General features: G+C 42.8%; 2 protein-coding genes across 5 annotated transcripts; both read left to right on the top strand.

Annotated features, from left to right (window-relative positions):
* Positions 1 to 28740: 28740 nt before the first annotated feature.
* Positions 28741 to 30978, top strand: LOC129697666 (zinc finger protein 239-like). The gene has a single exon (XM_055636376.1). The coding sequence runs from the start codon at positions 29956 to 29958 to the stop codon at positions 30976 to 30978; it is 1023 nt and encodes a 340-aa protein (XP_055492351.1). The 5' UTR covers positions 28741 to 29955.
* A 9143-nt stretch (positions 30979 to 40121) lies between these two features.
* On the top strand, positions 40122 to 131513 carry map3k7 (mitogen-activated protein kinase kinase kinase 7). Of its 4 annotated transcripts, none has more exons than XM_055635831.1 (17): positions 40122 to 40445; positions 72485 to 72595; positions 77384 to 77449; positions 79006 to 79051; positions 88822 to 88960; positions 90465 to 90589; positions 92704 to 92832; positions 98799 to 98929; positions 99390 to 99471; positions 100724 to 100875; positions 102259 to 102415; positions 103162 to 103242; positions 113431 to 113495; positions 115415 to 115529; positions 123037 to 123098; positions 123911 to 124026; positions 128386 to 131513. In XM_055635831.1, exons 1-17 carry the CDS (start codon positions 40368 to 40370, stop codon positions 128564 to 128566), a joined length of 1836 nt encoding a protein of 611 aa, XP_055491806.1. In that variant the 5' UTR covers positions 40122 to 40367; the 3' UTR covers positions 128567 to 131513. The 4 variants fall into 4 exon arrangements, with proteins under 4 accessions (XP_055491806.1, XP_055491805.1, XP_055491809.1 ...); XM_055635830.1 differs by having other exon boundaries at positions 113428 to 113495; XM_055635834.1 differs by lacking the exon at positions 103162 to 103242 and having other exon boundaries at positions 40123 to 40445.
* Positions 131514 to 144179: the final 12666 nt, after the last annotated feature.

Below are 144179 nucleotides of genomic sequence, written 5' to 3'. Positions count from 1 at the left end.
CATATCTTTTCTACTATTGTATCCTATGGCAAGTGATTCCCCGACTTAGTCCACACGTCTTTCTACCATCTATAAGCCATTAGACAGGAAAGTCGTGGAAACATTTCCAATTGCCTGGATGAGTACAACTCCACTGATTTGTAAAGGTTCAACACACTCCAGCATAAAGTAACCCAATAGACTGAGAGGCCAGTCACTATCCTAATTATTTATTCCCCCCCCCATCATAATTCACATTAAATGGCAGTTACTTACCAAGACTTCTTCAGGATTACTTCCAAAACCTGTAGCCACTATAACCAAGAAAACGATCAGCAGATATATCTGAAAGTTCTCTTCCATTTAGATATAGAAATATATTGTCGTACCTTCATATTCCTTCATGCTAAATCCTGGAACTTCTAACCCTCCTTCCCAACTTTCTTTAGAAAAACATCTTCACCAAAGGCCTGCAATGGTTTAAAAGGTTGGCATGTCATGATCTTTCAATTAACTAGGCTTGTCCAATTAATTTGTACCTTGTAAGTGATGCCCACATCTCATAAATAAATAAAATCTTGCCTTTTTAATATCCCACAGCCTTCTTTAATGCCTTCACTTCACCCCAAATTTAATATCTGAACATTTGGTCATTAACAATCCACTCCCAGAAAATCTTTACCAATTCCTCCGCGTTTAAGGTGCTCACAATAATGTGTCCATTTGATCAGGTTTTAGGGTTTTTTGCTTCATTTTCACTCTTTGGATCAGTGTCCATAATTCTCATGTTCCCTCACGTTTTGTTTTAACATTAAAGGAGCTGTATAGAGGGGGTAAAACATATTTTGCTGATTGACAAGCAGAATATTCTGAAATTGATGACAGTATGTTTTCTGACGCTTCTTGTAATTCTTGCTAGCTAATTGAGACGATGAATATTTCAGTCATGCATTCTATTTTTTTCTGTGTCTGCAGCTCTATTCTTTGAAATGTCTCTCACCCAACCTTAGTTGTCATTTAGTATCTATTATGTCTTCACTAGCTGAATGAATACTTGCTCACGACAAAAGGTTTGTCTTCTGGCGCCATCACTTGGTTTTGAGAGAAAAGGCATGTGCAGATTCACTGGAGGTTTTGCAATGACCAGCCAAATCAATAACATTTTCCCTGGTGCCATCATTCAACAGCTTCTCAAATGATAAATGTTTTTATTGCACCGTGTTCGATCAGATATCTATTAGCCACACAAACAAATTCATGGAAAAAAATTATTCTTTATTAGGCTGTTCACACATGTCAGGTTGATGATAAATCACTGCTGCTTATCATTGTAAACAGAAAAATGGTTAGTCAGAGAAGACAAAAAAAATCCATGGTTTTTAATCTTCTAAATATTGGTCAAGACAATTGTTAAGGAATAACGCACAATAGAAGACAGTTGCATATTGTAAATTAATCTGCAGTTCTCGTAAGGAGCACAATCTGAAAACTTAATGTTTTTCCTCCAGAATTAACATATTCAGAGAGGTTTACCAGTGCCAGAAGATTTTCTGCTGGGAGATGGAATGATCTGGGCAGCTCTTTTTTTTTACTGGTACAGAACTGATGGACTCTCTTTCCACATCAAATATGTTCCACAATGCACTGTTCTAAATTGACAGGGATCACACATTTTAACACTGCAATTCAATCTTGCTCGTTATTTGTACTATTTAATCCAGGAAGGGAGTTTAGAAAGATTAACAGGAACCCACTGTACAAAATAACTCAGAGCATTAGCTCCAGATGTCATATTCAACTAACTAGGAACCCAATTCATCAAAGTCCTTTTTAGTTTATGGGCCAAATAAACATTTTTCCTTTGAGCCAACATCTGTCTATTAATTTAATGTGTCGCTCCTTCTGAGTTGAATTTTCTGAGGAGGTAACATGGACGGTGAAGCAAGGAGGAAGGGAATATTGAAACAAGGAGAATATCCGTGACAGGATGTCAGCTTAGAGAGGGTAGTGATTTAAGCTGATCAGTCTGGATCAGTATATGTGAGAACTGAGAAGGAAATAATGCTGGAAATACGAGATAGAAAAATATTATAGTCACTGTAACTTTGAAATAAAAGCGAATCCCAGAATTGCCCAGCAGCTCAGGCAGTATCGTGGAGAGAAATAAACTGAGTTAATACTAGAAATTTATGACTCAAATTCAGAACTTGGAACACCAAACAATATGTGAGACAAACTCAGTGGATCTAGCAGCATTTGTGAATGAAAAGGAATGGTCAATTTATTTTGTAGAAACCCTGCATCACTCTGATGCAGGATGCTGCCCCAATGACCATTCCTTCCCAACCACAGATGTTGCTCAACCCACTGAGTTCCCAAACAGATTGTTTATTGCTCCTCCAGCATCCGTAGTCTCTTGTGTCTTCTTAATCAGAACATACTGGATCCAAAAGCCCCTGTCCCACTTTCACGACCTAATTGGCGACCTCTGCCGAGTTTGCCCTTGACTCATACTCGCAGCATTGTCACCACGAAGTCATAGGAGGTCTTCGTAATTCTTCCTCATGCTCATGAGTGGTGCCCGCGTACTCGTGGCCTCAAGTAGGTGGCAGCATTTTTTCCAGCCTGATAAAAAATGTCCACGAGTAAAAAAAAATGGTCGGCATGGTAAAAATTGATACTTTTTACTCGTAGGTAGGTCGTAGTAAGTCGTGATGGTAGTCGTAGGTAGTCATAGATAGTCATGGGTAGTCGTATGTCGTTAACTGGCCCGAGAAAAAAAATGCAAACATTACATCATTTTATCATGTGATAATTTTCCACTCGTAGCTAGTCGTAGTTGGTCTTAGGTATGGAAGGCTGAGGTCGAGGGGGTCGTAGGAGGTCATAGACATAGTCGTAGGAGGTCGTAGACATAGTCGTAGGAGGTCTTTTACTTCGGCGAGTCAACACGACATTGACATTTCGTCTAGGGTCTTCTAAACTGGTGGATTAGGTTGGCCAAGTGGGACAGGCCCTTGACACTGTTGAATTTGATGAACTTCGACTCCCAATGACAGCAATGTGACAAGTTTAAAGATGAAATACCATTCCTGGAGCTTCATTGGACTTTGTTCAAACTGTATAAGAGGTTAAAGGCAGACAACTAAAAGTGAGTGAAATCTTCTGATGAATATTTTCAGAAATTACATTCATTATTTTTTAAATATTTCCAGCACCTGCAATTATTTTTGAAATAACGGGTAATAGTTGACTAGTGTTTTTGTTACTGAAGAGCTGTCATCAATTGTACCCTCGGCATGAATGGACAACTCATCCTGAACCAAAGATTGACAAAAAAAAAATTGTCTTGATGATTCAAAGGCTGGCTGAGAGTCCCTGGCTCCATCAACCCCTCAGGCAGTCTGTTCCAAGTTCCAAACAACATGCACATCCCTTCTACTCCTCCGATCCCGTACTTTAAAATGATGCCCTCTGCTTTAGACACCTCTATTAGGGGCATATTTTATTTTTCAACAAGTGATTCACCAGCTGATACCTCAAAGCTTTATTATCATTGACATAATAAATGTGAAGAACAAGCTCAGATAAGTACCAAATCAACAACACTGAAGAAATGCAATATTATCCAAGACAAAACATATCATTTGATTGGTAGCCAATCTACCACAATCTATATTACTAAAAGTCTGATCTTGACCGCATTTGGCCCACTGTGCTGCGATTTCCGAGAGAACGCCGCCACCTACGGCCGTCATTTTTGGCCACCTCGCTCAGAGTCCCCCTCTGCCTTCCGGGACCAGTGGATTTTTCCCATCGATGAAGAATCAGAGAGATATTAATGTTTTTTTTTTAAATCCCCATTCTCTCTGCTGCTCCCGCTGGCGGCAGGGGGAAGGGACTATAAAACCCCAGAAGTGTAGTCCCTCGCTCAGTCCCTGCCAGACCCAGGAAGCGAGAGGGTCACGGCTCTCTTAGCTGCGAATAACACTGAACGCACGCCTACTCCACGGTGAGTCCCCTCGATGCGGCTCTAAAGTGGCTGCTGCCCAATTGTTTGCCTCGCGTTTTTAAAAAGTTTGTGTTCACAAAATGAATTTTGGTTGTCAGGTGGCTGCTGCCCAATTGTTTGCCTCGCCTTTTTAAAAAGTTTGTGTTCACAAAATGAATTTTGGTTGTCAGGTTTTCCTGCTGCCGGAGTATAAACAGAGGATAGTTCGGGAAGCGGTAGAGACGAGGGACGTAAAGCGGTGATCCGACCAGTCAGAGGCCATGCTGCAAGATGCACTGAGCAATGTCGACTGGAATATGTTCCAAGCACGTTCCAGTGACGTCAGTGAGTTCATGGAAGCAGTCACGGACTTCATCGCAACAATAACCGATAACATTGTCCCCACGGTAAGGGTAAGCACCTTTCCAAATCAAAAACCCTGGGTGGACAGGTCCGTTCGTGTTACCTTGAATGCTCGCACCGCTGCCTACAACTCGGGCCTGGCATCAGGAAAATGGACGTCTACAAGGTAGAGTCCTACCTACTGCGAAGGGCGGTGAAGGATGCAAAAAGGAGGTACAGGGACAAGATGGAGTCATAGATGGAGCAGCAGGACACCAGAAGCCTGTGGCAGGGGCTACGGACGGTATCCAACTACCGGAGCACCCCACCCTCATCCGCAAGTGCCGGCACCTCCCTAGCTGATGACCTGAACACCTTTTATGCTCGTTTCGAGATGGGCAACACCACCCCAGGTCTGCCGGCTATCAACAATACCGCCAGCGGGCTGGCTACCGAAGCTGAAGGGAGGAATGTGCACACATTCTCGCTGTCCGAGCACGACGTGAGGAGGGCTCTGACACGGGCGAACACGAGGAAAGCTGCAGGCCCCGATGGCATTTCGGGGCGAGTGCTCAAATCTTGTTCTAGCCAGCTAGCTTCGGTGCTCTCTACAATATTCAACCTCTCTCTGGACAAGTCCGTGGTCCCTGCCTGCTTCAAAAAATCCATCATTATACCGGTACCAAAAAATGCCTCCCCAGCCTGTCTGAATGACTACCGTCCGGTGGCCCTTACCTCGGTAGTCATGAAATGCTTTGTGAGGCCGGTGAAGAAACACATCTGCGCCTTCCTCCCTCGGAACATGGACCCGTTGCAGTTCGCATACCGTCTGAACAGATCCATGGACGATGCGGTCTCCCAGGTTTTGCACACCGCTCTCTCTCATCTTGACAGCCAGAAGGGGGGGCTACGTGAGGATGCTGTTCATAGACTACAGTTGAGCCTTCAACACGATAGTCCCCACCAGACTGGCCGCGAAGCTACTGGAATTAGGGCTCAACACCCCCCTGTGTGCCTGGGCCCTGGACTTTCTCACCGCCAGGCCCCAGGTAGTCAAGATGGGAGGGAATACATCAAAGTCCCTCACCCTGAGCACAGGATCGCCCCAGGGTTGCGTCCTCAGCCCCCTATTGTAGTTCCTGTACACACATGACTGTGTGGCTAGGTTCAGCTCCAACTCAATAATTAAGTTTGCTGATGACACTGTGGTGGTGGGCCTGATCTCAGACAACGATGAGAAGGCCTACCGGGAGGAGGCGGCTGATCTAGCACTCTGGTGCCAGGACAACAGCCTCCTCTTGAACATCAAAAAAACTAAGGAGCTGATCGTGGACTTTAGGAGGGCACATCATCCGAGGACGTACACTCCATTGAGGATAAATGGGGATACTGTGGATAGGGTGAGCTGTTTTAAATATCTGGGAGTCCACATCTCTGAGGATATGACATGGACATCACACACCGCAGCACTCGTGAGTAAGGCAAGGCAGCGCCTTTACCACCTCAGGCAATTGAGGAAATTCAGAGTGTCCGAGGATCCTCCAGTGCTTCTACTCTGCGGCTGTGGAAAGCATCTTGTCCGGAAATATTACCATCTGGTTTGGGAATTGCTCTGCCCAGGACAAGAAGGCTCTGCAGAGAGTAGTGCGTTCGGCCGAACGCACTATGGGAACTTCACTCACCCCCCTGCAGGAACTATACAACAGGAGGTGCAACTCCAGAGCAAATAAAATCATGGGAGACCCCTTCCACCCATGCAACAGACTGTTCCAGCTGCTACGGTCAGGCAAACGCCTCTGTTGCCATGCAGTGAGAACGGAGAGGTAGAGAAGGAGTTTCTTCCCAGAGGCCATTCGGACTGTAAACTCCCATCTCACCAGGGACTAACTTTACTACGTTTTTCCTTCCAATATTTAATATGTAAAAGAATATGTGTGTGTTTATGATTGTGTTTATAGTTTGTTTGGTTGTTTGTTTGTTTGTCTTTTTGCATAAAGTCTGCGAACATTGCCACTTTCATTTCACTGCACATCTCGTATGTGTATGTGACGAATAAACTTGACTTGACTTGACTTGAGGTGGCTGCTGCCCAATTGTTTGCCTCGCCTTTTTAACAAGCTTGTGTTCACAAAATGAATTTTGGTTGTCGGGTGGTTGCAGCCAAATTGTTTGCCTTGGCTTGGATCTCCCGTATGATGCTGGGACCCAACGGGTCCCACTTAGTCTAGTAATTATTATTCCCTTCTTCACAGACACCCCACGACTGCAGTGTTCCATCTATAAAACAGAGTGAGGTTACTTACCTAGATTACTCTAACAGCATTATGCAAACCAGCAACTTCTAAAACCAGAGATAAGGGAAGCAGGTGCAGAGGAACATCACCACCTCCACTTTCTCTTCAAAATCGTACAGCATCAACATGTGTGGGTCTAAATCCTTGAATTCCCTACTTAATAGTACCTTTGGAGCACTTTCAAATGAAGGACTGCAGCAGGTGAAGAATGCTGCTCACCATCATATTCTCAAATGTATTTAGTGACGGGCAATAGATGTTGGCTTTGCCAGTGATAACCACATTGTCAAAAACAGATAAAAACATAACTACAACCAGAAAACTAATGCATTTGGGGTGGACTTTGCTAAGAGTGAGCCGTGCCCTGTTTCTGTGCAGTACTGTTCTATGTTCCATATTCTATTTCACTATGTTTTTATAAGAGTTCACAGCAGTGAAATCTTTTTTTCGTTTGACTCAATGAGTTTTGAAGGGAGCAAGCAATATATAAGCACTATGAACTACAGCTCCAGCCACAAACCTGCCCATGTTCCTAACACTTGATGTTCCAAAATTCCTGGTTCCAGCCTTACACCTGGCCCACAGTTCAGAACACTCCCAGCTTGCAGGGTGTTGCAGCTGTAGAGTTGCCGCCTTACAGTCTGTTCCCCACTATGAGTACTGTCTGTACGGAGTTTGTACGTTCTTCCTGCGACCGTATGGGTTTTCTTCATGTGCTCCAGTTTCCTCACATATTCCAAGAAGTGCAGGTTATATACAAGGTGTTGGTGTTACAATGGATCAGGCAGTATCTCTGGAGAAAAAGGGTGGGTGACGTTTCAGTTCGCAACCCTTCTTTAGACACGAAACAGCCTGACCCAGAACGTCACCCATCCTTTTCCTCCAGAAATGCTGCCTGACCCGCTGAGTTACTCCAAGACTTTGTGTCCATCTTTGGTATAAAGTAGCATTTGTGGTTCCTTTTTACACAGGTTTGTACGTTAACTGACTTCTGTAAATCGCCAGAAGTGTGTGGGATACGAAACTGGGATAACATGGAACAAGTGTGTGGATTCTCACTGGTCAGCGCAAACTCAGTGGGCTATATCTATGCTATATCTCCAATCTAGACTAAACACTCTGGATTTACATGTCACATTCTAGAGTTTGCCAGATGCTTCTTTATTGGTATTTTTGAACAATCAAACCTTCTAGTGTTACTGTAGCTCTAATGCTCACAGTTCCAGATATCTTGACTCAGTATTTGAAATGTATTTTTCTTTCAAAAACTTACAATATTCTTAATGGGGTTGGACAGGCTAGATGCAGGAAGATTATTCCCGATGTTGGGGAAGTCCAGAACAAGGGATCACAGCTTTAGGATAAAAGGGAAGTCTTTTAGGACCGAGATGAGAAAATCATTTTTTAGACAGAGAGTGGTGAATCTGTGGAATTCTCTGCAACAGAAGGTAGTTGAGGCCAGTTCATTGGCTATATTTAAGAGGGAGTTAGATGTGGCCCTTGTGGCTAAAGGGATCAGGGGGTATGGAGAGAAGGCAGGTATGGGATACTGAGTTTGATGATCAGCCATGATCATATTGAATGGTGGTGCAGGCTCAAAGGGCCAAATGGCCCACTCCTGCACCTATTTTCTATGTTTCAATATGGATGTAAATATTTCCAAAAGTGTATAAAGTAACGGTCTAAATTTTGAACATTTCTGTTATAAATGAGAGCCTGTACTATCCAGAATAAATAAAATCACAAAAGGTTGTGTTAATGGTAAAAGTGAGCAGCAAAATGTAAACCTTATACTGGGAAAATCAATTGGATCTTCCTGATGGGAGAAAAATTGTTAATTACTGGCATGTGTGATGATATCAAGAGAAAGACCTGGATTATTGTCTTCCCTTTGAAGAAGCAATAGGTCAGAATTAGTATAATTTCTGCTCTAATGTCTTTTGATATTGCTGTCCAGAATGTTAGTGTTCTAGATCTGGATAAAGAGAGATATTGCAGCAGCAAGACGGCGCCACCTTGTGGGAAGGATTACCATGTTCTATCTTTTTGTGGAGGAAACAACTGCCAACAAGCTGCATTCGCTCAATATTGAAACACAACGTGAATCAGACTTCACTTTTCTAGAATTAGTGCTGTTTACAAAGTTGTCCTAATCTTAAATGGGTGTGAGGCAGTGACATGTGCATGTGTCAGAACAAGCTCGATCCTTGAAGTAGCTGAAAAACATTTTGACTAATCAAAATGACTAAACTCTCAGGCTGCCTTCTGTTAAGATTATGAATGTCCCTGGCATTCAGAAACATTCCAAAGCTATTAACAATCAATTAAAATAAAAGTTACAAAGGGAAAATAAAAATAAAGCACAGTCATAGAATCATACTGTGTGGGGAAAGGCTCTTCAGCCCAACTCCCATGCTGTCAAAGATACCCCATCCAAGCTGGACTCATTTGCTCACTTTTGGCCAATATACTGTACTGTAATTTTTGATAAGCTTCTTCACTATCACATATTTTAGTGTCATCCGCAAACTTACTTACCATGCCTTTTACATCTTCATCCAAAATCGTGGCTTTAGTTGACAAATAACAATGCACTCAGCGCTGACTCCTGAGCCACACCTCTCATCGCAATCTGCAGTCTGAGAAACAACTTTCCACCATTGCACTCTATCATCAGGCCAAATATGTATTGTTATTTACCTCTTCCAGGATCCCATGCGATTTAAACAATCAACGCTGAGCAGGTGAGGAAGGAGCTGAGCAGACTCTACCCAGGCAAAGCCACGGGTCCTGTTGGTGTCAGTCCTAGGATACTCAAGGCATGTGCCAGCCACTTGTGTGGAGTAATCCACCATATCTTCAACCTGAACCTGGAGAGGGTTCCAGTGATGTGGAAGGCATCCTGCCTGGTTCCTGTACCAGAGGATGCGCCCCAGCTCCTCCAATGATTACAGACTTTGGCGCTGATTCACACACCCTGAAGTCTCTGGAGAGGCTGGTGCTCACTCACCTGGTTAAACCCTACCTGGACCCCCTGCAGTTCGCTTACCAAACAAAGATGGAGGTCTTCATCCACCTGCTCCATCATTCTTATGCTCACCTGGACAAGCCGGGAAGCATTGTGAGAGTCACTTCCCCACTGCTTTTAACATGATCCGGCCCGCACTGCTTCGGAGCAAACTGACGAAAATGCAGGTGGATGCTCCGTTAGTTTCCTGGATCACGAACTATCTGACTAGACGACCACAATATGTCAGGTTATAGAATTGTGTCTCGTACATGGTGCTGAGCAACACAGGGGCCCCACAAGGGACGGTCCTCTCTCCTTCCTGATTACCATCTACATCTCGGACTTCAAATATAACTCCGTCTCCTGCCACCTGCAGAAGTTTTCAGATGACTCTGCAATTAGAATCATAGTCATAGAGTGATAGTGTGAAAACAGGCCCTTCAGCAAAACTTGCCCACACCGGTCAACATATCCCAGCTACACTAGTTCCACCTGCCTGCGCTTGGTCCATATCCCTCCAAACCTGTCCTTTCCATGTACCTGTCTGTTTCTTAAAGAATATGATAGTCCCATCCTCAACTACCTCCTGCGGCGCTTGTTCCATACACCCACCACCCTTTGTGTGAAAAAGTTACCCCTCGGATTCCTATTAAATCTTCTCCTCTTCACCTTGAACCTATATCCTCCATCCTCGATTCCCCTATGCTGGGCAAGAGACTCTGTGCATCTACCCAATCTATTCCTCTCATGATTTTGTACACCTCTGTAAGATCTCCCCTCATCCTCCTGTGCTCCATTGGTGCCATCTTCTTCGCTGCCGTGTGTTGGGGCAGCAGGGCGAAGGCTGCAGAGGCCAATAGGATTAACAAACTCACCAGCCATCCTTGTATCCCAGGGGCATCTCCTACGGCTAGAAGCATTACCCCGGTTCATCCTCCTTGCAGCCTGATCCTCGCATTCTACATCTCCAGTTCCCTCCCAGTCCTGACGACTGACGGGCTTTTGGACGGGTCCACTGTTGCGCCGACCGACAGGCCTTCGACAGAGGCCCCGACGACCGATGAGGTGGCGGAGAAGATATTAACCAAATTGTTGCCGAGAGGGTATTCATTATAAGGAGGTTGGATAAACCTGGATTGTTTTTCCTGGAGTGCCGAAGGTTGAGGAGCAACCTGATGGAGAACATAAAATAATGAGAGGCACACATACAGTAGACAATAAGGAGAGGATTGTCAAAGGATGGTATTATCAAAGCCTAGAGGGCATAGCTTTAAAGTCAATGTGGGAAAGGTTTAAGGGGGATGTGTAGGCACATTTTTTTACTCCGAGTCAGAGTTACTGCCAAGGGTGGTGTATCGTATCGTAGGCCCCCCTCGGTCATGATGACTGACCATGTGTGATGCATCCTAGTTGTTGGCCACTTGCTCCAAACCTCGGCTTGAGCAGCGTCGCTTGTGGCTGAAGAGACCAATGCGGGAGTGACAGTCTCTGTGGCAAAGGTCACATTTGTGTGTGGTCTCTGGTTTGTTGAAGTTGCTGCGCTCCTTTCTGTGTGCCCGCTTGTCTGCCGCTGCATTCATCAGATTCTCTTCCTCCGTTTTGAGATGTTGGTTCAGGGAACCTCTCCACCTCGTGCAGTCAGCTGCATGGCTCTCCCAGGACTCCACATTGATGTTGAGCGCCTTCATATCTCTCTTGCAGACTTCCTTGTAACGTAGCTGGGGGCGGCTGATGGTTCTCCTCCCAGATGTCAGCTCTCCAAAGAGGATGTCTTTTGGAATACGGACATCCTCCATGCGGTGGACAAGGCCCAGCCACCGCAGTAGAGTGTACATACTGGGAACGCCAGCGCGAGACAGGATCTCAGCCTTGGACACTGTCTTGCCAGGATATGCCCAGGATACGGCGGATGCTTCTCAGGTGGATGGTGTTGAGTCTTCTCTCCTGCCTGGCATATGTTGTCCATGTCTCACTGCCGTATAGCGGCGTGCTGATGACACAGGCGTTGTACACTGCTATCTTTGTCTTCACTGTCAGCTTTGGGTTGGGCCACACTCGAGTTATGAGGCGAGTGAGAGTTGTAGCTGCCTTCCCGATCCTCCTATCAATCTCTGTGTCCAAGGAGAGGTTGTCGGTGATGGTGGAGCCGAGGTACATGAACTGATGGATGGCATCAAGTTCGTAGTTGTCGATGGTGATGACAGGCAGCGCCTCTGTATCCTGCCCCAAGATGTTCGTCTTCTTCAGGCTGACGGTCAGCCCGAAGTCCTTACATGCCCAATAGAAGTGGTCCATCAGTGACTGTAGTTCCTGCTGGGTGTGGGCCACAACTCCGGCGTCGTCAGCAAACAACATGTCCCTGATGAGAGCTTTGCGTACTTTTGTCTTTGTTCTGAGGTGGGTGAGGTTGAAGAGCCGGCCATCTGATCTAGTACACATGTGACGGAGGCGGATATGATAGTGGCATTTAATAAGCTTTTTAGATAGGCATATAGATATGCAAGGAATGGAGGGTTATGGATCACATGTAGGCAGAGATTAGTTTAACTTGGCATCATTGCGGGCCATAGATATTATGGCCTTGGTCCTGTGCTGTAACTGAGTCATGGCTTTGTATGCAGGCGCCCCCGCATTAGAAGGGATTGTGTTTCTGGAAAACCGTCCGTATTGTGATTTCATGTGACCCTATTTCCCATTGAAATTGAAGTTTACAACATACACTTAAACTTGGTGGCCTTGTTTCAGACATATTGAGAGTCAACAATATGGAAAAGGCTTTCGGGGAGGGGGAAGGTTAAAAAAACTGCTAGACAGCAAAAGGAACATATGACTCTTAAAACAAACAGCCATATTAGCTGTCCATGCGCCAAGAAATACGAGTTGAATAAAATAAATGACAATTTGCATTTCTTTTGCTTTTTTTTTTTAATTGTTTTTCCCCAAAAGTTCTGTAAATACAAATTTTATTTCATATCTTGGATTTTTGAGTACTGATTTGCGAAATTTCCATAAAGGTGAATTGCCATAATCTGAATGGCTGTAATGTGAGGGTTGCACATGCTTCAACCATCACAATTCTATGCCTGGACACCAGACTTGCTTTTAAAAAGCATGCTGGCTAAATTGAACTTTAAATAGATTGTACCACATAAATATTTTTATGGCTGGCTTTGTTAAACTTTATCAGAAGAATTATAAATGCTGAAATAAGATTAGAAGCTAATAAAACACTAAATAAAAGACATGTACCATAATGGTATGCCAAGCATTTCAACTGCATTCTTTTATGCAGATTTTAGCAAGACCCAAACAGAACCAGCTTTAAAGTGTTTATTCCAGCAAAAGAGGTAATGTATGTCCTTCTTATTGATCAATGACTGCCACTTAATTTTGATGTGAATATCTAGAATTCATCTCCAAATTCTTCTTCAAGGGAAAAACTGAGTTGTTTCTAGTCTTTTTCAAGGAACGTTTGGGAAAACTGGCACCAACTTTCAGTCACATAGCTGCAGTGAGCTCTCATTGGATGTGACTGAGAAACCAGATTGTCTTCCAGTATCTTTACACTGTATATTATTGATGGACAAACAGAAAGGTATGCAGGTCACATTGCTAATTTCTACAGAGAGATATACTGTACGCAATCAATGTAAAGCTACAATTCTCTCCCCACAGATTAAATGCTAATTCTAATATTGCCCATTTTTTGTTAGAGGGAAGCAAGAATTGGTTTGATTGAAAACATTGGGCCAATAATATAAAAGTTTTAGATAAATAAGAACTGCCAGTCTGACATTCTCATAGCGGCACATGATTCACACTATCAATTACAAACCTGTTAAAGTCTGTTTCACTCATGAGGAAGAAACCATGTGCTTACTGAGCAGCTTCAACGTCAACAGAAAAAAAAATTCTGATCCATGGATCATATTTTACTGACTTGGGACTAATTCAACAATTCTCTGTTCAGCTCCTGGGCCCAATGAAAATTTCTGGTAGAGATAAAATTGGTTTTGTGACTCATTTGGTCTACGTCAGTGCACAGTGGTACCTCTTGGCAAACTACCTGGCTCTGGGCTTCTGACCTCCTGTTTTATGCCAACTATGCACAGCATTTCCATCACTGTTTTATAAGTGTAGAAATACCACCTGCCAGCTGCTTCTATAACATGCAAACTATTATTGCAGTTAGCCCACATACCATGAACATTAAATTTGCTCACAACTGATTTCACAACTATGTAAGATTCTCAACAGTCAAAAGGAAGCTATTCTCCTTTTGTAATGACCTTTCCAAAGCCATCAGAACAATGCAAATGCCTTATTTTCAGTTCCACCCTTGCATTGTTGCAAGTTCCAGTATATTTCTCTACAAAAAGCCTTCGATCTTCCCTATTTTATGCTCCCTCTCCCCCTCAGTTTGCCACAGAAACCCCATTTGTACGTGCAAGTGGGGATTTTGTTACAAGGATGTAATAATGTAATGGAACCACTCACATAATAAGCGAGTTTGGTACCTCGCACGCGCAATGAATCATGGGATTTGTCAAAGGTCATTTTGCGATAAACAAAGAGCGTAGCTAGTGGTTGCGGACGCAGCGCTGTATAAACTGTGTGTACGTAGGAACTGTGTAAAAATAACATTTTTGGTCCGATCTTTCTTCATCTTTGTATCTTATATTGGATATGGCTGACCCAAATGATGATGATATGACAATGGATGATTTTCTGCGATGGAAAGTCGAAGCTTTGAAGCATTTTTTAGCGGACAGGGGGTTGAAAAAGACAGTATAAAAGACGAACTCGCTGCTCTTGCTCACGCTGCATCGTACATGAAGAAGCACGTGCTACCGACTGCCAGTGAAGAAAAATGTCGTCATGCTGATCAATACTCTGGAAATGTGCAGAAAAAAGTATTCCCGATCCGATGAGCGAACTGAAAGATGGGTGGCTTGGAGAATCGAAAGGAATAAACTTCTGGCCTTCCACATCCATCGTTGAGCTGTCAATTCATCTTGCCAGCTATGATGACACTAACCAGCCAGCTCCTTCACTGAAGTCTCGCCTGCTTGGTGACTACAAAGAAGGTAAGGCCTATAGCTATTTTCAGATTTAAATTCAACTTTAATTGTCATTGTCAGTGTACAGTACAGAGACAACGAAATGCAGTTTGCATCTCCCTGGAAGAGCGACATAGAATATGATTTCAATAAATAAATCTATTTACATGTATACAGACATAGTATTTTTCCTGTGGGAGGAGTGTCCGGGGGGGGGGGGGGTGATTGGCAGTCACCGAGGTACATTGTTGAGTAGTGTGACAGCCGCAGGGAAGAAGCTGTTCCTGGACCTGCTGGTCCGGCAACGGAGAGACCTGTAGCACCTCCCGGATGGTAGGAGGGTAAACAGTCCATGGTTGGGGTGAGAGCAGTCCTTGGCGATGCTGAGCGCCCTCCGCAGGCAACACTTGCTTTGGACAGACTCAATGGAGGGGAGCGAGGAACCAGTGATGCGTTGGGCAATTTTCACCACCCTCTGCAGTGCTTTCCAGTCGGAGACAGAGCAGTTGCCATACCATACTGTGATACAGTTGGTAAGGATGCTCTCGATGGTGCAGCGGTAGAAGTTCACCAGGATCTGAGGAGACAGATGGACCTTCTTCAGTCTCCTCAGGAAGAAAAGACGTTGGTGAGCCTTCTTGACCAGAGTTGAGGTATTGTGGGTCCAAGAGAGGTCATCGGAGATGTTGACCCCCAGGAACCTGAAGCTGGAAATACGTTCCACCTCCGTCCCATTGATGTGGATGGGGGTGTTCGTGCCGCCCCTAGACTTCGTGAAGCCTACAATGAGCTCCTTGGTCTTCTTGGAGTTATGGGCCAGGTTGTTGTCAGCGCACCATGCTGCTAGGAGCTGGACCTCCTCCCTATAGGCCGACTCATCGTTGTTGCTGATGAGGCCAATCACCGTTGTATCATCTGCATACTTGATGATGGTGTTAGTACCATGTACAGGTGTGCAGTCGTAGGTGAAGAGGGAGTAGAGGAGGGGGCTCAGCACACAGTCCTGTGGAACGCCGGTGTTCAGGGTGAGGGTTGAAGAGGTGTGCTTGTCTAACCTAAGAGACTGGGGTCTGTTGGTTAGAAAGTCCAGTATCCAGTTGCAGAGGGAGGGGTCGATGCCCAGGTTACCAAGTTTGGTGATCAGTTTAGAGGGTATAATGGTGTTGAATGCTGAGCTGTAATCGATGAACAGCATTCTTACGTCAGTGTCTCTGTTGTCGAGGTGGGAGAGGGCGGAGTGAAGTGCCGTTGAGATGGCATCCTCCGTACTCCTATTCTTGCGGTAGGCAAACTGATAGGGATCCAGTGTGGGGGGCATTTTGATGCTAGATGGCCGAATGAAGTCCTTTTTCATCCCATATCTGATGATTCGGCAATGTGTATTTTGAAAGCAGACTGTACACCTTCTGAAAGAGTACGGTAAACCCCCCATAAGCCATGGGTGTGCATCAAGAAATCATCTGGGATTATTCATTCTGCTTACTGCAGCTGTCTTGCTGGGTAAATTGCTAAACTTACGTTTTCATTCACTGGTGGTAGTGTCATACAGTTTTAGTTGTCGTAGCATATCTACATGTGTCTATTGATCATTAAATTCTCAAATAAAATAGGACAACTTGTGATTTAACACGAGTGGTAATAACAGCTAGTACTAGTACTGGTAATACTCGTTTGTGAAATGAGCAATATTTGTAATGTTTTCATTTATCGAATGCTTGTACAGATGTCCTTTTGTTTTTAGATGCATCCCGTGCAATTACAGCTGCATTTGTACACATAAGCATGATCTACAGCAAAAACACGTAAACACTTGTTGTCTGGTCCATCGTCAACATGTTGGTCAACATTGGTTTGCGTTGCTGTCACCGATTTTCTCCTTTTACTTGAAGGTTTTCCATCTCTGCGAGGGAGAGCACGTGGGGACCTTGGGGAGTTCGATAACAAATAACCAAGATTCAGGACCGGGTCTGGATTGAGCATTGTTGGCCCACTGGCCAGAAAATGCTTAGAGCACATGGGGTCTGCCTTTGGGGTCAGGCTGCCAATTCTTGTCCATTCGGTTGACCAGTTTGGTCCAACGCAACTGGGCTGCTCCATCCCTCTTCTCTATCGGAAATGGGTAGAGTTTGAAGGGAGGTGGGCAGAAACAGTTTCCCGTTGAAAATTTACAGTTGTGGCTGTCACACACATTCTGCATCCACTTATTCAGGTGATACGTGCTGCGCCCAGAGTCCAAAACTGCACAAATGCGCATGACTTTGCCCTGTAACATATACAAATAAACTAGACTAAGTGGGAACCGTTGGATCCCAGCATCACACGGGAGGGCTGGACCCCCAACCCAATATTCCACCTCTCCACCAATTCAAATATTGGTGGCCAATTGGGGGGGGTGGCGTTCTGGAGCGCTAGTATGGGTGTTGCGGGCTGAAGGGACTGGTTTCCAGAGGGCTAATATGGACATTGTGGGCCAAATGTATTCTTGGGCTGGCGGCTCGTTCTCTCAAGCCTGTTGTGCTGGCAGCTCACCCACTCACGGCTGGTGGGCTGGCAGTTGACAAACTAGTGAAATTGTTCTTTTTTTTGTGTCAAGCATATCTGAAAAGATAGCAGCAATCCAGTATATTAAGGTTGGGCCATTCCAAATAATTCTATTGTTATCTGACACTACTGCATGCTTCTCAGCACAATATTCAGCTGGGACGCTGAATATCTTTTGGTAAGATCACAGCAGCAGCACAGAAGGTGATCAGTCGTTTTATTAAGCCAGGGTAAATGTTTCTTTGTATAACCTGTTCATCTGAATTAGTCCATCCTTCCTATTTCTCATTCTCACTCTCAAACAACTACTTGGCTAACTTTTGAAAGAATTTATAGACTTTGTAGCCAGAGTGGTTTATAACAGAATTCCACACTATGTCTAACACTTTTGTTTTAACAAACTCTCTCATTTATTTTATTTTTGTGATTATTTATATTCCTGTTCTTTGGTTTACTATATTGCTGCATTTTGCAAATAATTTATTACCACTGTAAATAATTCATCACATGTTTGAAGACTTGTATCAGGACACCACTGATCTTCTCAACTGATAAATGAAAGCGCTAATTTCTCAAATCTTTTAATTGGAAACCTTGTTCCCAAAGTGAACCCGTGTTACACACTTTTTTTAAGTCATAGAGTCATACAGCATGAAACAGGCCAAGTTGCCCATGCCAACCAAGATCCCCCATCTACACTTGTCCTAACTGGCCACATTTGGTCCATATCCCTCTAAACCTGTCCTTCCTACAAAGCAAAGGAAAGGTTGAACTGCTGAACTGGGCTTTACCTGAAGTCTTCTTCAAGTCCAACATTGCTTTGCGTGTTAATATGGAACACATCAACAATTTAATTTATCTTTTCCATGGCCTTTCATATTGTAATGACCCAAAAAATTGAAAAAAATGCATTTTTAATGAATATGCTGCTCTGTATAATCCACTGTCAAAAACAGAAAACATTTTTTTGGTAGCCTTGATGTTCAGGACTGAAGATACATTATCGTGTATCATTAATTTTCACTAGCCTTCTCATTTCAGATATACAGTACTTTGAATTATGAAATAGATATATTTAGTTTACATTGTAGTGTTCAATGTAGCACTCCTTCCATAGTCAGCATATGAATATCAAAATGCAATTGATGTAGCATCCTCTCACCAATGAATTCTTACTGATGCTTGATTTGGATTGTCAAGGCGATTCGGAGCTTAAGCTAACATAGACAAAAAAGCTGATTTCTGCATCTGAGCTGAGAGTGACGCCAATGTCCCTAACAACAAAGCAACATTAATGAACTGTATTTAAGAAGGAACTGCAGATGCTGGAAAATCGAAGGTACACAAAAAACCTATTAATGAACTGTAGTTAAACTTAGAATAGAGGAAAATCCTCCTTGCATCACACATATCTCAAAGGAATATGGTTGCAACTGCTCAAGTCCAATCATTTCAGCCTCAGGATATATTTGCAAAAAATCTTCAGACATATTGTGGGTCCAATTATTTAAGATGGCTTGTCAATGACCTTCCCTCCATCAGATCAAAAATGCAGATGTTCATTTCTGACTGAAAAATGTTCAATTCCATTTACAACTCTTCAGGAAATGAAACAGTGTGTGCCTACATGTAGCAATACCTTCAAGGTCGGCAGAGGAGCAGCAGTTGAAGGAGCGAGTGCAAGGATTGGCTGCAGAAATGTAAGCCCTTGGTGAGTTTTTTCACTGTTTTTCAGTGCAGGACATTTAAAAACCAGTCAGGGCCAGCCTGCAACACTTACCTTCAAGGCAGTTGAAGGAACGAGTGTGGGAATTGGCTGCCAAATCTAAATTTGATAATTGGTCCTAAAGGACGTCATTACAACAGCTGGTCCCAGCATCCTCGCCATCTTCAACAGCTCTCTGGCCACTGGCACTGTACCTACCTGCTTCAAGCATGCGGTGGTCCAACCACTCCTGAAAAAACCTAACCTCGACCCCACCTTGCCAGGTAACTACAGACCTATTTCTAAACTGCCTTTCCTCTCAAAAGCCCTTGAAAAGGTAATTTTAAATCAACATACCTTACCTTCACCAAAACACTATCTTGGAAACTTTCCAATCAGGTTTCAGGGCTCACCATAGCACACAGTCTGCCTTGCTGAAGGTACACAATGACCTACTCCTCACCATTGACTCCGGCGACTGTGCAATCCTGCTCCTTCTTGACCTCAGTGCAGCGTTTGATACTGTCGACCACACCATCCTAATTGACCGTCTCCGGTATGGGGTTGGTATTGATGGCACTGCCCTAAGCTGGTTCATCTCCTACCTCAAAGGTAGGAGTTTCTCGACTAACATAGGCAACTCTTTCTCCTCCCCAGCTAGCCTCTGCTGTGGGGTTCCACAGGGTTCCATCCTTGGCCCCATTCTCTTCTCCCTGTATATGCTCCCCTTAGGCCAAGTCATTGAAAGGCACGGCATTTCCTTCCATTGCTACGCAGATGATACCCAACTCTATCTCCCCCTGAAGTCCAAAAAACAATCTAATTTGTTTAACCTTACCCACTGCCTCGAGGATATAAAGTGTTGGATGGCCCAGAACTTCCTCCAACTAAACGAGAGTAAGTCTGAGGTCATCCTCCTCGGCCCCTCGGACTCAATCAAAATGATAGCAGGCAGCCTTGGAAGCCTTACCCCACTACTCAAACCTCACGTCAAAAACCTTGGCGTGATATTTGACTCAGCACTGAAATTTGACAAACAAATCAATGCCGTGGTAAAAGCTAGCTTCTTCCAGCTTCGGATGATAGCTAAAATAAAACAATTCCTCCAGTTTGATGACCCGGAAAAGATCATCCACACATTCATCTCCTCCCGCCTAGATTACTGCAACTCCCTTTACACTGGCATCAGCCAATCTTCCCTGTCCCGCCTGCAACTGGTCCAAAACGCCGCAGCGAGACTCCTGACGGGCACCCGAAAAAGGGACCACATCACCCCGATCCTGGCCTCTCTCCACTGGCTCCCTGTGCGGATCCGTATAAACTTCAAAATACTCCTCCATGTCTACAAAGCCCTCAATGGGCTTGCCCCCACCTACATAAAAAGTCTTCTCACCCACCACTCCACCTCCAGGCCTCTCAGATCATAGAAACATAGAAACATAGAAATTAGGTGCAGGAGTAGGCCATTCGGCCCATCGAGCCTGCACCGCCATTTAATATGATCATGGCTGATCATCCAACTCAGTATCCCGTACCTGCCTTTTCTCCATACCCTCTGATGCCCTTGGCCACAAGGGCCACATCTAACTCCCTCTTAAATATAGCCAATGAACTGGCCTCAACTACCCTCTGTGGCAGAGAGTTCCAGAGATTCACCACTCTCTGTGTGAAAAAAGTTCTCCTCATCTCGGTTTTAAAGGATTTCCCCCTTATCCTTAAGCTGTGACCCCTTGTCCTGGACTTCCCCGACATCGGGAACAATCTTCCTGCATCTAGCCTGTCCAACCCCTTAAGAATTTTGTAAGTTTCTATAAGATCCCCTCTCAATCTCCTAAACTCTAGAGAGTATAAACCAAGTCTATCCAGTCTTTCTTCATAAGACAGTCCTGACATCCCAGGAATCAGTCTGGTGAACCTTCTCTGCACTCCCTCTATGGCAATAATGTCCTTCCTCAGATTTGGAGACCAAAACTGCACGCAATACTCCAGGTGTGGTCTCACCAAGACCCTATACAACTGCAGTAGAACCTCCCTGCTCCTATACTCAAATCCTCTTGCTATGAAAGCCAACATGCCATTCGCTTTCTTTACTGCCTGCTGCACCTGCATGCCTACCTTCAATGACTGGTGTACCATGACACCCAGGTCTCGCTGCATCTCCCCCTTTCCCAATCGGCCACCGTTTAGATAATAATCTGCTTTCCCGTTTTTGCCACCAAAATGGATAACCTCACATTTATCCACATTAAACTGCATCTGCCAAACATTTGCCCACTCACCCAGCCTATCCAAGTCACCTTGCAGTCTCCTAGCATCCTCCTCACACCTAACACTGCCCCCCAGCTTAGTGTCATCCGCAAACTTGGAGATATTGCCTTCAATTCCCTCATCCAGATCATTAATATATATCATAAATAGCTGGGGTCCCAGAACTGAGCCTTGCGGTACCCCACTAGTCACTGCCTGCCATTGTGAAAAGGACCCGTTTACTCCTACTCTTTGCTTCCTGTTTGCCAGCCAGTTCTCTATCCACATCAATACTGAACCCCCAATGCCATGTGCTTTAAGTTTGTATACTAATCTCTTATGTGGGACCTTGTCGAAAGCCTTCTGGAAGTCCAGATACACTACATCCACTGGTTCTCCCCTATCCACGCTACTAGTTACATCCTCGAAAAATTCTATAAGATTCGTCAGACATGATTTACCTTTCGTAAATCCATGCTGACTTTGTCCAATGATTTCACCACTTTCTAAATGTGCTGCTATCCCATCTTTAATAACTGACTCTAGCAGTTTCCCCACTACCGATGTTAGGCTAACTGGTCTGTAATTCCCCGTTTTCTCTCTCTCCCTCCCTTCTTAAAAAGTGGGGTTACGTTTGCTACCCGCCAATCCTCTGGAACTACTCCAGAATCTAAAGAGTTTTGAAAGATTATTACTAATGCATCCACTATTTCTGGAGCTACTTCCTTAAGTACTCTGGGATGCAGCCTATCTGGCCCTGGGGATTTATCGGCCTTTAATCCATTCAATTTACCCAACACCACTTCCCGACTAACCTGGATTTCACTCAATTCCTCCATCTCCTTTGACCCGCGGGCCCCTGCTATTTCCGGCAGATCATTTATGTCTTCCTTAGTGAAGACGGAACCAAAGTAGTTATTCAATTGGTCCGCCATATCCTGGTTCCCCATGATCAACTCACCTGTTTCTGACTGCAAGGGACCTACATTTGCTTTAACTAATCTCTTTCTTTTCACAGATCGGCCGACTTGGGGTTGCTGAATATCCCACGGTCTAGGCATAAGCTCAGGGGCGACTGCGCTTTTGCGGTTGCAGCCCCTAGACTGTGGAACAGCATCCCCTTTCCCATCAGAACTGCCCCCTCCATCGACTCTTTTAAGTCAAGACTAAAGACTTATCTATACTCCCAAGCCTTTCCCGACGTCCTCTGAGTGAGGACTACGTGGATATATGTATGTAATTTGTTTTGTTGTGCTATTCTTATGTCAAATGTAAAGCACTTTGGCCAACGAGAGTTGTTTTTTAAATGTGCTATATAAATAAATGTGACTTGACTTGACTTGGTAAGTTAGTTAATTAATAAATCAGTTAATTGATCAGCAAATAAAAGTAGGGTTCGCTCTAGGGGAGCAGCCTTGTTGAGGTAAAGTGTGAGTCTTTGGCTACACTTGAATCAGTTCTGCGTGTCCGATATTTAAACTTGTGACATATTACAGTGCAGAAGGAGGCTATCGCCAACAGAGAAGGGAATAGGTTTCACTCAACTCTGAGTGTGTCTCATTTGTATTTTGTGATTTGGTCCACGGAAGTAATGGCAGGCAAGTTGTTACAGTGTCTCTCCTGCAGGATGTGGGAAATCAGGTGCTTCTGAAACTACACCTGCAGAAATTGTGTCCAGGTACAGCTCCTGAAGGACCGTGTTAGGGAACTGGAATAGCAGCTGGATGACCTTGGGACCATCCGCGAAACCGAGTTTCCTGGACAGGACCTACAGGGAGGTTGTCACACCAAGGATACAAGAAGAGCAAAAGGTGGTGGACAACGAGGAAAAGAAGTAAACATAGAGTGTATGAACCCCCGGTGGCTATACCTATTGAAAACAGGTACGCCTTCTTGGGAACTGTCGCAGCGGAAGACACGTCATGTTTGAGTGGCAGCCAGGGCTGTGACTCCAACCCTAGTGCTGAGGCTCAACGAGGAAGAGTGACGTCAGGCAGAGTCATAGTGGTGGGGGACTTGATAGTCAGAGACTTCAGGATGGTGTGTTGCCTCCCTGGTGCCAGGGTCCAGGACGACTCGGACTGGCTGCACGGCATCCTCAAGAATGAGGCGGAGCAACCGGAGGTTGTTGTGCATGTTGGCACAAACGATATAGGTCTGAAGAGAAAGGAGGTTCTGCAACACGAGTTTACAGCATTGGGTAAAAGAATTAAAAGCAGGACCTTCAGGGTAGTTTATTTATTTATTTATTTATTTATTAGTTATTTATTTCGGACAGAATAGAAGAATAAAAAGCAAATGTGAAACAGCATACAAAAAACAAAACACAAATATTTATAAAGTGTCATAAACAATATCTATAAATAAGTAGTGATCTCAGGATTGCTTCCAGTAACTCGTGCTAGTGAAGATAAGAACAGGAAGAACAGGATTGGTGAAATTAATGTGTGGCTGAGGAGGTGGTGCAGGGGGCAGGGATTTTGATTTCTGGATCATTGGGATCTCTTGTATGAGATGACCTGTACAAAAGGGACGGGTGGCACCTTAACTGGTGGGGGACCATCATCCTAGCGGGCAGGTTTGCTAATGCTACACAGGAAGGTTTAAACTAGTGTTTAAGAGGGAACTGCAGATGCTGGAGAATCGAAGGTTACACAGTAAAGCTGGAGAAACTCAGCGGGTGCAGCAGCATCTATGGAGCGAAGGAAATAGGCAACGTTTCGGGCCGAAACCCTTCTTCAGACTGATCGGGGGTGGGGGTGGGTGGGGACAAGAAAGGGAAAAGGAGGAGTAGACAGAAGGCTGGAGGGTGGGAGGAGACAGCAGGGGAGCTGAGGAAGGGGAGGAGACAGCAAGGACTAACAGAATTGGGAGAATTCGATGTTCATGCCCCCGGGGTGCAGACTCCCCAAACGGAATATGAGGTGCTGTTCCTCCAATTTCCGGTGCTGCTCGCTGTGGCCATGGAGGAGACCCAGGACAGAGAGGTCGGAGGCGGAGTGGGAGGGGGAGTTGAAGTGCTGAGCCACCGGGAGGTCAGCTTGGTTATTGCGGACCGAGCGGAGGGAGGTTTAAACTAGATTGGCAAGGGGGTGGGATCTCGTACAGGACAGAGGCACATGAGAGGCTAGAAGTTGGGAGGTCATGTTGCAGTTGTATACAACGTTGGTGAGACCGCATTTAGAATATTGGGTTCAGTTCTGGGCACCATGTTATAGGAAAGATATTGTCAAGTTTGAAAGGGTTTAGAAAAGATTTATGAGGATGTTGCCAGGACTAGAGGGTGTGAGCTATAGGGAGAGGTTGAGTCGGCTAGGTCTCTATTCTATGGAGCGCAGGAGGACGAGCAGGAATCTTATAGAGGTGTGCAAAATCATGAGAGGAATAGATCGGGTAGATGCAGATTTTCTTGCCCAGAGTAGGGGAATCGAGGACCAGAGGACATAGGTTCAAGGTGAAGGGGAAAAGATTTAGTAGGAATCCAAGGGGTAACTTTTCCACACAAAGGGTGGTGGGTGTATGGAACAAGCTGCCAGAGGAGGTAGTTGAGGCTGTGACTATCCCATAGTTTAAGAAACTGTTAAACAGGTACACGGATAGGACAGGTTTGGAAGGATATGGACCAAGTGCAGGCAAGTGGGACGAGTGAAGCTGGGACATCGTTGGCTGGTGTGGGCAAGTTGGGGCAAAGGGCCTGTTTCCACACTGTATCACTCTATGACTGTATGACCTGGGCAATATTATGATTTGGACATTTATGTGCCAAGTAACAAGTTTTGAAATTACCAACTCCAATGAGACAGTCTAACCACATGGACTTGGCTTGCAGTAATGCCAGTGAATGACAAGTTTTCAAACATCAACATCCTGAAGATCAATACTGACAAGCAACTTAACTAGAATAGACACAAAGTTGAATGACAACAAAAGGTGATCAGAGACTCCACAACTTTCGACAAATTACCTATCTTCTAATTCTAATTACACCAAGCCTTTTTAAGATATGCAAATCCAAGTCAGGAATATGATGCAAGGCCCTCCAAATGCCTGGATGACCAGAGCGCCAACAACATTCAAAGTGTAACACCATACAGCCCAAAACTCCCTGCTCAATCAGCCCCAATACCTTTCATCTTAATAATTCACTCCTTCCACTAGCACCACATTATTGATTGTAATGCATGCAATTTATGACAGATTTGTCCCTTATCTCATGCCAGTGTCATTCTACCATGCAGTTATGTGTATTTCACAGAACCCGAATTTCCACCTGTGGTTTCTCAAAACAATTCTTGATTAAGAATCCTGTGACTTGGAGATTGACTCTTTCAATTTAGGCACTATCAATCTTCTTGCACATTCTCAGAATTTAACAGAACATTAACCATCTTTGTATATGGGGACTTCCAAATGTCTGTTAAAGAAATATACACTGTCCACCCTTCTACTCTGTGATGGCTGCGTTAAGTCTGTCTGCCATAAAATCTATATTGGTCGGCATTGAGAGGTTCTGGAAACAATCCTTCACTGATTGTGGTTTGGACCAGGCTGAAGGAAGTACAGATTGTCAGTTTATCAATGATGAGAGAATGGATGGGAGGGACAGACAGCTGGAGGCTGGCAATCTGACTTTTAATCCTCCTTTTTGTTATTCACCAAGTAAACCAATAGCAGTATAACCACCAGTGGAAGGAACCATGCCTTTTGATGATGGACAATGAGAAGATCATCACAAAGCATTATTTTCCACCAAAGCATCCCAAATAAAATCAGCCAGGGTAGCAGCTTGCAACTGGTAAATATGCAACTAAATATTTCATAACAGAAATAGGTATAAGTTCTCTCTTAAATTACAGCCATTCTGGTTTGGAGAAAGAAAATCAAGATAACCCCAATGACCGACGCACTATGTGTAACTTTGAGATGAGAGTTGCAAGAAAGCAACGTGATCTTTCTGCTAGTCCCAATTTATCCAATGTTGCCACTTTACTAGTTAGAATTATACAGCCCAATTTGTCCACACTGATCAGTGGGCACCCTTCATATACATCCCAGCTCCCAATACTTGGTCCATAGCCCTCTATGCCTAGGCAGTTCATGTGCTCATCTTGATACGCAATTGCAGTCATTAATCCAGCTTTAATCACACTTTCAGGCAGGGCAATACAGGTACTTACCACTTTATGGGTGATGGAGGTCAGAACTCTAAGCTTCACTTTTACCTTATAACCATGTCCGCTAATTTTACCTGTCTCTGACATAAGGAATTGTTTCTTGCAGTGTACCATATTTATAGCCTTCAATTTTATATACCTCATACACGACCACTTTTAACCTCCTCACTCCAAGGAAGACAGGCACTAGCTTCTCCAAAATCTCTTCAGAATTGAACTGCACCATCTCAAGCAACGACCTTGTATATCTCCTTTGTACCCTCTCCAATAACATCAAACCCATCCTGTACCTTGTTGACCAGGACTGCATGCAATACTTTAGTTGGAAGTTTGAATAGGTTTTATAAACTTGGAACATAACGCTTTCTATTTCTGTATCAATGCCATGACTAATGAAGGTCAGAATCCAATATGCCTTCTAAACAACATTATTTACCTGGCTTGCTACATTTAAGGATCTATTGACTTGTAATCCAAGGTTCCTTTGTTCTTCAATACTGTTTGAGACCCTGCCTTCATGATATTGTAGGTTTATTAGTTTTCTGATTATATTTGATAGAAGTTTAGAAAGTGAGAGGCATGGATTGGGTAGATTTATATATAGGGTGGCTCAAAAAGCCATTTGCACCCAAAAGCAGCCACACCCTGTGACTTTGACCAGCTCTGGATGACTGGGAAAAGGAAAATAACGGTGATACGGTGACCATTAAGGCAGTTCAGCAGTGCATTGTGGGCAGTTCAGCAATGCATGAAAGACCTGGCCATCTGCTGCAGACAGAGGTATGAGTCATAATGTTTTGTGTCATTGGACTTTGAGCCCTGGGACGGAGAGGATGGATTGCACATCCTTACCAACGACGATTGCACAACTGACATCACCGATCTGGATGGTCAACTGACAGATATGGTAGATGGTCAGAGTCTTTCTCCCGATGATGAAAATACCACATACCAAGGGCCATAGCTTTAGAGTGAGCGGAGGAAGGCTTAAAGGATATCTATGAGGCAACTTTTGTTTCTTTTTACAGAGAGTGGTTGGTGTGCACTGGTGAGATTGGTAGAGGCAGATATCGTAGTGATATTAATAAGGCCTTACGCAGGCACATGAGTATGCGGGGTTTCAGGGATATGTATCATGTGCGGACAGATGGGATTACTTTAGTTTGGCATCATAGTTGGCAATGCTATGCGGTTCCTTGTACCGCATTATTCTCTGATCCTGTTATTCTCCTTTGAATGTTTCCTACGGTGCAGATAGATGCTTCCAACATTCCTTTGCCAACACTCTCATTATATTGGCCTTCCCCATTTTACCTCCATTGCGTTTCCTTTTCCTTAGCCACTTAAATATAGTTATGGTCACTATCTCCAAAATGAACTCCCCTTCCTCGACTTGACCAGCGACACTCCAATCACATCCCTTCTCCCGATGATCTACAAAAGTGTAAAAAATGTTCACGATGTTGGGGGAGTCCCGAACCAGGGGCCACTGTTTAAGAATAAGTCAAGTCAAGTCAATTTTATTTCTATAGCACATTTAAAAACAACTTTCGTTGACCAGAGTGTTTTACATCAGTGCAGGTACTAACGTGGTACGTACATAGATCTAACAATACATACAAAAATACATACATACAGCGCTCCCTCAGAGGACCTCAAGAAACGCTTGTGAGTAGAAATAAGTTTTAAGTCTAGACTTAAAAGAGTTGATGGAGGGGGCAGTTCTGATGGGAAGAGGGATGCTGTTCCATAGTCCAGGTGCTGCAACCGCAAAAGCGCGGTTGTCCCTGAGCTTATACCTGGATGTTCAGTAACCCCAAGTCGGCCGACCTGAGGGACCTGGAGGTAGTATGGTGGGTTAGTAGATTTTTGATGTAGGTGGGGGCAAGCCCATTAAGGGGTTTGTATACATAAAGGGGGAGCTTGAAATTGATTCTGAACCGCACTGGGAGCCAGAGGAGAGAGGCCAGAATCGGGGTGATGTGGTCCCTTTTTCGGGTGCCCGTCAGAAGTCTCGCTGCGGCATTTTGGACCAATTGCAGGCAGGACAGGGATGATTTGCTGATGCCAGTGTAGAGGGAGTTGCAGTAATCAAGGCGGGAGGAGATAAATGAGTGAATGATCTTTTCAAGGTCATCAAATTAGTGGAATGGTTTTATTTTCACTATCGTGCAAAGCTGGAAGAAGCTAGCATTTACCACGGCATTGACTTGTTTGTCAAATTTCAATGCGGAGTCAAATATCACGCCAAGGTTTTTGACGTGAGGTTTGGGTAAGGGGGTAAGGCTTCCAAAGCTGCCTGCTATCGTTTTGATGGAGTCCGAGGGGCCGAGTAGGGTTTGATCGGTTGTTGGGTTTCAGGTAGATAGAGCTGTGTATCATCCGCATAGCAGTGGAAGGAAATGCCGTGTCTTTGAATGACTTGGCCTTAGGGGAACATATACAGGGAGAAGAGAATGGGGCCTAGGATGGAGCCTTGTGGAACCCCGCAGCAAAGGCTAGCTGGGAAGGGGAAAGAGTTGCCTATGTTTAGAGAAACTCCTATCTTTGAGGTAGGAGACGAACCAGCTCAGGGCAGTGCCATCAATACCAACCCCGTACCGGAGATGGTCAATTAGGATGGTGTGGTCCACTGTATTAAATGCTGCGCTGAGGTCGAGAAGGAGCAGGATTGCACAGTGGCCTGAGTCAATGGCGAGAAGCAGGCCATTATGTATCTTCAACAAGGCAGACTCTGTGCTGTGGTGGGCCCTGAAACCTGATTGGAAAATTTCCAGGATGGTATTTTGGTGTAGGTAAGGCATTAGTTGATTTAAAATTACCTTTTCAAGGGCTTTTGAAAGGAAAGGAAGTTGGAAATAGGTCTGTAGTTGCTAGGCAAGGTGGTGTCTAGGTTAGGTTTTTTCAGGAGGGGCTGGACCACCGCGTGCTTGAAGCAGGTTGGAACAGTGCCAGTGGCCAGAGAACTGTTGATGATAGCGAGGATGCTGGCTATCAGAGAACTTACTGACAGCCAAAGAGTTTACGTGGCAGGAGTAGCGAGCAGGGAGATGGGATTTTGAGTGAGAGAAAGGGAGAGATGCATCGAATATAATTGCGCTATGATCTGATAGACAGGCATCAATAATTTCTATGTTACAAATTGGGAGACCAGACAAGAGCACCAGGTTAAGTGTATGGCCAAGCTTGTGCGTGCGTCCAGTGGTAAGTAGAGTCAGATTGAAGGACTCAACCAGGTTCATTAATTCACTCACAAGAGGCTTAGTAGGACAGCAGACATGAATGTTAAAATCACCAAGAATCAGGACCCGGGCAAATTTGGGCAACAAGCTAGCGATAAGATCAGCAAATTGTGTGACAAAGTCCTTATACATTTTTGGTGGGCGATACACAAGAACAATTAAAAGTGGACAGATTAGACCAACTATAATTAGTTGATGTTCAAAGCTGGAGAAATGATCAGCGTTCAGGTTGCGGCAGCTATTATCATAAAATGCCTTAAGAAAACTCCTTGCAACCTGTATATTTTGTTCTGGATAAATTGTGGACTGCTCCGACTGCGGCAAGAACTTCACCACGGCGCATGAGGTGAAGAGCCACCGGCGCGTGCACATGGGCGAGAAGCCCTATGGCTGCTCCACCTGTGGCAAGAACTTTGCCTGGTTGTCTGGGCTACGGCAGCACCGGCGGGTGCACACGGGCGAGAAGACCTATGTCTGCTCCACCTGCGGCAAGGGCTTTGCCTGCTTGTCGGGGCTACAGCGGCACCAGCGGGTGCACAGCAGTGAGCGGCCCTTCACCTGCTCCGACTGCGGCAAAGGCTTCAAGTCGTTGCTGGACTTGATGCAGCACCTGCGCCTGCACACGGGGGAGCGGCCCTACACCTGCAGCGACTGCGGCAAGGGCTTCACCCGCTCCAACAACCGGAAGGCGCACCAGCTCTCCCACACCAACGAGCGCCCCTACACTTGCGCCCAGTGCGGCAAGGGTTTTACCTGCTCCACCTTTCTGCTGTCCCACCAGCGGGTGCATACTGGCGACCGTCCTTTCCACAGGCCCTTCGGTTGCTCTGACTGCGGCAAGGACTTCAAGAGGGCAGACCAGCTGAAGAACCACCGGCGGGTGCACAGCGATGAGCGACCCTTCACCTGCTCCGACTGCGGCAAGAGCTTCAAGACGACGCATGCGCTGAAGAACCACCGGCGGGTCCACAGCAGTGAGCGGCCCTTCACCTGCTCGGACTGCGGCAAAGGCTTCAAGTCGTTCACGGAACTGAAGGTGCACAGGCGCCTGCACACCGGGGAGCTGCCCTACATCTGCAGCGACTGCGGCAAGGGCTTCACCCATTCCGACAGGCTGGTGAAGCACCAGCACACCCACACCAGCGAGCACCCCTTCACCTGCGACCAGTGCGGCAAGGGTTTCACCCGCTCCTCCAGGCAGCTGTCCCACCAGCGGGTGCATGCCGACGACCGTCCTGTCCCCAGCCTGGTGTGTGAAGAGCAATTTGCAATGGCCTCCCACGCCCTGTCTTACGAGCACGTGCATACTAGTGGCCAGCCCTACGACTGCCCGTACTGCGGTGAGGCGTTTGACAGCTCGTGGAGGTTGCGGCAGCACCGACCACGCGGGTGATCACGCCGGCTCACAAAGCGGCAAGCGTTTCAAGAGCGCACGGGGGCTGCAGGAGCACCAGCAGATACACACCGGAGAGAGACCCTTTGTGTGCGCTGAGTGTGGCAAGTGTTTCACCCGCATGTCCAGCCTGTGGCAGCACCGGCGTACCCACAGCGGTGAGCGTCCCTTCCCCTACCCGTCATGTGGCAAGGCTGCGACATGGAGAAGTAGACATGGAAGAAATGGGTAACTTTTCAGGTCGAGACTTTTCTTCAGTCTCGACGTGAAACGTCACCCATTCCTTCTCTCATGAGATGCTGCCTGTCCCACTGAATAACTCCAGCACTTTGTGTCCTTTTTTGTAAACACGTATGTGCAGTTCATTGTTTTTAAACCATTCTGGTTAACCATCTCTACACCGTAGTGGGCGGCGCGACCGACGTCGCAGCGGCCTCAGCAGTCCGTCTGTCTTTTTTTTTTGTCCCGTTGAGGGTATAGTCTGTAGTGGGTTTTTAACTGTGTATGTGTGGGGGGTGGGTGGGAGAAACTTTTAAATCTCTTCCCTGTACGTGGACCCGACCTTTTCCCTGTCGGGTCTCCATTGCCGTTGGGGCCTAGCACCGTGGAGCGGCCTCCAACCGGAATGACCTGGGGGCTTAAGTCACGGAGCCGACGGAGCTGCGGACCTACCATCGTTGAGCTGGCCGGCTTTGGAGCGTGGAGAGCTGTGGTGGCGCGCTGCTGCGACCTGACTCCGGTGGATGGTGACACCGGGAGCTCGCGGGTCCCTGGTGGGAGACCACTTTTACGGAGCACCAGCAACAGCAACTTCTCCCGCCCGAATTGCGGGGTTGAAAGTGACCTGGAGCGGGGCCATACATCGCCCGGCGCAGCTTAAACAGCCGCGGGACTTGCTAGCGCCCGCCGGGGGCTCCAACATCAAGACCTAGAGCAGGGCCTTACATTAGGTATGTTGCAAAGCCTACCTGAAGCGTCGCTGAAAATCTGTCGCTGCGGGTGTGCGTGATTTTGGCGCTGTTTAGAGGGCTTAAAATGCGATTTTCCCTAGGCTGTTCCAATCGAGGATGTTCAGCCTAGTTAATTATTAACGGAAAATCACTGGAATATTCCGTCGCTTTAGCTATTATTAGTTTTAAAGGCTTTATATAATTGTTGTAGTAGTTTAAAAATTAACCTCTAAACCCGCGACCACCGGCAACCGGCAGGGTCTCATACAGAAGACAACAGAAGGTAGGCTGTTTATTTTTACATTAAAAAGGGCTTCTTAAGATCCCTTTATACAAAGTTTAAAGTTGCGAGTAGCTCATTTTGGACCCATTATATCCCGCAGTATTTTTCTGGGCATTTGAGGGCACAAATCCACCGCAATGTGAACGTTCTAAACCAGCGCGTTCACAGGATCCCATTAGAAAGCTGATTTAAATTGACTTTAATTTACAGCAATTGAACACTAAATTCCTTCCATTTGGCTTATAAATTAATGTAAATGAGATTTAAAAATCATGTTTTATTGTGAATTATTTGTGAATATTATTTGGACACTTAGGCTATTTAAAAATGTTAATCATTTATTAAGAAATAGGTAGATGTTTAGATCTAGTAATTGAAGTTTGAAATTAGCTCCAATTGGGTAACTAACTAATTATATGCTTTAATTTCAGGTCATCCAAGTAAGGTTGATTTATATTTGTTTCAGAATGCTTCAAACTATGATAACTGAAAATTTCATTCAGTTCTCTTAATTTTTAAGAAAGTTATGGGCTTTTGACTGTCCACGATCACAGCTTTTTTGTTATGTCCATAGAAAATCAATAGGGAACAAGATGCTAATTTCCGAGTATGAAAATGGCCATAACCTTTTAAATACTTGAGATATGAACGTGAATTAGGTGTCAAATTATACTTCTTTTTATGCTTTATCTGATGGGATAAATTGCAGACTTGATTTTTAAAATCTAAAAATGTTGTAACATTGCTACTTACATCGCCCGGCGTGGCTTTAAATGGCTGCGGGACTTGCTAGCGCCCGCCGGGTGCTTTGAATTTGACTTTGACATCGGGAGAAGAATGGAGAGCAAGGGAGAGACAAGACTTTGCCTTCCATCACAGTGAGGAGCAGATTCACTGTGATGGATGTTTGTGTAAATTGTGTTGGTGCGTCTTGGTTCTTTCTTGTTGTATGACTGCAGAAATCAAATTTCGTTTGAACTTCATGTGAGGTTCAAATGACAAATAAACGGTATTGTATTGTATTGTATTGTATTGTATTGTATTGTATTGTATTGTATTGTATGTGGGAAGCGAGTGTTTCTGTACCAATAGCAATAACGACTCAAGCTATGGCCATGCTATGATAATTTTTGGTCCTTCACAGAAAACATGCTTGCATCAATCTGTAGTGTGCATGGTTAAGCATATATGTTATCAAGGTCCAGGATTTATTGACACAGGTTGATCATACGCTGAATAATCCAACCACATTTTTGTTTGGAAGTGAAAAGAAATAATAAAAATTGCATTAATTGCAATGTATATAAAGAGTTGCGATACTGTATTATAATTTTGCTGCATGTCATTGTGGTATATATCATGTCTTGATTGGTGAATATGTTAGTTTGTGACTTTATTTGAAGCAGAAATAATATGTGAATGCTTCATTGAGCATAATTCCGACTGGTAACTATGCACTTCGTCCGAGCATGCGTCATGGAAGCCATCTTAAATGACCACCTAAACTGTCATTTGGCAACCTAAAAAGCTGCCAAGGTTGCCCAGCTGGCAACAGGGAAAAAAATTTAAGCGAGAGCACTGCTTTGGATCAAGCAGATTACATCAATATGAATGGAGGGGATTTGCGCCCATGAAAACTCATCAGACGGAAATCATTAAGCTATGCCCACAAAACGCGGGAAGCTTGATGAGATTCTGGGAAATACATCAGCATCTTTTTGTTATGATATTTGTTAGAATGAAACAGTCACTATTGTACTTTGATTATCATTGATGATGGATTATCATATGATAAAAGGGGGGAATGTAAATCTTGGCCAAAACAAAGTTACAATAAAGTAAAGGATTTATGCATCTACAAGGCCTGTTAGCCTTTTTCTGTAAGAAGCCCCAAGCTGCGAGCTGGTGACAGGAAGTCTAGGTCCCAGATCAATACATCAGATAAGGTGAGGTCCAGATGTCCTCCCAATTGATAAAATGTATGGGGACTCTGTAGGTATGTTGCAAAATTTACCTTCAGCGTTGCTGTAGGTCTGTCGCTGCCCGTGTGCGCGATTTTGGCGCCTTTGAGAGGGGGGCGGGTTTAAAACGCGATTTTCTCTCGGCTATTCAAATCGAGGTTGTTCAGCCTACTTAGTTGCTGATGAAAAATCGCTGCGACATTAGTTCGCTGCAGCTATTTTTAAACTATATTGGTTTATTTAATTGTTATAGTAGGTTAAAAATCATCCTCTAAACCCGCGACCGCCGCCAACGGGACGGATCTCATGTAGGGGTCCTCATCTCAATAGGCTGGTTATTTTTACGTTAAAAAGCGCTTCTTAAGATCCCTTTATACAAAATTTTATGTTGCGAGTAGCTGATTTGGGGGCCCATTAAATCCTGCAGTATTTTTCTGGGCATATGGGGTACAAATTCACCGCAATGGGAACATTCCAAACCATCGCGTTCCACACGATCCCACTCGAAAGCTGATTTAAATGACCATTAATTTACAGCAATTGAACACTAAATTCCTTCCATTTGGCCTATAAATTAATGTCACTGAGATTTAAAAATCATGTTTTAATGTGAATTCTTGTCTGAATGTTCTTTGTACACTTAGGCTATATAAAAATGTTAATCTTTCCTTAAGAAATGGATAGATGTTTAGATCTAGTAATTGAATTTTGGAATTAGCTACAATTGGGTAACTAACTAATTATATGCTTTAATTTCAGGTCATCCAAGTAAGATTGTTTAATATTTGTCTCAGAATGCTTCAATCTATAATAACTGAAAATGTCTTTCAGTTCTCTTACTTTTTAATAAAGTTATGGACTTTAGACTATCCTCGATCACAGCTTTTGTGTTGTCAATGGAAAATCAATAGGGAACAAGCTAATTTCCGAGTATAAAAATGGACATAACTTTTTTAATACTGAAGATATGAAAGTGAATAAGGTGTCAAATTAAACTTCTTTTTATGCTTTATCTGATGGGATAAATTGCAGACTTGATTTTTTAAATCTCAAAATGTTGTTACATTGCTAGACTCTGCAGAGAAACACCAAGGTGTTGTGATGTACTTCCTGCGGCAACTGAGGAAGCACAATCTACCACAGGCAATGATGGTCCAATTCTACAAGGCCATTATAGAGTCTGTCCTCACCTTCTCCATCGTGGTCTGGTTTGGCTCAGCTACCAAGCACGACATCCAAGCAAATTGTCCGAGCGGCTGCAACCTTCCCTCCATTGACAAACTGTACACTGCAAGGGCCAGGAAGCGAGCGGGTAAGATCATTTCTGTCCCCTCTCACCCTGGCCCCAAACTCTTTGAATCTTCCCTTTGGAAGGCAATTCCGGACTGTCAAAGCTGCCACAGCCAGGCATAAAAAGAGCGTTTTTCCACGAGTAGTAGCTCTATTCAATGACAAAAAATCTGTAGCCTCCTTTTGCTCTGGTATTTTATTTAATTCACATCCTTAACCGATGTTTTATTATTAATGTTTCATGTTTTATGTGTCATTCCTAACAGTCACTGTATGTCATGTTGTCACTTGCGGGCAGAGCACGAAGGCAAATTCCTTGTACGTGAATATACTTGGCCAATAAACATATTAATTCATTCATTCAGCATCAATGGTGTCAAAGTGAAAATCGTTGAGAACTTCAAGTTCCTTCGCATTATTACCACCGATCTGTTGTGTGGACCAACCACGTTGATGCAACTTGTTGAGGAGATTGAGGAAATTTGTCATGTATCCAGTTTGTTTTACAAATCTCTGTGTCATAGAAAGCATACTGTTGGGTTGCATGAGAACTTGGTTTGGAAGCAGCTCTTCCCAAGGCTGCCAGAAATAGTCATTCTTTCTTATCCCTGCTCCCATCCGGCACAAAATATAGAAGCATGAAAACGCATACCACCAGACTCAGGAACAGTTTCACAATGGTCCTTCCACGTTGGACTTTGTCTTTGGAAAACGATATGCTACATTGTTTGAGTTTGACTTTATTGTACATCTGATTGGGTAGTACACAAAACAAAGCTTTTCACAGTATCTCAGTACAGAAATAATAATAAATCTAAACGGTCCCAATCCAAAACGTATCGGTCCGTTCCATTCCCCAGGCGCTGCCCGACCTGCACAATGTTTCCACCAAAGATCCTAGAGGAGCAAGATAGACCACTCCTCCGAAATCCAATAGACTGACGTGTAGTACGTGGCGGAACGTCACGGCCGCCATTTTTTAACGCGACTTCCGGTATGCCACCCGCTGTGATCCAAAGCAAAGATTATAGAGCTCCGCTATAATCTTTGATCCAAAGCAAAGATCCTCGAGTATCTTGTAGCGGGAACAGCCCCCTCCTTTGCGTAGTTTCCCTTGCATTGTATTGTGCAGTTTCCCTTGTATTGCTTTAACACACACTGCACAAAATTAAATTTAACATATACATATTTCATATATTTATATGAATGTGTGTCTGTGTGTGAGAGGCAAGTTAGAGATAATTAAGTTTATTCTCATGGATCAGAAGCAACTTTGATTTAAATAATCACTATTAATTTATTTGTCTTGTAAGATGATATACATAAACCATAAAGGCAATTATATATATAATTATATAGTAATAATATATATATGCATATATATATATATACACACATATATATACACATACATATATACACACATACATACGTATACACATACATATGCACACATACAAATACACGCATACATATGGATACATTTATATGCATACATACACACATATAAACATATATACATACATATATACACACATATACATGCATATATACACATACATATATATTTATACATATGATCATTTTCCAACGATCAATAGATTTACGATCAGTTCCTGTGGATTGGAGGATAGCTAATGCTATCCCACTTTTCAAGAAAGGAGCGAGAGAGAAAACGGGGAATTACAGACCAGTTAGCCTGACTTTGGTGGTGTGAAAGATGCTGGAGTCAATTATTAAAGATATAATAATGGGGCATTTGGATAGCAGTAAAAGGATTAGTCCAAGTCAACATGGATTTATGATTTTACAATGCATTTAAGCCTCTCCCATTTTTATGAGATGCATTCCTGGAATATGTAGGAAGTTTATTGTAACCTAGTGCTACATGCCTGAACAATGGATGATATATCACTTAAATGCAATTGTTTTCAGTTGTGTGGAGAGACCTGTATATTGAAGATGCTTTTTGCCTCTAATATGTCAATTTACCTTAAATGTAGAAGAGCTTATCAAAATCTTCTTACAAAGACCATTAAGTATTTTCTTTCTATCCTCTTTTGGACCCAAGGCATAGCAGAGCTGCCAACTCTCACGAAGAGGTAAGGGAGGGAGAGATGGAAGGGAGGGAGAGAGGGAAGGGAGGGAGATCGAGAGAAGAGAGGGGGAGAGAGAGAGAGAGATCGAGAGAAGATAGGGAAAGAGAGATGGAGAGAAGAGAGGGGAGAGAGAGATCGAGAGAAGAGAGGGGAGCGAGGGGAGAGAGAGATCGAGAGAAGAGAGGGAGAAGGGGGGAGAGGGAGAAGGGGGAGAGGGAGAAGGGGAAAAAAGGAGAGGGAGAAGGGGGACAGGGAGAAGGGGGGGAGAGGGAGAAGGGGAAAAGGGGGGAGAGGGAGGGGAGAGGGAGAAGGGGGACAGGGAGAAGGAGGAGAGGGAGAGTGGAACAATAGCACAGTATAACACGCAGCCGTCCCATTCCGACCAAAGAATATAGAGCAGAGCTCATCTAGTATCTTTGATTGCGGCCGCCGCCACCGAACCCCCCGGCCCACCATTGCACCAAAGATGATAGAGCAGAGTTGTATAATATTTGATTGCACCCTTCTTCACGGCGGGCTTAGATTAGATTAGATTAGATTTGTTTATTGTCATTCAGACCTTTCGGTCTGAACGAAATTCTGTTTCCCTGCAGTCATACATATAATTAAAAAAAATGACAAAACACATAGTCAACACAAATTTAACATCCACCACAGTGAGTTCACCAAACACCTCCTCACTGTGGTGGAAGGCAAAATCTTAAAGTCTCTGGCTCTTCCCTCTTTGTTCTCCCTCTGCGCCGAGGCGACGGTTCGAACTCCGCGGGTGGTCGCTGCCTCGCCACAGCTCAGAGGCCGAGTCAGGTCTCCGCTTCCGCTGCCGCCGCCACAGCTCCGGTGCCGAGCCAGGTCGCCGCTGCCACAGCCTCGGTGCCGGGCCAGGTCTCCGCCGCTGCTGCTGCTGCCGCCGCCGCAGCCACAGCCTCGGTGCCGGTCCAGGTCTCCGCTGCTGCTGCCGCCGCTGCTGCCACAGCTCCAGGGCCGATCCAGGTCTCCGCTGCTGCTGCCGCCGCCGCCGCCACAGCCTCGGTGCCGAGCCAGGTCTCCGCTGCTGCTGCCGCTGCCGCCGCCACAGCTCCAGGGCCGAGTCAGGTCTCCGCTGCTGCTGCCGCTGCCGCCGCCACAGCTCCAGGGCCGAGTCGGGCCGCCGCCGCCGCTGCTGCTGCTGCCGCCGCGGCAGCTCCAGGGCCGAGTCAGGCCTCCGCTGCTGCTGCCGCTGCCGCCGCCGCCGCCACAGCTTGGGTGCCGGGTCAGGTCTCCGCCGCCGCTGCTGCCGCCGCCGCCACAGCTCCAGCCGGGTCAGGTCTCCGCCGCCGCTGCTGCCGCCGCCGCCACAGCCTCAGGGCTGAGCCAGGTCTCCGCCGCTGCTGCCGCCGCCACAGCTCCGCTGCCGCCAGCCCCGCCACTAGGCCTCGGCGCAGACGGAGACGGGGGACACGACCGAAGAAAAAGTCGCATCCCCCGAAGGAAGAGGCCAAAGCATGTTTCTCCCACCCCACCCACACACATACACAACTTAATAAAACAAAATTAACTAAAACATGACAAGGAACAAAACAAAAGAAAAAAACAGACGGACTGCAGGTGGGCCGCAGCTGTTAAGCCAGCGCCGCCATCCAGATGCTTGTGATCTTTGCTTGTGATGTCTTGACAATTCGAGGGATATAATGGGTAACAGCCGCCCATTCTCGGACTTGAATCTGAGCTCGAAAAATCTCCTGGTCACTGGGCCTAATGTGTCCGCGGGCCATATTGTGGAGACCAATCCCTTACAAGAACAAAACCAAAAACGTACAGAAGTGTTAAAATTGTCTTTATTATTGTGGTGAGTAAAGATCTATTAAAAAATAAGTCTAATAACTTTCTAATGTGCCGACAAACCTAGTTTCCCAATGGCCGTTGATGGGAGAACAGAAAATAACATTTTCACGACAGAATATCGACTGAAAATAATAAAAATATTTTCTCACCTTTCTTTTTTATTGGGGAACCTAAAGAATGAGAGGTCGGGTCGTTTAGATTTACGATTAGAATACTTGATAGCAGAACAGTGAGATGAAATTTAGATAAGGACGCCATGACAGTGTGGGGGAAGCCCAATAAATGCCTCGAAAAATGGCGTCGACGATCACACACGTGATACTACGCGTTTTTCGAGGTGTGGTCTATCTTGCTCCGCTGGGATCTTTGGTTTCCACCATCAATTTGCCAGCGGCTCCCGTTCAGTTGCCGCGCAAAATTCAAACCGCACAGGCGCAGGCGCACCTTATTCCGCCTGCCGGCGCCCGGCGCAGGCGCAAGCGCAAGCGCATCCGGCGCAGGCGCAGACACGCCTCACTCACTCAGACGCCACACGCACCGAGCCGGCGCACGCGCACCAACAACCCCTGCCGGCATCCGGCGCGTGCGCGCCTCCCTCCACCTGCCGGCGACTAACTCAGGCGCGTGCGCACCTCCCTCCACCGGTCGACAACCCGGCGCAGGCGCATCTCCCTCGCTCTGACTGGTTCGACCTGTGCCCGAGCGAAGTACGTCAGTTCCGGCAGCCGGCGGCGGTGCCCGGATGTTTGCGGGCCGGATTAACCCCGGAAATGCCGGGTGAAGCCGGTGGGAGCGACCGGAGCGCTGCAGCAACCGCCGCAACCGCCATCCGGTGTCGACAACCACCGCCACTCGCAGCGGCGCCGGGCCCGCGCAGCTGAGTGCGGCAGCACCAGGGGCAGGCAGGGAGGCAGGCAGGGCGGCCGGGCTGGCGGGCGGCCTGCGCCCCGACCCGATCCCCGTCTCCCCGTCTCCCCAAGCAGGGATGTCGGCCGAGATCATCGATGCCCCGCAGGCGTTGCATTTCGAGGAGATCGACTACAATGAGATCGATGTGGAGGAGGTAAGAGAGTCCGGGGACACAGTGAGGGCCACAGGCAGGGGCCACAGGCAGGCAACGGAGGTGGGCAGGCCAGGGCAACCCCTGCTGCACGCCCGTCCCAGCCCCTGGCCTGTCCTTTTGAGGAGAATAACTTAAGGGAACGGGTAAAGTCCAGCGATGAACATTTTAATCAGTTTGTAAACAGGTTGGAAAGGTACATCCTGTCCTGTGTAATGTTTGTGTTGCTTGATCTGGTCATCTCATTCCATTACAGTGCACTGCAATAGTTGGAAGAGTTTCATTATATGGCCGTTGTTTTAAGCAGTGTTTTTGTTTTAATGGTTGTTTTCATCCCCACGTCATTAATAATGTATATGTATCTTTAAAATTCGAACTGGCCTGGTGGGGCACACTTTATTTTGCTGTATTTTCTTCCATGCTTTTTATCACACGGGAATAATTATCATTATGTTCAAGTGTTTCCAATATGATTTCAAAACTATTTTGTAACTATTGGTTGTCCAAGCCAAAAGTTTACATAGTAATGATGTGTTTTATGTGCGTTGTCATTAAGCTGTATGCAAGACAAAAGACTTGTCAAGAAGTCGTAAACTTTAGTTTTAAAGTTGGATACATTCTAATAAACTTAGAGGTATCCAAAAATGTTCAGTATCAACTGTTACATCAAATCATCCTATTAACATTTTTACCTTGTTTAAATAATTGAAGAAGTGATATGTAAATATCTAAATTGTATGAAATAAAGCCCAAGAAGCCTTGACTTACTGAGGTCAAGCAGCATCTATTGTGACAACCAGTGTCAATGTTTAGGGCCAGAACAAGTTGAGCAATAAGTCATAAAGCTAAGGCATTTACTTAGAATCTCGATCCTTGGATAACATCTGACCTGTTGAGTATCTCCTCCTCTCTGTTTTTATTTGAGGTTTTTAGCAGCTGCATGTTTATTTATTTTTAATGCTTTAAAGTTGTCCTTTTCATGTGATGTTATTATACCTGTATTTGGAATGCACTATAGTATATTGAATGTGTAGTTAGAAATGTATTATTATTATGATTAAGTTTGGTACTTGTAAATTAACCCTAGTTTAATTCCTTCTAGGGTAATGAGAGCATCAAGTGCACTTATCCTCTGTAAATTGCATCTTTATTGTATATTTAGAATGTATCAACATGCGCCTCAGGCACTACATTTATTAATTGGGTTAAATAAAATAAAGGAGGCATCTAACTGAATTGCGGTACTTTATCATTTGGGTGTAAAGATCAATACCAGATTTTGAACTATGCTTCAGTTTTTTGCAGAGAACTGTCTATTGTGTCCTAGTGAAAATAATAGTGATGGAAGGATGTGGCAACTTTGGAGAGAATATAGAAGAGGTTTATCAGAAAACTGCTTGGATTAGAGGTTGTTATCGGGAGAGATTGGATAAACTTCGATTATTTTCCATGAAACGCCAACATTGATGTACATAAGGATCTTGGGGTCCAAGTCCATAGACAGTCAAAACAATTTTCCCACGGTGGGAATGTCAAAGACTAGAGGGCAAGTTCAGAGGGCAAACCTTGAACGATAAGTGCAGGACGAGTTTTTTTCGCACGAGATATGGTAGGTGCCTGGAATGCACTACCAAAGGTGGTGGTGCAGGCAAATATGATTGTGACATTTGCGAGGGTTGTAGATAGAGATTTGGATATACAGGGAATGGATCGCGTGTAGACTGAGGAGTTTAGTTTAATTGGCAACATGTTGTGCCACATAGTCTGTTCCTGTGCTACACAGTTTTATGTTATAACACCTAGATAAAACTTAACATTTATTTGACCCAGTAAAAATATGAGAGCCAAATAAATATCTGAAAATTCCAACAGTTTCAAATCTAAGGTGAGGTGCCTTAATCTAAAAATTAGTATTGCTGCAATATATTACAAAGCCTAATCCAATGCTTATCTGATAAGGACTTCCAGTAGAGGTCTCTGCACTGCAATCGGGAAAAGGAGCCCTGGACTGTTTCACTTCCTATCCCTAATCCATTATCCTAGTTGATTCTGAAACATTGACTCTCAATCAAACATCTGGTAAGATTAAACATTTGGTCTTTTTATACACAGGTATTCATTTTTTGAATGCATTTTAATGGCTTGATGTCCCATAAAACTGTACTTATTTGAAAAGCCAATTTTCCCTTTTTGTATTTGGCTGAGTTAACATATAATCCTTAATATTCACCAAGAGATTTTTAGAAGAGTCGCGCCTCATTAATGTCTCATAATTGTTTGGCCAAAGTAGACTTTTTATATAACGTTCCCTTTCTAGCATCATCCTAACATTCTGATATAATAATGACATAAATGGAGAACCTTTCTTGAAACACAAGAGCTGCAGATGCTGGAAACGTAAGCAAAAAACAAAGCGCTAAAATAATTCCTCAGGTCATGCAGTATTTGAGATGGAATGGGCAGATTATATTTTGGATTGGAACATTTCCTCAGATGATGGCGTAGAGGGAGAAAGCTGGAAACAAGATTTAGAGGTTGTGCAAAGCCTGCCAAGTGATTCATAGTCATAAAGATCTGCAGCATGGAAATGGGCCCTTTGGCCCAACATGTCCATGCTGACCGAGATGCCTGCTGTAAACTAATCCCACTTGCGTGCGTTTGGTCTATAATCTTCAAAATCTCTTCTGATGCAGGGGAGGTGGGGTGTTCGTAGCATGTCGAGATAGTGACAAAGAGTAGATGAGAAAAGGAGACAAAAAGATGGGAGAAAGAAAGAAGAAGAGTGTGATGTAGAGACAGAGGGAGGGATATCCCACACATTGTCCTATGAGGAAAGATGAAAGGGATTGTGACCATCGTTTCTGTAGTTTGGAAGAGTGAGTGAGGATTTAATTGAAAACTTACTGGGGTTGTAGGTGTAGCGAGGATGTTTCCTTTGGAGGGAAAAGTTAGAATTGAGGGATATAGTCACAGGATTAAAAAGTTACCTAACCAATACTGAGATCGGGAGGCAATTCACTGAGGGTTCTGAATGTTTCCCGTGCTCTACCTAGAGGATCATGAATGCTGCATCATTATGCATATTCAAGGTTGATGTAAATTTTAATTACAAGGGAATTGAAAATTAGAGGGATTGGACAAGGAACTGAATTTGAGTCTGTCTTGAGTGATGGAGTCAGTTTGAGGGGCAATATGGCCTCATCATTGTGTTATTGTTGTTATATGATACTTTATTCTTCATCCTGACTGCATAGAATTGAAGGGTAGAGATTGTGCAATGTTACACAAACTGTATTCTCAGTATACAAAATATATATTAACCAATATTGATACTACTTTAAGTATGAGGAACTGCAATATACAAGAATACAACCTCATCATTAATTTCAGAAGTGTCCTACTGTATTTCAGAGCAAAATGAAGTATAAATTGGTTCAAGAAAGTAATTATCTAATTCCTTAATTCTATAGTAAATTTATATAACAAATTAGTATGTTTATAGAGTTTATGTTGATTAAATATATACAGAATACACAAATGATCCAATGTCAGAAAAACATGGTCGACTACAGCTGAAGACGTAATGTTGATTCCCATGTCTTTTTGTCCATCTAGAGGTTAAAATTTGCAGTAGAACAAAAGAGGTGCAAAATAACCTGGATGAATAAATGAGTTTAAGACAGCCAGTAGAATTTCCATGTTTACATTGTGTCATTTTAGATGATAATAAAGTTTCAGAACAGAGGCTGTTTAAGTATAATTTTCCTAAAGTAAAACGCGACTAATTTGAAGTAGAATAGATCTTAGTAAGATTTAACACTTGTCTTTTTTGTGACTAAAATGCAAAGTGCTCCTGGAATTCAGCAGATCAGGCAGCATCTGTGAATGGAGTTCTTTCAGTGTTTTGTGCTTTGCTGAAGATTCCAGCATCTGCGGTTCCTTTTCTTCCATGTCTGTTGACTTTCAATGTTCAATACCATTTAAACCATGTGGTAGATTCTGTTACCATATTGACATTGTTCTTTTAAAATGACACAATTTGAATGCGAGAAGTCGGGGATGGGGTACTTTTTATTCATAATATTGCTAATTGATTACAAAAAGTATCGTATTTGTGACTCTACTGTACTTTTAGCTAAAAGCCATTCATTTCTACCAGTGCCAATTCATAATCTTTTTTTCCAATGTGTTCAGATTGTTTTTGCGGTCATTCCAAAATTGCGATTTATTAAAATCAATGGACAGGTTAAGATGCATAAAGAACAGTCATCTGTTTACATGGAAAATTAAAATTTTCAATTGAAGAAATTTATCTTTGCATTTACATATTTAACCAAAGCCAAATATTAACCAAAAAATATGAACCAAAAAAAAATGTTTTTAAAACCTCTGTCCCCTTTAAGAAAGTATATTTTTTAGACAAAAACAAAACTTTTATCAGGATGCATCATAGCTTAGTTTGGGAACAGCTCCATCTAAGACCGCAAGAAAACTCCCCTCTATTGATGATCTCGACCTGATATGTCACCCATTCCTTCTCTCCAGAGATGCTGCCTGACCCGCTGTGTTACTCCAGCATTTTGTGTTTCCCTTCTATTGACTCCATTTATATCTTGCGCTGCCTCGACAAGGCCAGCAGCGTAATCAAGGATGAGTCGCACACTGGCCACTCATTCTTCTCCCTTCTCCCATCAGGCAAAAGGTATAAAAGTGTGATAATGTGCACCTCCAGATTCAGGGACAGTTTCTTCCCAGCTATTATCAGGCAATTGAATCATCTTACGACAACCAGAGAGCAGTGCTGAACTATTATCTACCTCATTGATGACTCTTGGACTATCCTTGATTGGACTTTGCTGGCTTTACAGTGCCCTCCATAATGTTTGGGACAAAGGCCCATCATTTATTTATTTGCCTCTGTACTCCACAATTAGAGATTTGTAATAGAAAATGTGGTTAAAGTGCACATTGTCAGATTTTATTAAAGGGTATTTTTATACATTTTGGTTTCACCATGTAGAAAATACAGCTGTGTTTATACATAGTCCCCCATTTCAGGGCACCATAATGTTTGGGACACATGGCTTCACAGATGTTTGCAATTGCTCAGGTGTGTTTAATTGCCTCCTTAATGCAGGTTAGGGAGCTTCTGGACCCCATGATTTTTAAAATGTTTGCATTGAACTTCAACATACCCTCAGTTTGTTCCACTTCCTAATTGGACCACTCAAACAAAATTTGGTTGAAATCAATTATTGTCTAGGGGGTCCAAGAGCCAATCAAAATTGTAGCGCAAGTTTATCATTTTATGCAAAAGGCAGATATTTATGCAATGAGTTACTCTGAAAAGTAATAGCTCCTGTATAATCATTCAGCATATTTGCCCTATTTAAGGTTACTGTAAAGAGCTCAAACTCACACAGGTTGAAGCACAAGCATCTTTATTATTCAGGCCATGATCTTGCAAGCAGGTCATATCACTTTCACACTGCTGCTGTTACTGGCAGTCAGTGGAGGAGTCTACACTATGAATGTTATAATTAGGCGGAGTTATAATTAATAAGCATTCTAGTTGGCTAACATGCAATATCCAATCTACATCTCGTCTTGTATAAATGAGAAACAAATAAAGCATTACTACTGCAACGAGTAAATAAAATGTTAAACACTAATCGCCACATCTAATAATAGTGGGCTTAAACATAATCACCATATCTAACAGGTGGCTTGCTAACCTGCCCGTTCCTCTTACGGTATGGAGCTGCCTCATCAACCTTTTCCTCCGAAAAGTTGAGGGCGCCGTTCGGTGAGCCCAGCTGGCTATGGGGGGGGGGGGCACCGTAGGGGAACCCAAGGAAGACCGTCGAGGGGAAACCAGGGAACCGGATACAAAAGGGGAGGTGGGGACAGACCGACGCTGGGAGTGATTAGGACTGGCTGCAGCAGATGCTGGAACGACTGGAACAGCAATCACTTTAAAGTTGAGTGGTGGGGCATCAGGACCCTGGAGCGCCGGACGCCGTTCCTTCACAGGAAGGAGGTGTTGACGGTTGCGTCTATAGATAGTGCCGCCGACATCGACCAGGTGGGAACGTGGTTCCTTTGAGGGGCCGTAAACCGGGCTCTCGCTTAACTTTTTTTCCCTGTTGCCAGCCGGGCAACCTTGGCAGCTTTTTAGGTTGCCAAATGACAGTTTAGGTGGTCATTTAAGATGGCTTGCGATAATGTGCTCGGACGAAGTGCGTAGTTACCAGTCGGAATTATGCTCAAAGAAGCATTCACATATTATTTCTGCTTCAAATAAAGTCACAAACTAAACATTCACCAAGCAAGACATGATATATCCCACAATGGCATGCAGCAAAATTATAAGACAGTATCTCAACTCTTTTTACACATTGCAATTAATGCAATTTCTATTAGTTCTTTCCACTTCCAAACAAAAATGTGGTTGGATTATTCAGCGTATGATCAACCTGTGTCACAATAAATCCTGGACCATGGTAACATATATGCGTACGTATAGTTGTGAATGTTGCTCATTAAATAACTACAGAAGGCAGTCGGTGCAGAATGGATGGATTGAGGCAGGTGACTTAGTACATGTTGGTTGGAGTAAGTAAAATTGTGAGGGGAGAGCACGGGGGATGGATCAGTGGTGTTGAATGGGGGGGTTCAGTATGGGATGGATGGGGGTAGACAAAAGTGCTTGAGAAACTCAGCGGGTGAGGCAGCATCTATGGAGCGAAGGAAATAGGCAACGTTTTGGGTCGAGACCCTTCTTCAGACTGTTCCCCACATTCTTCGTGAATGGGAGGATCAGTACAGGATGGATGGGGGGGGGGGGGGGGGGAGATCAGGGCAGGATGAATGGGAGGGGTCAGTACAGTGTGGATCGGAGGGTCTGTGCAGGATGAATGGAGGATCACTACAGGATGAATGAGGGGAAGGTGCAGGGTAAATGGAAGGTGGATCAGTATGGGATGAATGCGTGGATTAGTACAGGATGGATGGGGGATCAGTACGGGATGGATGGAGGAGAAGTGCAGGATGGATGGTGAAAGGGTTAACTGCAGGGTGAATTGGGGAACCAGTGTAGGATGGATGGGGGGGGGGGGGGGGGGGGGGGGCAGGAGAATCAATGTGAGGTGGATAGGGTGATCAGCATAGGATGAAGAGATTGGGGGGGGGGGGGGGGGGAGAGGAGATGGGGAGGGGAGCACAGGGGATGTCAGTGAGGACTGACTAGAGGCGGGAATGGGGATCAGTGCGGGATGGACAGGAGGGTCCCAGGATAAGGGGGGGGGGGGTGGGGGGGGCGTACAAGCGAGGGAGAGGGAGAGAGAGCCGGGGGGCAAGGTATGGAGGAAAGAAAGGTCAGCGCTCCTCGGACGACATCACCCTGCTGCCTTGGCCGTTGGGAACTCCTCGCCACCGCCCCCTCCTCCGCCAGCCACCAGCAAGGTGCGGGGCCGAGCGGTGCTGCTCAAAGATCCTATAGCTATAGGATCTATGGTGCAGCTGCTTCAGAAGTGTCGGAGCGAATGACGGGCCCCGAACAGCAGCGCAGCGGCCGCGGCAGCAGCTCCATCTCCTCCTCCTCCATGATAGCGGCCGCTGCTTGCAAACCCGCTAACAGCGATAACCACTTTAAAAACAAACCCTCCCGCACGCCGAGGCCCCTCCCTCCCGGTCTCAGCGTGTGGGAGGGTTTTTTTTAAAGCGCCGTTAGCGGGTTTGCAAGCGCGGCCCTTATCAGGGCGGGTGGGGTGTGGGAGAAGGAGGAGATGGAGCCGCTGTTCGGGGGCCGTCATTCGCTGCGACCCTTCGTCACCCCGCACCTAGTATCTTTCCCACGCAATATAGCCGTCACCGCCGACACAAAACGTCGCGTTCCTTTTCTCCTGAGATGCTGCCTGACCCGCGGAGTTACTCCAGTTTTTTGTGTCTATCTTTGGTACAAACCAGTATCTGGTTGCCAAGCCGGGCAAAATGACTCGGTGTTTAGGTATCCGGCGGAGCTTTGAGTGGTCAATGGTACCCGGGCAACCGTTAATTTCGAGCCCTGCATAAATGTACCCCAGTTTGGTATGTCCTTTATCTGTTTGTAATCGGATTACTTGTGAATTTTTGTGTACCTTAAGTGGTCTACTGGTCTTGTCGTAACTTAGTTTCTGCACGTCACGTTTAAACTGTACGCATTCTTGTACTGCAGCGGGGTTGACAACTTTAGGTTTTAGTTGATCGTGAACGATGGGTAGAGGAAGTCTCATTCTGCAGGACATCAGGCGCTGGACTGGAGATCCTGGAATGTTATCTCTAGCAATATTTTGCAGGTTTAACAGGTCCAGGTAAACATCAGATTTAGCTAGATAGGAACGCTCCATGAGTTGTTTGGTGCTCCAGACAGCACGCTCTGCAAGTCCTTTGGACTGTGGATATTCTGGGCTGCTGGTGACATGTTGCAAGTTCCACCGCTTAGCAAAGTCTTTGAACTTTTGACTGGTGAACTGGGTCCCGTTGTCCGTCTGGAGACGAGCTGGAATTCAAGGTGCAGGGAGATGGATCCTAAGCTTTTGGACGACTATCTCTGAGGAGATGGTTGGCAGAAAGTCAATTTCAAACCAGTTAGAGTACGAGTCCACTAACACAAGATAATGCTTCCCGTGCCAGTCAAAGATATCGGCAGCCATCGATGGCCAGGATAGAGGGGGAGCCGGTTGAGACAGTTGGGGCTGTTTTTGCTGGTGTGGTGCCTGTCTATTACGGATTGTGCATGATTCTGTTTTCTCCCGAATGTACTTGGTCATTCCGGGCCAATAAATCGTATCTTTCGCTCGCTGTAAGGTAGCCTGCACGGGATGACCGTCTTGTGACCTTTAACAATCACTCCATCCTGTCGTACTAGTTTGTCACGCACCATGAAGTAAGTTCGTAATTCAGCAGGCTGTTAGATTGTTTGTTTGGCCACCCGCCTTTGATGATGGAAGTCAGCAGTTGGGAAGTTTTATCTGCGGCGGTGTGTTCGGCGAGTGGGAACAAACGAGACTTTCAGAACGGAGAATTTGTCCTGTTCAAATGGGTGTTGTTCGCTGGTGGTGCATGTCCGCGATGTGCATGTTTTTTTTTTACCTTTTTTGTAGACGATGCGAAAGTCGAACCGTTGCAGCTGCATCATCATGCGTTGAAGCCTGGCTGGGGCAGCATGAATCGGTTTGCTCAGGATGGTGACAAGTGGTTGGTGATCAATCTCCACAGTGAAAGTTTTGCCAAATTCCCAATGTAGGCATGTGAATTTCCCCTCCGTAGGCATGTAAGGTGGAGGAGTCCTTTTCCATGCGCTCAGTGGTTCTTGTCTTGTTGAACGCTTTGAGTGACATGACGATCACCCAGGCGCCGTATTGACTTTGGCGATCAAAGGTTTGTTATTGATTATCATGGTCACAGCAGGATCAGTTACTATGTTTGAGGTGCGCAGGTTTAGGGAAAGTACGGTAGACTCAGCATCTGAGTTATCAGAGTCGTTCCCGTGGGAAGATTCGTCCTGTTCATGCGAATCAGAATCGGACAGGTCTTATTAAATCAGGTACAGCTTCGTCCTTGAAGCTGTACTCCCACTAGATCGCAACAATTAGCAAAGTGGTTGAGTTTCTTGCACTTATGACATATTTTCCCATGAGCTACACAAAACTGAGGTGGAAATAGTTACAGTTAGGGCACCTCTTAGCAGGCACATCCGATCTTTGCGGGACGCATTGAGAAATCTTTGTGGAGAATAGCTAGCCAGATTCACATTAAGTTGTTGATTAGGGTTACCATTATCAAAGTCTGCGGGTGGTGCCACAGTCTCAGCCATCCAACAAGCATGAATTGCTTGCTCCAAAGTCAGATCAGCGTTCCGCAGCAATTCGGCTCTTAACTTGCGGTCGCTCATTCCTCCCACGACTAGTGGACTGATTGATGCCTGTAGGGAACTTGGGTTTACCAAACCCTGTGCCAAAATGGTCAAATGGCGTGTGTATAACCTCTGGAGGTTTAACAGTCAAGAGTTTTATCAGCTGGTGCCCATTTCTACTCTTGTGGTACTTTGTTAGTGAAGAATGCAGTGAGAGGTACCAGAGATGGTGTTGAAACTCTGACTGCACTTCTGGAAACCTTGGGCTTCACAGCTTCACACATTAGCAGAGTATGATATAGCTTTAAGTCATTCCAAGGTGCATCAACAGCAGAATTACATGTAATCCACCAGGAGCAGTAGACAATGGGAGCAAAAGTCACAAGGTCCTTCACTTTTGGCAGCTCGTGTTTTGTTGTAATTGTTCCTGGGGGGAGTTGGTTAATTTCAGCTTCCAACAGACTAATCTTGGTGGATTACAACAGCTTTGCCATCCATTGGGCTTTGTGAAGAGTTTCAGGTCGCTTACTACATTGTGTCTTTACCACCCAAAAACACAAGACACAGCTCTACAAACTAATGATAATCATCTATGTGAAGATCTAACTGCAGGATTAAGGTATTCAGCACACTAGCTCAACATCCTTCCATCATCTTCTTAGTGTCATCACTGAAGTGGGAAAGATCAAACTGGGTAAATGCCAAAAACAGCTGCCTTATGTTGTTTTAAACATATTATCTGAACAAAAAGGACACTAGAACATAGCATTGATATGTACAATACACACTAAAGGCAGCTAATATATGTTACATTCATTAATGGATCCTATTCAAATAGCTGCCGTATGCACATAGTAGAGGAAATAGCCCTCCAACTTCAGGCTACCAGTGGACTCCCTAAACAACTGATTTAATTTAAATATCACAGAGGTTATTATTTTCACTAATGGAACATTTTGGGACTAGGTAGAAGCTAATTGCTTCCTATGAGGGATCCAGAAGCACCCTAATGCAGGTATAAGAGAGCCCTCAACACCTAGTCTTTCCTCCAGTCTTTCCATCACATTTGGAAACGTTTATTGCTGTTTATCAACACGAGAACCAAAGTTGTGCCAATGAAAGTCAAATAAGCCACTATGAGACTGAGGAACAAGAATAAAACTGTTAGAGACATCAGCCAAACCTTAGGCTTACCAAAATCAACAAAATAGAAGAAAGAGAGCACTGGTGAGCTTACTAATCACAAAGGAATTCAAGTGTGGATTTATTTGTCAATGATCACTGTCCGCAGAAGACCATGAAAAGAAATACAGAGGCTACACTGCAAGATGAAAACCACTGGTTAGCTGCAAAAATAGGATGTCCAGGTTACAGTTTGCCAATAAGCCCTTAAAAGAGCAACCACAGTTCTGGATAAAGGTCTTGTGGACAGATGAGTCGAAGATTAACATCTTTGATTAACAGAGTGATGGCAAGAGCAAAGGATGGAGGAGAGAAGGATCCAAGATCCAAAGCATACCACCTCATGGTGAAACACGGTGGTGGAGGTGTTCTGGCCTGGGCATGTATGGCTGCTGAAGGTACTGGCTCACTTATCTTCATTGATGATACAACTGCTGATGGTCAATTCTTGAGTGGCCAAGTCAATCACCCGATCTGAACCCAATTGAGCATGCCTTTTATATGCTGAAGAGAAAACTGAAGGGGCCTAGCCCCCCAAAACAAGCATAAGCTAAAGATTGCTGCAATACAGGTCTGGCAGAGCATCACTAGAGAAGACACCCAGCAACTGGTGATGTCCATGAATCGCAGACTTCAAGCAGTCATTGCATGCAAAGGATATGCAACAAAATAATAAACATGACTACTTTCATTTACATGACATTGCTGTGTCCCAAACATTATGGTGCCCTGAAAAAAAAAGGGGGGGGGGACTATGTATAAACACTGCTATAATTTTTACATGGTGAAACCAAAATGTATAAAATTGGCATTTATTAAAATCTGACAATGTGCACTTTAACCACGTGATTTTTTTCTATTATAAATCTCAAATTGTGGAGTACAGGCAAATAAATAAATGATGGATCTTTGTCCCAAACTTTATGGAGGGCACTGCACCTTGCACTAAACGTTATTACCTTATCATGTATCTATACATTGTAAATGTCTCGATTGTAATCATGTTTTATCTTACTGCTGACTGATTAGCATGCAACAAAAGCTTTTCAAAACCTTGGTACACATGACAATAAACTAAACCATATAATAACCATATAACAATTACAGCACAGAAACAGGCCATCTCGACCCTTCTAGTCCGTGCCGAAAACGTATTCACCCCTAGTCCCATATACCTGCGCTCGGACCATAACTCTCCATTCCTTTCCCATCCATATAACTATCCAATTTATTTTTAAATTATAAAAACAAACCTGCCTCCACCACCTTCACTGGAAGCTCATACCACACAGCCACCACTCTCTGAGTAAAGAAGTTCCCCCTCATGTTGCCCCTAAACTTATGTCCCTTAATTCTCAAGTCATGTCCCCTTGTTTGAATCTTCCGTACTCTCAGTGGGAAAAGCTTTTCCACGTCAACTCTGTCTATCCCTCTCATCATTTTAAAGACCTCTATCAAGTCCCCCCTTAACCTTCTGCGCTCCAAAGAATAAAGCCCTAACTTGTTCAACCTTTCTCTGTAACTTAGTTGCTGAAACCCAGGCAACATTCTAGTAAATCTCCTCTGAACTCTCTCTATTTTGTTGACATCCTTCCTATAATTAGGCGACCAAAATTGTACACCATACTCCAGAATTGGCCTCACCAATGCCTTGTACAATTTTAACATTACATCCCAACTTCTATACTCAATGCTCTGATCTATAAAGGCCAGCACACCAAAAGCTTTCTTTACCACCCTATCTACATGAGATTCCACTTTCAGGGAACTGTGCACAGTTATTCCCAGATCCCTCAGTTCACCTGCATTCTTCAATTCCCTGCCATTTACCATGTACGTCCTATTTTGATTTGTCCTGCCAAGATGTAGCACCTCACACTTATTAGCATTAAACTCCATCTGCCATCTTTCAGCCCACTCTTCCAACTGGCATAAATCTCTCTATAGACTTTGAAAATCTACTTCATTATCCACAACCCCACCTATCTTAGTATCATCTGCATACTTACTTTCAAGTGCAAACCGTCCTTTCTGTACAGGTCGCACCTTCCCCAAAAGAGGTCCGAATGATCCAGAAACTTGAATCCATACCCACTGCATCAGTCCCTCATCCACTCATTTATCTTCCACCTCGCTCCATTCCTACTCTCACTGTCGCGTGGCACAGGCAGTAATCCTGAGATTGTTACCTTTCCAGTCCTCTCCTTAACTCTCTACCTAACTCCCTAAATTCTTCTTTCAGGACCTCTTCTCTTTTTTTACCTATGTCGTTGGTACCTATATGTACCACAACCTCAGGCTCCTCTCCCTCCCATTTCAAGATTTCTTGGACACGTTCAGACACATCCCTGACCCTGCACCAGGGAAGCAAACTACCATCCGGGTCTCCTGTCTGCGTCCATAGAATCGCCTATCCGACCCCCTGACTATAGAGTCCCCTATTACAATTGCCCTCCTCTTCTTTTCCTTACCCTTCTGAGCAACAGGACCGGTCTTTGTGCCAGAGGCCCGGCCGCTGTCGCTGCCCCCAGGTAGGCTGTTTCCCCCACCCTTACTCAAACATGAGTACTTATTTTCAAGGTGTACAGCCACCGGGGTACTCACCAGTCCCTGCCTCTGCCCATTGCCCTTCCTAACTGTGACCCAGTTTTCTGTCTCCCGTGGTCTTGAAGTGACCACCTCCCTGTAACTCCTTTCTATGACCCCCTCGCTCTCCCTGAGCAGACAGAGGTCATCGAGTTGCTGCTCCAGGTTCCTAACACGGTCCCTTAGGAGCCCCATCTCGACGCACCTGGCGCAGATGTAGACGTCTGTAGGGCACTCAGACTCCATGACCTCCCACATCTGACATCCAGAACAGTAAACTGCCCTGGCCCTCATTCTCCCCCTTATCCAAATACAATAAAGCCTTACCCGGGATACAAGCCAATCAGCTGCGTCCTCTGGTCCTCTTCCACGAATCAGAGGCTTCCACCAGAATCCTTCTTTGGAAGTGAGATGGAACGTTGCAGATTTGGGTAACTCACAGCTCCAGGTAACTCCTCCTCGCACCAACGGCTCCCCGGGCCTCTGTAGAAGCAAGCCCTGCGCTGTTTTTATACTCACAGCTCCAGGTAACTCCTCCTCTCACCAACGGCTCCCCGGGCCTCTGTAGAAGCAAGCCCCGCGCTGTTTTTATACTCACAGCTCCAGGTAACTCCTCCTCGCACCAACGGCTCCCCGGGCCTCTGTAGAAGCAAGCCCCGCGCTGTTTTTATACTCACAGCTCCAGGTAACTCCTCCTCGCACCAACGGCTCCCCGGGCCTCTGTAGAAGCAAGCCCCGCGCTGTTTTTATACTCACAGCTCCAGGTAACTCCTCCTCGCACCAACGGCTCCCCGGGCCTCTGTAGAAGCAAGCCCCACGCTGTTTTTATACTCACAGCTCTAGGTAACTCCTCGCACCAACGGCTCCCCGGGTCTCTGACCCTTAAGCCACTTTCTTATGATATGTTGTTGAAGTCCAATTCCAATGTATAGTAATCGAAAAGTGACTTTCAATCATTCTTCAATATTATGACACTTGCGTTTGTATTTGTCCAAATATAATTTTATTCTTGCCCTGTTTTTATTTTTTATCTTTCTTGAGCAGCTCTGTCAATTTTTAAAACATTGTGCATAATGTCTAAAATGTATACTTGTTTTTTTTTTTCATTTTTCTCTGGCTTTTAATCAAATTAGCTTTGGAATGTTGGTTCTCAAATATGCTGCATCTTAGCGAAGTTGAACATAAAGTTGAAGGAAATTCACATTAGTCAAGAAATTGTGTTGGGTAGACTGATTGGGACTGAAGGCTGATAAATTCCCAGGGCCTGATGGTCTGCATCCCTGGGTACTCAAGGGGTATGGGGGAAAAGGCAGGAACGGGGCTACCGATTGTGGATGATCAGCCATGATCACTTTGAATGGCAGTGCTGGCTCGAATGGCCTACTCTTGCATCTATTGTCTCTGTATCTATGTATCTTTTGTACACCGCCTTGTGGTTTGTTGTAGTGTGACATTCGAGTATGTTGTTGATTGGAAAATCAGCATAGCAAAAATCATTTTTAAGCTCATAACACTTTATGCATTAATTTTGATCATTGTACATTGTCTTAAGATATTGAAATTTACCCAGCGTTTAAAAATTGGCTTTTCTGGATTAAAAAAAAGGAAGATGACTTGTTTAGGTATTGTTTAGAAAAACACAGTTTAGAAGCTCTAGTTTAGTTTAGAGATACAGCGCAGAAACAGGCCCTTCAGCCCACCGAATCGGAACTGACCAGCGATCACCCTGCACACCAACACTATCCTATACACTAGGGCAATTTACAGAAGCCAAACACTAAAACCTGTCAGCTTTGGCGTGTGGGAGGAAACCGAAGATCTCGGGGGAGATCACGGAACGCAGGTCACGGCGAGAACGTACAAATAGCATCCATAGTCAGGGTCTTTGACACTGTAAGGCAGTAGCTCTACTACTATGCCACTGTTCCGCCTTGAGTGAAGGAACTGCAGATGCTGGTTTACACCGAGGATAGACACAAAATGCTGGAGCAACTCTAACTTTTAAATTTGGAAAGAAGGAAAGATACAGTTGTTTTATAGCAGCATTTCTTGTCAAGTTTTCATACCTTTTTGAAAATATCCAAGAATTTAAAAGTAGACTAACATACTGCAGTAAAAGCATTGGTGTCTTTGTGTTTTGGTTTCCATACATGTAAAATGTAACTTCTTTCCCAACATAATCTCCTCTGTGATTCAAATGTTTGCAAATCTTCGTCAAACTCTTGATAACCATTGGTTTCTGATCTTATCGAGTCATGGAGTGATGCAGTGTGGAAACAGGCCCTTCGGTCCAACTTGCGCACACAGGCCAACATGTCCCAGCTACACTAGTCCCACCTGCCTGCGCTGGGTCCATATCCCTCCAAACCTGTCCTATCCGTGTACCTGTCTAACTGCTTCTTAAATGTTGGCAGTCCCTGTGTCAACCACCTCCTCGGGCAGTTTGTTCCATACACCCATCACCCTTTGTGTAACAATGTTACTTCTGAGGTTCCTCAAATCCATTCCCATTCACAAACCTATGTCCTCTGGTCCTTGAATAGAATAGAATAGAATAGAATAGTTTCTTTATTGTCATTGTAACATGGGCCATGTACAACGAAATTTAAAATGTCAGCCAGTCAGTGCAGCATTCAAACATTTCTAAAGCTAACGAAACATCCACGGTAAAATAATAAAGATAAGCAAATAAATAAAAATCACAGACAAAGCACGCATACACACCCAACCCTCCATCCTTCTGTCGATTTCACCGTTACCACAGTCCCTTAGTCTGTATCGCCCCTGCGTTCCTTGGCGGCCACATTTAGTACTTTTATAGCAGTGGGGTAAAAACTGTTTTTTAGTCTATTTGTCCTTGTCCTTGTGGATCTGTACCGTCTGCCTGACGGCAACAGTTCAAACAGGGAGTGTCCGGGGTGGGAGATGTCCTTTATTATATTCTGGGTTTTTTTATTGCAGCGGGAACTGTGTAGGTCCTCCAAGGTAAGGAGAGGGCAGCCGACAATCCTCTGGGCGTTGTCAATGGCCCTCTGGAGCGCTTTCCTCTGAGCCGCTGTGCAGCTGGTGTACCACACGCATACACAGTATGTTAGTATGCTCTCAATGGAGCACCGATAAAAGGACAGCAGCAGCCTCTGAGTGATGTTGTTCTTCCTGAGCACCCTCAGGAAGTGCAGTCTCTGCTGGACCTTTTTCAGCAGCGCAGGGGTGTTCACGCTCCACGTCAGGTCCTCCTCAATGTGGATTCCCAGGAAGCGGAAATCCGCCACCCTCTCTACACAGTCCCCTCTGATGGTCAGTGGTACCATGTCCGTTTTGTTTTTCCTGAAGTCTATTATTACCTCCTTCGTCTTTGAGGTGTTGAGGAGCAGGTTATTTTCTTCGCACCACACTGTCAGCTGCTCCACCTCATCCCGGTAGGCGTACTCGTCCCCCGCGGAGATGAGTCCCACCACTGTAGTGTCATCCGCAAATTTGACAATGGTGTTGCTGTGGTGGGCGGGGGTGCAGTCATGCGTGTAGATGGTGTAGAGCAGGGGGCTCAGTACGCAGCCCTGTGGAGAGCCGGTACTGAGGCTGAGGGCCGTGGATGTGTGATGGCCCACTCTGACTCTCTGGCTTCGACCCGACAGGAAGCTATTTATCCACGTACAGGTGGAGTGTGGAAGTCCCAAGTCCCCCAGTTTGTCCACCAGTTTGTGGGGAAGGATAGTATTAAAAGCAGAGCTGTAGTCCACAAAGAGCATCCGCACGTAGCTCCCCCGCTGCTCCAGGTGAGACAGTGCAGCATGGAGAGCTGTGGCTACAGCGTCCTCTGTAGATCTATTTGCTCTGTACGCAAACTGGTGGGGGTCAAAGCTTCGGGGCAGAAGTGATGTGATGTGACCCCGGACCAGTTTTTCAAAACACTTCATCACCACTGGTGTGAGTGCGACTGGCCGGTAGTCGTTGAGGCTGGAGATGTTGGTTTTTTTGGGCAAGGGGACTATGGTGGAGGACTTCAGACAGGGTGGGACAGTGGACTGGGCCAGAGACTGGTTAAAGATCCTCGTCCAGACTCCAGCCAGCTGGTCTGCGCAGTCCTTCAACACGCGTCCAGATACGCCGTCAGGACCAGTAGCCTTCCTTGGATTGATGGCCCGCAGAGTGCGCCTCACCTCATGCTCCTCTATCTTGAGGGGTAGGCTGCTGTGGACCATGTGCTGTGATGTGGCTGTCTCGGGTGGCTCCACTTCAAAGCGAGCAAAGAAGTGGTTCAGCTCCTCTGCCAGCGAGGCGTCACCTTCAACAGCTCCAAGGTTGGTCTTATAGTTGGTGAGACACTGGATCCCCTGCCACACCTGCCTGCTGTTATTACTGTCCAGGTGGTCCTCTATCTTCCTCCTGTAATTTGATTTGGCCTCTCTGATGCCTCTCTTCAGGTTAGCTCGGGCCGTGCTGTATAAAGCCCTATCGCCAGACCTAAAAGCGGTGTTCCTCTCTTTCAACAGCCGCTGGACCTCCCGAGTCATCCAGGGCTTCTGGTTGGGGTAGACCCGGATCTGTTTGTCCACTGTGACCGTGTCCATGCAGTTTTTTATGTAGCACAGTACACTGTCTGTGAACACCTCCAGGTCCCGGTGTTCAAACACCTCCCAGTTGGTCCTGTCGAAACAGTCCTGCAGCTGCTGAGAAGCACCATCAGGCCAGGTTGTGATGGTCTTTGTAATGGTAGGAGCGGTTTTCCTGAGGGGGGCATATGCAGGAATTAAGAGCAGGGACATATGGTCAGACTGGCCCAGGTGTGGTAGTGGTCTAGCCCTATAGCCCAGCTTGATGTTGGAGTAGACCTTGTCCAGGGTGTTTGCTCCTCTTGTAGCACATTTAACATGCTGGTAGAATTTGGGCAGCATTTTCTTCAAGTCCGCGTGGTTAAAGTCCCCTGCTATGATGTGAACACCGTCAGGATATGTGCTCTGTTGGCTGCTAATGCTACCATACAAATGACCGATAGCCGAGTTAGCATTGGCATCTGGTGGTATGTACACAGCAGTTATCATGACAACAGTAAACTCTCTAGGGAGGTAGATGGGCCTGCACTTAACAGTCACATACTCCAGGTTTGGGGAGCAGTGACTGTCCACAATCACTGTGTTTGTACACCAGGTGTTATTCACGTACACACAGAGCCCCCCACCTCTGCTCTTACCAGAGTCTCTTGTCCTATCATGACGCTGTGCTGTGTAGCCTGCTAACTCGATAGCAGAGTCTGGAATGAAAGAATGAAGCCAGGTCTCTGTGATCAACAGGATACAGCTGTCCTTCACGACGTTGTTTGCTGCAGTCTGTAGCCTCAGCTCATCCATCTTGTTAACGAGGGATCTGGCGTTCGTTAGGAACAGGCTGGGGAGCGGTGGTTTCAGTGGCTGCCTCCGTAGCCTCGCTAGCGCGCCGGCCCTGCAGCCTCGCTTTTGCTTCCTTTCTCTGCGCCGTCTTCGCCTCCTCCCCGCGGGGATGGTGATCCACGGGGAGTCGGGGCTCCTCGCTATGTCCGCCGGGATCTCGTTGCAGCGGACAAACTCGGCGGTAACCTCCCGTTCGCTACCGACCCCGATCCTGAGAAGGTCCTGCCGGCCGTAGGTGTTGGTCGCCCGACAGTAAGTACATAAAACACAAAACAACACGTACATGTACACGAAAAACATGAAGCACTGACCAGGAGGACATCGGGCCGCTGCAGCTGTGTGCGCCGCCATCTTGGATCCACTTACTTTGTGCAAGAGACTATCTTTCTACCCAATCTATTCCTCATGATTTGTGTACACTTAAATAAGATCGCCCCTTATCCTCCAACACTCCCAAGGAATAATGTCCTAGCCTACTCAATGTCTCCCTATAGCTCAGATCCTCTAACCCTGGCAAAATCCTTGTAAATCGTCTCTGTGCCCTTTCGAGCTTGATAACATCTTTCCTATAACATGGTGCCCAGAACTGAATATGATACTCTAAATGCACCTCACCAACGTCTGATGCAACTGCAACATGACCTCCCAACTTCTATACACAATACTCTGACCGATGAAGGCCAATGTGCCAAATGCCTTTTTGACCACCCTATCTACCTGCGACTCCACCTTCAAGGAACCATGCACCTGCACTCCTAGATCCCTCTGCTCCTTAACATTCGCCAGAGCCCTCCATTCACTGCATAGGTCTTGCCCATTTTAGACTTCCCAAAATGCATCACCTCAGATTTCTCTGTATTAAATTCCATCAACCATTCCACAGCCCACCTGGCTAATCGATCAAGATCCTGGTGCAATTTTTCTCATCCAGATCATTAATAGAGATGACAAACAGTGGGCCAGCACTGAGCCCTGAGGCACACCACTAGACGCAGGCCTTAAGTCCGAGAAGCAAACTTCCTCTATGCTTCCTTCGATGAAGCCAATTTTCGATCCATTCAGCTATATATCCTTGGATCCCATGCGATCTTACCTTCCAGAGCAGCCTACCATACAAAACTTTGTCGAATGCTGTGTTGAAGTTTATATATGCAACATCTACAGCTCTGCCCTCATCGACCTTTTTGGTCACATCTTTTAAAAAAAACTCAATCGGATCTGTAAGACACAGCCTCTCACGGACAAACCCATGCTGACTATCCCTAATCAGCCCTTGTCCATCTGAATGCCTGTATATTCTATCTCTCACAATACTCTCGAGTAACTTTCAACCTATAGATGTTAAGCTCACTGGCCTATAGTTCCCAGCATTTGCCTTGCAGCCCTTCTTGAAAAGTGGCACAACATTTGCCACCCTCCAGACTTCCGTCGCCTCTCCTGTATTTAAAGACGACTCGTAAATTTCAACCAGGGCTCCTGCAATTTCCTCTCTGGTTTCCCGCCCTCATACACAATAGTACCTTCAGCACCCCTTCAACCGTAACACTGACTGCTCTCAAGACGCTTCCATTGACTGCCCATGTTCCTCTGCTCTCCTGTCTTTCTCCTTCTCAGAGAAGATATATTCATTGAGGACCTTGCCCATCACTTGTGGTTCTGCATTTAATTGAACACTTTAATTCCTCATTCTCTAGTTACCTTTTCCCCCCTTATATATTTATAACATTTATTGGGATTGCCCTTAATGCTATCTGCCAGAGCTATCTCCTGGCTCCTTTTCGCCTTCTGATTTATTTTTTTACTTTTCTCCTTAGTTCCCAAAACTCCTCCAGGAATACACTTGATCCCAGCTGCCTTTATCTGTCCCATGCGTCCTACGCGTCCCATGCGTCCTACCAATGTCTCAATTTCTCTCGTCAGCCAAGCTTCCTTGCGTTTCCCTGCCTTGCCCTTTACTCTAAAACTCATGCATATCCTGAGCTTTTGTCCGCAAACTTTTAAAAACATCCCACTTGGCTGATCCACCTTTCCCGTAAAAACTATCTTCCCCAATCAACTTGAGTGAAACTTTCTGTTATACCCTCAAAGTTGGCCTTACCCCAATTTAGCATTTTAATACATGGGCCCTCTGTGTCCTTAACTATAACTATCTTAAACCTAATTGAATGGTGATCACTGGTCTCAAAAGGCTCCTCCATGAACACTTCATTCACTTACCTTTCCCATTACCCAAGACTAGATCAAGTGTTGCCCTCTCTCGCGTGGGGCCCTCTACATATTGCTGTAGAAAACTCACCTAAACACCTCTGAACTAATTTTGTGAACTAATCTTGTCAACTAATTCTATCTATTAGTTAATCTATAAATCTGTGGATGTTTTGGGGAAACATTCAATAAATTGGGAAACTGGTAATCAGAATGAATTAAATGTTGCTGGGCTTTATTTTTATTTACATGATGTAGGTGTCATTGGCAAGGCCAGGACTTAATTCCCTTCCTAATTATCCTTGATGATTTAGGTTTGTCTTCTAAAAATACCACAGTCTAGTGGCTGTAGAGTTGTACAATGCTGAAATGACCCCCTTCAGCCCACCATGTCCATTGCACACCTGTCCCATTTTTTCTCTCTATCCTTGCACATTCAGTGCGTGTAAATGTATTTTATATTTGTTTCTATCCACAAGGTGATGAGTACAGAAGGTGATAGCGCAGGAGAGATGATGCTACATCTCCAGGTGCCTTCATCTGAGGTCTGTGATTCCTGGTGCTTCCATGCCCTTTGATTTCATAAGTCATTTGGAGATGCTATTGAAGAAGGCAGAGCAAGTTGTAGCAGCATGTTTTTAGTCACTCTGGGGAGCACCCACAATATCTTGGGGCAGAGGGAGTAAGTAATTAAGATGTTGTGTCGGGCACCAGTTGAATGGGCTGTCTCATTCTTTGTGATGTGAAGCTTTGAGTTGTATTTGGAGCTGCACTTTTCCAAGCAAGTAGTAAGTATTCCATTACATTCCTAATCTGTGCACAATGGAAAGGCTTTGTGCAATGAGATTAGTCACTTACTGCAAAATATTTGGCCTCTACTTGCTCTTTTAGATTTTTAGCCAGCCTTGTTAACTTAGTATTGATCAAACTGTTGAATGTCAAAAGTAAATGGTCACAATCACATTGGTCATTGCCGAGCATTTTCTCAGCAGATTTTAATTTGATATGTGACACACCATCACTGTTGTTTTTAGTACCTGAAGCATTGTAAATAGCAATATGCTTTCAGATCCCAGTGTATAATTTCTTAAAATTCAAAACGTTAAAGGATTTTTTTCTGTTTTCTACAATAATATCAAAACCATTTCAGCCATCAAATCAGAGTCAACTTGGTGTAGCTAATCTCTATCGCATGTAAATAATATTTCTAAGATATATTTGAGGAGGCTCTATATTTTGTTTGTATTTCATTCATCCATTGCCACAGCTCATTGTCCCTGTCAAGCAAGTTATGTCAGCACTTGCGTCTGATACAAGCATAATTTTAAAATAACGAGGGGGATTGTGGTGATAAGAGTGAGAAGAAGCAGGGTGTTGTCGAGGAATAAACTTTAGAGTTTAGAGATACAGCAGGTCCTTCGCTATATTTAAGAGGGAGTTAGATGTGGCCCTTGTGGCTAAAGGGATCAGGGGGTATGGAGAGAAGGCAGGTACAGGATACTGAGTTGGATGATCAGCCATGATCATATTGAATGGGTCGAAGGGCCGAATGGCCTACTCCTGCACCTATTTTCTATGTTTCGCATCACTGAGTTCATGCTGACCATCAATAACCAGTTCACGCTGGTTCTATGTTATTCCAGTTTTTTATCCACTCCCGGCACACAAGGGGCAATTTGCAGAGGCCAATTGACCTACAAACTCGCAAGTCTTTGGGATGTGAAAGGAAACCACAGCACCACGATGAAACCCACAGAGTAACAGACCACGTGCAAACTCCACACATACAGCACCCAAGGTTGGGACAAAACCCAGGTCTCTGGAGATGTGAGACAGCACCATACCAGCTGTGCCTAAAGCCCAATCGTGTTTCTGGCCTGAGATTTTTGTTTGTAGGGTTGTATTTTCTTCACTCTCATTGTTGCCAAACTTTCTTTATTGATGTGGCTTCTCCACTTGGATGAAATAGACTATGCTACTAGGCTGAGCTACTTGAACAAAGTGAAGCGAGGTTAAATATTAATCTGGCAATGTAATGGAGGCATTAACCTATTTAAAGTAGATGTACTTGTTAATATTAGTAAATCAGTGGACAAATATTTAATTCAAACGTTCAAATAGATCAATTTCACAACAAATAATTCAAACAGCTATCGTGATCAGCTGTCATGAAAGAGTATTTAACTCGGTAATTGTATAATTCTTGCACATTATTCATGGACAAGTCCTGTTTTTAGTGTTGCATAGTCTCGTAATTTGTTAGCCATATTTCTCCAGAATCGGTTGAATGTTGTCTGCCTTGTGCTAATAGTTGACTTTTTTCAGTCTGGATTTATTTTTGAGTACTTCATTTTACTCTGTAGGATATGTTGTTTTTAGAGTGATTCATATACAAGTGAGTAGGTTATGCTAAGTCATTCAAAAGTTATACTGAAAATTGCTCTGTACTGTAAAAACAAACTGACATGGGTCCTGTTTCGTGTTGGGCTTTTTATACAAGTTCATATTACTGACAAAGGAAATAAATGAGAAAAAATTACTGAGGTAATTTAAAGTTGCTTTAAGTAAAACCTAATGAACAAAATCCCTTTCCTCATTACCGTTGTAATCTATGATGCTGTTCAACAACGAAGGGAAAAGAAAGCTAATCTTTTGACTTATCGTACGTTTGAATTGGAATATTTTGCCATCACAATGCATTATGATCAGTCCTTCATGCTGATTTCAAATGAGCCCCACAAAGCAATCCTTTCTATTTATTTTGAATCACGTTTCAGTAAGTTTGGTATTGTTCAAACTTGTATGTGACCATGCATGCATTATAAAAAAGGGAAAATATGAATGTCTTTTGTGCAGAATTTCAAGTCTAATTTTAATTGGAATGGGAATTTTCCAAAAATAGTTCCCTGCTGTTATTTTGTATCTGTGTAGTGTTTTTGAATGGGGAAGACAATCCTGCACATGTACTTGCTTTGAAGACTTGGGAGTAGGCAGAAGTGGCTTAGGCCAAACTTGTGTGTGTATATTTTATGGTATTTGATTAATGTACTTGCATGTAAGAGCCAATGGAGATGGGGAATGACAGATTAGCACTGATAATGGACTGGTTGAAGATCACACAAAAGTACAAATAAACACGTTTTTAATTTTGACCTACTGAGAAACCAAAGATCAATTCTCAGAACCTCACAGTATATATTAATGACCTAGATAGAAACATAGAATAAGAAAATTGGCAGCACTCCATGTTAACACACTACCCAACATCATGAACCTTTAGCTAATGCAACAGCTTTTTTTGTGAGTCAACTCGTCAAATTCTTATTTTCTCAAAATCCTCAAAGACTTTAAGCAAATTTGTCAATTTTTATTTTCCTTTCACTTAATTTGATTGTGGTAAGCATTTCTAAATAATTAGCAATTTCTTCCTGGATTATGTACTCCAGAATTTTTTAACAACAAATATTAAGCTAATAGTTTCCTTTTTTGTTTTCCTTTTTGCCTCCCTCTCTTTTTGAAGAAGGGAACCGTGTTTACAGTTTTCCCATCCGTTGCAATGCTCATGGAACTCGGTGAGTTTTGCAAAGCTTCAGCCAAGGGCTTTACTGTCTGCAGCCACTTCTTTTAAAACCTTTGATGCAAACCATCAGATCCTAGCAAATGTCAAAGATTGGAAGTTTTTCCCCTCCTATCAGGCCACCTAGTTGTTTTCTTCAGTTCAATAGAACAAAAGCTAGGACACATAAGGAATCAAGATGAAGTTGGAAACAGTTTAAGATCAGATAGAAAATTAAGCTTGTTAAAAGTTTGTGATCAGATGAGAGGCTAGAGACAATAGACAATAGGTGCAGGAGTAGTCCTTATGGCCCTTCAAGCCCGCCACTATTCAATATAATCATGGCTGATCAGCCACAATCAGTACCCCGTTTCAGCCTTCTCCCCATATTCCCTGACTCCACTATTTTCAAGAGCCCTATCTAGCCCTCTCCTGAAATTTTCCAGATAATCGGCCTCCACTGCCCTCTGAGGCAGATTATTCCACAGACTCACAACTGTGTGAAAAAGTCTGGACCCTGGTTCTGGACTCTCCCAACATTGGGAACATGTTTCCTGCTTCCCCGATTTATCTGTTTAATGATATCCCTCAGCAATAAGAATAGGCCAAGAATAAAATCTTGGGTGACTACAAACAGATCTACATACGATTTCCCCTCCGACCCCAGCTTTCACCCTGTGTTGTGTTTTCACCATCTCCTCTGACCTCCCTCTTTCAGGTGCAGAATAGTCGTTCGTCAACCAAAATGTCATCAAAAATAGTCTACCTGCCGACCTAGACCCACTGCAGTTCGCCTACAGAGCCAACCGATCCACAGAGGACTCAGTCTCAACAACACTGAACCTCGTATTGTCACATCTCGATCGGAAAAATACCTATGAGGATCCTCTTCATAGACTTCAGCTCTGCTTTCAATACAATCATTCCGCAGCAGCTGGTGGAGAAGTTGGAGCTATTGGGGGTTGATGCTGGCACATGCAACTGGGTCGTGAACTTTCTGTCGCAACGGCAGCAGACAGTCAGGGTGGGCAGTAGGGCATCAAAAACCATAGCCGTGAGCACTGGCTCACCCCAAGGCTGTGTCCTAAGCCCCCTTCTGTTTAGTCTGCTGACACACGACTGTACTGCCAGACTCAATAACAACTTCATCAACAAGTTCGCTGATGACACAACAGTGGTGGGTCTCATCAGTGACAATGATGAATCGGCGTACAGGATGGAGGTGGAGCTGCTCACAGGTTGGTGCAAATCCCACAACCTCATTCTTAACGTGGGAAAAACTAAGGAGATGGTGGTTGACTTCAGGAGGGCGGGGAAACAACACCATACACCTCTGCACATCGACGGAGCTGATGTGGAAAGGGTCAGCAGCATGAAGTTCCTAGGACTACATCTGTCTGATGACCTGACGTCCACGGCCAACACCACAGCTCTGGTCAAGAGAGCCCTGCAGCGACTTCACCCTCTCCGAAGACTACGGAAAGCAGGTCTCCCCACTACACACCTACGGACTTTTTATAGGGGGACTGTCGAGAGCACATTGACCTACAGCATCACTTCCTGGTTCGGGAGCTGCAAGGCGTACGAACGGCACCAACTAGACAGGATAGTGAAGACCGCCAGCAGGATTATTGGTGCTCCACTCCCCTTCCTGCTGGACATATACAGGAAGAGATGTATCAGCAGAGCCATCTCCATCATCAAAGACCCTTACCACCCATCGCATGACATTTTCTCCATCCTGCCATCTGGGAAGAGGTACAGGAGCATTAGCTGCAAAACCAGCAGGATGCTCCTCAGCTTCTTCCCACAGGCTATAAGACTGATAAATGGACTTTGCCCCCTGCCAAGTATCGCGCACAAACCCCCACACTGCAGCAGAGCCACTGTTGTGCCGCTGCCGGTCGGAACGCCTGTTGAATGTTTAGTAGAGTGTTAAATTTGTGACATTTTTATTTTTTTTTAATTTCTATTTATTTTTCATGCACACTGAATGGACACTGGTTGAGCAACGTTTTTTTGTTTCCTCTGGGTATGCGAATACTCAGGAAATGACAATAAAGATATACAATACAATGTCATCCATTTCTTCTCTACAGAGATGCTGCCTATTCCGCTGAGTTATGTCAACTTTGTTATAAACCCTTAATCCACTCATCAAAATGAAGTTTACCACGTCCAAAGATGTAAATACATTTATAATCTTTATCTGTTTATATGTGACAATTGTAATATTTAATGGTTACACTCCATCCATGACATTAGCTGAATTGCTCTCTCTGGACTGACTTTCTCACCTGGTCACCCACCTATGTTGAAACTTTTTGAACAAATTCATCTACTTACACATGCATTTGAGTCTCATTATATGCATTTATATACATTATATATAATTATGGTTTCATTATCCAGACTCCTGGGTAGACACAAAATGCTGGAGTAACTCAGCGGGTGAGGCAGTAGCTCTAGAGAGAAGAAATGGGCGACGTTTCGGGTCGAGACCCTTCTTCAGACTGTTAGCAGACTCCTTGTGTCAAGGGGCGTCCTGTTGCTGGCTGCTCCAATTTGTTTAGGCAGCTGTCCCTTGCGATTTCCAAACCTGTAGCTGTTAGCATCAAGACATTCAGTTGAATTGTTAACTGGTATCATTTGCTTCTAGGTATTTTAATATTTAGTGTGTTTTAAATGATTTTAGAACATACTAGACTAAGTGCAATATTCCCCAGGCAATATTCCACCACTCACCCGTTCCCCCAACGCAATATTCCACCACTCACGCATAGCTCCCAACTGCATAGGCGCGGCTCATTTCCCCTCATCCCCCTGCACTACCCTTCCTCTTCACCCTCCCTCTTCTTTCTCCTCCTCCCCTCCTCAATCTGAAGCCGTCCCTTCCCCCAGCTGCAAAACGCTCCCCACCAGCCCCGACGCCCCCGCCTGAAGCCATCTCCCTCCCCAGCTGCCGTAGGCTCCCTCCTCCCCACCGGTCCCCGACAGCCCCCGCCTGAAGCTGTCCCCCCTCCCCCGGCTGCAGGATACCCCCACCCGCCCCGACAGACCCCGCCTGAAGCCATCCCCCTGCCCCGGCCCCGGCTGTTATCAGGCAACTGAACCATCCTATCACCAATTTGAGAACGGTCCTGACCTATCATATCATTGGAGACCCTCAGACTATCTTTAATTTAACTTAACTATCTTGCACTAAACATTATTCCCTTTATCTTGTATGTTGTGGACGGTTTGAGTGTAATTATGCATTGTCTTTCAGATGACTGGATAGCAAGCAACAAAAAGTTTCACTACACCTCGGTACACGTGACAATAGACTAAATAAACAACTTTTTTGTGGGAGGGGAGAGGCTGCTTTCAGATGAGCTATTTAAATTAAGTGTATCTTTGCTCTCTAATTTAGGAATATGGGGTGTTCTTGCAGGATGTTCAATTGGATATAGTGATGGAGTTCAAATGATCACAGGTACCAATCACTTGGAGATACAGGTGCACACCATTTTATCCGAAAGCCTTGGGACCAGACATTTTTTGTAATTCGGAATTTTTCGGCTTACGGATTGGAAGATTTTTAGCGTAGATTTTAACGGCTGGCTCAGTGGTAGAGTGCTCGGCTCATATCCGCAATGTCGCGAATTTGCGCCTCGATCCCGGCAGTTACTCGATCGCGAGTTTGAGGCTTCAATGTAGTTTTTCTTGCAGAATAGGAGAGAATAGGGAGGGTTAGGCTGGGATCATTCTCTGCGAGATAATTTTAGTGCGGGAGACAAGTATAGGAGAGGTGTACTGACTGTGTGGGCAGAACTTTGGAAGTGATTGCCCACCATTCTCAAAAGCCGCTGTGTCTACCTGTCCCTCCAACTTCTGAGGAATCCGCTCCCCGATGGAACCGCTACGGCGACAAGTGGCAGTTCGCCCACAGCTCGAGCTGCGCCACCCCAAGAACAAGACGTACCATCAACTTCTGCGTGTTCCTCTGGAGTTGGAGCGGGGCTGGGCTGGAGTTGCTGATCTGGGATCTCCGTGCTTGCAGTGGGCCTGGGGGTCGGTGTCCCGATGACTGTACCGCCCTTGCAGGTGAGCAGGAGAGTGGGGTTGTTTATAGTTGCAGAGGGAGGGGGCAAGTGTGGTACAGTTCCCAGTCTCGGCTCCTGTCCAGGGGGGTGGCTGGAGATGTCAGGACCAACAGGAACCCACTCCCCGATGGGCCGCTACAGCGACAAGTAGCAGTTCGCCCACAGCCCGAGCTGCGCCCCCAAGAACTCATCCGCAACCCAGGTTCCTCTGGAGTTGGAACGGGGCTGGGCTAGAGTTGCTGCTGGCTGTGAGTCTCCGGGATCTCCGTGCTTGCAGTCGGTGTCCCGTTGGTCCTGACGTCTCCGGCCACCCCCCTGGACAGGAGCTGAGACTGTGAACTGTACCGCCCTTGCCCCCTCCCTCTGCAACTGCAAACAACCCCACTCTCCTGCTCACCTGCAAGGGCGGTACAGTTCCCAGTCTCAGCTCCTGTACAGGGGGGTGGCCGGAGACGTCACAGCCCGAGCTGCGCCCCCTCATCTGCAATCTCAAGAACAAGACGTACCTTGCACACCATCAGCTTCTGTCCCTACGGGAAGCGTGTTCCTCTGGAGTTGGAACGGGGCTGGGCTGCTGCTGGCTGTGGGTCTCTGGGATCTCCGTGCTTGCAGTGGGCTTGGGGGTCGGTGTCCCGTTGGTCCTGACGTCTCCGGTGACTGGCACTGACCTGCTGGCTGGCATCGCCGACGTGAAGACAGTGCAAAGCCCCCGCGCCGGTGCAATGGGCGGGGAACTGGAGAGGGGAGGGAAGGGGTCACACACATGGCCGGGAAGCAGAGGGTTGTAGGTGGGGTGAAACTGAAGGGAGCGACAATCTGCTGCTGCCTGCCCGTTAAAACGTTCCCACGCAAGACTCATGATACACTGTGTATCGTGAGTCTACCGTGGGAATTTTTTAACTCAGCAGGCAGGCAGCAGCAGATTGTCAATTATTAACCCTCCCGCACAATATACCCTCACCTCCTTTATGAATCGGGATTTAGTTCCCTTTTCTTCAAGGACCGACCGGAGGTTCCGCTGTCACCTCTGCGGGCCGCCCTCGGTGAACGTCTTCAAGGACCTTTCTTCAAGGACTGAAAAAATGTCCGCTATTCGGAGCTTTTCGTTATTTGGATCTTCGGATAAAAGGTTGTGCACCTGTATAATGTGAGGTAAAACCTTTGCCTCTCTCAACATACAATAAAGGTACTTGGCTTATAGATTCAGCCCATTTAATCTTTTTATTGCTGAAATTTTCATGCAGAAATAGCAGAAGGCATTTAGCTGCAAAATATCTTGTCAAATTATCATGAATTTGAATGTTCTAATAGAGGACGTTAAAGACTATACCTTCAGGCAGGTAAAAGGGCATTGTAAAATATGTCAATTATTTTTATGATGTTTCATTCATTAAATTATTTGACAAAAATCATGAAATGAACTCTTGTCATTTAAATTAAGACTCAAATTAAGCAATTGAGTAGGCACAAATTCTTTTAAAGAGATTTTGGGACACGTACACATCTGTTAAAATCATTTCCATAACCCCAATATTCAGCAATTTGTTTTGTGAAGAATATGGGTGTATAAAATATTTTTAAAATAACTAAAGTAATTATTTTTTTTAAATGTGATGTACATTTTTTTGTTTGACAAGATTAATAATTAAAGGTGGTGTTTTAAATTTGACGATAGTTGATTAAAAGCTATATCTTTCCATATCCTGGAATAGAAAGTGCTGATGAGCATGAATTAAGATGGTTTGTTTACTCATTCAGAAGTGCGGGGTGATCGCTGGTCGGCGTGGACTCGGTGGGTCGAGGGACCTGTTTACACGCTATAGCTCTAATGTCTGGTCTATAATTGTTCTGTATCTTCCCAGCATCACAGAGTGGCTAGGCATAAATTATGATGCCATATGACAAATGTAGCCTTTTTTCTTTTGAACATAGGCAAATATAACTGAATTATGTGTATCTTTTCAGTACGTTGACATTTACTAAAATAGTTAAAAATTTGAGTATCATAAAAATTGCAAGGTTATTCATTTCAATTGCTCCTCGTGCATAAGTACTAATATAGTTAACAGTGTTGTAACCTGTAGCTATTTTAGTTCCCACACATCTGTTATCTCGGAACCACAAATGGGTTGCTGTTGTCCTCATTTTTCACCCTAATAGACTGCATTCAATGATCTCTATAATCTTGCAAACCTGCACCAACAGTTTAGCTCAGGTGGCCAGATCATGCTCTGGTGCACTGAAAACAATGGTGAATTTCATCTGTCAAGTTATTTCTGAGGTTACCCTGTTTTTTTTTTAAAAAAAAGTAGTTAATTGGCTTCGGGTTTCTGAGTAATCCTCATCACCAGTTGTGGTAGAGGCCACGGTTTCTATACAAATGTTAATTATGGTGGTCTTCAGGACAATCCAGTTGTTGGGGATGTTTTGTGGCTCCTGTTAGCTGGGAGTTGCCAGGTTATCTCCAAGACGCTATCTAAGAAGAATGACCTTTACTGGATCCATGAGAGCTTTTAACGTTGGGAAATCTTCTGCAAGCTGTCCAGCTAAAAGGAGAGTTTTGACAAAGGCTAAGGAGAGAACTAATTGAAGTGTTTACAGTTACCAGAGGCATTGAAAGTACAGATATTCTATCTTGCCCTATAGACTATACGGGGCCCAGTTTGAAGTTGAGGGGAGTGAATTTTGAAGTAGATGTTCGGGGGAAGTTTTTTTTTTTTACGGAGAATGGTGGATGTCTGGAACGCATTGCCAGGAGTGATGGTTGAGGCAGATACGGTAGTGCATTTAAGAGTTTTTTTTTTTGATAGGCTGTGGATATGGTGGGAATGGAGTGGTATGGGTCATGTGTCCAGGCAGATGAGATTAGTTAAACTTGGCATCATGTTCGGCCTAAAGGGCCTCTTCCTGTGTTGTGTTCTATGGATGTTTATGTTAACTTTTAGGTAGTTGTGTGTCTTGTTGCTTTTTTTTTTTAAGTATGGCTGTATGATAATTTGCATATCATTATACCTTAATTGGTACACGTGACAATAAAAGACCTTTGAAACCTTTGTTAAATTAAATGCCAAACAAAAAAAAATGAAGATCGATTAAGAAAACTCGTGCTATCTTACATTTTTTTTTCTCTTTGTTGTATCCTGCAGGTTGTTGGGAGAGGAGCCTTTGGAGTTGTTTGCAAAGCAAAATGGCGTGGAAAAGATGTAGCTATAAAGCAAATTGAAAGTGAATCGGAGAGAAAAGCATTCATTGTGGAGGTAATTCCTTATCTTGGAACTAATCACAGATTTTTAGAACAATAATTTCTCTGACTACTATGTGCATCCTGGCACATTGGGGCATGTACTTTGCCAAGGCATAGACGGCTACATACTAAGTGTGGTAAATGGGATTAGTGTAGATTGATGCTGGAAGATCATCAGAGGCATGATGGACCGAAGGGCCGGTTTCTGTGCTGCACGTTAGTTACACTGAAAGCACATAATGATATTAATTGCTTTTCTATGCCAGTAAATGGTTAAAGGAGAGTTGCATGCAAATAGCAAAGATGTAGACACATATGGATGTCTGTCTTTTTGAGAACTGGTTACAAAGCCGCAAATCTAGGGTGGCACAGTAGCACAAGTACCAGTAGAACCTCTGCCCTCAAAGTACCGGAGACACACTTTCAATCCAGACTTCTGGTTCAGTCCAATTCAGTCTGGTACTGTCTGCAGGAAGTTTGACTGACTCACTATTGGTTTTCCTCCCAAATCCAAAAGACATGAAGGTTAGTACGATAATTGACCACGGTAACTGGTTCCCAGTTCAATAGACAATAGGTGCAGAAGTAGGCCATTCGGCCCTTCGAGCCAGCACCGCCAGTCAATGTGATCATGACTGATCATCAGTACCCCATTTCTGCCTTCTCCCCATGTCCCCTGACTCCGCCATCTTTAAGAGCCCTATCTAGCTCTCTCTTGAAAGTATCCAGAGAACCGGCCTCCACCACCCTCTGAGTTCATAAATCATGGGGGCAGAAAAAGGTCATTGGCCCATCAAGTCCATTCCGCCATTCAATCATCGCTGATCCATCTTTCCCTCTCAACCCCATTCTACTGCCTTCTCCCTATAACCCTTGCCACCCTCACCAATCAAGTATCTGTCAATCTCCACATTTAAAAACACCTAATGACTTGGCCTCCGCAGCCGTCTGGCAATGAATACCATAGATTCACCACCCTCTGACTAAAGAAATTCTTCTGCATCTACTTTCTAAATGTACATCCTTTTTTTTCTGAACCTATTCCCTTTGATTCTCGACTCTCCCACTAGTGGAAACATCTTCTCCACGTCCACTCTATCAGGGCTTTTACTATTCGGTAAGTTTCAATGAGATTCCCCTCATCCTTCTAAACTCCACCGAGTACTTCCCCAGTGCCATCAAATGCTCATCATACGTTAACCCAATCATTCCAGGGATTATTCTCGTAAACCTCCTCTAGACCCTCTCCAATGCCAACACATCCTTCTTCAGATCTGGAGCCTGCAACTGCTCACAACAAATGCAGTCTGACTAGTGCCTTATGAAGCTTCAGCATTGCATCCCTGTTTTTATATCCTAGTTCTCTCCAAATATATGCTAACGAACCCTTGGTAGAAATTGGTGGCTGGTGGTGAGAATGTGTTGAGATTAAATATGAGATTAATGTAGATGAGTGTAAATGGGTAGTTGATGGTCAATGTGGATTTAGCATGTTTTTGTGCTGAATCTTCATTGATCACCAATCACATATTTACATTGGCCACACTGGTTTCTTTCCCCATAATTAATAATACAACTTGTTGGTAATAGATTTGACATATCTGTCTATTAGTTTTATGTAAAGTGCCTCGTCCTATAATATCAGCCAGGCTACAAAAAATAAGTATATCTCAAAGTTATGTTCCGTATGTTTTATGTACTCTTTATACCAGGGGTCGGCAACCTTGTTCTGCAAAGGAGCAAGGACCCATGTCTGTGAGCAAATGGTGGGCCACGTCTATCGCCATAGTTAATAAATAATTAATGATAGGTTTTTTTTTTAATCTCACCAAAAATGTGACATAATGACAATTATCCCCTCGACAAACTACAACTAAAGTGCACACTGTGGCCAGAGCAGAATTCATCACCGACCCAGCAGATGCTTCACTTTCCTCCAGCCCGCCCGCCGCTGGGCTCCCGAGGAAGCCTCTCCAGCACCGCCTCGCTGAAGCCTCTCTCAGCCCGCTTAAGTCGCGGCACCAGGGTGGGGGGAGCTTTCACGAGGGTGGGAGGGTGGGAGGGTCGGAGAGAGAGAGTGAGTCGACAGGTGTTGTGATATGGACTTGGTTGTGTGTGTGTGTGTGTGTGTGTGCTACTCTCGGATAAATGTTGTGTGTGTTTTATGTTACGCCTGCGGGCCAGATGATTTCGGGTTATGGCCCGTGGGCCATAGGTTGCCGATCCCTGCTTCATACTCACCTGTATCTCAAAATGTACTTTTTTTTACTAATTATGTCTATTGTGGAACCATGTCAACATACCTTGTCGATTAAAGCAACTTCTATTAGCGATAAGAAGAGAGAAGCTTGCTTGCTAACAGTTGCAAATAAGCAGAAAATATCATCTTTGGATTTGTGCCAGGACTGTCTTCTTTGACACTTGGTATTCTAATTTTAGCTTTCGTTGGAAGAATCTCTGGAAATGTTTATTGAGAAGGATTTGCAAGGTTGTGCAATGCTGGAAGTTCCAATTCATGTACGGACATTGCTTTTTACCCATGTAAATAGGAAGACTAAACTGTTGGTTACTAATTACAGTGCCCTCCATAATGTTTGGGACAGGAACCCGTCCTTTATTTATTTGCCTCTGTACTCCACAATTTGAGATTTGTACTAGATGTTATTAAAGGGAATTGGTATACATTTTGGTTTCACCATGTAGAAAATACAGCTTTTTTTAGTCCCCCCATTTCAGGGCACCATAATGTTGGGGACACATGGCTTCACAGGAGTTTGCTATTGCTCATGTGTGTTTTATTTGCCTTCTTAACGCAGGTATAAGATAGCTCTCAGCACCCAGACTTTCCTCCAGTCTTTCCATCACCTTTGGAAACTTTTATTGCTGTTTATCAGCACGAGGACCAAGGTTGTTCCAATGAAAATCAAATAAGCCATTATGAAACTGAGCAAAAAGAATAAAACTGTTAGAGACATCAGCCAAACATTAGGCTTACCAATATCAACTGTTTGGAACATCATTAAGAAAGAAAGCACTGGTAAGCTTGCTAATCACAAAGGGACTGGCAGGCCAAGGAAGACCTCCACAGCTGATGACAAATAATCACCCTATAATAAAGAAAAATCCCCAAACACCTGTCCGACAGATCAGAAACACTCTTCAGGAGTCAGGTGTGGATTTGTCAATGGCCAATGTCCGCAGAAGACTTCATGAACAGAAATACAGAGGCTACACTGCAAGATGCAAACCACTGGTTAACTGCAAAAATAGGATGGCCAGGTTACAGTTTGCCAAGAAGTACTTAAAAGAGCAACCATAGTTCTGGAAAAAAGTATTGTGGACAGATAAGACAAAGATTAACTTATTATATCATTGTGATGGCAAGAGCAAAGTATGGAGGAGAGAAGGAACTGCCCAAGATCCAAACCACCTCATCTGTGAAACACAGTGGTGGGGGTGTTATGGCCTGGGCATGCATGGCTGCTGAAGGTACTGGCTCACTAATCTTCATTGATGATACAACTGCTGATGGTAGTAGCATAATGAATTCTGAAGTGTATAAACACATCCTATCTGCTCATTCAAACAAATGCCTTAAAACATTGGCCAGCGGTTCACTCTGCAGCAAGACAATGAACTCAAACATACTGCTAAAGCAACAAAGGAGTTTTTCCAATGCTTGAAAAATGGTGAATTATTGAGTGGCCAAGTCAATCACCTGATCTGAACCCAATTGAGCATGCCTTTTATATGCTGAAGAGAAAACTGAAGTGGACTACCCCCCAAAACAAGCATAAGCTAAAGATTGCTGCAATACAGGTCTGGCAGAGCATCATCAGAGAAGACACCCAGCAAATGGTGATGTCCATGAATCGCAGACTTCGAGCAGTCATTGCATGCAAAGGATATGCAGCAAAATACGAAACATAACTACTTTCATTTACATGACATTGCTGTGCCCCAAACATTATGGTGCCCTGAAATGGGGGGACTATGTATAAACAATGCTGTAATTTCTACATGGTGAAACCAAAATGTATAAAAATGGCCTTTATTAAAATCTGACAATGTGCACTTTAACCGCATGTGTTTTTTTTTTTCTATTACAAATCTCAAATTGTGGAGTGCAGAAGCAAATAAATAAATGATGGGTCTTTATCCCAAACATTATGGAGGGCTCACAATGTTTTTAAGAAGGAATTATGGAGGGCTCTGTAGCTTTAATTTGTCCTGAAGTCCAAGTGATTTGGGGTCAAATCAAACTACAAATAAGAGTAAACTATGTTAGGATTTCAGATAATAACACGAAAACAGGTAAATTATAAATGGCTCTACAGTGTACAAAATTCTGTTAAGATATGAAATGATTCCAGAATTGGGTTTTTTTAACAGTGTGCTTTCACAATCTGTCATTCATGTAAATGTGATAGAGATAAATGTAAATCTGTTGTTTTGAGAATGGCATAAAACCAAAGTAGCAGTTGGGATCTGTGTCCCCGTCCCATCCCCCCATTTGCCTTGCTGCATATCCCACCTACTCTAATCTGCTCTGTTTGCTGTAATTTAAACGTAAACACCAACGAAGAGTGAATTTAGTACAACACGTATTTTGTTCATCTATTTTAAAACTTTAGATAATTTGTACCGTGCACCTGATCCTGTTTCGTAGGAGCTTTTATCTACTATTTATTTTTTTCCAGCTTGTGGTAGTGTTTCCTCAAACTGCAGCCAAACAAAGACGGTTGATCCAGGACTTGTTAATATTATTTTTATAACTGATTTTCTCTTTTTTTTGTTGCAGCTTCGTCAACTGTCACGTGTGACGCACCCGAATATTGTGAAACTCTATGGAGCCTGTTTAAATCCAGTATGTAGATTGATTTTAGTAGAAATATTTAAGGCTATGCAACCTAATTGTACATTACTAGTGTTTGATCAAGTAAGAGTGCTGAATATTTCTGAGAAATTGTATTGTTTCATATAAAGAGGACTTAACTCGTAACTGGGTTAACTCATAACAACGTACTCCAATTTTTAGAACATTACATTAACTTCATGTCTGGCAAGATTATTCTGGGAAGCAAAGATAAATTATTTTGCTCATGTTTTGCTCACATTTACTACCCATTAAAATAAATATACCATTGAAAAGTTTCAAGCTTCCCTACAGAGGATAGAAGATTCTAAACATGGCTTCAAAGAGGAAACAATAGGCTTAGAAAGGGAAATATAGCAGAATATTGCACTTAAGATTGCTGTTTAGGATCACTATTCTTGCATGATAAATTGTATAGTCAGAGAAGCAGAGGACTTGGGTTATATTGTAAATTTATCTTGGCCACAAACAAAATTTGGCATCAATAACAGAAAATAGTCTATCAGGAGTGCTAACAGAGCTGACTTTTGTGAATGATTGGATGTTGGACAGCAATTTGACAGAATGGAGGCAGAAGAGGGATTGACAAACCTGAGAAGGTTCTAAGTATGGATAAGGAGAGTGAATCCCAGATCTCTCGAAACATTTGCCAGACTCCAGCATGCAGATAAAAATGAGGCACTTGGGAGAGATTTTGAGGAACCACATGGTTTGCCAGAGATACTGCAAACGTTCTTGCATCATTGAAATGCAGAACCAGGTGAATAAAGTACCAGCGGTTGGACAGTGGAACAGCTTAGATATTGATAGTGTATTTAACTGCTTTAAAACTCTTGGTCGTGGTTTCCTTCTTTGGAGAGAGGAAAACAAAGAGGGAAATGGCAGGATTAGTGTGATGATGAAATTTATTGTCGGCATGAAAAACAACAGAATTAGGACAGCTGCTTTCAACTTGCAACATAGATTTCTACTTGGTGTAGCTGATAGGTGATAATTTGGACCTAAACAAAATTCTGAACAAGAATATAGTAGTTTTAAAGTAGATAAATCGTAACAGGTAGAATAATTCTGATTTTTTTTAATGTGCTTTTTTTTGTCATAAACTGATACATAGACCTAATATTATTGAAATAGTGACTGTTCATAAACTAAAGTGTAGGTAGACAAAAATGCTGGAGAAATTCAGCGGGTGAGACAGCATTGATGGAGCAAAGGAATAGGCGACGTTTCGGGTCTGAAGGAGGGTCTCGACCCGAGACATCGCCTATTCCTTCACTCCATAGATGCTGCCTTATCTGCAAAGTTTTTTCAGCATCTTTGTCTACCTTCGATTTTTCCAGCAGTTCTTTCTTAAACATAGACTAAAGTGTGGTGCACATGTGCCTAAAAATTGTCCTTTGGTGTTTTTGGTGCATTAACTCGATAGCGGCATCACTTTAATGCAGGTCCAAAGTCAGAAAAAATCTCAATCTGGATATACCAATAAATTATCATGGTGGGAGGATGTAAATATGTTGTTTAACCTCACTTTAATGCTTTAATTCCAGGTATGCCTTGTTATGGAATATGCAGAGGGAGGCTCTCTTTATAATGGTAAGTTAAAATTACGGTTTGTGAGTGTCCCAAAAGGAGTGCAAAATTTGCACATGCATCACAAAAATAAGCATCCATGGTTTATGACGGCTTTTAAAATGAAAAGTGTTAACAAAATTATAAAGTATTGAATACAAATAAAATTCTAAGTGTTAGATAAAGACTAGATCAGGTTGGTATCATAATATAGATCAGTTATTAACTGGGTGATACTGTTAAAGCAGATCAGTTGAATGAAGTGCCAAAGGTTGCTTGGCACTCGCAGATTCAAGCATCTGATGTGTTAAATAATCACTGTTGCATTTTGGTGTGACAATGCAAGGTAGAGATGGCATATAAAAATTGTATCAATGGAAAAGAGGTTACTTGATACCTTAAGCCTTTCATAATGAACCTATTCATAGAATCAACTACATCTTTGATTTATGTAGTGAAGGTTTAACTTTTGAAGTTCTGTATAAATGTTGATATGATACTCGAAGGTGAACTTTCCCATCATTCACCTTCAGTGTTCAAACCAGATTTGTTCAAACTCCTATCAATTAAATTCTCCCACTTGACTCTCTCCTCACTGGTCCTCCAACATTGCAGCATTGAGGTGAAACCACCTTTGGAATATTGATTGTAATTAATGACTTTTCTAATGGATAAACTTCTGATTGAAACATTTTTAACCAGATAAATGTTAAACTCCCTCACAGCGACATGATTGAAGTTGGGTTTGCATTTCTGCTTCATTTGGAGCAAAGATTCCTTTTGATTTCTAGTAGCTTTATGGTTCTTCAATCTTATTAATTATATTCAGTCAAATTATATCAATATCGCTGTGATTGATCCTTTATTGGCATTCTACGGGTTGCTTTTTGGATGAAAAGGATGAGCAAGTGTTAGATATTCGAGACATATTGCTGTACTCATGTGCTCATATAAGTGATGTTTTGTGTCAGGCTATCCAAGTTATAGAATGAATGTGTTTCAGCCAATTTTAAGTTATGTCTTTCATCTGCACTGTATTTATTAAAGCAACTATCACTTTCATTCTGGTTATGACCAGCAATTTGATTTTTTTTAATTCTACCGTTAAGAACAAGGAATACCTGTCAAATGTCTCTCCTACAGGCAAGAATCATGATTTCTGGTGCTTCCCACACCTTAACAACTAAATGTAAACAGAGAGGCAACAAAACAATATTGGATGCAAGGACCTGCAGATGCTAGTTTATGGAGAAAAAAAGTGCTCCGGTGGCTGAGCGGGTCAGGCATCATCTCTAGTGAACCTACAGAGCTTGCAGTTTGGGTTAGGGATCTTCTTCAGACTGATTGTAGGGGGGGTGGGTGGGTGGGGGGGGGGGGGGGTTGAAATTCAACTGGAAGAGAGGAGGAGCAGGACAAAGCCCGGCAGGTAATAGGTTGATACAGGTGAGGAGAAAGTTGAATAGCAGATGGTTTGACAAAGGCCAGAGATGAAACAACGGACAGTGCAAAAAAATAATTGAAGAATTGTGAATTGTGAAACTAGAGAAAGGAAGGGGAGGAGAGAAATGGATGAGTCCATCTGGGGCACAGGGGAGATGGAGGTTGGGAGTAGGGAGGAAGAGGGAGGGTTTTTGGAGTTACCGAAATTTGGAAAACTCAATGTTGATACTGTTGGGTTGTAAATTAGGAGGTGTTGTTCGTCCACTTATTTTTTAACAGGACAAAACTGGTATATAGAGTCATAGGGTGATACTGTGTGGAAACAGGCCCAACTTGCCCACACCAGCCAGCTTGTCCCAGCTACACTAGTTACACCTACCAGCATTTAGTCCAGATCCCTCCAAACCTGTGCTACCCATGCTGTAGTGCCACTCCCAATAAAATCATTGTTTCTTTTAAGAGAACTATCTAATTCTCTTTAAATAAAATTATATAATCTGCTTTAACAGATAAACAGGTTCTATTACATCTGAACAAAGATGAAAATGATTTGCCATCAATTCTTCAAATTGCTCAGAATGAATTCCAGGAGAGCTGTCAGATAAATTACCTAGTAATTAAGTCTCTAATTTCCTTGTAACAGATTAATTCTTGAATATTTACTGTACATCATCTCCGACTTCCAAAGTTCTGACATTCTGAAGTGTCCAGAATGGAACTCATCATTATGCCCCTTTCTCACTTTTGCACTTTATACTTCTTTGTATTTATCTCTTTGTCATGCTGCTTTTCATAATGTTTTAGGGCAAAACGCTAGCAGTACAGTTCATTTGATATATAGATATGGCGAATTTGCAGGCAAATTGGGACAAAGAGTTGGCATGCATTTCATGTTGGCAAGATATAACAAGCAGGAAAACTGTGCTGAGGTACTATTTCAACCATCAGCTTAATGAATGGAGAAACTAGCTTGAGGGGATGAATGACCTATTCCTCTTTCTACTCCCCTTTGTTTATTATCTGTTTATATTTATTTGTGAATGTCTTAGGCGATGAGCTGACTTTTGAAATGAATCAGCAAGCTATTCAGTTGTCTTGGCATCGTGTTCTCAAAAGTTTAAAACCTTGAGTATCAAGAGAGTAAAATTAGTATAGAATATACAGGGATGACATTAAAAGGAAATCGAGAAAGCAAAGAGGCCGTGAAAAAATATTGGCAAATACAGGGAAATTGAAAGATGTTTTGTAAATGCATTGAGCAAATAGGTAATATCAAAGATTTCAAAAGTCTTTCATTGTCACGTACCAATAAAGGTACAGTGATATTCATATTGCCATACTGCCATACTAAAAAAGCAACAAGACACACAGCTACGTAAAAGTTAACATAAACATCCACCACAGCAGATTCCTCACGATGATACTGACATGTCCGATTTTACCTTCTCCCTCTTAAATTGCAGATTAAACAAAGTTTTGTATTGTGTCAGGATTTGTTGAGTAAAGTCACAAGATGTAGTCAGATGAGAAAGAAGCAATGAAAGAGGCCAGTCCCAGGTCGTGACAGGACTTAACGCCCAGCAGGGTTGGCACATTTTTACAAACAGCATAGAAGCTCAGGTTGTGGACACGTGAGTCAAGACAGCAGTGTAACTCGACTTGACCAATAGAGTGGACTGGACCTCCTGCAAACGGAAGAAGGGAGGCAGCCGTAGGAGTGATGGTCTATGTTTTCCGTATATTTTCCAATTCAGATAAACACCTTGCATTACACCTTGCACCTGTATCAACTTTCAGAAAAAAAGTCTTACCATTAACGAGCAAAATGACCTTGGGATCTTGATGCTTATGAGGCAAGTCAGACAAGGAATGTACATCCAAATCAAGATGCTCGTTAGCAGACTGGAAGTCCGTGGGAGCTGTGTGGGAGTGCTCCGAGAGCATGTTCTCATGGTCGAGTGAATTGACAGATTGTCTTGTTTGAACTCTGTTGCTACACGAGCGGCAGTATTTGAAGAAGTGGTTCATTTTCTTACAGAAATGGCAACATTTCCCATAAACAGGACAGCGGTCATAAGCTGCAGCATACGAACCCCCACAGTTAAAACAATTGTCTAGGAGTTTAGCGACAGTACTGTCGGGCACTTGAGGAGAGCGGCGAGAGGCTTGATAAAATGTGCCGGTAACATTAATATCATGAGCATAGTGGAGGCTATGTCCCAATACCTTTGCATGAGCATCAGTCATTTCAGCAACATGGCAGCAGTTTTCAGCGGTCTCTAGAGTAAGTTCAGTATCACGTAGTAATTCGTCTTGTAATTTATAATAGCGGACACCATTGACCAGACGGTCACGGTTTAAGCTGTCACATAAATCACCAAACGTGCACCTACTGGCAATGTGTTTCAAAGCACTAACATACGTTTCAACAAGTTCGACATGTCTCTGGCTTCATGAAAAAAACATGTTCTTCTCCATGACTAAGTTAGTACGCAACTCGCGTAACTGTCGGAATTTGCTCAGGAAACAGTTGGGATCCCAGATGGATTCAGCGGGAGTAATCTGGACACCAGCCAGGTCAAACCTTGCTGGTTCATAATGAAATCTTCTGGCACACCGATCAGCTTCTGTGCCTGCTAGGTTGAGGATAATTGAGGCACGAACACCTGGAGCAGCAGCCGGGTGAGCCGTGTCCATGTAAATGGTGAACTCTTCTTCAAATATGTGCCACCGTTCTGCTAGATCGTCATCAAACACCAGGATCTCTGGTTTTCTGAGAGCAGAAGCCATAGTAAAACAGATGCTGGACAAAAAAAACAAACTGAACAAAACAAACAAAAGCAATAGAATTAGGCAAGGAGTGAGTCTGGGTTTTCTGACACCATATCAAAAAACAGCAAATATTTTAACGCTGTCCATGCAGGGCACCCAGGCGCTGAAGCAATGTCCTACGAGCAAAAAACTGGCCTGGTATGGCTGAATATATTCTCGAGAATGTGGCATCCTGTGCAGTGTGCAACAGCTTGGCAACTCATCAACAAACTTCTCTCACACCGGGCTCCCGCCCTCCCGTGGTCTACAGTTTCAACTGACATATTTGAATGGCATGGCAAGCATTACCTGGTACTTGTTGACTCGTGTTGACTCGTATTCCGGCTGGTTTGACATCGATTTTCTTAGCAGCCCCACTTCTCACAGGGTAGTTCTAAAACTTGTTCGCCATTTTGTGGACCACGGAGCTCCTTGTATACTGCTATCTGATAACGGCAGTCAATTTACCAGGCAGCACTTCAAAGAGCCCTGAATAACCACAGTCGAATGGACTGGCTGAATGAGCTGTCAAGAGTGCAAAACAGCTAATGGAACAATCCCACAGAGCTAATTCCGACGTGGACCTGCTCAACCTACGCAACATCTCCCGCGACCCCATCTTGGGTTCACCTGCTCAACGTTTATTGTCAAGGCAGACCCGAGCCACGGTGCCTGTGGCAGACCAGGCATTGATCCCACAGGTGGTCCCACCATCGGAAGTCCAGTCCAGGCTGCAATAAAAGCATGACATTCAAAAACAGTGGTATGACAAAACAAGCAGGCCGCTGCCAACATTAATTAACCAAGGGGCAGGTGTCTCGTTTGAAAACTCACAAAGGTCATGACCATATCGGTGTCATTTGTGGAACTGCCTCGCTCATATTTGGTCAGTGCTGATGGAAGCACCTACAGACGTAACAGACAAATCCTGCCTGTGAATGAGCCGGCTCCACCTCCGTATTACCCGGACCGAACAAGTGCACTTCCATCCACGTCCTGCGGCATCGGTCCGCCTGTACCAGCACAACAACCTACTTCTAAAACGACTACTCTGCCAATAGCGACGCCTCCTCCGCCTGTGCCAAAGTCCCCTGTTTCATCACCGGGAATGCTGTTTCAATCTCCGCCATCCGTCATACCACTGACTCTGTCCCCGGTAGCGAAAAACGTAACTGGTTTATATCGCACACGTGCTGGTTGTGTATGCAAGCCCACCGTGAAGTACCCAGGCTATGTTTGACTTTCCTCCAGCCTATTATCAATTGCAGTGCATGCCTTATTTAGTCATTCGTTTTGTACTGACATTTAATTCTTTAAGAGGGAGGATGTTGATCAGTGTCATTCATACTATGAGTCATACTGTGGCTCCACCCGCTGGTTTAATAGAAAACCCTTTTCCCTTTCTTCCCCGTCTTGAGTTGTGTGTTAAGATGAAGTTACATATGCTGTATTGCTAATAAATCTCTTTGGATCTTAATCACTGTATGTAAGTTAAGTCATTCCAATAGCTACCCCACCCCCTCTGCCCACCAGTCTGTCTTTTCGATGGGACGTATATCCCTGAATATTCAGTTTCCAGCTCTGATCCTCTTGCAGCTATGTCTCTGTAATTCTCACAACATCTGCCAATCTCTAACTGAGCCTCAAGCTCATCCGCTTTATTTCTTATACCGCGCATTCATATATAACACTTTTAATTTGGTATTCACCTCCCCCCTCACACCAGTTCCTATTCCACCTGACCTCACTCTCTTTTTGTGTTTGAACATTATGTTGAAAAATTTTAAAATACTGAAATGGTGTTGATGGATGCGTTAAAGGTGAAGGAATATTGGAAATAGTGGAAGAAGCAAATACAATTATAATGTTTAAAAGACATTTGGACAGATATATGCATAAAAAGGGTTACGGGGATATGGGCCAAATGCCAATGTGGCCTGCATGGACAAGGTGGGAACAAGGGCCTGTTTCCATGCTGCTAAGCTAATAACTGCAATACTGAAATGTATTAGGACAATAATTTAAATCACCACTAGGTGGACCAAATGTAAAGGAAATATTTCCATGAAATGAGATGTTGTCACTTTTCAAATAAAAGTCTTATCTTCAGAATAACATTCTTTAACATTCCACAGAATACTGTTAAAATGGCAATTTTCTTCTGTTTGCTTATAGTTTTTGGAGCATAACAGATTTCTGTTGTTTCTGGTTTAGCCACGTTATTTTTAATGAAACTTCAGGTGCTGTCCTTATGGAGTTTGCACATTCTCTTAGTGAATGCATGAGTTTCAATAATAGTCATAGATTCACAGAGTGATATAGATATATAGATATGCCATTTATTGTCACTATACATGTACAATGAAATTGAAAGCTGCTCGTACTCAGTGCATACATATAATTTAGTACAAAAAACAAGAAAAAACAGAAAAACAAAAACCGAAGGGGGGGGGGGGGGGGGGGGGATAGGATAGGTGCACAATTCTGCGGCGCTATATACATATATACAGATGGAAGTCCGGGTGTTGGGCTGTGAAGTCAGTGCATGTGTGAATTTGAATTAAGAGTAGTTATAATTTTCGGAAAGCAACTATTCCTGAGTCTATTTGTCCTGGATTTGATGCACCTATGGCGCCTTCCAGAGGGCAGCAGGTCGAACAGTCCAAACGCAATGGCACGGAAACTGTCTTTTCGGCCTACAAATCAACCACTGCAGAAAATATTTTTCAGGATGTTGCCTATTTTCGTTGTGAGGAGAAGTTGGACAAACTTGCATTGTTTTCTCTGGAGTATTGAAGGCTGAGAGGAAACCCAATAAAAGTTTGTAAATTTATGAGAGGCAAATGTTGGGTCGGCAGATTCATTATACTCGGGATAACATTTCAAAATATAGAGGGCACATCTGTAAGTTCAGGGGGAGGGTTTTTAAAGGAGATGTGCAAAAACAAGTTTTTTTGCAGTGTTCATAAGTGATAGACGTAGAATTAGGCCATACGGCCCATCAAGTCTACTAATTGTAAGATGAGCCGTATGCCATTCAATCATAGCTGATCTATCTTTCCCTCCTAACCACATTCACCCCATAACCTCTGATTGTTGGGTGCCCGGATTAGTGCTGCCATTGGTTGTGGTGAAGCTGATATGATAGTGATGTTTAAAGAGGCTTCTAGATTGATATATGATATGCATGGAATGGAAAGATATGAAGCAAAAGGGATTAGTTTAAATAGATATCATGTTCAGTATCGTGGGCCAAAAAGACTGTTCCTTAACTATACTGTTTTATATATACCACTTCTACCTTAATCTCACTTTTATTTAGAATAGAATAGAATGTCTTTTATTGTCATTCAAACAACTTTGTTTGAACGAAATTGCATTTTCTTCAGTTTTTTACATTACAAAAAAAACCAAGACTCACACTTAATACAGTTTACATAAACATCCATTACAGTGAGTCTCCAACATCTCCTCACTGTGATGGGAGGCAAAGTCTTGTCTCTTCCCTTTGTTCTTCGCGGTCCAGCAGTCCAACTGCAGCGTCTAGGTGAACTGAGGCTCCGATGTTAAAGCCCCAGGCGGACGATGGTAAGTCCTGTGGCCATTAAGCCATGCCGGGCCATGTTAGGCCCCGGCTCCGTGTCCTTTAAACCCCGCGATTCCAGCGGGAGAAGTTGCCGTTGCGGGGGCTCCGAAAAGCGGTCTCCCCCAGGGACCTGGAGCCCCCGATGTTCCTGTCCACCGGGCCTGCTGCCGGAGCCTCCGAAGTCGAATCACAGCCGCGCGCCACCACAGCTGCTTCCGCTCCGAAGTCGGCCAGCTCAGCGATGTCGGGTCCGCAGGCTCTGCGACTGGAGCCCTTGGGTTAGTCCCGGCTGGAGGCTGCCGCCGGCTACGCAATGTTAGGTCCAACGACATCGGAGACCCGACAGGGAAAAAGTCGGGTCCTCGTACAGGGAAGAGATTTCCCCCATATCCCCCCCCCCCCTCCACCCCCCAAATATACACAGCTAAAAAAATAATAAAAACTAGGCTCAAGACATACATTTAACATCTGGAGGAAATGCACACATAATCATAGCGAGACAAGTGGGATTGACCCCAGATCTCTGGCGCTGCGAGACAGTGGTTCTACTAGCCACATTACTCTGCCACTCTAAGGTCCATCCCCTCACATGTATCAAAGTTGTACCAGCTAATAGATTGTTTAAGAAAGAACTGCAGATGCTGGAAAAATCGAAGATTGACAAAATGCTGGAAAAACTCAGTGGGTGAGGCAGCACCTATGGAGAGAAGGAACAGGCGACGTTTTGGGCCAAGACCATTCTTCAGACTGATGTCGGGAGTTGGAGGGGGGCGGGCAGGAAAAAGCAAGGAAGAGGCGTAGACAGTAGGCTTGTGGGAGAGCTGGGGAGAGGAAGGCGGGAGAAAGCAAGGACTATCTGAAATTGGAGAAGTCAATGTTCATATTGCTGGGGTGGGAACTACCCAAGCATTTGATTGATTTGATGCGGATTTGCCATGGGAGGGCAGGTGGAAATAAAGGCATTAAATTGAGTTTATCTTTGCCAAACACTTTGGCCTCATTGTTTGTATCCTGGTCAACCTGCTCCAGAATATCAATGCTGTAAAATATGTTAATATTCTAGTATTGCTTTTGGGATTATCTTAAACTTCTGTCCATTATTGGTCTCCTCAAGCTCCTTGTGCTGACAATGTATATCCCAGCAGATTTCCATTATAACATTTTGGAAGAAGGAGGAGATAAACCACTTTTAACATTGATTTTGAGCTACAAAAATATGTGTGATTATTCCCACTCAAAACAATGTTTTTAAATAGAATAAGGAATCAGAATGAGTAACAATAATAATTTTGGTAACTGAAACTAGGAGCGAATATTTTGTGGTAATTAGGTGTTAATAAGTATTCTATGTTATGTCAGATTAGCAAACATGTTTGCTGCAGGGAAACATGATAGGAAACTGAAAATGTTGTGGAACTATGTGAAAATAGAGGAAAGCTGATTTTCATTCTACTCTTCTGTAACAAGCATGCTCCCTTTCGCATGATATTTCAGCTTTCTAAACTTTCAAAAACCATCCTGATTATGTCTTGAATTTTTGTAATATTTGACCGAATTAAAATCCATGGAAAATGATGAAGATAGACACAAAATGCTGGAGTAACTCAGCGGGCCATTAACTCAGCGCACCTCTGGAGCGAAGGAATGGGTGACATTTCGAGTCGAGACCCTTCTGAAGGGTCTCGATCCAAAACGTCAAGACGACTGAGTTCCTAAAGATTCCAACATGTACAGTTCCTTGTGCCTCCTCCTTCCAGGCAGAGTAGTGGTTTGAGTGTTCTGAACATAAAAGACTACTTTTGAAGTCTAGATGCAACTGTGTAGCTAAAGGAACCAATTTCAATATGTAGTAATGTATTCTTGACTTGCTTTATGCTATTATGATACATTTCAATTATTGAATTGAAGTTAATGATTTAAAACAATATTTTTTGATAATGTTGATCCTTTGATACAGTGCTACATGGAGCTGAGCCCTTACCGTATTACACTGCTGCCCATGCAATGAATTGGTGTTTGCAGTGTGCACAAGGAGTGGCTTACCTACACGGCATGAAACCCAAGGCTTTAATCCACAGGGACCTCAAACCACCAAAGTAGGTTGTTTTTTTTGCAGATAAAAGAATAGCGGCTAATATAGATCTATCAATGATAAAAACTATGGTTTGTATAAGGTGAATTTTGACTGAATTTAAGATTGAACTTAATATACATTAGAGAGCTCCTTATTCACTGTTTAGCTTATCATTCACGTTTGTGAAAATAATTGAGTTTAGTTTAGAGATACACCGCGGAAACAGGCCTTTCAGTCAACCGAGTCTGCGGCAACCTACTCGCACTATCCATCGCACCAGGGAAAATTTACAATTTTACAGAAGCCAATTAATGTACATCTTGGGAGGAAACCAGAGCAGCTGGAGAAACCCCACGCAGTCACGGGGAGAACAAACAAACTCCGCATAGACAGCCGTCTTGTCTATTTGCCGCCTTGTAGAAAGTAAAGAATGATCGGAGTTAGGGAAAAATTCAGTCCAAACAGTGAACTCGCTATCCTGCCCAATTCCAGATCCCTCGACTCTCTTAGTATCTAAACAAAATTATGAGTCTCTGTCTAGAGTAAATTCAGTACTACCTTTTGAGTGAAGAAATGCCCTCCGCTCTGTCCTGAATGGCACGGTTTAATTTGTGACTGGTCCTAGGATGCAGACACCCCATTGAGGGGAACATCATTCACGAATCTACCTTCCTTGGCTCCTTTAAATACATTGCATATTTTAACCATATTCTCGTAAACGCTGGAGATTATATACCCAGTCTACTTAATCTGTCATGTGACTAACCCGACCAATGCAAGAATAAATTTACTGAGTCTACTTTATGCTCCTATTTTGCGTGTATCCTTGCTTCGATAGGAAGACGAGACCTATGCACAATGGTCTCACCAGATTCTTAAATAACTGGAGTAAGATTATATGGCACAGTGGTGCAGCTGGTGGATATGCTGCCATGCAACAATTGCGACCTACCTGGTGTCACCCAAGATTGAAGATAGTTTAAATCCTACTTTCCCAGTGATTACACTGTCAAAAAGCAGCTGATCATCCTTCTCACTTTTGTTTATGCGTATTATGCACCTGTACAGGGTTAAGGTGGCACATTGGTGCAGAGGTAGAGTTCCAGCCGTATGGTGCCAAATGCTGGGATTCTGTCCTGACAGTGGGTACTGTCTATGTGGAGCTTGTGCGTTCTCCCTGTAACCAGGTGTTCTGGTTTCCTCCCATATTCCAAAGACGTGTAGTTTGTTTAGCTTATGTAAATTGTCCCTAGTGTGTGTAAGATAGGACTAGTGCATGTGTAATCTTTAGTCAGCATGGACTCAGAGGGCCGAAGGGCCAGTTTCCACACTGTATCTCTAAACTAAACCAGTGAACTTGTGATTGGATTTCTATGTGACATCATATGGAGAGAACTTGGGTATTTTTTTAACGATGTGGACTATCATATTTATGGTGTAATTTGCATGTGCTGAATACTGAAAAGACTGTTAAGAATCCCTCAAAATAGATTGCTGACGTTTTAGTTTTGTTTTTCATGATGTAGCTTGCTGCTGGTTTCTGGTGGGACAGTTCTGAAGATCTGTGACTTTGGCACGGCCTGTGATATTCAAACTCACATGACCAACAACAAGGGAAGTGCTGCTTGGATGGCTCCAGAAGTGTTTGAAGGTAAACGATTGAGTTTGAGATTTGCTGAGACATTTTAATTTCTCCATATGGTCAAATGAGTAAAAGCATAACATGTTGTAGTGTGGCATGCAAAAATTCCTCACCTCCTCAAAGTATGAACAATCTGTTCATCCACAAATGCCTGGATCCGGAGATTTCTGACATGACAATAGGTGCAGTAGGCCATTTGGCCCTTCGAGCCAGCAACGCCATTCAATGTGATCATGGATGGTCATCCACAATCAGTACCCCGTTCCTGCCTTCTCCGCATATCCCTTGACTCTGCTATCTTTAAGAGCTTTATCTGTCTCTCTTGAAAGCATCCAGAGAACCGGCCTCCACCACCCTCTGAGGCAGAGAATGCCACAGACTCACAACTCTCAGTGTGAAAAAGTATTTCCTCATCTCTATTCTAAATGGCTTACCCCTAATTCTTAAACTGTGGCCCCTGGTTCTGGACTCCCCCAACATCGGGAACACATTCCCTGCCTCTAGCGTGTCCAAACCCTTAATGATCTTATATGTTTCAATAAGATCGCCTCTCATCCTAAATTCCAGAGTACATAAGCCCAGCCGTTCCATTCTATCGAATTATGACAGTCCCACCGTCCCAGGAATTAACCTTGTGAACCTATGCTGCACTCCCTCCATAGCAAGAATGTCCTTCCTCAAATTTGTTGCATGTGCAAATAGATCTTTGGCCACTTTTCATGTGTAAACAATCCAACGTGGAGTATTGCCATAAGGAGAGAAAGAAAGAAAATCAAAACCAAGCAGTACTAGTTTAGCAGTAGGCTGTCATTATGGATTCTCTCTCTAAATAGATCGAGTCAGTCAGAAGTGAATTCTGCAATTGTGGTAAAGCAAACTTTGTTGGATAGGGTTGAAAAGTATGCTACATGCCACCTGATCACGGTGTTTCTTACAATTTAATAGATCGGATCAGTTTTTTAAACTTAATTTGAGATATTTGAAAAGTCGATCTCACCATGTTAGTCTTCAGATTTAATTTGTTAATCCAAGTGATTCTGGATCTACACCACCACTTCACTCATAGCAATATGTTTAAATAGATTCCAATTCTGCTGTCTATGCACGTCCATATTTAACAAGGCAAATCAGATCTCGATCCTTTATTGGACTGCTTGAAAGAGTTACAAGGTTTCACGGTCAGTTTATTGTCACATGTACCAAATAGCTACAGTGAAATTCGAATTGCCATACTAAAGAAAGACCAACAGTACACACAACTACATAAAAGTTAACATAAACATCCACCACAGCAGATTCCCCACGTTCGTCACTGTGATGGAAGGCAATAAAGTCCAATCTTCATCTTTTATTGGGGCAGTCGAACCATCCGCAATCACGGCGATCGAAGCTTCTGCAGCCGGCGATCGAAGCCCCCATGTCGGGGCGATCGAAGCACCCCCCCCGGCTTGGAGTCCCAAAGTCGGTCTCTAACCAGCGACGGCGAGCTCCGCTCCGCGATGTTAAAGTCTGCAGGCTCCTGCGGATGGAGCCCCAAAGTCGTCTCCCGACGGGGATTGTGGGCTCCACGGTGGTAAGTCCACAGGCTCCCACGGTGGAGCTCCCAAAGTTAGTCTCCAGCAAAGGCCGCCAACTCCTCGATGTTAGGCCGCAGTGCGGACGGAGATACCATATGGAAAAAAAATTGCATCTCCGTCGAGGTTGGAGATTGGAAAAAGTTTCCCCCAACTCTTCTCCCCCCTCCTCCCCACCCAAGCCCCACATAAAACAACCTAAAGAACACTAAAAAAAATGTATACATACAAACAACAAAAGAAGGAAAGGTCAGGACAGACTGTTGACGAGGCAGCCATTGCTGGTGCCACCCGGTTTGGATTGGTACAAAGATTATATTTTTTTCATTCTTTTTTATTGATGGCAACATGCCTGTTAAAATAAGTTTTTTTTTTAAAGTGGAACTTTTTTGAAACTCCAGTTAAACTTAAAAAATTGAGCCATGCGTGTAGTGTTAGCAGGTGCATTGTACAGTAAATGCATTACTAATTCAAAGATTTTCCTTGGATTAATAAATAATAAAAAGTCTAAGTATTTGACTTTACTTGATTGTCACATTTGTGTCACAGGAAGTAATTATAGTGAAAAGTGCGATGTGTTCAGCTGGGGCATTATTCTATGGGAAGTAATAACTCGTCGAAAACCTTTTGATGAGATTGGAGGTCCTGCATTTCGTATCATGTGGGCTGTCCATAATGGTAAGTTCTTGGAAAATATTCTCTTCACAGTAATTTGGGGATTATGACTCAACTTTCTTTCGTACCATATGCAGTGCCCTTGAGTGCAGTGTCTACAGATTTTAGACCACAGTGAGTAAGTGCTGATTTAGCTTCGTATTATTTGTTTAATATAGCTTTACTGTTAGATTTTCTTAAATCAGTAGTTTTATTTACAGTGGCAAGCGAGAAGGTTGCAAGTTAATTAAGCATTCGGGTAGAACTGATTGCCTGAGATTGCAATGAGCTGATCCAGAATTGGTAACAATGTGAATATAACCCAATGCCATATACTGGAACAGTTTAATAATGGCGTACAGTATGCACTAGAGGATTGGCAACTCTCATGAAGCAAGTCCAAAGTTTCAGCTTACTGTGAATTAAAACACTACAAGTTAAAATTATCTTTGTTTATTTTTAGTTTGATGATGGGTTAAACTGATGGTGAATCCATCTTAATCTCTGTGGTGAGATTTAAATTTCTTGTCTGCATTTTATAGGGGTCCCCGCCAAACTAATCTGGCTACATATATTTAACGGGGGTGTCTTGAAACTGGATTGATGATTAAACAAAATTGGAGTCGACAGGAATAAATAGTTAATTAGTGTTTAAGAAGGAACTGCAGATGCTGGAAAATCGAAGGTACACAAAAAAGCTGGAGAAACTCAGCGGGTGCAGCAGCATCTATGGAGCGATGGAAATAGGCAACGTTTCGGGCCTGAAGAAGGGTTTCGGCCCAAAACGTTGCCTATTTCCTTCGCTCCATAGATGCTGCTGCACCCGCTGAGTTTCTCCAGCATTTTTGGGTACCTGTAAATAGTTAATTGATAGTTGTATTTAATTAGTTAATAAGAAGACGGGCATGGTAGGGCGGATATTCCGATAGAGATTTATGCCGTGATGTAAAAAATCGCCTTGTCTGAAAATGTCAAGCATTATTTCTCGAGTTATTTATGAATGTTCAAAAATGTCAAGTAAATTAGAAAACAAACGAGATGGTCTCGCTGATGACGTCACAATGGCTCTGCTCCTCGTGGCCTGCTGACTTATGTTCCCCCCAATGGTTCTTCAAAAGAAATAGGAAGAACAAGCAAGTGGGCTCTGTACTGCAGCTCTGGAGTGCTTCCGAGGTCCTGAACGCACCCGAGGTCCTCGGCACGGGTTTCCTGAGAACTCCCAAGCTTTCTCTCAGCCCCTCCCCCCCCCCCCCCCCCCCAAGCTCTCCTCTTCCTCTCTCCCCCCCCCCCCCCTCCTCTCCCGGACTCTCGTCTGCATAAAATAAAATTCTTATGGGATTGGGCAGGCTAGATGGAGAAATAATGTTCCCGATGTTGGAAGAGTCCTGAACCAGGGGTTTAAGAATAAGGGGTAGGCCATTTACAACTGAGATGACGAAAGCCTTTTCACCCAGAGAGTTGCAAATTTGTGGAATTCTCCACCACAGAAGGCATTGGAGGCCAATTCACTGCATGTTTTCAAGAGAGAGATTTAGCTCTAAGGGCAAACGGAATCAAGGAATATGGAGCGAAAGTAGGAACGGGGTACTGATTTTGGATGATCAGCCGTGATCATATTGAATGGCGGTGCTGGCTCGAAGGGCCGAATGGCCTGCTCCACCTATTTTCTATGTTTCTATGATTCAGTACTGCAGAATTGATCAGTCAAGCAGTATGAAAGAATATAACTATTGGTGAGTGAATTATCTGGATCCAGAAAGTACCACTGCTGATGGCTCAACCAATACAAATTTATTTCATGCTGCATGGACAAGAATGGAAAGTACAGGGAAGATGAGAAAATTTGGCAGGGTAAGGGTGAAGAAGAATGTTGTAGGGATGGGTGATGGTATCGTTTGAGGGATATTTAATGTTCTGTGCAGCTGTGCATGTGAGCCTTGAAGGATATGCTGTCAGCCCAATGCCATTTTTAGGCTGGAAAAGGACCCTGTCATGGGAAAGACCAGTTGTTGTAGTCTTTATGTGTATCATTGCCATAGATAGGACTGGGGAGAAGATTCTGCAGGAGGAGTGTGAGTAGCTCGAGTCCAAATTTAATGGCAGAATCACAAAGATAATCACCTCTATCAGTACCTAAGCTATGTGTAAATTGAAATAGGATTAATAATATCTCAGAGTTGAATGCATGTCTGAAGGATTAGTTCAAGAGTAGTCAGTTTTGATTTACGGGTCAAACGCACCTTCATGGGAATAGCCGGTGCTGTTCTTAATGGATACGCTACGCTGAAAGCATTGACCAATGTCATATTAATCAGATCATCCGGCTATAGGCTTCAAACTAAATACCTGGTGGGTGGGTTCTGGTGCTTTGAAATTTAAAATATTAAAGAGAAAGAGTAAGTCAGTGCTAAAGGATAATTAAATGAACAATGATAACCAGAAGAGTCCGTCAGAACTGGAGGAGACGGATACACTTGAGAAAATACTTCCAGTCAGTCAGAATGGGGGAAAAAAGACAGAATAGCAGGCCATATGTGAATGCACAAAGCATTTATAACCAGACTGATTAATTAATGACACAAATAGAAATAAAAGGGGATGAGAATACCTTTGCTGATGACCAAGGTTAGAAATGAAATATTTCAAGATACTTTTTAAATAAGGTAGTCAGATGGATTAGGAGGAGGGGTAGTTCAGATGTTAAAGGTAGGATAAAGGCTGCAGGGAAACGATCTTGTCTCTGAAAATAAAGAAGTGGAATTAATTTGGCAGGATTAACAAGGTGAAGGAAACATTGCTGTTTGGAGGCATGTAAAAAGCGTTGAATGCTGATGATCAAGCATAATTTTTTTTAATGGAGGTTTATGTAACAGTATAATACAGCAATAATAATAATGCATTTTGCCTGGTTATCACTACTAATTTAATACTTGCATCTGTCATTAAGGAGGCTACTTGGAAATTAATTATCTGATTGAGAAGAGTCAACATGGATTTGTGCAATGGAATCATGTTTGACAAAATGGTTTGCTTTTTTAAAAATGTGTATGTTGCAGAGGTGGTAATGGAGTATCTGTGTACATATGGTGTTATATAGAACAAATAAAAAGCAGATGATAGGAATTTAGTATTGATCGACAAATTGAGTTTGTTGAGATGCCACAGTATCGCACTGAGGCCTCGCCACAATTGATTGAGATGAGGAGACTAAGTATGATACATCAATGGTTGCTGATGATTCATAGCTGTGTACTTGTGCGAGGAGCACAAGTAAGTAAACGTTGTGTAGGATGAAACTGCAAAGGCTGGTTTAAACCAAAGATAGACACAAAAAACCTAGAGTAACTTAGCGGGTAAGGCAACATCTCTGGAGAAAAGGACTAGGTGATGTTTCGGGTCGAGATCCTTCTTCAGACTGAGTCGGGAAAGGTGGGATTACCCAGTCAGGAGAGATTATGTAGTTTTGACCTCTGCTCACGATTTTACGAATGAGAGCTGATCTCATAAAAATAAACAATTCTAAGAATAATGATTTCTGTGGTAGAAACCAAAGTGACAAAGTAAATTGTGGCCAATCAGAGCAGAGATAAGGAGCATTGATTTTTCACTCAGGGCAGTAAATGTTTGGAAGTCTCTATCTAAGATAGGCATAGAAGTTCAGTCATACTTTACGTCATACTTTTCATATAAAGTGGGAAGCAGTTGTGACGGCCAATAGACTAAATTTTGAAAGATGGAGAAAAAAGGCGGCCTTCAGGTACATGAAAACCGGAAATCTAATATGTCACAGCATATCACTTTTTATATAAGTGTAGTAGTGCTTTAATTTTGGTAGTATTGCAAGATTTATTTCCTGTTTGTTATGTGTCCCACATGCCACAGCTGTTGGCGTTTCAGCATTTATTTAAAATTTATAACCATCTTTTCCATGCGAGTGACTAAGACATGCAATATTGTCCTCTGACATTGAACATTCAAGCAGACATTTTTGCTATTCCAGTTTTGATTGATAAAGATGTGAACATTTTAAAGATTAACATTTTTCTTCAATGAAAATTAATGATTGTTGAACATTTCTCAAAATTAATAATGATGCATTTTCGTAAGGAAGGTTAAAGTAAACCACAAATCAGGACTATTGAAAGTAAGTACTACAATGTCAGGCTTTGTCTGCTCCCTTACTCGAAGAAGATACCAATTCAGTTCAGACGAAAAGGGAAAGCGAGAATTGGAGACGTGCTCTGACAAACCCCTCTTGCACCTTCTAGTGGCCATTTATAATGTAACATAGCTTGACAACATGATTCTTCCCTCTAAAGACAAAACAAAATGGTGTTTGTGGCAAATTAAGTTATTTAGAGTTGGCCTGTATGATCGAAGTTTGACCGTGCAGCTGTATGTTGCTGAGGTGGAAGTGATATTTCTAGCTCAAAGTGTTAGTTCAAGTCAGTGCCAGCTGTTCAGAGGTCTATATGGAGATGGATTTGCTGGCTGCTGTAGGGGTTGCAGGGTCAGGATCGAGCAGGGTCAGGATCGAGCAGGGTATTTCCCCAGGCATTTTGGAGAATGCCAGACATCCCCAGGTAAGGGGATAAATGGGGATGGGTTTGTTGGATTCTGAGGGGCTGCAGACTTATATTGGGCACACAGGGCATTTCCACATAACTTCTCATTACCCCCATGCCCAACACATTCCACCACACCATACTCCCTGCCATCCCCCTTTCCCACAAGCCACAACAATTGCTCACTCACTCCTGCTCGGCCAGCACCAACTCGATTTCCTATCACAGCTGTGTCTGTGATCCTCTCCCAAACACTTTTTGTTCATTTCTGACTTGCAACAACGGGCTCCGCTCAAATCTCAGGAACGGAACACTGGGATCTGCCTGTATTTGAGTATGTTCAACATTTTTTTTACGCTGTATTTACACATCTTATTTAGAAATTGGATACCTCTTCTCCCCTGGAGTTAGTCCAACCCTTTTGTATCCGACAACTTTTTATAAACGTTGCGAAGCTAACCAATTTTGAACCATTTACGAGGATGTTGCCAGGACTAGAGGGTCTGAGCTATAGGGAGTGGTTGAGTAGGCTGAATCTCTATTTATTGGAGCGCAGGAGGATGAAGAGTGATCTTATAAAGGTGTATAAAATCATGAGAGGAATAAGTCGGGTAAGATGCACAGAATCTCTTGCCCAGAGTAGGGGAATTGAGGACCAGAGAATGTAGGTTCAAGATGAAGGGGAAAAGATTTAATGGGAATCTGAGGTTAACTTTTTTCACACAAAGGGCGGTGGGTGTATGGAACAAGCTGCCAGAGGAGGTCGTTGTGGTTGGGACTATCCCAACGTTTACGAAAAAGTTAGGTACATGGGTCGGACAATTGGAGGGATATGGACCAAACGCAGGCAGGTCGTCAAGTCAACTTTATTAGTCATATACACATACAAGATGTGCAGTGAAATGAAAGGGGCAATGCTTGCGGATTGTGCAAAACAACAACAGAACAGAACAGGACCAGTATTTACATTTTAGAGGGGGAAAAAAGGTGGGACTAGTGTAGCTGGGACATGTTGGCTGGTGTGGGCAAGTTGGACCGAAGGGCCTGTTTCCACGCTGTATCACTCTATCACTCTATGACTATGACTCAAAGTTGCATCAGTGGTTTTGTTCTTATATTAATGTACGTTTTTTTCCAAGTTCATGGCGACTCCTTTTTCAATTATGTAGTTTCACAGGGAATTTTTCGGGGGGGGGGTCAAAAACACATAATTTCTAGCAAGTACATTTTGTATCCTTCAGCCATCCTGATTAATGTTGAACTCATTCGAAATGTTACAGTGCAGAATACATCCATCTCGTTGTTATAAAATAGTATTTTTATGATGTTTAATTATTGTGATGTTTAAATTGATGAAATGGTGAATTTGAAGACCGTTAGGACATTAGATTTATTTCCTATCTATCTTTTCTGTATTTATTTTAGGTACTCGACCACCTTTAATCAAAAATCTACCCAAACCAATTGAGAGTTTAATGACCCGATGTTGGTCCAAAGATCCTGCACAGCGTCCCTCAATGGAAGAGATAGTGAGGATAATGACTCATTTAATGAAGGTAGGTTGCAACATTGAACATCGAGATCAGTTTCTAGTAACCGACGTTCAAACACAGCTGATGTTTTATTTTTATTTTAATGTAGTCATGTTACAACAATTGTTACATACATCACAGAAGCAGGATTAGCATGATTTCTCACCTGAAAGTGAAGTATTAATCCACAATCAATGACTAATTCTAAAAATGTAATCCACAAAACTAAATTGTGTCTTGAGTGATCCATTGTGCTCTTTGAATAGGATTTCTGAGAAGAGCAGTTGGATGGTTCATTATTAACATTCCTCAGCTTTGGTTACATCCTCAATGCTGAATTTGCAGACAGGATTAAGATATCAAGGAGCACATCAACCCTGCAGTGCAAAGATTTATTAAGAGTAATTTTGTCCAATTGCAATGTGTAGATTATGATGGAGTTATGAACTTTTCAACCAAAGCTGTTTGTTTTGCTTGTGCTCAGTATTTCCCTGGAGCTGAAGAACCTCTTCAGTACCCATGCCACTACTCCGATGTGAGCCAGAGCAACTCTGCAACAAGCACAGGTACGAATCATAGTGGTTATTTTTTCTTAAAGGGAATCATCCGTTTTAAGGTGAAGATGAAGGAATTATGTTACATTGAAGATGTTGTTTTTGACAAAATTACAGTATGCAATTATACAATATAATTTAAATAGTATCTTTTACGACATCGTGGAATATCAGAGGTGATGAAATTGCGTCTTTTAAATATGTAAATCTACAGAATAGACTACTTTGCTTTAGGTATGGAACGTAGCTCTAATATCAAACCTGGTCAGCATGGTTTTATGAAAGGAAAATCACACTTAACAAATCTGCCATAGCTCTCCGAGGATATATAACAAGCAGAATCAATAGAGAGGAACCTGGATATTTTGCGTACTTAGATTTCCAGAAGGTATTTAATTAAGATGCAATAGAAAGGGCTAGTGCACGATAAGAACTAACAGTAATGGTGGCTATTGATAATACTGGTTATCACAAAATAGAGAGAGCACAATTAGTAAGTCTTTTTCAGACCAGGAAGACCTAAATACTTGAGTGTCCTAAGGATTGTTTCTTGTTATTCACTATTTGTATCAATGAGCTGGAGGAAGGGCAGGATGTAAAATATCGAAGTTTGCTGACAGTGCAGATGTGAAAAGACATGGCTACAATGAGGATATTTGGACTCGGCAACAAGATACAGATGGGATGAGTGAATGGGAAAACTAAAATTTCATACAGGGAAATATAGGGTCATGCAGCTCTGTAGAAGGAATCAAAAGGATTTGCACCTAAATGAAATAATTACAAATGACTCATTGAACCAGAGGTTGTTGACTTGATTTTGTAATTCCCAATCTTGTTTTTAAAGATTCTGGAATTCCCTCCCAGTGTCTCTGCTCCTCTACCACTTCTCCATGAAGATACCCAAAATCTGCCCAAATAAACCTAAGGTGGATTCAATGTTCATTTTTTTTAATTGCTCCTGTGAACTGCCTCAGATTATTTGTAACATAGAAGGTTCTACATAAATAGTTTATTTTCATGGAGACAGGCTAAATCAATTTGAACCTGCTTAAAACATAGTTACAACATTGATATTTTTCCACTTTCCTTCCAAAATAAATATTTTCATGGTCAATGCAATAACTCACACCCTTGTTAAAGTCACTGATGGGCTTCGCTATTTGCCTCCGCCCCCAGTCTGTCAAAAGACCACTCATTATGTATTAGCAATACAATGAAATCAAATGTATTCTACAGGTAAACTATGTTATCTATTTACTAGGATCTTTCTTGGAAATTACCTCAACAAATACCAGTAACAAGAGTGATGCCAATGTTGAACCTAGTGACTTGCATGCAAATGCTACCAATGACACAATCAAGCGTTTAGAAACAAAGCTGGCCCAGTCACTTAAACTCTCATCCAAGCAATCGGTGAGTAAATTATCCTTTGCATGATTTCATCTAAATTGAATGGTCCCCATTTGTTTGAATATAATTTTCTTTCTTTTTTTTTAAATCTTAATATATGTTATAGAGCCATTAATTAGCTTTGAGTCATACAATTAAACAGTTTTTAACAGTTTAGTTTAACAAAACTGTAAGATTAATTGGGGTATATAGCACGGAAATCAGCCTTTCATCTCGACCATGCTGGTGCATAGTCTCAACTTGTGTCTTATCCAATTTATTTCTCAGTTAAAAATCATTGTAAACCATCCAGCTCCTTCTCCCCCGTATGCTTGATAAGTCTCCCCATAAATACATCAATTTGAATCCGTCTGATTTGTGAGTTCCGCATTCTCTCTGGCCCTCAGATTTTACTTTTAATTATTCAGAAATCCCTGTCAATTTTCTCCATTACCATCTTATGTTGAGTCAGGCAGTTCTTCCCCACAGGTGAAAACGTCCTTTATATCCAATTGGTCGAAACTTGCATGTTAAATATCTTATTGGGTGAACACTGACTGAGGCTTCATTTTCCAAGAGAAAAGTCTAAGTTTCTTTCTCTGATTAAAAAGAATGCTAAAGAATTTGTGCAATTATTATTACATTGTACAGAACCTTAAAACTGAGTAAGATTTGTCTCTTTATATCATACATTTGCATTCCTTTAAATTTAATAGATATCCTCCTCCAAACTGGGGAAAGTCATGTGGAGAAGCAGTAACCTATTAGAAAACGTGAAAAATTGACAAAGGGGAGTACAGGCAATCCCTGACTCGCATAAGGGTTATGTTCCATGAACCCTTGTGTTAGTCACATTTTACATAAGTCAGAATCACCATCCCTATCCCCTGCCCGAAATAACTGAGTATTAACTGTCTCAGCTGGGTTTGGGGCACTTTCTGTGGCATTTGAAATTCATGGTTCGCACCGCCGCTATTGCCCGCTCGAGTTCCATCTCGCCATGGGAGCACTTTCTGCGGCACACAGCCTTCTGGTAAGCATCACATTAATTGCCAGCTTGTTTCCAGTGTAAACTTGAGTGATTGTACAGTATGGTAGAAATTATAAACTGCCTTGATTACACCTGGGACTGAGCACAGAATTGGTTATGTAAGTATGAGTTTACACAAGTTGCCTACTGTGTAAGTCAGGGAGTGTTTGTATATAGAATGAAAGAAACTTGGCTCAGTTTCTGAAGCTCCTCTTATGTGGACACCTGTGATAGTAGTTTTGCATTGGATGTCACTTGTAATGTTTTTGCAAATGGCTTCCTCACTGTCAATGTAAAGATGTGCCACTCTTGAAGTCTGTAAAGGGCAGAAACACAGTGCACTTTTGCACCCCGTTATAATGTAGTTGTTCTAACAGGGCGACTCTGCAAGATTAAATCTGCCGCTGTCTCGAGGGAGCAGTGTGGAGAGCCTTTCTGGAGGGCGAACACAATCTACTCAAGAGGGAAAGAGATTGAGTGCTGACCTCAGCAATTATTCTGAATTGGAGGCCAGAATCATGAATGCTACTACAGGTAAATGGTCTACAATAAAGTGTTGGAGTTGGAGAAAATAACATAAACTTAGAGTTCAATTATAGAAATTCTGGTTGATTGGAAAAAGCATTTAGTTATTGATTTTTAAACCGAAGTATTTTCATGCCATCAGGCTAATACTAATTAATCCTGTGTGTGCTAAATTTTGGTTGTTATACCTTTTTTACATTAGTTATTGATGTACCTGGAATATGTTTACTTAAGTCGCACGCCATTTACAAATAATACATGACAGCAGCCAAATGGTGTCTCCAAAACTGGACAAAACTTTTGGGAGAAGTGTCGGGGAGATGCAACCCTTCACACCATAGGAAACATTTTCTGTGCAATCTTGTTCCATCATATTTGATTCCATTCCTAGCCATATCAATAGTTCAATTTTGCACTGCACAATTACTGATTAAACTTTGCTATTTGAATTCAGCATTTTAGAATTGTGTGAATATATGGTGATGTGCCTTTTGCTTTTCAAAGGCTTATTCAGTAAAAATGTTATAAACTACAAAGCTGGCTGTTCTATGCTTTAAATGTGCTTTTCTTGTGTCACAAGTCTGGGTAAAAGGTAACATTTTTGCTTTTGCATGGTGCCTAATGTTGTGCATGAAGTGGACCCATGTAAAAACTTTTGTTTCTGTGAGGAGAATGGCATTGTTCCAAGTTGTAACGTGCTTCATAACTGTTTTAGCTATTTGTTGCATGCGTACCTGTGTGTGTGTATTTTGCAGCCCGTCCAAAGCCAAAACGAGGCCATCGTAAAACTGCTTCATTTGGTAACATACTGGATGTTCCGCAGATCGTCATATCAGGTACCAGTTCTAACTACTGGTCTGGCTAGCTAACTGGCTAACTGCTGATGAAATTGGTGTTCAATTACTACTTCTTGCTCCATAAGTCTAGGGTTTGCATACACCCACTTTGAGATGACTCATGGAGGGTAGCCACTTGGATTTAATACCAGCATAAGATTGGAGACCCTACGATTTGAACAATAATTCGGCCTCTGAAATGGGAAATCCCATCTTATTTGTTTTACTTACTTGTTTAGGCCTTAAATCTCAATCTTTTAACTTTGTTTTACATTTTCGCATGTTTTCATCGTCAAACATTGAAAGACTTGCTGAATCCCTTGACAGTTTAGACAGGAGGTAAATCCGTGTGTGTGGATGTACCATATTGTAGTGGCACCAAACGTGGAGAATAAGGCCAGACATCAGGCAGGTTCAAACAGTTGTTTATTCAGGTTCTACACGTTAGGTGGGTGCGCTAACTATATTATCATTGCTGCTGTAGCTGAGCGAGGTTGTTCTCTCGGGCTCAGCTACCGGTGGATTGCCAAGGTCTCGAGGTGAGATAACCTTAAGTAGCAGGACACTCCCTCTAGCCCATGACGTCACGTGCCAGCCCTCGTACCTACTCAAGGGTCCGACCATAAGTGGCCCGTGTATTAGCTGACGCCACAATATTCTCTCCCCCATTTTCACCACCACCCCATCCTTTAACTTAAAGATGGATGATGTGCATAAAATTTGTTGCAAACTAATTTAGATGGAATCATATTCTTCCAGAAGATTTTCCTAAAATTATTAATGTGATTTTATAGCTAGTTTTCAAAGCAATGTAACCTAAGGCAGTGCAAAATAAAATCTACAAATCCTAACTTTAACCTCAGGTAGGAGATCTGCATAGAATAAATTGCATATTCATTTAGATGGAATCATACTCTTCCAAGTTTCTTATAATTGTTAATGTTCTTCATAGTTTTCATAGCTACAGTGACCTCCATAATGTTTGGGACAAAGATCCATCATATATTTATTTGTCTCCGTACTCCACAATTTGAGATTTGTAATAGAAAAAAAATCACATGTGGTTAAAGTGCACCTTGTCAGATTTTATTAAAGGGTATTTTTATACATTTTTGTTTCACCATGTAGAAATTACAGCTGTATACATAGCCCCCCATTTCAGGGTACCATAATGTTTGGGACACATGGCTTCATAGGTGTTTGTAATTGCTCAGGTGTGTTTAATGCCGCAGAGACTGACACTCACGCATTGGTCTCTTCATCCACAAGCAACGCTGCTCCAGCCAAGGTTGGAGCAAGCAGCCCACAACTAGGATGTATCACCCATGGTCAGTCATGACTGAGGAGGGCCTACTGAAGGTGTGTTTAAATGCCTCCTTAATGCAGGTATAAGAGAGCTCTCAGCACCTAGTCTTTCCTCCAGTCTTTCCACCACCTTTGGAAACTTTTATTGCTGTTTATCAACATGATGACCAAAGTTGTGCCAATAAAAGTCAAAGTAGCTATTATGAGACTGAGAAACAAGAATAAAACTGTTAGAGACATCAGCCTAACCTTAAAATCAACTTTGGAACATCATTAAGAAGAAAGAGAGCACTAATCGCAAAGGGACTAACAGGCCAAGGAAGACCTCCACAGCTGATCACAGAACAATTCTCTCTATAAATAGGAAGAATCCCCAAACATCTGTCCGACAGATCAGAAACACTCTTCAGGAGTCAGGTGTGGATTTGTCAATGACCACTGTCCTCAGAAGACTTCATGAACAGAAACACAGAGGCTACACTGCAAGATGCAAACCACTGGTTAGCAGCAACATTAGGATGGCCAGGTTACAGCTTGCCAAGAAGTACTTAAAAGAGCAACCCCAGTTCTGGAAAAAAAGTTGTGGACAGCTGAGATGAAGATTAACGTGTATCAGAGTGATGGCAAGAGCAAAGTATGGAGGAGTGAAGGAACTGCCCAAGATCCAAAGCATACCACCTCATCTGTGAAACACAGTAGTGTGGGTGTTATGGCCTGGGCAGTTTATTCTTGTTTCTCAGTCTCATAATGGCTTCTATGACTTTCATTGGCACAACTTTGGTGCTCATGTTGATAAACAGCAATACAAGTTTCCAAAGGTGCTGGAAAGACTAGAGGAAAGACTACGTGCTGAAAGCTCTCTTATCCCTGCATTAAGGATGCATTTAAACACACCTGAGCAATTACAAACAGCTATGAAGCCATGTGTCCCAATCATTATGGTGCCCTGAAATGGGGAGGCTATGTATAAGTAATTTCTACATGGTGAAACCAAAATGTATAAAAATGGCCTTTATTAAAATCTGACAATGTGCATTTTAACCACATGTGATTTTTTTTTTCTATTACAAATCTCAAATTGTGGAGTACAGAGGCAAACAAATAAATGATGGGTCTTTATCCCAAACATTGTGAAGGGCAATGTATGTAACCCATTGCAAGATAAAAACCTACAAGGCCCAAGTCAAACATAATGAAAACATTTCACTCAACTGGATGTGCACAGGTCTAACACTCGAATTGTTACCACATCTAATACCTAAGACATTTGTCCCCTCAACCACCGACACTTAGTTGCGGTGTGCACGTTTTTTTTCAGAATTCACTGCTTTTACTTGCATGTGACAGCACCTTTTGTTTAGTTTAGAGATGCAGCGCGGAAACAGGCACTTCGTCCCACCAAGTCCGTGCCAACAAGCGATCCCCGCACACTAACAGTATCCTAAAGGCATTAGGAACAGTTTTTACATTTACACCAAGCCAATTAACCTACAAACCTGCATGCCTTTGGAGATTGGGAGGATACCGAAGATCTCAGAGAAAACACACGCACGTCACGTAATAAAACTCCGTACATAGAAAAACAGGTGCATGAGTAGGCCATTTGACCCTTCGAGCCAGCACCGCCATTCAATATGATCATGGCTGATCATCTAAAATCAGTACCCCGTTCCTGCTTCTTCCCCATATCCCTTGATTCCTTTAACCCTATAAACTAAATCTAACTCTTGAAAACATTCAGTGAATTGGCCTCCACTGCCTTCTGTGGCAGAAAAGTCTACAGATTCACAACTCTCTGGGTGAAAACGTTTTTCCGCATCTCTCTCCGAAATGGCCGACCCCTTATCCTTAAACTGGGAACATTTTTGCTGTATCTAGCCTGTCCTATTCTTTAAGAATATTATATGTTTCTATAAGATCATCCTCTCATCCTTCTAAATTCGAATGAATACGTCCAGTCGACCCATTCTTTCATCATATGTCAGCCCCGCCATCCCTGGAATGAACCTGGTGATCCTACGTTGCACTCCCTCAATAGCAAGAATGGTCTTCCTCAAATTAGGAGACCAAAACTGCACACAATATTTTTTTTTTTTTTCTTTAAATAGGTGCAGAAGTAGGCCATTCAATGTGATCATGGCTGATCATCCACAATCAGTACATTCCAGGAAATCCTCCTCAACCAATTTGGTTGGCCCAATCTGTATGTCAATTAAAGTCACCCATGATAACTGCTGTACCTTTGCTACACACATCCCTAATTTCCTGCTTGATGCCATCCCCAACCTCCCTACTACTGTTTGGTGGTCTGGATATAACTCCCAACAAATGTTTTCTGCCCTTGGCTATTTCGCAGTTCAACCCATACCAATAGACAATAGATGCAGGAGTAGACCATTTGGCCCCTCGAGCCAGCACCGCCATTCAATGTGATCATGGCTGATCATCCCCAATCAGCAATCCGTTCCTGCCTTTTCCCCATACCCCCTGACTCCGCTATTTTTAAGAGATCTATCTGGCTCTCTCTTGAATGCATCCAGAGAACCTGCCTCCACCGCCCTCTGAGGCAGAGAATTCCACAGACTCACCACTCTCTGTGAGAAAAAGTGTTTCCTCGTCTCCATTCTAAATGGCCTACTCCTTATTCTTAAACTGTGGCCCCTGGTTCTGTACTCCCCCAACATCGGGAACATGTTTCCTGCCTCTAGTGTGTCCAAGCCCTTAACAATATTAGATGTTTCATACTGATTCTACAGCATGCAAGCTAATTTCTCTCTGTACTATTGCATTAATGTCCTCTTTAACCAGCAATGCCATCTCACCTCCACTTCCTTTCTGTCTATCCTTCCTGAATATTGAATACCCCTGCATGTTTAGCTGCCAGCCTTGGTCACCCTGGAGCCATGTCTCTGTAATTCCAACTATATCATATTCATTAAGTACTAATTGCATATTCAATTCATCCACCTTATTACAAATGAGACAATACAGATAATATCTTCACTAAGGAAGACAAGCACCCATAGTCAGCATTGAACCTGGGTCTCTGGCACTCTAAGACAGTAGCTCTACCGCTACAATACCGTGCCGCTCAAAACTACCCACCTCCCAAACCTATTGTCTTTACTACTAAGAGGATGACTGTAGCTGGTTTATGGGATAACCTACACATGGAGAAGTCCTAACAAATATCGCATCATCCTCAATTGGAAATGTATCACCATTCCTTCAGTGTTGCTGGATGTAAATCCTGGAATGCTTCAAGGAATTCAAGAAGGTGACTCGCCACTACTTTCTCAGAATGAATGAGCATTAAATACTGGTCTTGGCATTGACACTCAGATCTCATTAAAAATAAGAAATATCTGATTCAAACAAAGTATGTCAGTTCTAACTTTAAAGTATTGATCCCATGAATTATTCTATTCTGTGATATTCTGGAGCAAGAAGTATTTTCCATCACCTTAATTATGCTCTTTGACATTTGATAATTGAGCTTTTGCTTTCTGTCAGAGCTTGTTTCCTAGTCAACGCTACAGCTTCACTGGACATGTCCAGGATCCAGAGGCCCAGTGAGATACTACCTCTGCTTCTGCTTGCTTGAATAATCAAATTATTTTGTGTGTATGTGTGTGATTGTTCTAATTGCATGACTTTTGTTTTATCTTTTGTGCTTTTTGTGCTATATTGTGAATTACGTTGAGGCTTTTTGCATAGAAACCAAGATATGTATTCACAGAAATGTTAAATGGTTGAGCTGGCTTGAATACTACAATAGCATTTGCATAGTTATCCAAAGACGTTTTGTTTTTTTAGCTTTTTAACAAATTTTGCAAGATACAAATGACAAACGTATAAAGTGCCTATGTTTAAATTTTTGTATAACAAAATGCTGCCTTTCAAAAAAAAAGATGACCATCCTGTTTGTGAAGCTAACGAATTACTGAGATAATTGTGCAATACTGGCTTTGAGGACACAGAATTATTTTGTGTGTGAACAGTGATCACTGTCTAGGTATATTACTCAGATTCCGCATACTTGATTTCTATGTTTAAACCCAGACTGATGAGTTAATATTTCTGAGTGGACTATGGATATTTTTTAATTGATTATCTACAGAATACAATTGTAATTGGATTTTATTGATGCGATCAATTTTCAGAAAATTATTAGCATGTGTACTATAGCTACAGTTTTTAATTTCCCTTTTCTATCTACCTATAAAGAACATAATGTACTTTTAGTGTTGAGAGTAATTTATTCAAACATGCTGTGGATTATCCTTTCAAGTGATGTGCTGTTCTAACTCCCTCGCAATGGTATGCAATCTAAAATTGAAGGGCTTGGTTTTGCAAAATACTTGGGCATAATGAAAAGGGTGTCGCTGGGAAGTATGAAGAAAAATAAAGTACATTTGGTACAATGAGCTAAATGACTGCTGGGGTCCCTGGTACCCCACAGCCCAGCCCTTGCCCCCCTCCCCCTGGTCGCATTGAGACAGATGGAGAGAGAGAGGCATTCCCTCTCTCTCCATCCCTCCCTCACTTAAGTCACACCGGCTTCTCATTTTCACCCAACAAACAGCTAACAATGGCCTGTTACCTTTATCATCATTACTTTTTTGCATATATTTCATTCATAGTTCTTTATCTCTCCACATCATCGTCTATATTTCTCGTTTCCCTTTCCCCTGACTAATCTGAAGAAGGGGCTTGACCCAACACGTTGCCCATTCCATCTCTCCAGAGATGCTACTTATCCTGCTGTTACTCCAGCTTTTTGTGTCCGTATTCAGATTTATGTTTTTGCTTTTAAAACATTTGCTGAATATATAATTGGAATAGCCCTGACATCTCCAAGTTATAATTGTACTATAGATTAAAGCGGCCATTCTCAATGGTGGACAGGGAGATACCCAAGCGGCTACATATCAACATGATTTATTGTTTATACTAATGCAAATCTCCACCTAGCACGAGCCTACGCTGGTTACATTTAATTGATTGCAATGAGCCTTTGGTAGCCATTTTTTAACCATGTACATCTTGGACTTTAAGTTTATCTTGCAGCAATTCACCGGTGTTACACAAGTGTAAATCTATAGTAGAAGATATATTCTCTTGAATATATTAGCATATGATATGAATAGGTCATGCAGCCCTTTGAGAATGTTTACAGTCATTTAGGTACAATGAGAGGAACGTTATGAATCATGAAGATATCAAACTAAGAGGAAAAATAAATATTAAAGCATTACCAATTCCAGCTCCATCTCATAATGTTAAAATAATTAATTGAGAAATTTGTGGATGGGCTAATTAGAACGTTCCGTGGAACTATTGATTCAAAACAGATCCTTTGGATTAGAAAAATTGATCGTGTTGCTTATTTCCAAAAGGAAACTGATGAAATATACGTTTGTTTCCTTTGTATTTTTTTGTTGGGAAGATTAATTACTAATTAATAAGAGAACATAATGAAGAAGAGTGTGAAAATGTTTAAACTTTTCTGCTACTCAAATAAAAAGCCAGCATAGGAAAGGGAATGTCAAGCCTCCGTGATATCTTGGGAAGGTGGCTAAAATAAAAGGTACAGCAGTGGAAATGCAGAAGACATTGAATAACTGACTAACCATCTCTTAAGGAACTGGGGACAAATTATTCATTCTGTTGAAATCGGTGTGTAAAAGGCAACCATCATACAAATCCACTGGATGGAATAACTGTTCTTTTGGAATCTGTAGCCCACTAATAATATTCATATTTATAACTTGTTTGAACACTGGAGTAGATAATCATATGCACACATTGTTGTTCAGTCAAAAGCACGTAACATTGTAAGCAGTGTAGATAGAAATGTTAAATTACAAATCAATATTAATATGTTAAGCAAATGAACACAACTAGCAAATGCCAGTCATTAGTCATTTATCTCATTGCTATTTACAGGATTCAGCTTACATATTTAATCTACGCAAGAATAATGATAATACTTGAAAATGAAAATCATTGGGTGTGAAGTGTTACAGGTATATTGCAGACATTTATATGTGCTCTATAGCATGAAAGATATGCGGTTGAAATTTTAAATCGTAAAGCAGGGAAACGGGCCAATTGGCCAGTTATGTCCAGTCTGTCCATCAACTGCCCATCTGTGCTCATCCCATTTACCACCACATGCCGCCTTCCATGCCTAGTGCTGATCTGGATACTTTTTAAATGTTGCAGAAGAACTTCCATCCACTACCCAATCAGCCTACTGCCCTTGGGACCTACATTAATAGAGTCTATTTGATATGGTGGTGGTGGTGCTGCTTAGAGGTAGAAATAGTGCCACTTTTTAAACCTGTAAGGAATTAAATAACAACATTATCTGAAATGCAATACTATTAATATGCAGTCACATTAAACGGGAAAGGCACAATCTCTTTATTTATTGAACATTTTGCCCATAAAGATGAGAGAGTGAACTAATTTAAACTCTCCTTTTTACATCTAGTTGCTATGTATTTTTTTCAGTTCTTCTCATCACCATGTTAGCTGTGTCTAAATCTGATTAGCATTTTAACTGCCAATGGATATATTTGTAATGAGAACCAAAATACCATTGCCTCATCATCACACGTTTTACTGCCAGAGAAAGTGGTTGAGGCAGTTGCAATAAAAGCATTTAAAAACATTTGGACAGGTACATGGGTAGGAAAGGTTTATATTGGATATGGGTGAAACACAGACAAATTGGACCAGCTTAGATGGGCGGTATTAACGAGTTGGGCCAAAGGGCCTGTTTCCATGCTGTACGACAACTCCCAGAATAGCTAATCACCAGTACTATACTGAAAGTATGGCAGAGAATTACATATATTTCAACATAAGTGTTTGATTGACATATGTACCATTAGCAGAAGAATGAAATTCTTACTTGCTACAGCTAAAATGGCCCATTAATTCAATATACAATAATAACATAATCAATAAATATTAATAACACAAGGTGACTATAGACTATAATAGTGCAAATTCAAAGAACCCAATGCAACCAAAAACAAACCCCACAGCCTATCATAGTTGCTATGGTTGTGTTGTGCAGTCTTCGAGAACCTGATGATTGCTCGGAAGAAGCTGTTCTTCAGATTTCTATACCTTCTTCCCAAGGCTAGAGTGAAATGCGAGCATTACCTTGATGGTGTGGGTCATGAATATAGAAAGAGTAGTGCAGAGAACTGAGCACGCTGCCTTAAGGTGTGCCTTTGTTGATGGTTATTGAGGAGGAAATGTTGTTGCCAATTTGTACTGATTGTGGTCTGCCGATGAGAACTTCAAGGTTCCAATTACATAAGGATGAGAAAAGATCCAATTGTCTGAGTTTGATGATAAGTTTGGAATGGATGATGTTGTACACTGGGTTGTGGTCCATTCATCACAGCCTGTGGTCAGTATTGAGAAAAACATTTTAATACTTCAAGATGTAGAAGTGAGTACAATGTATTTTGTGTGGGTACAAATTCTAGCTGGCCTGAATGGCTGAGTATTTATTACACATGAGCAGCTTACTTTACTGATAGGTGTTAATGACTTGGTTATGAGTTCGCTGTTACTGGTGTTCATACGAAATATCATTATTTTGTATTGCATGGTGCCTTTTTAAATCAGTATGATTTTTTTTTTTTTATTTAAAAATACAGAATTTCAAACCATGGAAAAATGATATTTTTTCCCTTAATCCTATGTAAAAATACCAAGAGCGTTGTTAAATGCACCTCCCTCCTCTAAATCTCATTGAGTCATTTATAAATTTGCTGAAATCCATGATGGATTCAAGAACTTTAAGGCTTTGTTGGTCATGTCTCAACTTCACTCACAACTTCCCAAAAAAAGTCTTCTAGTGAACCAAGTTGACACCCATCTGGCACTTTGATAAGTTTGTTTATCAATTTAAACCTTGAAGTCCTGAGATGATTTCTGATATTCATATACTACGAGAGAGTCTAGTATCGGAGGGTTGTTTGGCCACCTGCTTTCACCTGCTTATCATTCAGAAGCTATTGTGACCTGACCAAGCATAGGGAAATAACTTTGTGGCTTTTGTTTTAGTCCATGAATTGTATTAAATACTCTGGCATGCAAGATTTAGTTTCAGTTAGAACTATTGGTTGTTTATAAGATGATCAATTCTTTAAAAAACAATAATTACACAAGATTAACATGAAATTGCATTTAATGTTTGCAGCTACTTGATTTACAAGAAAAATGTGGTATTTGGTTCCATTAATTGACGTTAAGATAAGACGTCATTTTTTTAGGGATGTAACATGAATAGAGGTATTCTGCATAAAGACTGGGGGTTTTTGTTGGATAATATTTGCTAGTCAATCTGCAGAAGAATTATATTGGTCTCGCCTTTCCACTGTGGGAAAATATAACAAGGTCGGAAGGCTATGGGAGAAGATCTCAGCGTTAAGAAGCAAACCTTAACACAGCAAGGGTCAGCAGTCCTGTTCTTGCACACCGTCACGTAAGAGTCCTTAAATAGTTGCCGTCATCAGCTCTCGTCTCCTACATATGGTCTCTTGGAACATGTGACCAAAAAATGACCAAAAGACTGAAGTTGCTATTCATGTGGTAGGAGTGGTCACTGGATTAAGTTTTTGTTATGTTGACGAGACTGTGTGTTCCTAGTTAGATCATTGCAGCTGCTGCTTCTCTCCCGTTTCTCTTTCTCTTTCTCTCTTTCTCTCTTTCTCTCTCACTCTCTCTCTCTCACTCTCTCTCACTCTCTCTCTCTCTTTCTCTTTTTATGAAGACATTCTGAAATTCACCTGCAACTGCTGTGCTTGTATTATTTTGCTGTTGGGACTATAATCGTCTTTTTTTGCTCAGCAGGCAGTGAACAGCAAAGACGCAGGTCAATTCAAGACTTGACAATTGTTGGAACTGAATCTAATCAGGTAAGGCTTGTTCATTTTTTTTTTAAGTCCATCCAACAGCATCTCTAATGCCAACAAGACAGTAAAATTGTTAAGTCTGAAAAAGGGTCTCGACCCGAAATGTCACCCATTCCTTCTCTCCAGAGATGCTGCCTATCCCGCCGAGTTACTCCAGCATTTTGTGTCTACCTTCTAGTAAAATTGTTAAATTACAAAAAGGAGCACGGTAGAAAAATGTTAACTTGGTTATTATCTGCATTTTCAATAGTTCTATTGGCATCAAATTATTAAGACCTACCGCTTTCATACTCCAATACTTTATACTTCCATACTTCATATTTCATACTTTCATTCAGTAGGACCATGAGATGGAGATCTTGGCATCAGGAGAGAAATAGTGAATGTTTTTTTAAGCAGAGGAGGATGTATGACAATGGACCAATGGCAGTTTTTCATCAATCCAGTTCCTCATTGCCCCCATTGGAGTTTACAGTTCTACCCTTCATTATTCTAAATCGAGCCTTGAAGACTTAACAATTTAAAATTTTAATTCTATTTTTCCATATTGCATTTATCATTCCTCGTCTAGTTTTTTCCACGCATTTATTTTGACATTTAGCTTTCACTGAAATGCTGCTGGTTTAATTTGTTATTTTACAGTTTTACCTTTACACTGTTCTGTACTTTTAATGTGCTTTGATTCTCCTTCTCCGATAGCAAATACACGTTTAGACTTTCAGGAAACATCATAAACTAATGTAGTGGAGAGAGACGCAAAAAAAAGATTGAATCAGATGATATGCTTCGCAACATCTGTTATAACAGTGCTTTTTAAAGTTGTCTCCACACATTTGTTGGCACAATGTATACCTATATATTGTGCTTGTTTTTTTCCTAACACAAAACTACTTGGAAAACTGCTCGAATAATTTAAATTTTTGATAAATATGAAAAACGGATTTCAAGTTCATGGAAAGTGAGAATTTTTTTTTCAATCCCATTATTTATTTATTTTTTAAGTAGCCATTGCGCATGCAAAAGATGCACTTATGACAAAGACAATAGGTGCAGGAGGAGGCCATTCAGCCTTAGTCATTGGTCAATATGTAAATAGTCATTATCAAAATTACTAACTGCTTTACTGAAGAATTTAGATTTAATTTACTTGAGAAACCTGCCAAGATTTCAACACAATTTTAATATTGTGTTCCATGATTCTGCACATTTTCCTATGAAGTTGTACATCTACAGAGCATTATCCATGTGTTCCAAGGAGTTAATAGACATTTAGTATTGGACAAAAATAACCAGACCAAATGTTGTCGTCCTCTGCTGCTGACATATCTGCATCCAGCAGAGGTCACTCAATAGCTATTCGAAACAAAAGACCTTGCTAAATTTATTTATTATTGAGGTATTGTGGTTAATTGTTGCATTTTTCCTTCCTCCATCGTCTGTCCAAAGGAGGAAAAAGCATTTAATAGCCTTTTTGTCGTGTTTAAATTTAAATAATTTTAAATTAATTTTCTCAGCGCAAATATATACAAAATTACTTAGAATTAATTGCTGAAAAGTTGTGAAATGTAAACGGTATTATTATTTTGCTCAATTTGTTATTTGTCCATGTGTAATCTGTGGCAGAGTGAATTTAAATATTTGAATTCAAAACTAATTGTAGTTTTTAAATAAAGTAGTTAATCAATTCAGAATTTATTTTTATCTGCATCTTTCGGAATAGCTAAAACATGTTTGTAAAACAATTCAAATTCAATTCTATTGAACAATCATTTAAAGAATGGCAATATGTCAATGTAACAATTTGATTATCTGATGCCAGTCATTGCTTCTCCATTTTATACTGTAAAAATTATAGAAAATAGTCATTCAAACAAAATTATCATAAAGCATTTTAAGCCGATTTCTTTTGTTCACATATTCAGGGCAGCAGAAATAGCAGCCGTTCGTCTAGTCCGAGTGTGAGGATGATCACTGCCACGGGAACTCCTTCTGAGAAAACGACTCGCAACTATCCATGGACACCAGATGAATTAACAGGTTTGTTATGGCTTTTGTTTTAAACAGTTCAATTGATGGGAATGAATTCTCCTGAGTGATTGATTGAGTTGTCGGGCAAACAACTGGCAATTAGAGTTTAACGTGCAAAAGTGTGAGATCATGCACTTTAGTAAGAGCAATCAAAAGGCAAATTCTTATCTACAAAGTCATACTGCATGGAAACAGACCCTTTGGATCAATTTGCCCATGCCAACCAAGATGTCACATCTACATTTGTCTCAACTGCCAACATTTGGCCCATGACCATATCCCACTTAACCTTTCCGATCCATGCATTGTTCAAAAATGTGTTGAACGTTATAATTATACTTGCCATAATTACTTCATGTCAGCTTGTTCCATGTACCCAACATACTCGATGGAAAATGGTGCCCTCTCGTTTCCACCTGTACCTTTGTTCTTGTGTTGATTGTGAAAATAGCTAGTCATTAAGAAATGTGTCTTGATTTTATTGACTTTACTAGTGTGCTTCAATCGCTCTATTATACGTTCTCTAATAAATGCAGGTTAGTTACATTTTTATTATCTTCTGCATAAAATTTCCATGCACCTAAGCAGGATTTGCATGTGCTTGGCAAAAATCCTTTGTAAACTCACTCACCTCCATAGCGCAAGTGAGTGACTTTATTTTCACAGTTTTCAGAACAGTGATAATTACTTCAAACATGTTCTGATAATCATGGTTATGGATAAGACAGATTCTAGGCAGCCACGGTGGCGCAAGGACGGTATGGTGGTGCAGCGGTAGAGTTGCTGCCTTATAGTGCTTGCAGCGCCGGTGATCTGGGTTTGATCCCAACTACGGGTGCTGTCCGTTCGGAGTTTGTACATTCTACCTGTGACCGCGTGGGTTTTCTCCGAGATCTTCGGTTTCCTCCCACACTCCAAAGACGTACAGGTATGTAGGTTATTTGGCTTGCTGTATGTATAAATTGTCCCTAGTGTGTGTAGGATAGTGTTAATGTGCAGGGATCGCTGGTCAGTGCGGACTCGGAAATGGTGTTAAATTAATGAAAGGCAGGGGTGAAGAGCACAGATTGGGAGCAGCTGTTATTGGATAAGTCCATATCCGATGTTGTGAGTCATTAAAAGGGCAGCTGGTCACAATTCAGGACCAACTTCTTCCTAAGTAGAATAAAGAGAAGGATGGTAAAGTTCAGTAACCCTGGATGATGATAGATGTAAATTTAGTCGAAAACTAAAAGGAAGCATATAAAAAAGGACACAAAGTTGGTGTAAAATAAAAGACACAAAAGAAGCATGTAAGGCTCATGAAGCTGAAATCAGACAGTGTCCTTGAAGAGTATGAATGAAACTGGAGAGAACTTAAACAGGGACTCAGGTGGGGTAAAAGGGCTTGAGAAATATTCCTTACAAATAGGATTCAAGAAAATTCCAAAGTTTTTTGTAATTTTAAAAACAAGGCTATAAATGGGGAGTGGGTAGGACCACGCAAGGATAATTTGTGACTGATGCCAGAAGTGAATGGGATACTAATCATGTAATTTGAATCGGTATTCATCAAGAAAAATATGTAGGACAACAAGACAAGGGAGTGGTGTACTGATATTACAGGTTACGTTGATATCAAGTAGAAGGTGGTTGAAAGACATGATGGAGAATAAGCCACTAGTGAAATCTATCCTAGTTTATTGAGAGACAAGAAAGAAGATCTTTGTACCTGATTAGCCACCGATAGGGGTCCAAGAGGGCTGGAGAATAGTCAAAGTTGTTCAAAACATGAAGTGCCTGAAGAATTCAGCAGGTCAGGTGGTATCTGTGAAGGAAATGAACAGTCAATGTTTCAGGTCATGGCCCTTCTTCAGACTGATCACATTGACAGAGTTGGGGATATGAGGAAGATTGTCAAATAATCCTTCTGGATATAGACCAGATGGAAATATGGGTGGGAAAATGACAGATGGAGTTTAATCCGGAAATGTGTGACATATTGCGCTTTGGAGAAGTCAAATGAAAGAATACAGGACCGTCCGAGGCACTGATATACTGTTATATCTTGGGGTACAAACCCATAGCTTCCCGAAAATGGCAACACAAGTAGATTGGGTGGCAAAGAAGAAATATAACATGCTTGCCTTCATTGTTCAGGGTGATGCTTGTAAAAGTCAGTAAGCCTTGTGTAAAACTTTGGTTAGAGCATTTGGAATATTGTGTGCAACTCTGGTCACCACAATGCAGGAAGGATATGGAGGTTCTGGAGAGAGTAGAGAAGAGGTCCACCTGGGTGTTGTGTGGCTAATTAGCTTTGAGAGGTTGGACAATCTTGGGTTGGTTTTCTCTGGGGTGTTGAAGGCTGAGAGCAACCTGCTAGAAGTGTGAGACAATGAGAGGCATGAAAACAGTAGTTAGTATGATTCTTTTTCCCCAGGGCAAAATACCAGAGGACATAGTTTAAAGTAAGAGGGGAAAAGATCAAATAAGATTTATGTGACAAGTTTTTCTACAGTGGTAGGTGCCTTGGACGCACTGCCATGCAAGGTAAAGCAGATACAACCTCCATGCTTACGAGGCATTTAGGTAGTTATGTCAACAGGCAGTGAATAGAGGGATATCGACCATGTGCAGGCAGGTGGGATTAGATTAGATTGGCATTATGGTTGGTGCTGATGTGGTGGGCCCAAGGGCCTGTTTGTATACTGTATATTTCCCTGTTCCATTTTGTCGAGAATACATCTGTATTCTAATGCCACAATTTTTGTTTGATAGCACTGCTGTGAATTAACTTGGGATAGGGCGTGCAGGGCAGTGCTGCTCCCCACCATCATCACCATGATGATCCAGAAGGGCATGCTGGCCAATGTGGACGCGCTGAGCGGCCACACTTACGGAGCCCGCAGCCGGTCCCAAAGTGGCTCCAGCCCTAGCCGTGGGAAACTATGGAAGGGGGGCGAGTTAGGGTTAGGTATTTTCCTCTCAGTGGAAGATGCCTTGGCCTTCCCCCAGCCTGGCACTGCCCAAGTCCCACTATGGCCGTGACCCCCACTCTGCCCACTGGCAGTCAGTGGGGTTCTGTAAATGGGGGAACACACAGGATCTGCCCTCAATCATTAATTATGCGGGTTAAGGAGCCAGTGAAACCTGGGACCTCTGCGGCAGTCTCACTCAACATACACACTCACAATTATATTCATAAAATATGACTCCAGTCATATTCATGTCATAAAACAAGGGATTTTTGTGTTTCCAACCTTAATTCATCTTACTACATTACTAGCTATTTACTAGCAATAGGAGCACTGCATTCCATTTCAAATGAATGACGGTGAATCCAAGAGAATATCTGGAGCAAACACAAATAAATCAGTCAAATTGTTTCCAGTACAAATACTAAGAAAGAAATGCTGCACGAGAAAGTAAGAAAACTATCAAGGCATGGCATTTTACTGCCAATACATCTACACTTAACAAGTGTACAGTGTTATGCAGTTGCATTCGTCTATCATCATATCATATCATATCTATCTATATCTATATTATTAAATCTCTGAGCTTGACCGCTTTTGGCCGACTGTGCTGCGATTTCCTAGAGAACGCCGCCACCTACGACCGTCATTTTTGGCCACCTCGCTCAGAGCCCCCCTCCGCCGTATGAGTGCGGAGGACCTTTTCCGTTGATGAAAAATGAGACGGATATTAATGTTTTTACAAAATTCCCCCATTCTCTCTGCTGCCCCCGCTGGCGGCAGGGGGATGGACAATAAAACCAGGAAGTGTCGTGCCTCATTCAGTCTCTGCCTGACCAGGAAGTGAGAAGGTCACGGCTCTCTGACCTGCGAATAACACTTAACGCACGTCTACTCCACGGTAAGTCCCCTGTAAAGTGGCTGCAGCCCTTTTTAACAAGTTTGTGTTCACAAAATGAATTTTAGTTGTCGGGTGTCTGCAGCCTAATTGTTTGCCTTGGCTTGGCTTTTAAAATCGTTGCAACAGTTGGATGCCTGCCCAAGCATCCATACGGCCTACAATGTCTATACTAGCCCTCTGGAAACCAGTACCTTCAGCCCGCAACACCCATACTAGCGCAACAGACAGCCCCCCCCCCCCCCCCCCCCCCCCCCCCCCCCCCCCCCCCCCCACTGGCGAGCAGTATTGGAATTGGTGGAGAGGTGGAATATTGCGTTGGTGACCAGCCCTCCCGTGTGATGCTGTGACCCAACGGATCCCACTTAGTCTAGTATAATATTAAAACTCTGTGGCTGCTGGCTCGCTGTGTGTGTTTCTGACTTGTGGCTGCCAGCCTTTGATTCGTTGCTATGCCAACGTCAGATCCAGAAACGCCGAGTTTTTTTCCATTTCGGTAGAGATTTCACTTTTCATTCCAAGTATCCACTCCTCATTAAATTCTGTCGTGTTTATGTACACATTTTTAATAAAATCCTTCTTCCCCCCCCCCCCCCCCCCCCTCACTCATTTTGTCGCCTCCTGCTGGCCAGCGACCATAACGTCCGCTGGCGCCCGCGTCTCGCCTCAATGACGCAATTTAAAAACAGCCGCACTGCTGATTCCTGAGCCGCTTGAGTTGGAGGACCACGTCTCCCATGGGGGCTATGAGTAGGGAACGGCTGCATTGGGGGAGCAGACCCAACGGGTCTGCACTTGGTCTAGTATACTTTTAAAACTGTGTGTGTGGGTGGGTGGATGTCATTTTGCCTTTGAAATTCCTCGCAACCAGGCGCAAACACGCGGAGATCTTTACATATTTCGATAGGGATTTAACTTATGGTTTCAGAAATCCACTCCTCTCTCGATTTGCTCAATTATTTCCCCAGATTTGAATAAAATTGTTCAAGTCAAGTCAATTGAGTTTATTGTCATGTGTCCCTCACAAGACAATGAAATTCTTGCTTTGCTTCAGCACAACAGAACATAGTAGGCATTGACTACAAAACACATGAATAAATAAACTGATGAAGTGGAAATAACAGATTATGGGCTATTAATGTTCAGAGTTTTGTCCGAGCCAGGTTTAATGGCAAAACTCACTTTAAAAAAAATAATCACCGCTTGCCAGTTGCTGACGTCACAATGCCCACATGCCCACCAATCAAGGCCCACCTGCCTCCTGACACCGCCCCCGCCGCTCTGGATTAATGCAGCTGCTGTCAACGCACATGCGCAGTTTTCCCATGAGGTACGTTACTCCACCCACCCCCACCCCTGTTCTTCAAAAGGCGCAGAAAGAACGAGAATATTCTGCAGCAAAGATCCTAGAGTTGTGCTCAGCTATAGGTTCTTTGTTCTGCAGATTGCTCACGCGCTGAACGACGTTCTCCTCACTGTCGGCGCAGCTCACGAAGCCCTGCCCCTCCCATCCCCTGCGCGCTCATTCCAGATGTGGGTTTCCAGAGAGTCAGAAGCTCTACCCCCTTCCCTCCACCACCCTCCTCCCTTCCCCCCACCTCTCCCCTTCCCCCCCACCACCTCTCCCCTTCCCTCCTCTCAGCCCCCTTTCCCCCCCCCCTCTCCTATCTCTCGCTCCCCTCCTCCCCCCACCCTCACTCATGCTCCCTCTCCTCCTCCCCTCTAGCGCCCCCCCCCCCCCCCCCCCCCCCCCCCCCCCCCCCTGTCTCTTGCCTTTCTGTCTCTGCCTCTCTCTCCGTCTCTCCCCATTCTCTCTCTGTCCTCACTCTCTGCCCCCCCCCCCCCTCTAGCCGCTCCTGTGAGTTGGGGGCTATGCGTTAGTGGATAAGGCGGTTATGGGTTAAAAGGAGCAAAAAAACTGCAAGTAGCTGAGTATCAGTAGTGCGTGATTAATTGTTTTTGTAGGTTCTTTAGTATATATTATATATTTCTGACAATTGTGAAGTTGAATCAAAAGTTCAAATCTGTAGTCCATTTTGATATTGATACTGCCAATTGAGCTGCAAGGCTATCATGTGTGGGAGGGTGAGATACTTCAGAAGGATTTAGCTGGTTACTTGTTTAAACTAATAATTGCAACTAGAACTGATGCAGTAATCCCTGCTGTATGTGCACTGGAAAGATTTATCAATAAACACCAGTTAACTAGTTGCGAGTGGGCCTGCTGGGTTTTTAAAACATCAGCTATCCCATTGTGTATCTGTCAAACCCCCTCCTCACTTGTATCTACCTATTGCTCGCCAGGCTTGAATCCTGCCCCTTCTCTCTTCCAGCTTTCTCCTCCCCTATAAACAATCAGTCTGAAGAAGAGTCCCGACCCAAAACATCACCTGTCCATGTTTACCTGAGATGTTGCTTCACCCAGAGTTTAGTTTATTTTAGAATTGTAGCGCGGAAATAGGCTGATCGGCCCACCGAGTCTGCGTCAACCAGAGATCCCCGCAGACTAACACTATCCTACACTCACTAAGGACAATCGTTACATTTAACCATTTACGCCAATTAACCTACAAACCTGTACGTCTTTGGAGTGTGGGAGGAAACCAAAGATCTCGGAGAAACCCGACGCAGGTCATGCGGAGAACCTACATACTCCGTACAGACAGCACCTATAGTCAGGATCGAACCCGGGTCTCCGGAAGCAACTCTACCACTGCGCCACCGTGCCGCACAGTTACTTAAACAATTTGTGTCTTTCTCATCTATCCATTTCAATTTCATAATTGGTTTCAATTTAGAAAACATTTGAGGAAATCTTTATGAAGTGTAATAGATATGCTGCTAAATAATTATGTGCCAGTTTGTTTTTTGTTTAATTAGACCTCTGTTGATACAAAGGTGCAGCAATTAGATTACAAGACCAATAATCAAAGTTCACATCTCACCATGGAAACTATGAAATTTAAATTTTCTTAATAATTTGGCATTTACAAAACTATATTATCCATGAGTGATGATGCATACATGTGAATTAGGAGTAGGCATAGGCCATTCAATAAAACCATGATAACCAAAACAGAATGAATTGTTCAAACAGTTCGCCACTGTTGTCCTTCAGCTGGGGTGGGAATCAGCCATCCTTGCCTTGCCTGTATTGGACTCCATATTCACAAAGATGTTTGATTTTTTAATGGCCTAGCAAAACTCTCAGACCAAAGACTATTGGGACTATTAGGGAGGGTTCTGGTGGAAGCCGCTGATTGGCGGAAGCAGACTAGAGGAAGCAGACAACTCCTGAAATGCCACCTTAAATCTCAGTGACAGTAAATCTTGATTCTCCATCTCGTTGCAAAGGTTGTGAATCGTGACCTCCTGTTGTACCACCGTGATATGTGAATTATGAAGTTCTAAGGCAAACTAAAATAATTGAGAAAGAATATCAGGAAAAATACACTCTCAGGAGCTATTGATAGCAGAAATCCACTTGAACAAACAGCTGGTCTGTTGAACTTGCTTTATAAATGATGTTCTTCACCAGACTAAGCAACCAGCTGCCTTAGACAACTGGACTTTGACAAGGTTTGAAGTCAGTTCCCATAAATAAACACGACAAAATATATGCAACCTAATAATTTGAGTTAATGCTTTGACAATTATTTTCCAGATACCAATGGTTCTGATAACTCTATCCCAATGGCATATCTTACACTGGATCACCAGTTGCAGGTAAGAATTGTCAGTAGGTACCTCAAATAGTTTTGGTTGATTATTTTTAATTCTGAGCACTAATTCATTGTGAAGCTTAATATATGGGTGGCTTGTGCTCATTTTCAGAATGATTTTCTCAAGCAAATAATTTCCACTAATTCATGCCGTGAATATGCAGTTAGATAAATGTGTAGGAAGGAACTGCAGATGCTGCTTTAAACTGAAATCGAAACTCTACAGCCACTGCAGTTAGATAAATGTTCTAATTCCATGAATATACAGCATTACACTCTGTAAGTGGTCCATGATCACTTTAAGTTATAGGTGACTGAAGATAAAGGGAAATTCCTTGAGCATTTGTTTCAGTTATCATATTGGCAATAAGAACAGAAAACGCTGGAAATGCTCATATAGTCAGGCATTATCAGTGATGAAAGGAATCGAGTCAATTGTGTTTGTTTCAATGGAAATGCATGATACTGGGAACAGGATTATATATTTGTGGATCCAGTGGGAACAAGCTTCCAAAATACGTGAGATTATCTTTCTCATTTCACAATATAACCTAGTGTCTTTTCAACATCTCTGCCTGTGTACTAATGTCATTAAGAATTGCATGTGGTATTAAGAAAGTAAAAACGTAATTAAGTTTGACCCTGTTCTTATCCATTCTCCAACCATGAGCTTTGAATATAACTCTCCTACATACGTGAAAGTCCATTGTTTCCTGATACAGCTGCGCATTTAGTTTTCCAACAGTGATTTTTAGATTAGCTTGTAAAGGTATGCTTTGTGACCATTTCATTTGTGACATTTGCATTTCTCCACAGCCACTAGCTCCATGCCCAAACTCCAAAGAATCCATGTCTGTATTTGAGCAGCATTGCAAAATGGCTCAGGAATACCTGAAAGTTCAAACTGAAATAGCATTATTACTACAGAGAAAGTAAGTGACGGTTATTTACATTTCCTTTCTTGTATGTTGAGTTTAAATTAAAATAGCACCTAACAAACATGCAACTTTTTATTGTTGCAAGATCTGAAAATCCTGCATTATAACAAAGCATCTCTAAGAGAGTGGGAAAATTACTAATACATGTGTGTATCAGTTTATTCTTTTCATCTTGGAATGGTACCATTGAGGCCAATGAGAAGGAGATGGCAAACAAACCATAATGTTCAAGTAACAAGAGCAAGTGGGAAATTAAATATTCCAAACGGGAGCAAGCGTCTTGACCCTTCAAAGCTTCACTTTTATCATTCCATCATAAATGAGGCCTTCACTAGGGTCTTCTCTATATTCCGCAGCTCTGCTCTTGCTCTGTTTCCCCCCCTCCCCCCCCAGTCAACAGGGACAGGGTCCCCTAGTCCTCACTTTACACCCCATCAGCTGTCGCATGCAGCACATAATCCTCCAACATTTTCACCACCTCCAACGGGATCCCACCACTAGCTACATCTTCCCAACTCAACCGCTTTTTGCAGAGACCGTTTCCTCTGAAACTCTCTGGTCAACTCGTTCCTTCCCACCCAAACCACCCATTCCCCAGGTACTTTCCCCTGCAACCGCAAGAGATGCAACACCTGTCCCTATGCCTCCACTCTCGGCTCCGTCCAAGGACCCTGACAGCCTTTTCCAGTGAGGCAGAGGTTCACTTGCAACTCCTCCAACCTCATCTACTGTGTCCGCTGATCCAGGTGTGGACTCCTATATATCGGCAAGACCAAGCCCAGGCTCGGCAATTGTTTCGCTGAACACCTTCGCTCAGTCCGCCTTAACCTCCCTGATCTCATGGTTGCTAAACATTTTAACTCCCCCTCCCATTCCCACACTGACCTTTCTGTCATGGGCCTCCTCCATTGTCAGAGTGAGGCCCAGTGCAAATTGGAAGAACAGCACCACCTATTTTGCTTGGGCAGCTTACACCCCAGCGATATGAACATTGACTCCTCTAACTTCAAGTTACCCTTGCTTTCTCTTTCTCCCCATCTCTTCCCAGTTCTCCAACAAGTTTTACTGTCTCCTACTACATTTTATCCCCGATTGCATTGGTGTTAACTTCTCCCAGCTAGCAATGATCTATTCCACATTTTTCTTGATCTCCATTCCCTTTACCATGTTTTCACATCTTCATACTTCCTTATCTATGTATCTCACTCTCCCCTGTCTCGACCCAAAATGTCACCCATTGCTTCTTTCCAGAGATGCTGCCTGTCCCACTGAGTTACTCCAGCATTTTGTGTCTATCCTCATTATTATCTAGTAGGTTCAAATACATGTTTAGTTTATTGTCACGTGTACTGAGGTACAGTGAAAAGATTTTTTGTTGCCTGCTATCCAGTCAGCGGAAAGACTACACGTGATTACAATCAAGCCATCCACTGAGAAATATTCTCACAGCTGTAGGCTTGACAACACTAAGAAATTTTGACGTCGTCCAGATCTGTACAGAGAATTTGATTGCAATTTTAAATACGAGATTGAACATCCATCCTAGTGTTATTCCATGAACTCTGAATGCATATCCATTATCCACAGGTTTCCAGAGTTGTTGAAAGATAAAAGATTGAGGGGGGATCTTATAGAAACTTACAAAATTCTTAAGGGGTTGGAGATGCAGGAAGTCCAGGACAAGAGGTCACAGTTTAAGGATAAAGGGGAAATCCTTTAGGACCGAGATAAGAAAAAAAATTTTCACACAGAGAGTGGTGAATCTCTGGAACTCTCTGCCACAGAAGGTAGTTGATTGGCTTTATTTAAGAGGGAGTTAGATGTGGCCCTTGTGGCTAAAGGGATCAGGGGGTATGGAGAGAAGGCAGGTACAGGATACTGAGTTGGATGATCAGCCATGATCATATTGAATGGCGGTGCAGGCTCGAAGGGCCGAATGACCTACTCCTGCACCTATTTTCTATGTTTCTACAATTCAGCTGTACATGACTTCTCACCAATGCCAAAAATAGCAATTTTGAAAAGAAAACCATCATCCGTCCTTTAAGCCTTCACCTCACCTATAGTGATGCTGCTCACACAGCTGTTTCCCCAGGGATATGGACTACTGTTTCTTAAACGTTAGGTTAGTCCCAGCCTCAGCTTCCTCATCTGGCAACTTGTTCCACATACCCACCACCCTTTGTGTGAGAAAGTTACCCCTCAGACTCTTATTAACAATAAACCTTAGCAAATTTGCAGATGACACAAAGCTGGGTGGCAGTGTGAACTGTGAGGAGGATGCTATGAGAATGCAAGGTGACTTGGACCGGTTGGGAAAGTGGGCAGGTGCATGGCAGATGCGCTTTAATGTGAGGTTACCACTTTGGTGGAAAAAACAGGTAGGCAGATTATTATCTAAATGGTGTCAAGTTGGGAAAAGGGGAAGTACAATGGGATCTGGAGGTCCTTGTTCATCAGTCAATTAAAGTAAGCATGCAGGTACAGCAAGCAGTGAAGAAAACAAATGGCATGTTGGCCTTCATAACAAGAGGAGTTGAGTACTGGAGCAAGGAGGTCCTTCTGCAGTTGTACAGGGCACCTAGTGAGACCACACCTGGAGTATTGTGTGCAGTTTTGGTCCCCTAATTTGAGGAAGGACATTCTTGCTATTGAGGGAGTGCAGCGGAGGTTTACAGGTTAATTACCGGATGGTGGGACGGTCATATGTTGATAGAATGGAGCGGCTGGGCTTGTATAGATGAGGGGGTTCTTATTGAAACATATAAGATTGTCAAGGGTTTGGACACGCTAGAGGCAGGAAACATGTTCCCGAGGTTGGGGGAGTTCAGAACCAGGAGCCACAGTTTAAGAATAAGGGGTAAGCCATTTAGAACGGAGAGGGGGAAACACTTTTTCACACAGAGAGTTGCAAGTCTGTGGAATTCTCTGCCTCAGAGGGAGGTAGAGGCCAGTTCTCTGGATACTTTCAAGAGAGAGCAAGATAGGGCTCTAAAAGATAGTGGAGTCAGGGGATATGGGGAGAAGGCAGGACTGGGGATGATCGGCCATGATTACATTGAATGGCGATGCTGGTTCGAAGTGCCAAATGGCCTACTCCTGCACCTATTGTCTATTGTCTAAATCTTTTCCCCTTCACCTTCAACCTATGTCCTCTGGTCCTCAATTCCCCTACTCTGGGCAAGAGACTCTGTGCATTTACCCAATATGTTCCTCTCATGATTTTGTACGCCTGTAAGTTCACCCTTCATCCTCCTGCGCTCCATGGAATAGAGATCCAGTCTACTAAACCTCTCCCCATAGCTCACACCCTCTCGTCCTGGCAACAACCTTGTGATAGGAGCAGAATTCGGCCATTCGGCCCATCAAGTCTACTCTAACCCAATCCTCCTAACCCAATTCTCCTTCCTTCTCCCCATAGCCCCAGATAAATTGTATTAAATTGAAGAAGAAAACATAAGCTTAGGTCTGAAAAGGGGGATACATTCAGAATGAACCAAATAAGGACCAATAAAATAAGAAAGAGAACATAAATATGAAGGCATACTCTAAAAAATCTAAAAAACTGCCCTCATCCTCATGTGCTCCAAGGAATAGAATCCCAGCCTACTCAACCTCTCCCTTTAGCTCAGACCCTCTAGTCCTGGCAACATCCTAGTATATCTTCTCTGTACCCTTTCCAGCTTGACAACGTCTTTCCTATAACATGGAGCCCAGAACTGAACACAATATTCTAAATGCGGCCTCACGAGTGTCTTATATAACTACAACATGACCTCCCAACTTCCATACTCAATAGTCTGACTGATGACGCCCTAAGTGTGTCAAAAGCCTTTTTGACCACCTGGTATACCTGCGACTCCATCTTCAAGGAACCATGCACCTGCATTCCTAGATCCCTCTGCTCCACAGCACTCCCCAGAGCCATACCATTCACTGTCAGTTAGACTTCCCAAAATGCAATATCTCACATTTCTCTGTATTAAATTCCAATTCTCAATTTTTCTCAATTTTGAAATTCTTGTCACAGTTTTTGAATACCTCCGTGCTTTAGGTTTATTACTGTCATGTGTACCGAGGTACAGTGAAAATATTTGATTTTCATACTATTCAAATAAATCAGATTGACCTTGCCTCGCTCCTGTGTGGGTACTACTATATTTTGCTGCGTCTACCTGCAATTCTGATTGCTCTCTCTGATGCTAAGACCTTAAACTTTAGAACTTTCTCCCTGCTGTTATTTTGAGTAAATTTCATCTGCATCCTCTTATTTATTCAGAATCATATTTTGTATTGTGTTGTTGACACACGCAAGGTTTAGTAACTTTTTAAAAAATTGATTCTAAATTATAGGCAAGAATTAATAGCAGAACTGGACCAGGACGAAAAAGATCAACAGAATACCTCCCGACTGGTTCAAGAACATAAGAAGCTTTTGGAAGAAAACAAAAGTTTATCTACGTACTATCAAGAATGTAAGAAGCGGCTAGAATACATAAGAGCCCAACAACAAAAGCGACAAGGCACGTCCTGAGGCAGTGGAATATGTGGGCGCTTGTACCTATGCTACATGCCCGGGACTATTGCTTAGTCACACAAAGACTGATTTTTTTGGGAGATGACCTGTTATGGATAATTTCATTCAGTGTTCGGGCCTCTCTGTTGTGTTCTGGAAGTGGATTTCTGTGCATCTCCATTGCAGCCTTGTACATCAGACAAACGTTGTCTTTAGTTGATTTTTTTTTTTTAAATAGGTTAGTATTTAATTTCATTCCATGCATATTTTAGATCAATCACCAGTTAGATATGAGATGTTTTAGATAAAATTGTGGCAATAAATTATTTGTAAGAAACTGCAATTCAGTTCAGATGTTACAAGAAGGGAAGGGAATATCTAAACCAAAACAAACTGATTGTTAGGCCCCACTGATCATTCTTGCATGTTATGGACTTTATTGCTCATAATGCTGGATGCTAATGTGCCTTGGAGGCCAGCAGTATTTTCCTTTGGTCACCGTATATTAACTATAATGTTCTTTAATTGGGACAGATCTGCAGTAATGGTAGCTGTCCACAGCTCTATGCTAATTAAAAAAAAAGATCCTATGGCTGGATGTTTTGGAAAGTTCGGATACCATCCAGCAGTATTAATCTCAGAGGCATCTGTAATGTGAAATCAAATAGAGTGCATTGAGCATACATATTCCAAACTCATATTGCACAGTTTGTCAAAGGAGAAACACTATTTTTAAAAAATAAATTCCAGAAGTTTTTACAAAGCAGCAACTTGATAGGAATCTTCAATACTGATGCCACTGCAGTAACTTTTTTTTCTGACATGGATGGTATGTGTTAAACAGCCTTGTGTTTTAAATTTTAAATAATTATATATCGAAAATTAACTTGGACATAACAGTTATATTAGAGATATAAATCTGAAATAACTAAAAGTCATTTAAGAACAAATCGGCTCATCCAGAACACAGGGAACAGTATTCACAATGCACTCAAACCAATAATCTTTTATTTTCTGTGATGTGTTTCCTGGGAATACTGGATCACAGAACCATCCTTGTATGTTTTTATTTTATCCTACTCCAAAGTTAAACTCTAACATTTATCTGCAGCAGAATTACAGATTAGTCCATGAGATTACAGATTTGTGCATTGCCCTAAATAAGCTGTTCTAAAGCTTTATTTTATGGTATAATTAGCTTCCACAAAATAATACCTCTGAATTTTAGCAGAGTGGTATTTTCTTTTGATAATCAGCTTTGAAAGTATGTCCACATAACATAATGGACCTTGATTGAAGACACCAAGATGGACAAATTGCACTTTATTTTTTTCTTAGCATGGAGCATGGATGAGCTTGTGAGACATGCAGCTGGGCCAGGTGGAGTTAACAGTACTGTAATTGTTTACATTCTCTAAATTAGCATTGGCAGAGGATCCAGAAAGGATTTATTAATGTGACATTTGTGAAATGTTGGTTGCTTTGGTAAATTCAACCTGAGCAGAATCTTGTGATTAGCTGCGCAGCCAGATATTTGCTCACTCTTATGGGAGATAGGTCATAATAATTCTGGAAGAGGCAACCACAATTTCAAAGCAAGTATTTTTGTTAGAGATGGTATCCTTTTTGAAGGATGTACATAAGCTGGATTAAAACAATCGGATAAGAACTCTTTTGAGCAGTCTGTTTTACTTGTTTGGATCAAAAGAGAGCTCATGTCTTTTTGTTTAAACGTATTCACTCCAGTGAAAGTATAGTCATTCAGTTATAGTCAGCTGTCTTGTTCAACAGTTGAATAAAACTTTAAGCCATTGGACTGTTTTGAGGACTGCAGAAACATATCTGCATCAAAATATGAGGATGTTTTCTCAAGTTCAGTTATTCCGGTATGCTGTGAACAAACAAAAGTCTGTGGTTCTCTCTATTTCTATATCTCACTAAATTTTCATTAATGCGAGAAATTAGTGTTTGCTGATTTTATATGAAAAAAACCCAACAGATTCTGTAAAACAACAACTGTATATACATATATATTTATTTGAAAGAGTGGCTTATTTTGAATGTTTTTTTGGTAGGTTAAACTTCTTTTTCCTAGGAGGTTTAGGTTAAATTGTAATGTTCATTGGTCAACTGATTGGGGGATACCAACTGTCATAGGCAGTTGAAATACCTCAACGGAGTTACAGTGGAGTCTGTTTTTAGGCTATTTCTGCAGCCATCTGTTAAAATCCAAAACAATAACCAATCTTGTGTTAACATGTACACTTTAGCATGCTTTTTAATTGCTGGATTAGGTCCTTTCCCAGAGTCTTTAGAAATGATGATTTTTCTCCTTGTATATCCTTCCACCTGGTTGTTTATTTTTGCAGACACATTCTTGCCACCTTTTTAAACTAAAAGCACTTCATTTGTGGAAAGATTATCCAGGATAGCATGGTACCATGCTGAAAAGACCTGAAACCTTTGGTCTTATTTCCCTGACGTTCAGGGTTGCACTGGGGATGCTATAATTGGCCTTCTTGATCTGAGGCAAAGGAGAGAAATCATATTCCTGCAGCCTGTGCAGGAAGAAATAGAGTGTGTGGGTATTGAGTGCGAATGGGATTCTGATCAACAATGCTGCCTTCCCACATTTGGATTGCTAACTCGCAGCCTAAGCTCTGACATGAAGAATGCCAATTCAGGTTACTATGTTATGGACTATTGGCATTTCTAGAGCTGTATACCAACATTAATATAATGTTACCAGAAAAATAAGATTGGTATATGGGAGGGGAAGGAATATGGGAGGCAAAATGAGAGGGACTTCTTTAGAAAATGGCTTTGTTTGAAATGTGGGTTGTGTATGCATTTAGGGATGAGGGTTGTGTTTTGAGACATGCTGTTATTGAATCTAAAAGGTGAGTCCTTGGAGGACTGCAATAGCATTTACAAAGAAAAATAAAGTCTAGAAGTTTTTCACTTACTTCAATGTCAGTTTAGAAATCTGATGTTGTGCCTTAGATTTAATTAAGGGTAAACTATTTTTACAGCTAAGATCCAATTTCAGCTTCAAGTATTGGACTACATCTTTTTTAAAAGAAGGGTCCAAATAGCACTTCAAATATTTTTGTCGAAAAGTATTATGAGGAGATAAGTTTGTTAAGTGATATAAAAGAGAATACGAATCATGTTACTTCACTAATTCACAATACCCCGGCTTTTGCAAAATTCTGAAGTCTTGCATATCAGATTAATAAAGGCCCACCCGCCAAAAAAAATCTCTGAACAACAAAAGTCTCCCATGTTTCTTGAGTAAGTTTAAGGAATTCTGAATAAAAATTTGCTATGCCTTTTGCATAGTAGCTTATAGTGTTAGGTATAATTGCAACCTACATAATTCAGCTCTATACTCCATTTGAAAGGACTGAGATAACAAATTTAATAATTTACCAAAATAGATGTATATACTGTAGATATTTGTATTTTTGGTGCATCCAATAACTTGATTATTGATTGCTTGAATAATTTTCAATATTTGGTACATTTTATTTTGTATAGATAAAACATCAAAGCTTTCTGCCATTACTAGCAGCCCTATTGGTAAAAATTATTTAGTCTCACTGACTCTACCGGTTGCTGAATGCCCACACTTATCACAAATCTACTGACATGAGGATTCCGATTGTAATTTGAGCAACATTAAGTAGCTTTCTTTAGACATCTCTGCACACAGATAAGGAGACTTGATGCACTGCTGAAATTGGGCCTTGGATTCATTTCCATTGAGCTGGCAAGCTGTGAAGATCAAAAGTCAACTCGCTGATGAAGCACAGTGGATGCTTGGACAACTACTTATTTCATAGCACCGCTCGGGTAAGTAAGGAGCACTTGAATCAAGAAGTAGACCTAGTTTAATTGAATGTAGTCAACTACCTCATCAAACCTACTCTGCAGAGAAGGTCACAACATGAAACAGGCGATTAAGAGGCTTGCCTCCTTCAGGTATTGCGTGGAGGACTTCTATCAATATGTGAATGACACATTTCTGGTTTATATTAAGATTGCACTTTCTAGTTCTGTACTTTGAGGCATAGTGCCTAAAACAGCCCACTGCATGGTCAAATTTCTAGGCTGACTCCAATAATAGAACAAGCACTGATGAGTTGATATGTCCAAATTAATTAAATCCAGTGTTTGCAAAATTCTAGGAGAATTATGTGGGTTGCTATGTTAATACAAAGTTTTCAGACATTTTTTTTAAAGCCTCTAATTAATCTAATTCTCACATGAAGCAGGGTATGTGTCAATTGTGAACATTACTGTGTTAAGCATTGGGAGCATATGGGATGGCTTCTTGAAAAACTGCTGTGATTTCTATGATTTGCAGTGGAGCAAAGAAATTCTGTCCCTTTAAGAACTAAACCTTAATGAAAATTTCAGCCAGTGTTGTTCTGTATCTTTTATCATCCACACAACAGCTTACAAGCATTGCCCAGGTACAGTAGACTTCAAGAAATTAGATTTCATTATCAATTTATGCAAGATTATTATACTTGATCGATAATTCTGTTCTGGAACTAATGGAGCATTTGAGCTGATTTTTTTTTTGTTAGTGCGTAACGTGGTTGATCATTCTCCAACAAATTGCAAAAAAAAATTGGCCATAACTACAATCCAATAATCTACTTATTTTGGACTTGCACTTTAGCTACGGCTTTGCACTGGAAGAGTGTGACCAAAGTCATAAAGAAATGTTAAACATGTTACATTTAACTCCAAATACCCTGTATGTTTTTCTATCCTATCACCAAGGCATGCACACACCTTATTCTGGCTCCAGTCATGTGCTACATCTTACATACTCTCCAGCTTTGTGGTATTTTTGTATACATGGATGTGCATATGTTACTTGTCCTTTTCTTGAGCCACATTCTGAAACTTGCACTCACCCTTTCCTACTTTTTCTTTTGTTCCAATCTGTAGTAGTCCTCCAGTTTGTTCGTGATATGGAGTTTTCACTTCCTCGTTACCATGGAGAAATTATTTAAATGAACCATTTTCAGTGCAAAAAAGAAATGATGTATCCAGTGATTAAGACTCCAAATATGAAATGTCTGCCAGCTATTTCAGATAATAAATTTTCAATCTGATTTTGCAATAAACCATTTTAGTCATTTATGGTTCATTTTAAAATACTGTAACATATCCAGTGTGCAAAGCTTCATGCTGGTGCTATTTTTCCACTGCCTGAAAATATTCTGCTGTGTCAGATTAAGTGTTTTGTTTTGAAGTTGTGCCTTTTTTGTAAGAATTGAAATTTAGACTTCCGGTTTAAGAGGTAGATGGAGTAGACGCACTAAGCAAGTGCTCCGGTAAACTTGACATTTTCACAACATTCCGCCCTCTAACTTTTACATCAGAACAAAGTAAGTGTGACCGTCTCTCTAAATGGCTTCGAAGGGTACAAGGTCGAGCAAAAAGGAGGACGCTGACGTTAGCTTTGAGGCTATTACCATGCTGATTGAGCAACACTAGCAACACGAGAGGCACTAGCCACTGAGTTTAGAACTTTGTTTGGTCGGCTCCACTCAAAACTAGACCAAATTAAGCTTACAGTGGAAGACCATGATCAACGTGTCTTGTCCCTGGAACTTTCTGCAGAGGACCTTAACCAGCAAGTCGTCAACCTTGAGAACATTTGTTCCACTCTGAGTGGTGACAATACTAAAGCTAAAGGCTAAAGTGGCCGACTTGGAGGGCTGAAGTCAGCGATAAAACATACGCATCCTTGGTCTACCGGAATCCACTGAAAGCGGACGGCCCACTGGGTTTTTCTCACGTTTGCTGCAAGAGGTTTTCGGGAGCGAGACGTTGACATCCTCTCCAGAAGTCGACAGAGCCCATCACTCCCTAAACGCTAAACCGGCCCCCGGCCAGAGACCGCAGCCAGTCATTCTCTGCCTGCATCGGTACCAGACGAAGGATCTCTTCATCAGATAGGCACGGCGGAGAGGGAAACTCAAATTTCGCGGCAAACCAATTCGGATTATGGAGGATTACAGCCCTGAAGTTCAGAGCCAGCGAGCAGAGTACAGAGATGTCATGGCAGAACTTTACAAACTGGGACTAAAACCTGCTCTGCTATATCCAGCTCGACTCCGTCTCACGTTGTCCAGTGGAGCCAGAAAGTGGATGGAGGAGGAGCAGAAATACATCGACAGCCTCCCTATGTCACCTAAACCCCCATAAAGATTCTGTTTAGGGATTTTGAACCCACTGGATGAGAGGTAATACTGTATAGCTCTACCTATTGGCACGACGTGCAGCATGTCAGCTAGCATGTGGTTTGTTTACATGGCTGAACGTGCTTATTCATCCGGGTGTGCTGCTTATTTACTAAGATACTTATACAAAATGGCTACAGCCAAATATCACTATATGTGCACTGTAAATTAGAAACGATTTCCAGTTGGATTTTTGTGTGCTGTTACCACATATGGCCTGGCCCTATATCTGTGTGCTGTTGTGTTCTAACTTCGGCTCTTTAAAAGCTTTTATGGGCCAGTAAGTAACTTTCAAGCTGCAATCATATTTTTAAGGACATGTTAACCCATGTGAGTTTTCGGTTACGTATAACCATTTAGTTCACTGTTGACACAGTTCAGTGTTTGCCCTGTTCAGTTATTCCAAAGTTGATATTCAGTCTTCATAGCCATATTTCTTTTTTGGGGGGGGGGGGGGCTATTTGGATAAGCCAAAATGTTATTATAGAGGTGCTTAAATGTATTTTTTAGTACATAATACTGGAGAAATAGATTAACGTTAGACAGGAAGATTCGATTTGTAAAATGTTTGTTTGGAAGAGCTTGCTGCTTCTTTCTATAGCAGCTTTCTTGGGTGAGGAGGGGGGTTATGTCACTGCCAGTAACATTTTAGCAATTTATATAAACACATCATTACACACTAGTCATTTTCAACCTGCACTGACCCGTTGCTTCATTATCAGCCTGTCATTTGGTTCATTGTATTTACATTACAACTTAACGTTTTTCTTTATTATGCATGGATAGACACATAAAGCTAGTGAGCTGGAATGTCAAAGGTTTAAACCATCCTGTTAAAAGAAGAAAGGTTTTTTTCGCATCTTAAACAACTCAAAACAGAAATAGCCTTTGTGCAAGAAACTCATATCCGTTGCTCAGACAATGGCCGTCTCTTGTCATGTTGGGTGGGGCAGGGGTTCCACTCTTCCTTTCAGGCTAAAGCCAGAGGAGTTTCAATCCTTATCAGCCAGAATATTTCCTTTGAGCCACATAATGTGATCTCTGACCAGTTTGGTCGGTATGTAATTGTGACTGGAAAATTATATAATACACTGGTAGTATTGTCAACGTGTATGCCCCTAATGTAGAATTGAAATTTATCATGCTAAGGGGTATGATCAAGTTCAGTCCTACTCTAGAGAATGCTCAGTGATGCTACACATTCAACAATGAAAACAGATATTGTACTAGAGTGTGCAGCTGTTCCAAGTATTTAGAGATGTCCACAGGTTAAGTTGCTCCAGTCTTCCATTGAAAACAATTGTTACATTAAGGAGAGGAGATAAATGGATGCATGCCAAAGAATTCCTATGAACATATGTAAACCTGGCAATGAAAGCCTGGAACCGATTGAACTGCTATAATTTCCATTTATTGAATTGTTATTTTACTATTTTATGAAGGAAAATACATCTTTGTTTGGAAAAGATACACCAGGTAAGATACATCAGCATTTTAACTGTGGTCGAGGTAGGTATAATTTTAGGGTCCATTATTAAGGAGGGGATTGTGGAGTACTTGGAAGCACATGATAAAATGGGCTGTATGGTTTTGTTAAGGGAGATTTTGCCTGACAAATCAATTGGAGTTTTATTTTGAGATGGTAACAAGCAGGATGGACAAAGGAGAGTCAGTGGATGTAGTTTACTTAGATTTTTAGAAGGCCTTTGATAAGGTGCCAAATGAGGCCACTTGAGACTTTGGTGATGCTGAACTGGCAGATTTTCCAGCCGATTGGATGATATTTTCATTCATTTTTTAAAATGTTGCACATTTCAGTCAAACTGGTAAGTTTAAACAGAATATCCAACAACCACGTGAGTGGACAGGAAACTTGGGCTTCGGTGAATGGACAGGGAATATGATAAGCGTTATCTGGTGAGCCAGAAATTAAACCATCAGGATTTCAGAATGGTCAGACGGGACTTTACAGTACTAACTCTGATGAAGGGTCTTGACCTGAAACATCACGTGTTCCGTTTTGCCAGAGATACTGCCTGACCTGCTGAGTTACTCCAGCATTTTATGTCTATCATCGGTGTAAACCAGCAGCTGTGGTTCCTTCTTACGCACCTTACATTAATATGTTCTGTCAACAATTTACACTCCTTTCAGTAATAGAAGACTAAGTTTCAGAAGCAGTGAAGTTGGTTTTAACTTGTTTGGGCCTGTGTCGATGTCCCTGCTACAGTTGTAAAATGAGCTTGATTGCTTGGAAGCCTCATTAAAACTGATGGCAACATCTCAAGAGATCTACCAGTGAAATATCAGTATTTCAACCAACAGGCACTTTTAATATGCAAAAACTGCAGCTAAATGTACTTTGGCCACCAGGAGATAGACACAAAAAGCTGGAGTAACTCAGCAGGACAGGCAGCAACTCTGGCAAAGAGAAGGAATGGATGAAGTGTGCTGAGTGCTCAGAATGCGCTCTCTGGGGAAGTGGTGGTAGCATTTGCAATAGCAACTTTTAAGAGGCGCTAGACCAAGTGGGACTCGTTGGGCCCCAACGCAATATTCCAACACTCGCGCGTCCCCTCAACACAACCCGCTTCCACCACACCCGTTCCCCCAACGCAACCCTTTCTCCCAACGCAATATTCCACCACTCACCCCAACTGCGCAGGCATGGCTCATTTTCCCTCATTCCCCAACACTCCCACCCCCTCCTCTTCACCCTCCCTCTTCTCTCCCCTCTCCTCCTCCACTCCCTCCCTCCCCTCTATCTCCCTCTCCTTTCCCCTACTCTGTCACTCCCTCCCTCCATAACCCATCTCCCCTCCCTACCCCCCTATCTCCCTCTCTGTTTAAATAACATGAAACAATAATTCTCTCCTCGTCCCCTCCCCCACTGCTGCCTCTTATTTTATGTAAATGAGATGTCATTGTCGGGTGGAGCACTGCTGACGGACAGTTTATGTAAATGAGATATCGTAGTAACGTCATACCTGTAACTGCCACTGCAACTTCAAGTGATTTTTCTCAAAGTAAGGTTTTGTAAAGTTGAAAATGTGAATAACTAGGGGTGAGTAAGGTAGGCCAAAAATTGTAGTGCTATCGTGTACCATTTTGGCGTAATTTCAGAAGCACAGCCCTCACCCCTCACATGCAGACATAGAAACAGACAAGAGAGTTTTATTGATATACTAGTCCAAGGGTCTGCTCCCCCAACGCAGCCATTCCCTACCCGTAACCCCCACAGGAGACGTGGTCCTCCAACTCAAGCCGTTCCCGAACATAAGATTCCAGCACTCAGCAGTGCGGTTGTTTTTAAATGGCGTCTTTAAGGCAAAACTGGCGGGCGCCAGCAGCCGTTTAAAACTCGCTGGCCAGCAGGGGAATCAACAAAATGAGTGTGGAGGGGAGGGGGGGGGGGGGGGGGGGGGGCAAGAGAAGGATTCTATTAAAAATGTGTATATAAACACGACGAAATTTAATCAGCAGTGGATACTTGGAATGAATGACAACAATGACAATGGATTGTGGAATTACTCCTTGGGCAAGTATGTCAGTTATGTTTCAATAGATTTTTAACTTGAGTCTATTCCCAGCAATTGGAGGACTTTGCATGATCAGTTTTACTTCAGAGTCACGCGAGTGACTACGTGAAGAACCCCGTCCAGCCGCACGTGCGTCATTATGTCAGACGCATTTGTGCAGGTGGCCAGTAGGAGCAGCAGAGCTCCTCCAGCGGGTAAGTTTAAAACTCAAGGTAAGTGGAAAAAGTTATTCTTGAGGCCGCTTGCTGTGTCGGTGGTTGTGCTCCAGGAATGATGCAGAAAGCAAGCAAGCAAGCAGAATCGCCCCCTTATGGAGGAGAAGGGTGTGCCGGGTCAGGAGGATGCTGATGCCGAGGTAATGGCTGTGTACAGCCATAAGGGTGAAGGACAAGAGGTCTTTGTGCCTAATCTGGCTGCTAAATTTGCAGTGCCCAAAGAAGCAGGGGAGCCATTGGGGGAAATAGCTGGCAACCACAATCAATTATATGCTCTCCCATCATCTCGAGGAGCTAACTATGGATGATACTGCGAGGAAGTATGAGACCCCGGTCAACTGTGGGTTGTTCAAGATGCCAGTGGTCAACCATGTGATATGGGGCCAAATGGGGGTTGCAGTGAGAACCCAAGAGTTGAAGCTCCAGAGGGTGCTCAAATTATTAGCAGCATGTATCACTGCGTTTGCCAGAACATTGGACGAGGGGCAAATGACAAGTGCACCAGGATGTTCTGGGGCTTTTGTGCAGTGCACAGTTTGTAATGAACGGCCTCAGAAAGAGTGCCATACGTCCTGCCATACACCCGAAATTTGCAGCACTCTGCAAACCAAATAATGTCCAGTTGCCTAATCTATTGTTCAGGGAGAACCTCGCTAAGCGAGTCGAGGAACTGGACGAAGAGGCTAAAACTGTGGGCCTCATCAAAGTGTCATCAAGTAGCCGAATGGGCAAGAGGTTTTTCCTCTATCGACGGGGTGCTCTCACAGGGACTGGTGAGGGAACGAGCCGTTCATTCTCCAACTCACGACCCTGGTATCCTGCCACAGGCACTAAATCTAAGATGAATTTCCCTACGAGGGGCCGGGAGCAACAAGCCCAGTCAGCAAATGTGCAGGTAAGAGACTTTGCTCCTCAAGGAAATGTTAAGTGGGGAAGATGTTCAAGTTGGGGGCAGGTTACACTTGTTTCTCAAAGAATGGCAAGAGATAACCAGATTTATTTGTGCTGAGCAGTATAGAGGGGTTTCGGATTAAATTCTACCCTACTGTGTGTCCGTCCACTCAGCATGTCCCATATCAGACACTCGTGTTTTCACACAAAGAGAATATACAGATACAGGCAGAGCTTAAGATATTGTGCAAAAAAGGGGTTAGTGAGAAATCGGTTTGTCAATCCCATCAGTTTGTGAAGTATGTTTCCTAGATCTAAAAAGAAGATGGGGGGGTGTAGAATCATTCTGGACCTGATGAGCCTCAACCCTTTTGTGCAGTATAGACATTTCAAAATGGAAACTTTTTCTATTGCTAAACTGCTGGTTTCCAAAGGGTGTTATATGGCAAACATAGATCTCAAGGATGCTTATTACTCAGTGTCTGTTCATTGTGATGATAGGAGATATTTAAAATTTACCTGGATGAGTCAATTGTGGCAGTTCAAAGCACTGCCTAATGGGTTAACTTCAGCTCTGAGATTGTTTACCAAATTGTTAAAACCAATTCTTGTCTTACTCCGAACTCAGGGTCATGTGGTAATGGCCTATTTGGATGATATTTTCATTGTAGGAAACACTCGGGAGGCAGCTGAATCATCTGTCAGCTGTTAAATTCACTTTTGAGCAGTTGGGGTTCATTATCCACCCAGGTAAGTCCAAATTAACACCAGTTAAAGTTATTGATTACTTGGGCTTCACCATTAACTCAGATCACATGTTAGTGACTGCCAAGTGAAAAAAGGCAGCAGTTAATTGAAGAGTGTGTTAAGCTTATTGAGGAACAACTGCCCGCAATTAGACAAGTGGACAAGTTGATTGGTAAGCTCGTGGCTGCTTTTCCAGCTGTGCAGTTTGGGCCTCTGCATTATCAGATTCATATTCAGATTCAAACTTTATTGTCATTGTGCAGTGCACAGTACAGAGACAACAAAATGCGGTTAGCATTTCCCTAGAAGAGCAACATAGAATATGAGCAATAAATAAATATATTTACGTGCATACAGTAACGAGCAAAAGAACAAGCACATGCAGGCCATTTTGATAGGCCTATGAAGTTCCCAACAGAAGCTATTTCTGAGATACAATGGTGGATTATGAATGTTGCAACTAGCTCAAGGAAGGTATTGGTTGATCCACCTTCTATAGTTTTACAGACTGATGTCAGTGGCCAAGGTTGGGGTGCTACTGATATGGGTTCCAGCTGTAGAGGCAGATGGAATAATGATGAGGCATCCCTTCTGCAATTGCGAGGGATCAATTATTTAGAGCTGCTGGGAACATTCTATGGGCTTAAAGCTTATTGTCTTACCAAAAGTCATGTACGTGTGCAGATGCAAATTGACAACACTACAGCAGTAGCGTATCTGAATCATATGGGTGGAGTCAAGTCGAAAGCTTGTGATAGCATGGCTAATCGGACTGGAGCTGGTGTATTGACAGAAACATTTGGATTTTAGCAATTCATTTGCCTGGGAGGTTCAACATAGTCGCAGACACAAGGTCACGACAATTCAATGACAACATAGAGTGGATGTTGAGCCATGAGATATTTGAAAATGTTGTTGCTACATTTGGGATGCCAGACATCGATTTGTTTGCATCCAGACTAAACCACCAGTTGCCTAAATATGTTTCATGGGAACCAGATCCAGGGGCAGCAGCTGTTGATGCGTTCTCGCTGCACTGGGGTGGAATGTTTATATATGTATTTCCCCCATTCTGCCTCATCAGTCGATGCCTGCAAAAAAATCAAGCAGGACTCCGCTTCAGGAGTATTGGTGGTACCCGACTGGCCTATTCAGACATGGTATGCTCATGTTCTGGAGATGGCTACTGAGCGTAACATGATTGTTCCCAAACACAAAAGTCTACTGGTGAATCCAGTAACTGGTGATCAGCATCCGTTACATGATCGTATTGATTTGCAGATTCTAAGGAGACCATACCTGGGGAGAGGACTATCTGAGCACACCGTGAATGTTATCACTGCGGCCTGGAGGGATAGTACCCAAAAACAGTACATCTCTTCGATAAGAAAGTGGGAGGTGTTCTGTTTAAGGCAGAATGTTTCATATCAAAATGCAGGCATCCCAGATGTGCTAGAGTTTTTGTCAACTCTCTATTTTGATCAAAAGTTAAGCTATAGTGCAATTAACACAGCCAGAAGTGCTCTGTCCTCATATTTACCCATGGTGTCAGAATTACATTCAGTGGGGACTCACCCATTAGTCTCTGGATTCATGAAGGGAGTGTTTCATTCCAATCCTCCCAAGCCCAGGTACTCGGTTATCTGGAATGTGAACAAAGTTCTTATGCTGCTTCATCAGTGGGCTCCTGTCACAGTACTACCTCTAGCCAAACTCACCATGAAGGTGGTCATGCTATGGCGTTGGTTTCAGCCCAACGTGTGCAGACATTACATCAGCTGCGGCTAGGCAGGATGGATGTATCAGCAGATGCCATCACTTTTTATGTTTATGATCTGCTCAAGCAGAGTACAATTGGTGTGACAGGGTGTAAGATTGTCTTTTCGGCATACCCCAAGGATTCCCGCCTGTGTGTAGTGTCATATTTGTCCCATTATATTGAGGCTACCTGAACCTTAAGGGGAACAGAGTCAGCATTGTTCATAAGCCACACAAAAATGCACTGTAAGGTGTCGGTGCAAACTATCTCAAGGTGGCTAAAGCAGGTTCTGGGAAGCGCTGCGATTGACACTGATAATTTTAAATCTCATTCCACCGGGGCGGCAGCAACTTCAGCGGCCAGGGCGATGGACATTCCTATAGATCATATCCTCGCGGCCGCAGGATGGTCAAGTGAACTGATGTTCCAAAGGTTTTATCATAAGCCCACACAAGGCTCGGGGGTTTTGCCGATTCTGTTTTAAGTTCAGTTGTATAGTTTCCCCCTGGGATAGAGGGGTTGTTGTTATTTTGTTTAGATAAACCATTTATTGGTTGAAGCAATGTTTTGGTTGATGCATTATTGATTATTTTAATTATGATTGAGTCAATCAATGCAATGAGAGGCCGGGATTAGTCACTCATGTGACGCCTCATAAAATAGTAAGATTAAACGAGAACTTACCAGTTTGAAGTTTGATCTTTATTTTATGAGGAGTTACGATGAGGGACTACGTGCCCTCCGCTCCCAACCCTCATGAATCTCATCTGGTAGTTCTAGTCTTCTCTCATCTTACTATTATACTTCAGTCACTATTATCTGTGATTTCACACCGCTGCTTTGAAGATTGACGCACGTGCAGCTGGACAGGGTTCTTCATGTAGTCCCTCATCGTAACTCCTCATAAAATAAAGATCAAACTTCAAACTGGTAAGTTCTTGTTTAATCTTACTATTATTGACTTAAATTGATACATTGCTTGGTCAATGTGCATAAGTCTGTCTAATTTTTTATTAAATCATATTTCTGAAGGTTTTAGGAATCTGGCTTGGTACAGGATTGGCATTCCACATAGGCTAGATTGGACCAGGGATACCAATTAAAAAGACAATAGGTGTAGTAGGCCATTCGGCCCCTCGAGCCAGCACCGCCATTCACTGTGGTCATGGCAGATCATCCCCAATCAGTACCCCGTGCCTACCTTGTCCCCATATCCCTTTGACTCTGTGCCTTAATTTTTAATAACAGTAGCAATGTTACAAAATTTTGAGATTTTAAAAATCAAGTCTGTAATTTATCCCATCAGATAAAGCATAAAAAGAAGTTTAATTTGACACCTAATTCACTTTAATATCTTCAGTATTAAAAAAGTTAAGGCCATTTTCATACTCGGTAATTAGCATCTTGTTCCCTATTGCTTTCCCATTGACAACACAAAAGCTGTGATCAAGGACAGTCAAAAGCCCATAACTTTATTAAAAATTAAGAAAACTGAAAGAAATGTTCAGTTATTATAGATTGAAGCATTCTGAAACAAATATGAAACAATCTTACTTGGATAACCTGAAATTAAAGCATATAATTAGTTAGCTACCCAATTGTAGCCAATTACATAATTCAATTACTAGATCTAAACATCTATCCATTTCTTAAGAAAAGATCAACATTTTTAATTAGCCTAAGTGTCCAAATAACATACACACATGAATTCACAATATAACATGATTTTTAAATCTCATTGTCATGGATTTATAGGCCAAATGGAAGGAATTTAGTGTTTAATACCTGCAAATTAATGTCCATTTAAATCATCTTGCGGTTGGGTTTTTCTGGAACGCGATCATTTGGAATGTTGCAGTTGCAGTGATTTTGAGCTCCATATCGGCAGGAAAAATACTGCCGGTTCGGAGGGGCTCCGTCACCTTCTCGCAACTTAAAATTTTGATTATAGGGAACTTAAGAAGCACTTTTAATGTAAAAATAAACAGCCTACCTTGCCTTGTCCCCTACGTGAGATCCGTCCCGTTGTCGGCGTTCACGGCTTTAGAAGATGATTTTTAATTTACTATAACAAATAAATTATCTAACTTAGCTTAAAAATAAGGGCAGAGAACGGCAGTCGCAGTGATTTTTCTTCAGCAATTAAACGGGCTAATGAACATCGATTTAAACAGCCTGGAGGAAATGGCATTTTAAACCCGCCCCCCCCTCAAA

Source organism: Leucoraja erinacea, chromosome 5 (genome assembly GCF_028641065.1).
Source record: "Leucoraja erinacea ecotype New England chromosome 5, Leri_hhj_1, whole genome shotgun sequence".
NCBI lineage: Eukaryota > Metazoa > Chordata > Chondrichthyes > Rajiformes > Rajidae > Leucoraja > Leucoraja erinaceus.
The sequence above is the reverse complement of the archived record's forward strand: the minus strand, read 5'-3'. Positions and strand labels throughout refer to the sequence as shown.

Bases quoted from the DNA above. Each gene is read 5' to 3' on its own strand.
- LOC129697666 (XM_055636376.1), top strand. From the start codon at position 29,956: ATGGGCGAGAAGCCCTATGGCTGCTCCACCTGTGGCAAGAACTTTGCC.
- map3k7 (XM_055635830.1), top strand. From the start codon at position 40,368: ATGTCGGCCGAGATCATCGATGCCCCGCAGGCGTTGCATTTCGAGGAG. The intron at 90,590-92,703 runs GTAAACGATTGA...TTTGTGTCACAG, and splicing joins GGCTCCAGAAGTGTTTGAAG to GAAGTAATTATAGTGAAAAG. The intron at 113,496-115,414 runs GTAAGGCTTGTT...TCACATATTCAG, and splicing joins TTGGAACTGAATCTAATCAG to GGCAGCAGAAATAGCAGCCG.